Genomic DNA, 144,179 nt, shown 5'->3' with positions numbered 1-144,179 from the left:
TAACAAATGCAGAAGTCTGCACGCTGTGTATTCTCCCAAAATTTTAATGGAAAACTCCAATTAAATTTTGCTGCAAGCCAATCTGCTGTTATCTTTGCTTTATCCAGCAAAATATAAGAATTACAAGAATTAAAAAGGCAATATTTAAAACAGTGTTGACACACACACCTTCTTAAATTAAGGATTATATGGGTGAATGAATTTCTTTAATTTTTCAGTAATTTGTTGCTAAATGTGCTGAGCTCCAAGGTCTTGACACAACTTCTCTGCTTCTTATACCAACGTCACCATGAAGGACAAGAAGTTTGTGTCAAACATAAAGAAAATAGCAATAAAGAGAATTTCACTTTCAGGCTTTCAGAGACTCCAGAACATCTGCAGCTCAGCTGTAACATTAAACAGGTTTATGTCACTCTATAGGAGCTCTGTCTGTAACACTGATTTCAATGCCTTCCTCAGACAGAGGCAACATTATATACAACTTCACAGTTGTAAAATTAATTTACACTGACAAGAGGTTTCACACATATTGTGAAACCACACGGAAAAGTGTGTTAAGCCAAAAAAAAGAGAATATAAAGTGAATTCAAGACTAAAAGTAGAAGAATAAATTAGACAGATATGTGAAAATGATAAAAGACCTTCATCACAGTCATGTAACTTGTCCCAGCAGCAAAACACAGTGGATCTAATAACACTAGCAATGCCCCAGTGAGACACACCAGTGTGTCCAGCACTGAATGTCTGGTGTGTTAATGTTTTCCCAACACAAGCCTGTGCAAGTCCACTCGAGTCCACTCCTCTCCTCCTCCTCCTCCTCCTCCTCTCTGTCTTGTATAGGTCTCATAGATGTCTGACCATGACAGCCTAAAATGTAAATCTGTAGCTCCACAGCACAAACCTTTTAACTTTATTAAACTGTCACACCACCATTCTTCATGCAGCTCACAGACATCAAGGGTTTTAACATGGAGACTGGGAATGAGAGGAGTCTATGCAGTGGACTAAATCTCTCTCACTCCCTCTTTTCCTTCTCCTTGTCTCCCTCTGTGAGTCATATGAGCTCTCTCATGCGGCCTGTTTAAAGTTATCACTGGTATTTAACAGCATGACAACATTAAATTTACCACCATCATGGTAACTACTGGCATTTAATTCAATTTTTAAGCATAATGTGTTATTGAAACCACTGACCTGGGGCTGTTACTTCTAACTCCCTCATCTTTAGTCAGCAGAAGTTAACAAAGCAGCTAGAATCACATAAATACATTGTTGAACTGCTCATGTTTTTCAGTTTTGATTAATCCTGGCTGTGACTTCCATTTTCACAAGCAGAGCATACAACTGTGTTCGTCTTGCCACTTCTACACACAAACCCTATGACACACAGAGAGGCCTGAGTACCAACCTGATAACTGACTGAAAACCTCTGTGAACTTACTGAACAGAGAGAGATGACATGCAGATGGTAGAAGTGACAGTTGTTGTTTACAAGTGCTTGTGAGTAGAAAAAGGGAGTGGACTGCATTAATTCCTCTATATGTATGTGGAGACAATAAACCAGTCAACATGAGAACTGACATTTCATAGTCTGAAAATGTTGCCCTGCATCTCACTGACTTTCTGAAATGAAAACCTCATCTGGAACCAGCATGAAAAGAGGATCCAGCATCATTTATATACACCAAGTCCTGAGTCAAAGATTTGACCTCCTGACACAAAGTGTTCCTAACTGACTCAGGATCATTTGACTCGTCCAGTCTCATTTTAACTCGACAGTAAAGCTGTCGTGGCTTTTTCTCTAGTTTCTCTGAAGAGGAAAAGACTGAAAATCTAGAGACAGAGGAAAAGAAGAAGAGTTCAAGTTTCCCTCCAACTCATACTGTCTTAGTGGAGTGAGACAGTGTTTGCATAGAGGTGTGTGTGTGTGTGTGTGTTTGTCTGTCTGTAATATGGATGCAAACATTTCATGAGGCTGTTTTTAATTCCACAGAGTACAACACCCCTGGGCGACCTAACATGAAGTATCTTAGACTCAAAATAACTTCTGACACTGGATTCAATCCAAACAACAAATTCTTTCGCAGAAAATCTGGCATTTGACACACGGCTTTTGTTAGTTATTAGATGAATCTGTCAGTGAGCTCCTCAATGTCACTGACACACGTCCTGTTTGCTGTGAATGTGGATCTGTCAGGTTGGAGTCACTGAAGCTTCAACAGAAAAGAAATGAGGAGCAGAAGCTGATCTATGGATCTGCAACCTTCTTCTTTTTTAACATCTTTGCAAACACTGAGTCATAGTTCAGCCTTTGACGATGTTACCCTCCACCTACATGCTGGGTCAGTCTGTTCTTTCTCTCTCTCATGAATCCAGCTGCAGGATTCAGCTGCATTTTCTGACCTGACTGAACAGAAGAGCAGAGACCTCAGCTGTTCTCCTGAGGATTCTCCTGTTGACTCTCTGCAGACTTGTTAGCTTGTTCACTTCCACATCTCCTGTCAGACCAAATGCTCCCTCTGGATTAAGACCACTGACCATGTTGGCCATGTCTGACTGTTTCTGATGTGCATCTTCTACGTTTTATCTGGTTCTGTCAAACACTGTCATCATCTAAAACTCTCAAACCATGCAGAAACTGTCCACAGTCCAAACGTACATCTATGAAAAATCCTCATTCATTGATCATTTCAGTAAAACTAAAACACACAGAGCAGAAAATGTTTTGTTGCACATCAAAAAGAGGAAAATGGAAATAAGGTCTGGTGTGCAGCCATAATTATGATCTGTGGGTTTAGGCTGTGAGCTGTGATGAATGCAGTTTATCGCACAAACACAAACTAACCATATGGCTGTCACTGCATGAGGTGAAATAACACAAACAAGCAGCAACTGGTCAAACTGAACACAGTCTAATGTAGGAGGAAGCTGGGACGACTGAAATGCAACAGACAAACAACCTTTTTATATAAATAAATCTTTGAAATTGCAGCAAGTAAAGCAGTGGGGCCAACTGTGCCCACAGCAAACAGAAGCCTGCTCTCACACCACACACACAGGTGGACCCTCACACAAACACACAGCCTCACACATACAGTTACACACGGACCAGTTGTGTTTTACCTGCATTTCAAGATCCACAGATGAAGGTTCAGGATGGAGCAGATCAGGAGACAGCATCCAGAAAAACAGAGAGAGAAACAGACAATTAGAAAATCAATCACCAACATGAACGGAACCATCTTAAAGACACCACATAATAAGACACGTTTGGATGATGAATAAGCAGGAAGTCAAAAATCCCAAACACACACACACACACATACACAAGTTACAGAGAAAGCAATCATCTTAAATCTATAGGAAAACAGTCTCTCTTATTCATCTATCCTGTAAACATAATAACCATGTAGCTGCAGTCATCTCTCAATCAACAGCAGATCAAGAGCAAAACAATTATTCCTGCTGCTTTTTCACTTGCAACACAGACAAAACCAACTGAGCTATAAACTGATGTCAGGGTGGAGCATATGGTGTGCGCAGCTTAGCATAAAGGAAAAGAAACGATAAAGAAACAAAAGGCAGAGATTTAGAGGAAACTAAAAAACAAGAGACTCAGAATGAAAAAGGTGAGTGAAAGAAATTATTCGTCTCTAGTGTCATCTCAGGAGGTGGTCTGTGGTTTAGTGTCTGTTTGGTTTATTGTCTGTGTGGGTCAGTGTGTATAATGTACGTTGCTCCATGTGACTGTTGTTCATGTGTGTTTAGGGCATCAAGTCTCTGCTGCTGTTTCTCTTTATCCTTCTCTGAGCCTTCTCTCTGTTTAATGCTCATTGCTTGTTGTTTTTTGCCGTTCGGTCCTTGTTTCCCTTTTGCTTTCTCTTGTCTTTATTTCGTCCTTCCTACAATTTTACTACACACTCTTTTTTTATCCTTGATATCTTGTGACCTGTATTGGATGAAACCTTTTGTTGCTCTGAAATGTCAAACTGTTCTATCGACTCATTTGTGCCATAGTATCACCCATACTCATCATCCATAAAGAAAAATACAATGGTTAATAATGAATTCTGCCCTGTAGTTTACCACACAGCTTTGATCAAACACAGTTTTAACACTTCAAACATGTTGAAAAACACTTTTTTCTGAGTACAGAACTTCTTAATCATCTCATCTTGTCAACAAAGTCAAACAAACCCTCTGGTCCTGGACCTGCTGATCCAGCCTCTCAGCTGCTTGGTTTGGTGAATCAGCATCATGCATAAAATCAATTTGAATATAATTACTGTAGTCAAGGAAAAAAAACATGTAAAACCTAAAAATGAATCACATTAATGTGGAAACAGTCTGTGTTATAATCTTAACAGATTCAGTATAAACATTTTACAAATCAGGGTAAAATGAAAGGTCGTACAGAGGATTTCTCTGTTTTGGAGTTTACCATCTCCACACTCTGCACACAACTGCACAGCCACTATCTGGTTTCCCATGGTGCTTTTCAGTCCAACATTCAACCTTGTTCCAGACTTAGAGTATTCACAAATACTGATATTTGGAGAGAAGATGAAACAGAAGATGATGAATATTGTGGAGAAAAGCCAATTTCCTTTTCTATTTTCTCATTCTCACCGCATTATAGCTCCCCATGGGCCATTGAGCCACAGTAACATCATAACCTAACATCATAATCATGATCAGTAGCTATAAAGGATCAGGGTGGACATAACAGCCTTTTCTTTTTCCTACCTCTATAACAACATTTTTCTCTATTTCTTTAAAACAACATTTCAGACAACAGATATACACTAATCCTACAATCCATTTAATCTAATCTGGCATCATGTCTATACCATGTGATAACATGAGGCCCTACATAGGAATCTGGTTTGATGCCTGATTAAAAACAAATACTGGATTGATCAGTTGTGTGATGTGAAACGTCAAGTGTTCCTGCTTCTATGAAACATATCTATGGATCCCAGCCTGACTCCCCTCTGCTGTTTTAATATATCTGATATACATTATCAAACTCATAATGTCTTTGAAGACAATGTGGTATGTGTGCACTGTTATAGCTGAGACAGAGACAGGGTGGATACTAAAATAATCACTGTAAATTAAGATGTTCTCATCAAAGTGAAAATCAGTATTTTCACTTTGCTTTATAAACAGTATTTATAAAGCTCATTGCATCCATTCCAACTACATCAGTGTGTTGATATCTGGGGACTGTAACACTCTCCCATGTAATAGATTCACAAACATCTCATTCCATTTAAATATCACTTAAATATCATTTGTACAGTTTGAGTAAGTCTGGGATGTTTCTGTGCAGGTGAAAACAAAACGAATATAAGTAAGAAGATATCTCAGAGAGCCTGAACAGGCCTTAACACAGGAAGGCCTTGATAACAGCTCAGTGGAAACACAGCATGTTCTTCTTGGAGATTTACTTTGAAGTGATATTATAAAACAGCCCCGCAGTGCAGATCTCCAGCAGAGCCAAGTTACTTTCACAGTCAGTACTGTAGTCAGTACATAGTGTTGATTATTAAAAAGGAAAAAAAAAATTTGCATAGATCACAGAACTCTGCAGAAAATCCTATTAAAAAAAAAAAAAAAAGTCAGTATGATAAGACCTTACAGGGATGATGAAGGTCTCAGACAAAGCTCACTGTGCCAGGACTGGTACTATCAGCAGCAAACTCAGAGTCTCACACATATGGATAAGTATCAGAAATTGGAAATGCACAAAAAGACTGGAAAATCAACTGTGTGCATTGAATCATGTGACATTCATGATGATGCTGGAAACAGCTTCATAGAAGCATCTGCAAAGGCCACACACAGATTTTAAACAGGTGCAGTTTGACCCAGTTATCTAACCCACTCATCTGGAAGAGAAAACCAATATGAATATTAAGAGTTATTACCCAGAATTCCCATTATCATGCTCCACTCCACTGCACAGCCAGTGTTTCCCATATATTGATTTATTTGTGGTAGCTCACCACAATATATATTTATTTTTGCTATTTCAAATGGGTAAGATATTATTTCATTATAAAGCGCATTGATTTGCTCAGCCCCTCCTCACTGCTCTCTCTCTCTCTCTCTCTCTACATCTCTCTCTCATTGATAACAGACTCATTTGTCATAGTCAGACTGGCCAACGAGAACAATGGGAGAAATCCCACCACATTGTTGGGCTGGTAGACCAACAATGTAGAAAAATCCATAAAGTTTTTATCATCCCAGTCTGTCTCTCTGTGTGAGAGACACAGAGAGACACAGAGACAGAGCGGGTTTGTTATTTGTTTGACACATGAAGCAATGGAGCTGTATACATTGCTTGGTTATTTATTTATCACCTTATATATTATTTGATCATTAATTTAATAAAGTACCCCATCAGCTACTGCCACAAATAAAATGTAATTCCATTGGAAACGCTGAGAGACATTTACTGGTTTGATTTACTTTTCATTTTCATACACACACACTCACTTCTCTCACAGCTGTAAACAGCTCACTGCATGAGCCACAGTGTAAAATCCAACTCCCACTGAACTTTGTTTGAATGCTCAACATGTATCTGCTGTAAAGATGCACATGTAGACTGTCAGAGTAGAACATACAGAACGACATTAAATAACAATGAACAAACTCCTGATCACAGTGCAACAGATTTTATCTTTCAAATGATTTAACAGCCTGAACCAAACACCGTCCTGACTAACCCACTAACCTGTGTTTGCTCTCTGTACACATCTGTCTGAGGAGAGAGAGAGATGATGTTTGTAGATGATGTTTGTATAATTTCCTGTGCTCAGACTTTTGATCTGATCTCCTGTCAGTATCAGTCAAAACAGGACAGGTTTTCTCTCAGTAGACGACTGAACCAGTGACAGAAAGAGATGAAAGGAAAAACAGAGTGTGACTGACTCTCAGAGTAAAACCAATGCTGTCAGTTCTTTCAAGGCTCTTCCTCAAACATCCAAGTCATCCAGAAGCACTGATCTGAGTTCAGGTGATTCACAGCTGAACACTGCTGCCTATATTCAATTAATGAGTGTCTCCTGAACCTGACACTGTCTGTCTGCATTTACCTGTCTGTTTATCCACCTGTCTGTGTCTGTGTGCCTGAGTTATTTCTACTGTATGTTAATGATGTTCCTGCTTGTTGACATGGTTCCTTCTCATTCAAATAGAGAAAAGGAGAATAGAAAAGACAGTAGAGGGAAGCAGACCAGAGTCAGGAGAGGAGAGTCATAGCTCCATCAGTTATGATGCACAAGCAGCTCCTATGGGAGCTTTCAGCAGCCCCAGCCTCCATTCACTTTAGTGCTGAACTGATTCCAAGGCTTCCAACACAGCTCACAGAGAACACTGACAGGATGGTATGAGCTGGAGAAAGTCGGGTATGAGATGAGTGAATGATGACACAAGGATGTCAAAGTAGAGAAACCACAGAGAAACTGAGGGCTGAAGAATGAATCAAACACAATCGGTACATCTGAGTAATGAAAAGTTTCTTCTTCCACTCCAAGTAGTTTTCAGGTTCATGAGAGACTAATCAATAAAGAAAGAAATAAAAATAAGAAAAGAGTCAAATGTAAATGGACACATAGTGATGACACTATCTGGCCTCATTGTTATTCTTTTTTTTTTTCAAATCTTGAACTTGATGTGTAGGATTTGAGAAATACTGCTAATTAACAAACTTAAGATAAAAACATAAACCTCACTGGTGCATAAATGAGATTTACTGCTGCTTCATAAAATGTTGAGTGTTTCCCTGAGAGTCTCTAATTTCCCTGGAATTCAAAATAAAAATTTCATCTTATGAATGCAACATTACTGTTTACAGTTTTTATCTATTCTATTTAATATTCATTGTCATGGCAAACATGATTAAACATATTTACAAAACATACAGTAAATGCTGCATAATATCCATTTTCAAAGGAAATGTGAGAACTGTGGCTTCATGTTTTACTTAATGAGAAGAAGGAAAAGAGGACGACGCTCTGTGGGGAGAAAGCTGAGATGCTGGAAAGCAGAGAGGAGAGGAACAGACCGAGAGCTTAAATCAGAAGATGAACAGGATCCTCTGGGGCAGAGAAAAGACCAGCGGCTGATCTGTGTTAGTCAGCCATGACGCTTCCCACTTTATCCCAATATCCCACCACACAGCTACTGTTACAGACACACACACACACGCACGCACACACGCACACACACAAATATACAACGAGAGCTCTTCTTGTGTGTGTTATATTGCCAGCAGTTCTCATTAAAGACATGTGGTTCTCTCCAAAGACCAAACTGCTCCAGTGTTTCAGTGTAAAATATCCAGTGTTTACTGCAGTCTGATCACACAAACATATAACATACAACATATGGTAACAAGGTGAACACAGGTATCTGCTGCTCTGCTGTGAGGGGAACTGGGAATGAAAACAACCTCATCTAAACAACAAAGACTGAACAACAAGGTCATCACAGTCAAACACTGACTTAAACAGCTCAGACTTCATTAATTCTTCAACATCCTCTTTTCTCTTTCAAACAACTTTTTACTTTTCAAAGATTCAGAACCTTAATTTCCCAGAGAAGACCAGAGACACTGTGAAGTTTAACAAACCCTCAGACTTACTAATTGTGCTGGAGACAGTAGAGGGTTGTCTCTCTCTGGGTTTAGATGACAAGCATTGACAGTACTTCAAAACAAACAACCTTAACTTCTCTCATCATCTCCTGCACTTCAACATCCAGACATTTCTCCTGAAATAGCTCCCCTATAGTGGAGTACTGGACCTTTGTCACCATGGAAACAATAATAAACATGCAGTTAAGCTCATGGACGGTTACACTTAGGTTTAGGAAAAGGTTGTGATTTGGGTTAAAATGAGTTCTTCCTTAAGGTTAGAGGACTTCTATTGTCATGGTTACAATAATAAACATGTGGTTAGAGTTGTGAAATGGTCATGGACCCATTCATCCACCCCAACTTCCTCTTAACAAGGACTTTGTTGCTCTTTATACTGCGTCACCTGACTTCATCCTTTGTTCCTGTCTCAATTACTGTGACCGCTAACAATAAAACTATGGGCCCTAATAACCTGTTTGCACAGACGACGTATGTTGTGTGGTTTTAAAGAACACAAATTACAAATCACCTCCTAGTGTGATTCCATGTTTGTGTTTAAAATTCAGTTTGACTAAGGTACTGAAATAAATAAATAAAACGTGGACATGAAAGATGAGCTGATTGAATTACTTGTATTGAAACAACTCATTAAGTCAAACTTTCAATCATCTCACATAAAATGCAGCAAATAAAAACAGCACATTCCTTGCAGATGTATATCTCTGTACCAAACAGAGCAGGAGTCAGTTCAGAGGGTTTCAGTGGGACATCAGACAGGCAGCTGTGGACAGATAATCTGATGTAAAGCCTCTCAACAATGGTGACATGGAAGAATCAGCTTTCACCTCACTCTTCACTATAATAAGACGTCATTAACAAAGCAGAGAGTTTTAAACACGTAGAAATGAAGAGGTTGTCAACTGAAATGGAGAGTCAAGAGAAAGGTTGAGGGTCCTCGCAGGATGTAAGTGTGCACTTTGTAAAATATGGGGAGTGTTGCTGAAAGCTTTTCCCTACGCATTTAATTGGCAGAATTTCAGCCACTCACAATAATTCTAAAATTCACATTTTCCTTCCAAAGTGACCAAAGTGCTGGTTATGACTTTAGAAAACTGAAGAATAAAAAGCAAACCAAGATTCAAGAGAGTCTGAAATGTAAATTAGATGAAGAAAATAGTTTTGGCAGCTTTAGTGAACTAGTTATTCCCAAGGAGAGAAAAGGACAACTTTTATCAGTGTGACTCACTGTACAGGGACGAGAGGAGGAAAATAACAACACTGTATCTCTCTCCTCCAACTTTTGAAGCTAAAAGCTGAATAATGGTTCCTTAAAGGGTTTCTAAAACTGAACTCTTCACTGTGTTATAATAAAATAGACCTAAAACAATCTTGGTTCTTGTTTATTATTATGAGTGTTTTGTAAAGTGCAGTCAGCCTCTTTTTGAAGCTCTGTTTCATCTCCCTCTCTAATGCTGCCACCCCAGGGCTCTGTAGGATTACATGTATTCAGAGCTGCTCAATAAGCTCTTACACTTCAGCTTCACCAGGGAGGACGAGCCCTCCAGACTTTATCACTTATCCAATATTTAAACTAACTGTACAAATCATTGTTATGCTGCTAATACAACACAGCTTGAGGTGCAGTGATTGTGTTGTTGAGCTCAAGTTAAAGTTACTCACTAAGAGGCAGAAAGAAACTGGAGCAGACTCATAGAAACACAGTCCTGATATACAATTAGATAATCAAGTGATGATGGCTGAAGCCCTGCCTTCTCACACATCCAGTAAAACAAAGAGCAACATGAGCAGAGGAATCGGCATCAGTAACTCTTTCACATCGCATCAGTCATTTGTTTCAATGGTAACAATAATTCACTAAATGTACATTTATTCTAACTAATGAACATTTAAGAATTAAGCAAATATTGGTGTTTCCAACAAAGTTTTTTTTTACATGTTTTTAAGTTAAGATCAGATCTGTAACAAAGAGCATTTGTTCAATGAAAACCATTGATTCCTCCAATACTTTATTCACCTCTTTATTTATTCTACTCTCATTGCTTATTAATTCTGTTTACAGGAAAAGTACAATGCAACTGGGGCTTGTTAAATTTATGACATTCTACATAAACTGAAATAAAATAAAAAAAACAACAGAACAAAACACAAATAAAAAGTCATTTTAATTATTTTAACTCTACATTTCCTCATTACACGGTCCACTGACCTTCAGCCATAGCTGAGGTTCTCCAACACAGCCCACTCTTACTGGTTTTCATTTTCCATTTCAATCTGCAGTGGAGGTGGAGGATCAGGGATTGGTATTGATTACTTAGAAATGACTCCCTGCTGGATCACAACAACACACATCTTTACACTGTAAGTAACAAAGTGGTTGCACATGGAGGATGATGGAGCTGTTAGAGGAGAAGGAAGTCACATTGTCAACAATCCACTGTAACTGATAAACAGATGGCAACACAACACAAGCAAAAATACACCACTGAGTTAATTATAACAGTGAAGAAGAGTCCAAGTTCACTCTCCACACTGAACTGGAAAATGCACGAGGTGAAAACAAAAGTTCCACTGAAACAGACACATTGCTCAACTAGTTGGAAGACGCCTTTTCCACTTTGTCCTCTCGTAAGTCAAACTGGGTTTTCTGGACACTAACAGGGCTGAATAACTGCAGCAGAAACACTGAAGACAGACAGATAGAACCTGGCAACATGAAAGCTACAAACAACTCACACTACAACACAAAGTTAAGAGGCTCACTCAGTAACACAACAACCACAACTTGTTCCTGTGAAAGGGAACATCTGCTTTTGTGAAAACATTCATGTTTAATTCTGAGTCACTGTAACTGGCCATAACAGACTGTATGGATGAATGATGATGATCTAACCAGGCTCTCAGCTGTAGTCAGGTCCACAGTGGCAGGTTGTCAGTTTAACCCTTCATCTCTGTCTGTGCCAGTCTTGTATCTCACCTCTGGGACAGATTATGGCTCTTTGCTCCCCCACTGTGCCCATCCTGGCCTCTCCTCCTGTAACAGGCTGCTCCTTGTTCTTTGCCAACACCAGAGGCTGTTAAGTCCAGTCAGCTGCTTCAATGGTAGGAACCTTTATGCCGGCCAGCTGAGTAACCTCTGGCACGATGGCAGTGTGTGTGTGTGTGTAGCTGTGTAGGTGTGTAACCTTGGCAGTGGACTGTGTTGTGCTCTCTCCTGGCCTCCTATCGGCTGTGTCTCTCTCTTTGTGGGTCACATCCAGTCCTGGAGCCTCTCCTGACTCTACCAGCACGACACATGACATTAAAAATTCAGACCCTGATGCCAAACAACCTGTGGAGAGTGAGCCTTGGGTGGTACACATGGTGTATCTATAGACCTGTCGCTGTGTCTAGTCAGAGTCTGTTTGCTCTCGACAGGGAGAGGTTTGGAAGTGCAGCTCTCAAATACAAAATATCACAAAGTCAGTAACATGATAAACACCTTTTTTTTTCTTTCATGCTCAGGAGCAACATGATTTGGAGACATAATGTTGACCTAGATAGCAGAGAATCTCCATCTAAATGTGACTATAAACAGACATAATGTGACATTTCAAACAGTCAAAGAAGAAGCAAAAGGCTTATGCAGAATATGAATTACAGCAGAAAAGGCTGAGGTTTATGAATTGTCAGCACCTTTATAGACATGACAGACATAAAATCAGAAGCCTTTATGTTTAAACATTTTTACTCCTCATTGCTTAAGAAACAATACGTGAAGCCCTCAGGCTGCTGGAAGCTGCCAATGATGCAGGAACAACAATAGGCCGCTGGATGTTTCTGTGTGTGTGTGTGTGTGTATTTCATATTAAGCTGTTTAATCTCCTCCCACGTCTCATCTCTCCATTGTTGTGAACTCCTACCACCCACAATCCCTCTCTCCACCCCTGCTCTCTCTCCATTATGGAGCTGGCAGCTCTGATCAGGTGATGCTGTACTGGACTCATTTCCTGTGGGAATCAATAGTCACATTTAATCAAATGGCTGGAAGCTAATGGCTTTAGTATGGCTCAGGGTGGGGCCAGAGTTCAGTAGTTTCAACATGTTGTATTAACAATTTTACAGACTGTATGTATCATGTCCAAACATTGAGTCTCTGCTGTTTCAGATTTAAGAACAAAGGAATAAAAAATTGATTGCAGCTCATCAACAATGGACAGCTTCCAAAATCACATGACAACTGCTGTTGATATAACCTATTTCCACCTTATCAGTGTCTACACTTTCACCACAACATCATCTGTGAAATGCACCACTTGAATCCTGATCAAAGTAAAAAGCTTCTTTTCTTTTGTGCCCTTTCTGTTGAATTCAGATAAATACACATACAAATGATGTAACCATGCACATGGCAAAGACAAGAATAATTTCTGGAACGGTACTGAGAGCTGCTCTTCATTAGAGTTGCAATTTAAAAAACAAATGGCTGAAATTAAAGAGGGTCAAAATTTACACAACTTTTTTTTTTAAATGTAACTAGACTAAATGTTTTATATTCTGAGGGAAATGGCAGTAGCAGGCTGTTTCAGCATCGCAGAAACATTTTGCTCAAATGAAGAAGGAAACAGCCTCTGGGATGTTGTACATTTTCTCAGTGCTCAGAGTTTTTATTTCCAAAAATGAAAATGTAGGGTAATCACAGGGACATTAGGGCTTCAGGTCCATTTTATTTGTTTATTCAAATATGCAGCAGTCTGGTGCACTTTACTGTGAATATATACTGTAAAGATCTGAAGGAATAGCAAAGTCTTTAAAAGGCAGCCTATGCAGTGGCCTCTGAGCACCGCTCTATAAGTAGAAATCATCTCAGCCTCTCAAAGAGGTGCTGCACTTGTCATTTTCCCCTTTCACAAATCCTCCAACCACAGTAAAGCAGGTGAGAGTTAAAGGAGGATTATGGCTCTCAGTTCACCTCTGAAGGTTTCTTTTCAGGTGCTTTATCCCAGTGTTTCTCAGTGCATTTCTATTTGCCAAACATGTAAAGTGAACACATCCTTAGACAGACTGTTACACAGAAAAATCAAATGAGACACAATCTATTGAACCAGTGTGTTTTTTCATGACAAACTCCACTCTGTGTTTTGCTACAACCTCTTTCAGTATCTTAACAATGACGAAAAGATGACAATACCCCCATCCCTCCCCATTCAGAAACAAAGATAAACAGCTGATTACACGAAGGACAAAGCAGTGACTGAACACATCCGATGCTCTGACTGAGGTCTGGGAGAGCAGACAGGGCTCTCGCCGGGGGCTTTGATATGCAGACAAGCCAGGAGGAGAAAGATGAGAAGCCAAGATCAAACACCAAACAACAGTACTCTCCTCACACTCAATACCTCTGCAGTCTGATCATTTCAGGGTTGTGTCACCAGTTAATCATTTACTGTGGACAGAGACTGGACAACCTCCGCACACTTCCTCAACACAAATGTCAGAAGAGAGATGAGGATAAGACAAACAGAGGAGGTGAAAAATGGAGCAGAGAGAGAGAGAAAGAGCAGGATGAGAGACAAGAATAACAGATGAGTAAAGTGTCCTTGATCACCACCCACCACCCAACAAACACACACACATACACAAAAATACACAGACTGACACCTGTGAAATTTAAAGCCACTATTTGCTGTGAAGGCGCTGATTTAATATAAAATGTATCTGCATAAAGAATGATGTGTGGAGGAGGATGGCTCAACTGCTGAACAAATATGAAGGAGCCTAATTAAACTACATTAGACTCAGGAGGTCTAAGGTTCAGCTCCATTAGGCCGACAGGGGCCACATCACACTGTGCTACAACAATGTCCTCTGATGAACTGTAACACAGACTCGTGCAGTGACACTTTAAGAATTAAGCTGGAGACGTGTCTGAGTGCAAAAGTACATTTTCAAGATTCACTGTAATATTTGGCAATCAGACTCCACACTTTAACTGTTAAACTGTTTAACTCAGTGTTCCTGGAGGGGGGTGGGGCAGTGGTCCCTGAGGGGAGGTGACTTTAAAGCGGATCAACGAATGTCAAAGGCATTTTGTACAAGTTTGGTGCAGTTTACTATTCAACATGGAAATAGTGGCTCTGAGAAGCCAGGTCTTTCCTGCATTTACATGTCACAGGTCTGTAATTCACAGACTGAGTCTGAACTCTGATCTGACATCAATAAAATCTGAAAATCAAATCAGACAGTCAGAAATAAAGGCTGCATGATGATGATGATGATGATGATGATGATGCTGGTAATGACACTGGTCAAAGCACTGGGCCTGGTGGTTCAGGTTCAGGAGACGCTAAAGGTTCCTATCTCTCAGACCTTCTATGTGATAAACTGATTCATATCAAATTATCAGATACATCACAACATCACACAAGCTCACACAATGAACTGCAGATGACCCTGAATCTATAACGACCCTCTGTATGAACATAAATCACTTCTGATTATTATTGAACGGACATCCAGCAGAGATCATTGACTTCCTCTGAAGACTGATCTCGTTTTTATTGACTCCAATAAATGAAAGCAAAGAAGTGCTGCCTGGTCAGCGTCTTGTGTTTGCTCAGAAACAGTTTGTCTTCCTTTCTCTTTTTATTCTTCACTTATTCTTCATTTATTCAACAAAGATCTGAAGAATCTCACAGAGACAGTATAATGGCTCAGTTGTGGTTAGAAGACATAAGGGAGCCGTTTAAAAATGTATGTCCCTGTCCTCATGGGATTAGGGTCGAAAGTTCTATTCAGAACCACAAAAAGAAAGCAGACTGAGAAACTGAACTAACGTGTTCTGTCTGTTTATTGATCTCCTCTCTGTTTAAAGGTACAGTCAGTGATTCTAAACCAATACACTTTTTGTCAGATTCAGCAAATATCTCCTCATGGTCTGCTAGATGACTGTGGCTCGGGCCAGGTCACAAAATACTATTTCAGCCAATCAGCAACAGGGGGGCGCTCATGTCTGTGCACAAGACAGGCTGCTGGAACCAGATGCACTCTGACCTCTGCCTCTTGCAGATCCTCACCCACGATGTACAGAGCTACTCCATGATATAAATGAAACGTAAATAACATCATTATCTTGCTCACTTGGTATAAGATATTTTACTTGTTATGTCAGGTCTCACATTGTTTCCCTTGGAATTACACGTCTTCACCTGAGTAACGTTACTCGTCCTGTCCTGTCCTCCTGTGGGATTACACCATAGTAAAAAGAACATCTAGATATCATCAGAGATATAATCCGGCCATGTTATTTTTTCTTCCCGGTTCTTTTAGAATTCACAATAAACAACACTGCTCCATGTACAAATGTATCAGTATGAATGAAGCCCTGAATGCACTGACCCAGAAAGCACAGTATTTGACCTTTGAAGGCTGTAGCGAGATCCTCAGGGTAAAACTATCCATCTGCCTGATCTGCCTGTTTGTGTGTCTATTCAGTACCACAACTGCCTCTATGAAGGTTGTAAATTATTTCCTGATGAAAGTCACTGAGGCTGAATGCTGATTGTTAGAGCTGCATGAGGAGTGAATGTGAAGGAAGTGGCAGCAATTTTTGCTCCAAGTTCAAACGAGTCACTGCTGCCAACTGCTCTGGGTTTTCAATTTGCTGCTTTTCAAAGCTGAAAAAGCAGCTTGAGCCAAACATTAGTGGATATCCTGACTTGTGATCCACTCACAGAGAGACAGGAGTGAGAGGAGAGGACCTGGAGGAGAAAACGTGAAGCAATGAATGTGAGCATGCTGTTACAGTAGACATCTGGTCTGTCAGCCACAAGTAGCACTTTGGCTGCTTGTGAGCAATAAGACAAAAACTTATTGTGGAATTGCTCCGAACTTTATGTTAAAGATACAATTTTCAGCACCATTAACATAAAATCTGACTTTTCAGATGCTGATCGCACTCATTGAAACAGGGAACATACAGTATGTACTGTATCAGTGATGCACCAAAAAGCCTGTCTTACACACATGCTCCACAACCCTCTCTGATACTATCCTGCTCTGAACACATTCATACACAGAGATCTCTTCCTATTCACATGAGCCAAGACTGAAGTCCAGGATCTGCATCCATCACAACCTGTTTTCACTTCAGACCAGGGGGAAAAGTCAGAGAGACTCTGATGTAGAGCTCTCTGCTCTGCAGGACTGCAGTTCTGTAAAATCTCTGAGCAGATGATTTCATTTACACTTCACTTTTTCAGCCTGAAAGGCCTGTGGTTGTTGGCTCTCTTTGGTTCTGTAAATGTTAGTTGAGTATCCTCAGGGTGTTGGTCGTCTCTGAGAATTTCCTTTGGTTGTTTCAGTTTTGGAGCAATGTGTTTTTGCAGGGGGCGACTGTAGATCGATAGCGATCTCTCTTATCTCTGTGGTTTGGAAAAGTTTTACCAGATGTATGTTTGCCCTCTTTCACTATCATTCTGCATTTCTCCTTTTCTCTCCATGTACAATCTCCCTGCAATAAATACAACTGCAGTATTTTGTCCATCCCCTGTACACACAGTGCAGCACAAACTTTAAGTTAAATAGTATCAGAGGCGTCACACCACGGCTCTCAGATCTGATCACACTTGTGCACAGTAACTCAAGATAAGAACATAATGTCACTAAACTCCTTCATGTTGGAGCGATTAAAATACAGACAGTGGCATTAAAAAATGATGGAATTTAAGCCTTGAAATGCTGAAATGATAAGTGTGAAATATCATATAACTGCTGATGACAGATAGAATTGATGCCTTCTTACTGAAGATCTCATCCCCTGTGAAAATGGTAAAATGTCAGAGGTTGAATGAGGTTTAGCACAGAGAACCAGCTCAGTCCCACATGGCTGAGAGAAGAGAGAGACCTGGCATATGGATGAGACATGATCTCACCAAGTGGAATATTCTGCAATATTGATATTAATAATGGAGAATTTTAGGGGCTGTGGGGTCATGCAGGAGGCTACACGAGACGAGGGAAGCGTGTGATGAATCCATATTTCATTAGGATCCTACAGACCTGAAGATACAGTTGCTTCCCAGGGACAACATTAAAGCAGCAGCTGTCTCAGTTATAGGGCAACACTTTACATTCTTAGTGAAGGTCAGAGCATTGATCCAAGAACCAAGAATTTACCTGACAGCGTGGAGAACACACACAATAGGATGTATGAAGAAGCCCTGACACATCTTCCACTAACACTGAGCCACGGAGATTTATTGAAAATAAGGCTTGTTCTTTTACAAATGCTTTACTCTGTGACAGATGATCTCGACTCTGACAGTGAGTTAGTAGAGGAGTTGGAGACGGAGCTGGTAATCTATGATGATGATGCTGCTGCTGCATGGAGCCTGCAGCCTCATAACTCGTGATGCTGAACCACTGTAACATGCAGGATTCTTTGGTTGCTCCAGTTACATCTTGCATAACCAACACAGCACTGTTGGAAAACTATTAACCAAATGTCTGTTGTCTTGTGCCAGTATTCTTCTATAACTTCATGCTACAGATTCGTCTCCTGTCATCATTTGTTCAGACAAACTCCTGAGCTGTGTTTGGATAATGAGCCCCCCCTGTCAGGTGGCTCCAGATGTACCCTCCATACAGCAATCTGTACTCATGGTACAGAAACTCTTGTGAGAGCACAGCTCTGCTTGCCAGGTCTGTCCTCCACGTGCTCTGGTCCTTCTCAGCAACCAACTGTCTTTCCAGCTGTCACCAGTCTTTCATGATCATCATGCTCCATACTCAACATCCAGTCACTGAATTTACAAAGGAAAGAGTTATTCATATTCTTAAACCGGAACTGAATCGTAAGTAGAAGAATAAACAAACTGCAGCAAGTTCTCTGTGTATTATTCAACATGTTATTCATCAGCAAAGTTTAGAATGAACAGAGGTTACTGTGTGTGTGTGTAGCAGAGCAGTTTATAACCTGGAGGAGGATCCTTCTAATCTCTCTACCACACTTCATTTGCTCTGTTAATTAACACTTAATCTGTAGACTTAAAGAACCGCATGTAGCATTTTGATTGGTTTATTTAAAGGTTTATGTCTGCTATTAAAATTGGGTTTTTACTGCTCCTACCCATTCACCTACAAATGAGAAGTATTCCTCATTTTAACCTGTTGCTCTTAGAAATATATATTTATCAGGTAAACTGTCCATTTCTAACAAATGATTAGTTACTTATTTCCATGTAGTGTCCTTATAAACCAAGTTTCAAATTTTTATAAGTTGATTATAGCACTGCACTGATAGGGTGGAATTTCCTTTTCACATTACACATTAAGATTTCAACTCTCTTCAATCAGCACAGACACAAACATTGTTCTGCATTCACTGCATCTGGACATCAGGGTCCATGTTAACAGCCTGTCAAAGTTGGTGTACAATGACTTACACTTAAATAAGATATTCAGTGCTTTCTACAGTGACACTGAACATTTCATGCCACAATTTAACATCAGGCAATGTTTATGTCCTCTGAGGATGACACAGTCTATTTCCTACCATAACCCTAAACACATGTAACCTCAGTTACAATGGGCTGCAGTCTCTTCCGGCTCACACTGGACACAGAGAGCATGATGCACAATGGACATGTTAACTTCCTGATTGTTAATGGCAAAAAAAAAACATACTTCCTCAGCTGGGAAAGGCAAAGAGTGTGAACACCACTTTTTGTTCCTGACAACCTCTGAAATTACACAACTACAAGCAATCACACCTGCTGGTTTTCTTATACAAGCCAAAGCATTCAGCTTGTGGGAGAGGAAGGTGACTGTGCAAAGGGTGACTGGTGAGAAGCTGTTAGAAACCCTGATTAATAATTCAACTGGATCACCTGCTATGTGCTCTGAACCTCGCCTGTTTCTACACTACAGAGAAGTGAATGACCCTGTGGAAGAACCAGAAGGAAGCGTGGTGACAGAATTTCTACATGGATGACCAGACTGACACATACCCAGTTTCACCTCTGCCACTGTCTCTCAGTCTCTCCAGGTTTGCATCATTTCCCTGCATTTTCAGTCTTTGAGAATCACTTCACAGCAAAAGTGCTGTCACAGCTACAGGTAAGCATGTCACTGTACTACAACACACAGGGGAAAAGGAGATCAGACAGTGCATCATACAACCAGGCATGATCACACCAACATTTTTGATTTCTCGATTTAGTGTAGTCCTTCCATGTTTTTCAGTCTTTATTACAAGCTGAACCTCTTGTGTGAAACATTCGGTCTTTATTGACATCTAAAATGTCAGAGTGGGTTACTGGGACTAGTCTCAAAGTAAATGCAGCTAATGTGCTCATTAATCTCTGACTGTTTGAAGGGTCTCAGTTATGAGCAGGCCAGAAATGTCAGACCAACCAGGTTACATAAGACACATCATTTACTCTAGATTCTCTTTAGTACAGACGTTTAAGTCAACACCTGAGCTTGTGATTGCAGTGGAAAATACCTTCAAACCAAAGTCTGGGTCTTGCTGGTTGGCAGCACTCAAGTCCATTAAATTTATATGTGACAGAATAATGAAGCTGTGTGTATTTAATGACTCCTAAACCTCCATATCTATATACCACAGACATGTCAACCTGCTGTACAGTATGCCAGCTTTCAGGTGACAGTAACAAATGTCATCAACTGTCAATTTATCAATTACTGTATCTTTACCCTCTGTGAAACCCCAACAGTCTTTGTCTGACGCTGATCTGAATACCCTCAGTCTTGTGAGTTTTGCTTGAAAACTGTCTTTGCAAACATTAACCACCACAGACGTTGAATAGTGGAGACACAAAAACAAGTTTTCCTCACTGAGTTGAATATAATGAATAACTATCTGATTTTTAACAATGCTGTAAACACATTGTTGTCTTCTGATGATTATTTTGTGTGTTTCCTTGGTTCAGGTTGAGACTGGGATTATTTCATTGAGTGGAGTGGATGATCCACAGAGACCAAGGACAATATTGACTCACAACTTTGTGGACATCAGTCTCTGTGTAATGAGTCAGTGCCTTTTCTGCCAATGAAATACAGACAAACACAAATAAACTGACAGTTACTGGCCCTCTCATCTATTCTCCATACAGTCAAAGGGTCAACAAAGGCCATGCAAGCAGAGCTGCCGAGATGCTCCAAGTAAAAGGAGCAATTTTCTAGGTTGTGACCTTGAAAAAAAAAAATAAGCAGGAGCTGAAATGTGCTTTTGTATTGATCGGCAACCTTTCTGAGAAAACCCACAAACAACAACAGGCTCCTTTCACAGTGAATTTGACCTTTTGTTAGTCTGGGATTTCTGTGCGTTGAGTCATCTGATCACACAAACAGAACCACTGCTATCATCAAGACGGCCGAGTGGATTGTAGGCTCCCCACTTCCACAGCTGGATGAGATCTACTTGACTGGCCACAAAGATCCGTAGGGACCTCACTCACCCAGGACACTGTTCTGCAGCCTCCCCTCTGGCAGAGTCAGAGTCATATGGGCCCACACCGACAGACTCAAGCACAGCTTTTTCCCCATGGCTGTGAAAAGGCTGCTGATGGAACGCTAACCTCCCCCTGTTTTTTATGTCATCTAATATACTACAGAAATTTCATAGATACAGAGATTTTACTAACTCTTTTATATTTATATATTTAAAAAAATATATATTTATTACCTTTATAAACACGTGACCTCAAGCTGCTACTAAAGATTGCTGCCAAACAAAATTCCGTTGTAACTTGTGTGCAATGACAAAGTTCTTCTTCATCATCTGCATAAAGAAAGATAATTGAAATGTACAGGCTGGATAAAGTTGTGTTTGATTCATTTATTACATTACTGTAGCTGATGTATTCCCATAGCTAAAGCCAAGTGATGTGGTGTGATGTGAAGTGTGTAAGAGGATACTGCATCTGTGTGTGTGCTCACCTCTGTGTTTAAAGTCTGCCTTAATAGTTCTCTTATTGCAATTTAAAACAAGAGGCAAACGAGTATCATTATTGAGGTGAGGTAGGTGTTAATCTATCTGATCCGCAACTGTTTATTATTATTTTTGAGAGCAGACCTCTGTGTGTGTCTGAAATCCTACTTCTTGTACTTTTCTAATCTGTCTCTCTCCATCAGTTGAATCCTTTCATGGATGAAAAGATGGGCAGAGCAGTTGTGGAGTGTAGAGGTTGAACAGTGAGTCGGTCTGTGGACTGACAGCTAAAATTATTATTACAGTATATTTCCTAACTGTCACTCATTTACTAAGCATTAGACAGCTGAATCCTCTCACAGGTGAAAGTGTGTATGAGAGGACTGACAGCACGGAGGCTGATGAAATGGACAGATGGGAGTCAGGTTGTGGACTGACAGCTCATATGAAGACCTGTCTAAGAGGACACTACAAAGACCATCAACCCACTGAGGTCCACTTAAACTGCCACTACCCATGGACCAAACCAACTAAGGATCCACAGTCACAGTGTACAGCAGAAACAAGGTTGTCATTCAGCTGATATTGAAAAGTTGCTCTGTTCATTAAGCAACACACTAAATCCATTACTGTGAAACAACAACATCACTGGAGTTAGCAGTGATACATCATGTTAGCAAATAGCTGCTTTGACCGCCATTGACATTGCTCTAATATTACACTGATGATTTTCACAACACATTAGATAAACTCTGATGAATGTGTCATTGCTAACAACGGCATCAGTGTAGTGCTTTGGTTCAGAGAACAAACCCACAGTGATCTTCACTGTTTGACCCCTATTAGTTTGTGTTTCCATTGTCCACGTGTGTGAGAAAAGCTGGGAAATGGAATCTATCACTTAGAGAAGGACACATTAATTATGTTATCAATCAAAACAATGTCTAATTAATAGCATCGCTGTAGGTCATTCAGCTGTTCAACATTCAGACAGAACAATGTGTTGTTCAGTAAGGTGTTCAGTTGTTTGCTGTAAATTAATTTCCACTTCCTGTGAAGAAAATAAATAAATCACAGTCAGGGAAACGTGTCAGAAGAGACTGGACCATTTATAGCAACTAAAGGTTACACAGCTGAGTCTGACTGATGGTGCTCTGCTCTCTGGGAATCTCTCTAAATTAAACCAAGCAACATACAAAAGATTCTGCTGGGAGTAATACGTCGCCACTACAGATGTAGAGAATATAACAGAGCACACACACATTACTGTGGTGTGACAGACACATCAAGCACACAGCAAGACATGCCAGTTTAAGTATAATTAATAATAAATCACAATTTGAGGAGTAGTGTGTGGTAAAGAGAAATCATAGGCAGAAACTGCAGAATGTAACAGAAAGAAAAAACAACAACAGTAGTAGTGGAATGAATGGAGAGAGAAGTCTCTGCCAACAGCACATCACACTGTCTGATTTTAATTTAGCTATTGAATTTGATTTATTCAACATTTCAAAAGCAAAACTCCGATTAAAACACGGATTTGATTTTAAAATGACTGGGAGAGAGCATCACTTTACTCCTCTTCAACAGCACAGTGACTGCTTGATGTGAGCAATGATACAAAAATAAGAGGGATCAAATAATCAAAGACCTATTTTCATCTTCAACAAGGTTTATTCCCTTAAAGAAGCAGTGAAGGTTAAAAAAATGAAATATTCTGTAAAAAAAAACCTAAACAGAAAAAAAAAGTTCCACATTGATGGATTTGATGAAATGATGAAATTAGTTTGAGGATGAACTTTGAGGTCAGTTCTACACGTCCTGAACCTTTGTGATATCAGCACATCTTATTTGACTCAAGGCAACAGGCACAAAACAAATACATCTATAGTATATTACAGCAGCTGAGTACAACAACACATCACATTTAGGAGCTCACTGTTCTCTCACAGCCATTCACACAAACAAAAACCAGGCTGCACTCTGTCATTCTCACAGTTGTTGAGTGTCAGTGCTGTGAAGCAGCAACATGCAGAGAGCTGGACAGCAGACACAAACAAAACAACACATCAGGAAACATGACACAGCAAAGATGAAATCCATCTCTAACAGAAAAAGCCAGTTCCTTCCATCAAACACAGAACTACACCAAGAGGAGAACAGGGGCTTTGTACCAGTACTGTACATCAGCCTCCCATCACTGTCTAATTAGAGAGCAATCAGTGGAGCCCTAATCTAATTCTGAGGCCTCTCTCTCATTGGACTGCACTCAGCAGTAGATGTGATGGTGGCTGGTGGAAACCCATGACCAAAGAGACAGAGAAAGAAAATGCAGTGAGAGAGACTCTCTAAACCTCAGGGCTCCATCTTTGTGTCTCTGTGGTGTGTGATCGCCTCAGGAAAGGCAGCCACTGTGTCAGTAATAGAAATGTGAAGTATTTGGCTGAAGACTGGAGAGCAGGAATTAGATTTTTTTTTTTTTCATTTTCACACACATCAGCACGTTCAGGAAATTAAACCAAGGCAAGGTGCCAACTTCTACCTCAGTGTGTATTATATCACTGCACAACAGCAATTCAAAGCACTCTGACGACAACTAAGAGATTAGAGAGCTACATCGGACACACTCCTCTCACTCAGCTCTGGGCTGTAGATTTAAATGATGGAGGCCAGTTCTCAGTGGTTTGACTCAACACTTAATGTTACAATCCCAACATTCTAGAACTATACTTGACATTTTGCAATTGTGATGTCACATTCTAGAACTAGATTTAACATTCTACAATTGTGATGTCACATTCTAGAACTAGAATAAATATTCTACAACTGTGATGTCACATTCTAGAACTAGAATAAAAAATCTTCAATTGTGACGCCACTTTCTAGAACTTTGATGGGTTAAAGTTACTGAGAGAGAGAGAAAGAGAGAGAGAGAGTGTGTGTGTGAGGGAGAGAGTGTGTGTGTGAGGGAGAGAGAGAGAGAGAGAGGTAGTGGTAGTGGTGTTGCAGGCTGACATGCTGGCAACGAAAGCAAGTTCCAGTTGCACTGGCACCAACGTTACTCAAAGATATAGGTCTCACTACATAAATAAACTCTAGTATCACGTCGTAGTTTAGTGTGTATCAAATCTACAAACAGAGAGGGGCGGCTGCATCAGAAACAAAATAGCACATTTTTAAATTACTTTATTTTTTCAGCACTTGGATTAGAAAAAAAACATTCTGATAAAATATACAATACATTCACTGTTACCACTTTACATTTTGCTGAACTGTATCTTTTTAGGTGACTCAGGACAGAAAACAGGAGGCAAACTGTTTTAAAATGTGCTGATCTGTACTGTGCATTTCTGACCCTGTCTGATTTTACTTTGCCACTAACCGACAACATATATTTACTGCTGCAAACACAGTGAAAGATGTCAGAGGAGTCCCAGTGAACAGTAGCTACTGACTTGAACACCACAGGAGAGATGGAAATGAGACAAACTCATTTTTAGCTAAAATTAGAAAATGATCCTGTGCTCAAATCTTTCTCAACAAACAAGACCATTAAGACAAAATCAGCCAAGTGTTACTCTTCCCCACTGAAACATACAGTTCTCTTGGTAACTGCTTCTCGCTACTCATTTTGTGTCTCTTTATCGTGTCCTTAATGTCACAGGGGAAATCTAAAGAGGAGGGGAGGAGAGGAAGCAAGAAAACTGACCTCAAACAAGCCACTCTACTGGTAGATCACTGATTATGGATCGACCAGTAAGTGTGTAAGAGCATAAAGTGCAAAACAGACATAATCAAAGCCTGTTGCCAACAACAGAACCAGCAATATGTCATTTTTCTCACATCTTTATGATAATATTGAAGCACATCATCAAAAATTACTGTCACTGTTTTAGGACATTCTCCATTATTCTCCAGCCAAACTTAGAGGACAGAGGTGAGGAGCTATGAAAGGTCTTTAATGCATTTTTAATAGTCAAGAAAACCCCTGATGAGAGAGAACAGGATGGAAAACCATCAACGTTTGTCCAAATTGAGTTCATCACATCTCTTCACCTCATCATGTCAACAACACACAGTCATTGTGCCCTCTCTACTGACAAATTAAGAATCACCATGGTGATGTAACACATCAGTTGTTCCTTTAAAGCAATAAAGTATAAATTATACAGCTGACACAAACTAAAATGATGTTTGGGAAATGTGTGGATTTTAAAGGAAGAAAACATCCTCTAAACCTGTGACGCTACACAGCTACACAGGTGTATGAGGAAGAGGTATTCCTCCCTGAGGCTGTGTAGCTGCACAGGCTTGTTGATGCCTGCAGGCTCCTCTGTTTCATTACAGCTGCTGGTTTGTCAGAGGAAATGAGGGACGAGACAACAGAGCGTCTGTCTGCTGACTAATTCTGTCCATCTCTCCTTAATCCCCTTTGTTTCATACCTCTGGTTCAAGTATATGTGGGCTGTTAAATCCTGCAGCCAACCAGTCCCAGAGACAACAAGCCCTGCAGATTTTGGCTGAGACAAAGACGTTGTTCCCACTCGCTCTGTGGGTAGAGAAAGCATCACATAAAGCTGTGAAGCCCAGCTGAGCTGCTGTGTGAATATGATGTAAAGATGTTTAACATCTGAGTTTCACAGTCTGGTACAAATCCAGTGAATCACAGAATAAATCTGATGTTGTCTTCAGAGGCTGTGATGAAGATCAGAGAACTGCTCACCAAACCCACTTTGCTTAGTGCAAATTAGTCAGAGAGAATTACTGAACTGACAGCAAGTAAAAACTGCTCAATCTTAAAGTTGGGAGTTCTAACTAACAGTCGACCTGAGCTCATTCAATATTGTGTTTTTAAAGGTCTATTTATAACCTGCAGTATCCAGACTGTAACATCATCAGTGACCTAAAACAACAGGCCAATACATATTCATTATGGAAAATGGGTTACATGAAAAAAGCAGCATTCAAAGGTGCTATATGTTAGACAACGTTAGCATCAACAGCTGTTTACTTTACAAAAAAGTAAGTATAGCAACTTTAAAACAAATAACATTATATGCCCACACTGTATCTACAGCAAAGTGTGTGTGTACATGTGTGTATGTGTACGTGTGTGTGAGACTTAGTCTTGTCTGTCTGTTCCTCAGCATGAAGGCTGCTGATCCACAAGACAGACATTAAGCAGCTTGACAGCATCAATCCAAGCTGATGGGACACCCAGCTAAAAATTACATCTTTTATCTCACACACCCCATGAAAAAGACACAAACAAACACAAAACATCCTATTTGTTCTCATCCAGCTGGATCCCAGATGGAGTTATCTTGAATAACAGTGCACTTGAAATTTGTAATAAAGGCAAAACGAGTAGAGAGCTGAAACCATGACCAGCCATTATTCATATGACTGAGTTCTGATCATGTGATTGCAGTCCATTGCAGGTCCTTTTCTTCTACACTGTGATCTTCAGACCTCTAGTTATTATAGTGCAGCCTATTCTTCAGCAGTTCAACAGACATTGTGACTCTGCCAAGTTTAATTCTATTGGTCTAAGTCTTCTGCTCCCTTTAGTAAACATTTTAATCAAATCATCAGCCAAAGAAAAGAAAGAAAGAAAATCCACTGAGACGTGAATCCACCAACATGACACAGTATCAGGGGTGTTTTCCTCAACAGGATTACCTGTTTGAATGAAGGATTAATAGAAACTGGATGTGTGAATGTATTTAATGGTTGAACACTTAAGCCAAGCAAATAGGTTTAATCCTGTAATCCTGTAATACAACCTCACCTCTGGTTTTTATTGACTCTTAAGCACAGAAACAAACATCCAGTAATTTACTGGCTCAATGTGACAGAAAGCTAACACTTCTAGCATTTTGCTAATATAACAATAGATAAAATGTTCTAAACTGGGATATTTATTATTTCCGTGAGCAATTCACATCAGCTACAGGCAGCAGGAGGACGTTAACTCCTTCTGCTGTCAGTCTAATTGTCAAGCACAGAGGTAAATAATAAATAAATCACATTAATAAATAAAATTCCTTTCACAACGTGCTCCTCTTTCATTTACAAAATTACAGGTAGTATCAGTGAGAGCACAGACGAGTCATGACAAGCAGGTGTCAATAAAATTTCAATAAAATCCCTGTGTAACAAACTGCAGCTGTTCCAGTGAACTAAGTATAAAACTGTACATGTTTTCATCCTCAACCTTTCAGTACCAGTCCTCTGTTTAGAAGCAATGTACATCACATCACAGCAACACTAGTCAAGGATCAGTTTGTCAATTTTGTATTGGCAACCAGACTCAGGCAATGTTACGTCTCTGGAAACACGCTAATTCGTTTGTGAGGGACACACCCGAGTGTGTCGTTACTGCAGTGAGACATAAACAGAGTGGGGTGGTGTCCTCTAACTACAGACACAACAATGTCCAGTCCCACACTCACTGTGGGACTGTGACCATACTCAGTCACAGAGAACAGAGCTCTAATGTTCTTTCACCTGTGCACTGTTATAATGAACTTGAAACAGCGCTGACACAAAGACACAAAACATTTCACCTACTGTTCACCCCCAGTGAGAAATCCTTTAACAAACCAACAAGCCTTTTAGCTGTCATCTGTCCTTCTGAAAGCTTTAACACATACCAGCATGAATCCTGCAGGATAAAGAGCAGAACTAGAATAACTTCAGTGTCCTTAGTATCAAAATGTAAGAACACTGCAATCAAATCAAGTGGCATCAACTGACTGCATCTCACTTCCTGTCTGTCTGTCTGTCTGTCTGCTTCTTCAAATTGTGGGAGTAAGAAAATACACTAAATGAGTTTATTAAAAGAAACATTTACAGAACCTTGCAGGAAATTGTTTGTGGAGACACAAAATGATTTGGATTTTCATAAAGACAGTTCATTTTTCATTTACTTGTTCAACTTAGTGGAGAAAATAAATTTGATTTCAAACACAGCAGTGGTGATAAATTATAATTCACACTTTAGCAGCTGGCCTTGTTAGAGAGACACAGAGAAGGTGGAACAGTGATCAACCTGTGAGATTAAAACTGATGCTCAGCAGAGGAATAAACACTTGTTAACTAAAAGAAGAAGCTGAGCTGATTACCTACTTTAATAAGAAGCAAATATTCACATTAAATGCCAAATCAGTGTTTCCCACACAAAGGCTGCATTTGGTCACTCAAGTACATTAATGTCCTTTTTTTCTTTCTCTGCTTTTCATTGGCTGCAGTTTGAAAAACCAGCAGCAGGGTCAACGTTCAGATCTACTGATGTCTGAGCAGACGACAACTTTAAAGCCACTCTGCAGTGAGACAAGCATCGACGCTCCCCTCAGAGGAAACAATGGCTCAGCCACAGCTTAAAGATTTTACTGTCACTCATGTTCAGGCAGCTTTGGAAACATTGGTCCAGTAGATTTAAACAAAGAAAAAAAAGATGGAGCCAAATAACAAGAGCCATAAAATAAGAGGTGATGGAGGACGAGGTAAAGAAAGTTTAGTCATTCAAGAAAAAAAATAGAGAGTCTGGAGTTTATAAGTAAAACAGTGAGAGAGGAACAGTGTGAGATGGAGGTTTATGTGTGAACTAATGAGAGCAAAGTTAGAAGGAAGAGAAAAGACTTTAACTCACACACAAAGGATTTAGTGTGAGAGATAGTGATGGGAATCTTAACTATAGAGCCTTTATTCAACTATATTATGTTCCCTGCCTCCCTAACAGGTCAGTTTTCCAGCAGATGAGCATAAAAGAGCATAACTTTGTACAGAGTGAGAAAAACTACACAAAGAGAAGTGAAGGGAGTTCAGTCAGCTCCTGGAATTCAGTTCTGTTCAGGTCCTGGTGTCTCTGAGCCATCAATTAAAAATGACTTCCTCTTCAGGCCCTGATTCATATCTACCCTCTGTCCACTCTGACTGCTGTGTGTCAGTGTGGTTACCGTGTGGTTGTGTGCTGAGCTCCTGTGACGGTGTGAGGCTGTGAAAAGTGTCAGCTGCTAAACAGCATTGCATTCAAGAGCTTCAGTATGCTGTTACAAAAAAACAAAACAAAAACAAGCAAACATGGACGTCATCGTCTAAAGGAAGATTCGAGAGCTTTGTCCAATGAAAAGAATCCTGCTCAGCAGCCGGCTCAAAATATCCCAGCAGATGGATGTTTCTTCAGCATATTAGCACCAAAGCACAACAGGTAAAACACTGCTGTGGTTCTTGAAATACACAAAAGAAGAGGAAAGTCCTTATCAGCACACAGAGGTCAAACACTGAAGGTACCATGTGTAGGTCTGTACAGTAACTGTTAAAATAATATGTGGCTTTTCAAACCAAGTTAAACAAATGATTCTACAAAGGTAGTGAAGTTCATCCAAACACTAAGTGAGATGTTGATTCAACTTTAATTCTGTGCAGTTGTTGTGAAGACAAAATGAAGAATCTGTGACAGTAAGGAAAATGTCTCTGGGTTTTTATAGGGATGCTCCTCCCAAACACCTAATGAGTAAATAATATTGTAAAGACCTGCTCTACATGAGAAGTGCCCTGAGGTAACTTCTGTTACAATTTGGCACAATATAAAATAAATGAACGGACTTGAGTATTAAATATGTAGATGCTGCCAAAACAGCTCCAACCTGCTGATGCATGGACCCTACAAGACCTGTGAAGGTGTCCTGAGGTATTTGGCTCCAAGACGTTAGCAGCAGATCCTTTAAGTCCTGTAAGGTGACAGATGGAGCCACAGTGGACTGGACTTGTTCTAGCACATCCCCAACACCAGTCAATGGTCCCCCAGCCATCATCCCATCAGTCTTACATGATATTGTAATATTTAGATGTGATATCATCTTTCAAAACTCCTTGAGTTTTGAAAGATGATATCACATCACAGCTCATGGACTGAGTTCATTTAGGTTCATTAATAAGATATTCTGAGTGTCTTTGTGTTTAAGTGTCTGACAAAAGCTTCAAACTATCAGGTGGTTACTGATTCCAGCTCTGACCCTGAAGACCTGATCGTGTTTTCTCACTTGCACTGATTTTCTGATGAAGTCAAACTGAGCAGCTGATCGATCACTTCTGTCACAAAGCCATTACCAAACATTTACAATTCCTCTCAGAGCCGATGCACTTACAGTCTGAGGAGCTGACATGCTGACATGCTGAGCTTACTGCTGACATTTAATTACTAAAGTAGACGAGAGAGACGACAAAGAAACTAATCCTTTCTTATCCTCTGTCCATCTCTTCTTCTCTTAGCCCCACTGCTGCTCACAAAAGTTAGTTTTTACTTCAGTCATCCACCTCACACACACTCCACACTAATAAGACTCCACACCTGCATGAGAGCAGTGCCAAAGAGAATCCACTGACTGATCCAAACTACAATCATGGTTAAAGTGAAAATAGATGTGTGTGAAGATATTAAGGAGTTTCAAGTAGATGTGGGACCAAACCTGATTTATAAATACACACGCACACATTTCATCAGAGAGACCAGCTCTCAGAAATAACTCCAGCAGTGGAGACAGTCCAACAGGCTCCACATGTTTCTGCACTACTCTACTACTGTGCTGAGAGGAGACTGCACTGAAGCTGTCAGCTGTACCATCGGCCTCTGAGGCTGCTCTGCTCTCTGTGTCACACACTGCTACTGTACATGAAGACTGCTGTCAGCTCGGCTCAGCTCCACTCATCACTAACTTCATTTAGAGCAAACAGAGTTCTGCTGTAACAGGAACCTGCAGAAAGTCAGAGGCTTCGCCGTGAGGAGCGCAGACCTCTCTGTCATGTCAGGTGTTTTCAGGAGGGGACGTCACTTCACATACCTTCACAACTCGAGTCAGCGTCAGACGGACACACGCACAATAAACATCCACGGAAGCTGTAATTTCCCTCTCAACTCGGGTGTTTCCTAGTGAAAAACGCCAGGACATGAAATGAAAAGAATGAAACGATCCCTTGCCTTGAAATCCAAAGAGGAAAGCGACGGCGGGGATCCAAACGGTGTGTATCCAGAAGTAAAGCATGGTGTCCTTTAATCAGCTGCAAAAGCTCCGCGCTCTTCCCGACGAAGCTCCGTGTCCAGCGGTTAATTTCCAGAAGAGAAAGCGCTGCAGATGAAGCCGAGCGGAGGAAGAAATCCCAGTCTGAACGCTGCTGATGAACACAAGAGCTGGAGACTCTGTCGCTGCTTCTTCTGATGCTTTCACACGGACATTAGCGACCCCTACTGGAACTTTTATCCAGAGAGGAAGAGTGTGTGTGAGTCCTCTGTCTCTGTCTGTGTGTGTGTGGTCAGTATGTTTCTACTAAAGCAGCGTTTCATGGTTCAGGACTGACAGCAGGACTAATCTGGACAAGTCCAACTCATTTCATTCACCACCACAACCATGATTTGTCACATGGAGTGAAGTGAAGCCAGTGAAGAGGAGGGGAATGGGAGGAGGAAGCAACACAAAGTGTTTGCTGGTCTCTGATGGGATCTTAGCCAGCAGTTTGTCTCTGTGTTATTCTGTCTCTGCACTGTTAAACATTCATACTCTGGTGGACAGTCACAGTGGACACCGTCTAAGGTCCAGCGAGAAAAAAATAAGTTAACTTAAGTTTGTTTTCCCTCAGACAGAAAATGAGCTGATTAATGCAGGAAACAACATGAGTCAAACTCAAGTATCTGCCTTTATTATTATAAAAACATGAGCTGAAGACAAAAGGTGAAGACGACAGCTCATATGGAAAATTGGCACATTAAGAAAACTTATATTTGTGTGTGAATTATATTAATGCATATTTGTTTTAATATATGTTTATATTATAAAAATATATGTCTTGTCAGTCTAAAATCCTTCTAGTGTATCTACAGTCTAGTTGGTGTCATTGGATAAAGCCAGTTATCTGTGTGCAAACAAGTGTGACAGCAGATTTATTCCACTTAGTTCTGTCAGAGCCACTGAAGCTGCTTCTTTAGTTTTTATTCTTCCCTCGAGCTGCAGTGAGAACATCTACAGAAGAAACATTATTATTATTATTTACTGTCCAACACAGTAAAGTCTAAATGATGGACATTTACTCAACAGAACTTTTTATTTACACTGTCACAGGATAGAAAGAACAAAGAACTTCACAGATACAAAAGTTCACATGTTTGTCCACCTGCTGTTTCCATAATGTCTCTACATGTTGTGGGCGTCACTTGGTTTTTGGATCTTTGCCCTCACACAGAAGAGACACTGCTGCTCTGAGTTACATTTTCTATTATTATATTTGTAATTTATTGTATTTTTGTTCTCACTTTTGTTTCCTTTTTGTTTCCATCTGTGAAGCTTCCACCCACGGGACCTTGTGGCACAGGTGGACTGTGTTTGTAGACTTTATTTACATTCTCCACCTGTTTCCATCCCACTGCTCATTTGTATTTTAGGCCCAGAGGAAAGGAAAACTGTTTTCATTATAACATGCCAGCAGCAAGAGAAACAAAGCAAAGGTTAGATGGAATCCCATCACAGCGATATGATGGGAAATATAGTTTCAGAGAAGTGAGACGGCTGATTCTCAGAGACAAGTCAGGTCTGTTTCATGTTAGAGTCAAACTGGTCAGGTGGAAGAAATGTAAATGATTTCTGCACAAACACTGAAAGCTTTCATACATTATTACTGTCCACATGATACCATGTGTGTGTGTGTGTGTGTGTGTATTGTGACACAGTTATCATCTTTTCATTTTTAGGTTTCTTCAAAGTCTGGTAACAGACTTTAACCTGAGAAACCTCCACTGTCAGAACACGTCCTACACATTGCATTTTCTCATTAGAGAGAAAAATTCAGAGTTCAGTCCACTGATGTCTACTGCTGAGTTCAAAGCTCCTGACCTCTAAGAGCCTTGTTTCATAATTAATTTCCAGCCCACAGTGTTTCTGTCCTCCAGCAAACCTTTGGACGTCAGTGTATCAAGCTAATGTTGGTGAAACTGAGGCTGTGTTGACTGAGAGAAGAAGCTGTGAGATCGTTTAGACTCTGGACTGATTTGATAGATGGTCCATAAATAAAAATGTTTCTCCACTCAACTAACTACTGCTCCTCATAGGGACTGTCTGCAGGAACTGAAACTGCTTTTGGTCACAGTGATATTCATGTGTTCACTGTTCACTCAGAACCATTCAGCTGGGTTGGTGAATTCAGCACCAAGGACAGCAGCAGCTGAACTGTACAGAGCTACTAACAGATAGATGGAGTGTGTACAACATTCATGTTAATATATCTGGTGAAATCCTGTTGGAATTAGCATAAAGTGGCCTCCAGGCTGATGGCAGTAACCTGCTGCAATTAGTCAATAATGACCTCATTAGCCTCTATAATGAAGTTTACATGTTATTATTTGCAGCACAGGATGAAGACAGTTTTTAAAAAAAAAGGATAATCTGAAGGTTTATGAGAGTTGCTACTTTATTTTTAATCCTGTTACTTTGGATTTTCCTCAACTCCAAACAATGTCGACTGTGAAGTGAAGCATTTAACGACTTCTCAGTCAGCACCATGGACAGAGGCAGAGACGCCTGCTGTTCTCTCTACAGTACAAAACAATTATCAATGTTTACAGTTTTTACTTTTCTCATATGGTTGAATTTCTTCAGTGTTATTTCAAATTGGTGAAATCACAGAAATCACAATCATCTCTCACTATTTATTTTTGTTTTCCTACACATTTTTCTCCTGCAGTGCAGCCTCGTCTCCACTGACTCTGCTGTTGCAGGGTGTAGACGGATATATTCCTCCTTCTGTACACATGCTGTAGTTCAGCTGCTACTTTTCACCTGCCAGAGTGGAGCTTCAGTGTGATGGTGGAATGCATTCACACATGGTTCCCACTGTAAATGTGTGAACCCTGGTCCATTAGTGAATTTGCTGTTGGGACAGTCAGAGGGTTTGTAGAGTTATTATGGTTCTTCCTCTTTGCATCATGATTTTCCACAGACTCTTGTCAGTTACTAAACAAGTAGAAAGGCTGAAAGTGCAAACGTGACTTTCCATCCATCCAGTATCAGGATACAGTGCAGAAAAGATGTGTATTGATCTAACCTCTGAATCTGACACCACATTACACAGCTCTCTCTCCACTCTCAGCTGTGACCTCCAGCAGTGGAGGATTCACAGTAAAGTTGCAGACACTCTGTGATACTTGTTCTCTGATGCTAATGACTCTTGGAGCTCTACTTTCCTCTGCTGTTGGGCTCTGTCCTGAATAAAGAGCTCCTCCGTCTATTTCTGGTGACTCCATCCCAGTGGTTTCCATCACACCAGACCCCCAGCTGATTACCTGTGACTCTGCTGAGAGCGTTTGATTTATGACTGTTTTGCTGTTGTTGTTCTTCAGCTCTGTGTTGCAGCACTGCAGCTCTCAGCTGGCATGTAAAACCCGTGAAAGCTTCCCTAAAGACCTTGTTTTAATAACACGTTGCCTCTGACCGAGAGCCAAGTGACTGTAGAGCAGAGCATCACTTTCTGGTTCAGATCCAGTTTAAAGTGTGTTGGTCTTTGTTACTGGGCCTTTACTCCACAGAGAGAAGTAGATCTCATCATTAATGGAAACAGTCCTAAATATCCTGGCAGAGAGAGACGTGAGTCTCCATCTACACAAATTAATGAAGAATTAATAGAAAACAGTCATTAAGAAGATTCTCTTTCCACTTCACTTATTCTCCTTTACAGGAGTTCACTCAGCTGTGAACAGAGACACCAGCTGCAGTGTCTGTTCATAGAAGAGTTAGAGGAGGAAGAAAGATGATTGACAGCCAGTCAACACAGAATAATGGGATCTTTGTAGGGACTGATGGTGTCAGTGTTCAACCATCTGGAAGAACAACAACAACAAATCAGAAAACAAACATCCTCTGAGGTGATGGATCATCAGTTCAAAGCTGCAATTAGGAACTTGTCCAGTAGTTTTCTCTCAAAAAGAGAGCTACAGTAGCATCTATGGGCTGCACTGCAAACATAAACAAAGAAAGAAAGATCAGGGGATAAGTGACCTTTTTGTTGTTGAAATAAAATCAAATGAGAAACTGCACTGGTTGAAATAAACAAAGCAGCTGCAGCTGGTTACACTAAAACAGGAGAGTGAAAGAAAGAGGGCAGTAGTAGCAGGGAAAGGGGAAAACGTGCAGCACAGCATTAATGTTCAGCTGTTACAGTGTGAAGTGCAGCAGCTTCAGAGTCCTTCTCACCTCACTATGGCAGCAGAGAAGGAGCTAAAGGAGACGCAGCAGCCACAGATTTGCTCCATGCTGCTTACAGACTAATTGTTCTCACACTTGCATGAACTAATTGCTTCACTTTATTTTTCTTTTAATTAATGTGACTGACTCAGAAAGTAACAGAACATTTTCCTCCATCACTACAGAGTCTCATTATTCAGTAACAGGACTGATTCAGACACACTCAGCACCACAGGACTGGAATCATCTTCCCTGATCCATCCTGTAAGACTTCCTACTTGTCAATAATCCAACCATCATAAATGATTGTCCCTCAGTGCTTTCACTGTAAAAACAGCCTGTGAAACGCCATGAACCTCAGTGAGAACTGGACATAATGTCAAGTTGTTGCTGTTTAATGTGATAACAAGTTGTTCTGATGGTGAAAGTGGATTAAATAATATAACAGCATGAATAAACAGAAGACCACCTGACAGCAGGAATGGACATGGACAGATGTGTGCTCACACACTGCCAAGTTGCACACACTATTAAACACTGTCACAGCTCATTAGCATCACGTTCTACCTGCAATTCAAGATCAACGAGTTGGTTCAGGATGATGCAAAAAACGAGACAACAAACAATCAGACACCAGACATGAACTGCATCATGTTAAAACCAGAGCAGAGCAGCAAAGACAGAAAAAAAAGACAGAAGTTACCTGACACTTCTAACAGACAGGAGCTGAAAACTCCGAAAAGAAAAGTGTCTCTGAATGACAAAGAGAGGAGCGAGAGGAAGAGAAAGTGGGTGGACAAAGAGAAAAGAGCAGATTTTCTACAAATCTGATCTCACTGGTGACTCAGCACTGACAAAGAAAAACAGTGAGAAGGAGTTGAGAGAGAGCAATGGAGGAGAGAAACTTTAAAGTCACACAGTGATTCATCATGGTTTGTGAAAACTACCTGGTACTTGTCTTGAGTGTTCAGTCAGTGAAAGAAACCATGAAAACAAAGCTAATTCTTCATTTTACATGTATCATGAATGACTAAGGGACTTTTCTTGGATCACTTGATTATTCATCTGAGAAAAGCAGTAAGTTCTTTGAGTTACTGAGTCACTGCAGTGTGTTCAAAACAACTATACTTCATGAGCTTTTACCCATGAGTCATAGAAATGAAGGCAGTGATCACACAGCCTAAAACATAAGCTTCAGAAAAAAATTAATACATTTCATATGCAGAAGGAAATGTTAGCTGTGTGTCACATCCAACAGTCGACAATCAACCAAATACCAAACAAATCTAAGTCATTTCGCTGTTTTACTGTTTCAAAGATGAGAAACGTTTGTATATTTGAAGACTAAAATCTGCTGTGAAGAATATTTTCCTTTGATTTGTTTTTTCAGAAGTTTTTGAAAATGTGTTATTCTGACGACTACAAACAAATGCCAGCCGTAGAAAATGAACTGACATCTTCTTTCACAGAACCAATCAGTGGCTGTATCAGCGTGTGGAGAAAATCTTCATCGACTACAAATTTGTGACTTTTTGAAATTTCCCAAAGTAAAACTCTGTTCATGTGACTCAAACCAGTAAATGTCTGGTTTCAGCTAATTTAACCTTTGGGCTGATGAATGAACGACTACCTGCTGCATAATCAGACTCATTACGACATTATTCACCGCACCAGCAACTGCACACTGGTTCACACCTAAGAGAATAATGTCTGTCACTGTTCAGTTAGAGGAGTAAAGAAGAAGCAGGTGGTAGAAGAAAAACTGATGAGAGGAGGAAACGGAGGAGGGTGAGAAAAAGATGAATAATTACTGAACCTGCCACATCAACGGACGCCTGTCAGTGCCAGAGAAATGATCCGTATCAAGAAAGGCAGCAATTAAAGCAACTAGCCTCGTCTTCATGTCCCAGATGCTCACACAGTTTTTGAAAAGTAAAGTAAACCAGATGAAAATAAATAATTCATGATTTGACTCAAGATGAAGAAAAAATATCTCTTGACCTGGATGCATGAAATAAATGGAGTGAATCCATGAAGGTTCAGAATGGTTTCAGTGAAACATCACAGATCTTATTTAAAGCTCTGTTAATCTGTCACAGCAGGACAACGGCAATGCGAAGACTGAAGGAGACATGGAGCTTTGTCCTGGTTTGAAGGACAGAAGATAGAGGACAGTCTGTGCGTGGTTGCTCTGTCTGGGGAGTCTGGTGGAGAAGAGACAGAGAGAACTGAGGTCCAAACTCTGACAGGACACAAGAGAGCAGCTCCAGCCCTCTGGCTCTGACAGAAGACAGGCTGGGAGGGAGGACAGCTGTCCAGCTGTGGATCAGCTACTGGACACTGACAGGACACACACCATCCCTCTGGCTGTCCCACAGAACAAACCCTGACTTCACATCAGGTGAGGATGTGGCCTTCATTTAAACTGAGGATTGCAGGATAAGTATAAGCTTCATTTGTCCAGAAGCTGTTTACAGTTATTGAAATTTAAAAATAAATAAATAAATAAAAACCTCAGTTTGATCACAAACAAAACAGATTCTGTAAATTCCCTTGACAGAAGTAAAAGCCAATCTCATTTCTATTATCAGGTGATTAAATGCAAATTTTCTCCATCATGAACGGTCATCAGCTCACCATCTGCTGGGCTACACAGCTGATCAGCTCAGCAGACGTGTTGTGATCTAATAGGATCAGACAGGTGAGGAGACATGAAGAACCAGCTCTGCTCCAATGAAGGAAGCTGAACTAGAAACAGGGAGAGATCCCCGCTGTACTGATTTCATCAACACTAACAGAGAAACACAGAGATGGAGTGAAGTTTCATTCATTCATCTTGGTTTAATCTTTAAAGTTTATTCTGGACCATAGATAATAACACGTGAACACTGAGGGGAAGTCATTAAGTTGCTCTGGCTGCAATTTAAACATCTATTGAGCAAACAAGTAAACAAATCCATCTCTATGGCAACTGAGTAAAGGTCATCCACTGATGAAGACCATGATTAAAAGGCCCAGAAAAAGCTAGTACTCCTGGCCTCAGTAACAGATTTTAAAATGAATCATGATCTGATTTAAAAATCAGGAGTCAAATGTCCTGATGTGCATTTAAACACATAAAGTATGAGGGAAAACAGTGTTTTTATTCAGTGTATTGAAAACTCACCACTTCAAGCTTCTCCTTCCTCCACCTGTTTCTCTCCCTCCTTTCATCTGTCTCTATGTAGACTCAGTCCTTCCTGTACTGTCTGTCTGTGTCTCCTTCATTTCACCTTCAGCTTTACTTTTCATGTCAGTATCATCCACATACATAGATGACAGATGCAAATGTGTCATTTAGCAAAAACGCACACATCAAAGATAAAACACAAACTTTCTACATCCTCCTAAAGTCAGAAACACACACAAACACAAAAACCCTCTTGTTTCTCAGGCAAACACATGCACACCGTCCTACAGACTGTCCACACTGCTGCTCTCTGTGTCTGTGAGATCACTCGTCACCACTTTGTTCCTCCAAATATAACAGTGAAAATATTTGTGTCTGTGTCTCCACCTGCTTTGTGGTTGTGTGAGGAGTGTGTGAAGTGTGGAGGCGAGCGACACAATGACTGACTTCTCCTCTCTGCTTGGTTCCACTCAGCTACCTGTCACTGACTCTTCGGAGCAAAGTGTTGGAGGTTAAAGATCTATTTACTGAAGCTGGAGCTTTTAGCAGGCCACATTATGATAAAGAGTGTGAACCGTACAACAGACGAGGATGAGAGTCAACAATCTGAGAAAGCAGCGAGTTCTACTACTAATTCTGTCCTTCAAAAAGTTCTACTGTGAGTTTTTAGTGGAAGGATTTATTATGAACTGATGGAGACACAAAGACACATCACAGCCATTTCTACCAGCAACTGCAGACAGATGTCATCAGAAGCCTCTTCACCTCACTCTGACAGAGACGTGCAGCCCAGTTCAGCCTCTGAACAACAAACCAGTGCAACACTGCTGGGATGGAAGTCGACTCTTCACAAAATAGTAAAAGTAGCAGAGATGACAGTGAACACAACACAAACAATACAGCAAGCATACACAGCCAGAGCATGAAAACACATCTACACACTCACAGTTGCCTAAACCATGAAATGATCTCCTCTGAACATCACTGTGACAAATCAAACTGTGTCCCTCTGGTGTCTCAGTGGAACAACAAGTGTTAAAATGTGTAGGAGGCTGCTGTTGTTTTTAGAGTCACAGATGTTAAAGTAACAAAACAAAAAATTAGATTGGGATTGGAGTGAGTGTGTGTGTGTGTGTGTGTGTGTGTGTGTGTGTGTGTGTGTGTGTGTGTGTGTGTGTGTGTGTGTGTGTGTGTGTGTGTGTGTGTGTGTGTGTGTGTGTGTGTTTCCTATCCTCAGAGGACACCCTCAGCAGTCAGGCCACATAAAAATTATTACCAGTTCTGCTTCTGCAATAAAACTGCTCTTCTGCTGTTTTACTGCAGACATTTTATTTGCAATCTGTTGAGGTTTGTTGAGAGCAAAGAAGCTGTAAAGAGGAGATCTGTGTTTTCCTGAAGGCAGGAGGGCTGTAGGCCCTGTAGCCTCCAAGAAACGGGCACGAGGAAGCTTGTCTGACAGTGACTGAACTCTCTGCACGGGGAATTGAACCTGCAACCATCTGAAGTCAGGATCCACTTGAACAAACTCAACAAGCTGCCACTCCAACCTTCACCTCCCATAACAAGATCATATAGTGAGTTCATTAATACATACATTTGGTTTGTTCAGCCACATTAGTCTGATGAAAGTGTCTCAGGTCTCAGGTCTTTTCACAGAATTTTCCTTATATTAAGGTTTGAATGTGTAACACAGTGTCTAAATGCACAGTCACTACATGCTCCACAACACTTTCTATGTTGTCTCACACAGACCTGTTTCAAGGGTTAAAGTGAATTCTGGGGAAGCTGCTTTTAGGTTTAATGCTCCAGTCTCTGGAGCAGTTTGCCAGATGACCTCAGATATGCTCCAGTATGTAACTCATTTAAGAGAAAGCTAAAAATGCTGCTTCTTTCTTTGGCTTTTCAGCAGCTTCTTCTGCCCTATTTTACGTATGTGTTGTTTGAGAAAGATTATATTTGTACGTGTGAGTTTAGGTGGGTGAGTCAGAGCTAGATGATTTGCTGTTTTCATGCAAACCACAGTGACTTTGTCAGAAATGTGAAAATAACTGAAGACATTCCTCTGCTGGTTTTCATGTGTATTCGTCTCCATCCTCATCTTCCTCTTCTTCCCTCTCTCAAACATGTGAGGATGCTCTTGACCAGACATCAGTGCCGTGCAGCATAATCATCACAGTGATGATGAACAGCAGAGAAGCGTCGGCCTCCGCTGGACTTATTCATGCATCCAGACATTATTTCCAGCTCCCTGATGTGAGCTCCACAGTGCTGCTGGACACCTGGCGTGCTTCGCTGAATGCCAGCTCGCTCGCTGTTGTGGGATTTGTTGCCAGTCTTGTATGCTCTCTAATTATCAGTGTGTGTCCAATTAATATAGATGAGTCTGCAGATGTGTACCATAGGCTGCACATTTTTGGTCTCATTTCTAGTAAATAATTAGATATTTAGTACAGTTTGGTATAAAATGAACTCCATGCAACCTCATCTCTCTTTTCTGAGTGAACATGGGCATGAAGAACTGCTCCATGTGCATAACGCTGTTGTTACTGCATGAAGCAAAACATTTAAGGCTCTTCATTGGAAACATGTTGCTTCATGTGCAGCTCAGAGCAACAGATAATTCCAGTAAACCATCTGCATCATGTGTCATTGTAGCATAACAGAGGACATATATTGTACTATACTGTCTGTATGCAGCTGTTAGGATGTAAATACACCTCAACAAGAAATGATACAGATAAAGACACACTTTCTTAGTGAAGGAAACAGGATGGATCCTGGGTGGATGGATGAGTATGAGGTTAACAACACAACCTGCTGTGACACTCATTTTAATGAAGACAAACATTTTAATGAAATGCTCAAAGAGTAAAGTCACTTTTCTTACTTCCCTTTTCATTCATCTGTTCGTGAGATTCTTTTTTTCCATCATTTCTTCTCTTCCTCATATGAATTTTTATTCACTGATTTCAAGGTGTCACTGTAATTTCCTGCTTTTCCACACTGCTAATGTTAAAAACCTCTTATTCAAAAACTGAATTGGCGCCATATTCAGAGAATCAGCTTCCATCCTGCATTGAAATAACTGACTTAAAATTTCACAGCTCAGTCTGTCATTTATCGTCTTCTTACAGTCACAGGAGAATCGTCTCACGTCTTCACCATCTACAGGTTCTTGAATTTTACTGAATTCATGAAAAAGGACTTTTGCAGATAGTTGAAATCCTGGGACACAGTTTTTGGGCTGTGAAGTGTGAAGTAAATACTGTATAATGCCAACATGTAAACATCAGTGAAGCTAAACTGTGACCTTTAGTGTAGTTAAAATTTTCCACTGCTGTTTGACAAATATCAGCCTTTTTACTGATGTTATAGAAGAACTTAATGGCTCCTGTAAAAGTTCAGGTGAGGCTTTGTGTTATCAGACTGCTGTAGGTACTGGACAGTCATATTTTATAGAGAAACCCTCAGGCTGAAACACTGGAGCAGGTTGGACTTTGGAGAGAGATACGCGTGTTTGTAAACATCACATAGAGAGGAACTATTCTCTTGATGTGTTTGTGTGTCTGTGCGACGCACTGTGTCTATAGCGAGATAAAGCACACAACTTTACTGCTTTCACATTTTATTGAATCACACAGAGGAGTCACTGTGCTGCCTCTGTCTGCTCCTCATTGTTTTCTCAGTCATAATAAAGCAGCAGTTGTATTTATCTCTGCTGAGTGGTCGTGCTGAGCTGGTGAATATGTCTCGTACTGGAAGTGCAGCTAATTTGTAGCTTCCAGCTCTGGTTGCTGCCTGCATGGCAGATCTGCTGGTCTGAGCATGAGCTGGGTCCAGTCTGCTGCATAATGACATCCTGTACTGCTGGGAGCTCTGTGTGGTTACAAGGCACTTTCACAGCACCGTGTGACCCAGCATGTAGGAGGACAGAGCTGCAGGGACTGGTCAGAGTGTAGGAGCACACAGAGAGAAAGAGAGAGAGAGAATAAGAGTCGCTGAGTGAAGACTTGAATTGTTGATATTTTGGGAGTTTGTCTGTGCTGTTCATATTTTCTGTCAATGAAGGTTCAGAGTGTCTGGTCTATAATTTTCAGACTGTAGCAATTCAGCATTTTTCTTTTTTAATTCCATGATTTGTCACCTAATTGTAATGCTGCCAAGGACGTTTAAGTTATTATACTTCGTAGCTCGTATTATGAGACTGACAGGGCAGACATCAACATTTAAAATACTGTATCCATTACTGTTTCACACAGGCTTTGTTCTCTGAACAGATGTTATTGGCTCAGCCACTCATCCTGTCAGCTCAGCTCACTGCAATCTGCATAAAGCTCAGCCACGACGAGCCAATTCAGCCACACAGGGCTTTCCTCTGTACGGTGTCAGGAGTAACACCACTGCTCAGTCGCTTCTCTTCTGTGTGTGAGATGACTGTGTGGCTGTGGATGGATTTATCACAGCCTGTGTTAGCGGGATGCTAACTGGCATGCTCTCAGGACAGCTGGACCAAAGTACCAAAGTACTTCACCCATCTTCTTTGTATCTCATTTCTTGTGTAGGACAGTTTTAAAGTGTGTAAATGTGCTGAAGAAAGAAAAGAAAAACACAGCTCAGCATTTTAATTTAACACAACCAGATGTAATGCAGGAACATGAATTACAGCTCCCCAACACAAACACACACACACACAAGCCACAAGGTAAAATTTCTGAGTCATACTCCTCCCCTTCTCTCATCAACATCCATAATTCCTGAGCAAACTACTACTAATTCACAACCATATGAATAGGCAGGAGTTTCTCAGACTGTGTGTCTAAATATTGGATATGTGATGGAGTCTTGAGGCCTCGTCCTCCCTGGTGCAACTGAAGCGTAAATGCTCATTGAGCAGCTCTAAATACATGTAATCCTACAGAGCCCTGGGGTGGCAGCATTAGAGAGCTAATACAGACCCTGAATGAAGAGTCTGCATGAAACTGACGGCACTTAATGAAACACTAATGGCTGATTAGAAAATACATTCATTACAAAATCACTGAGGAGACAAGATGACTGTGGGACATTTGTCCTGTCCTGTACTGAGCAGAGTCTCATTCACTGTAATCTCAGGCAGGTTAAAACAATGGAGACACATTACCAGTAAATTCTATTCAGTATATCTTTATTCTCTCCATCTAATCTACATTTTGTCTCTGAGTCCTCAGTGTCTCACAGTTCAATTCACTCATTCATTTTCATTTTGTGTAGTGACACCTTGAATGCTGAACAGAAAAATGTGATTTAAACATAGGAAAACATGCTAAACAGATTTATGTGCACATTCATGTACAGTGTTAATGTTTGGGATCTGTGCCGTGACCGTGTCACTTCCTGTTAACACACAGATTAAAGTGTAGGAACATGACAAACACCAAACTTTCTCTCTGAGTAAAACTGGAGACCAGACTGAGCAGACAACAAAACAATGGATGCTTTGCACTGAAGGTGTCCCCACACTGATACAAACATATTCACACAAACAAGGGAAACTGGTAGCAGTTCATATTCTGTCAGTACATTATTTTAATTTGAGTTGAAAACGACTGACTGCACCTGAGTTTGAACAGGTCTTGTGAAAAACTGTTTTTGCTGCAGGAGGCGACAGATGAATTTTCATGAAGGAATAAAAATGAAAATGTTTGTTTCCTGTCACGACCTGCACGAATCAACATTTTAGTCTTTGTCTCTCAACATCTTTTTTTTATTTCTGTCCATTCTGTCGTCTTTTTTCTGTTTTGTTTCATTTTACTTCTCTTTTACCTCAGTTGATCTTTCTCCTCTACTCATCCTTTATTCTCCCTGCGTTTTCTTTTATCAGGTATAAACCACGTTTCCACCACAATATTTATGCAAGCAGAGCATTTTCTGCTTAGAAGCTTTTGTTCAACACAAATACAGTAAAATCAATTTCCAGTTTTCCTGTTTCCTTGTTTTTGTGATTCCATTCATTCAATTCTTTTTTTCCTCGTCCTCCTCCTTCCTTTTTTCTTTTCTGCTCTGGGCGATAAGGAAGGTGGATTCAGCTGCTTTCAGAAGGCTGGAGAGAGAACAGGGTTTTTGAGACTAACACTGTGGTGAACCTGATGAGTATCTGAGAGAAAATGCTGCTGTTGTATCTGACTCTTGACTGAAAAATGCTGAGGTTGTTTGTCTTTTGGGACGTGGGTGTGCTTTTGTGAGGTGAATTGCAAATCTCCCTCAGATCCTCTGATCTGAGAGAAAGTTTGGCAGACAACAGAATGTTTGAGTAAGAATTTTCAAGAAAATAATCCAGAAAAACTAAAATAGCAAAGTTTCTTCAAACATGCTGTTTCATTAGCCAGCTGGAAATCAGTGTAGTCAAGACAAAATAATTATTTATCAGCACAAAACAAGGTCTGAACACAGAGACAGTTTCACTTGATAGCCAACATGTTGAGGCTCAGGTAAACTCCAAATATCTTGGTACAGTTCTGGACTCCCAGGTGAGCTTCTCTGAAAATACAGAGAATGTTTTCAAAAGATGCTCAGAGCAACTTTATTTTCTTAGAAAACTCTGAGGCCTCTGTGTTAGTCTGCAGATTTTAGAACTGATGTTGAAAACTATTGTTGAAAGAGTTTTAACTTTTCACCTTCCTGCCTGGTACGCTCACCTAAACTGTAGATCTCAGAATAAAACTTTCTAGGATTGTGTCAATGGCAAACAGAATAGTTGGCAAATGCCAAAAAGTCCTTGACTCAACTTTTGACAGACTAAACTAAAAACTAAAAATGTATAAGAAGTCCTTCTTCCAAAGAACCATCAATATTCTGAACTCTACAAAGTGACTGATGAGATTTAAGCCACAGACACTGACATCAACTGTTGTTGCTCCTTGTGTTTGGTGAAGCTGAAGACAAATTCCCACCCCAGTGAACAAGAAAGGTATATATTCATATTCATGTTCAAGACGTGTCCAGTGTGCAGATCCTAATGGGATACGGGTGAACTGTTTTTTGCTGCAGTGTGTAGAAATGTTGTTCTGCAAAATCTGTGACACTATTTTCTATCTGATGATCAGAGAAATCTCACACTGTGATCTGATGAATCTGATTTGATATTATGTTATTTTTCTTTCACATAATCCAAGTGGATTGAATAATGATAATCATCACATTAGGGGGGAAATTGATGAACTGGATCAAATCCTCATTAATGTCCTCATGCACGTTTCCCTTCACAGCTGTCACCATGGTAATGAGTGGAGTGGGGTGTGTGACTGTAATTTAAGTGAAGAAACATCATCACAACAACATGCTGCTGTGATCAGCACACAATCAGTGGACACGTGTTTTTGTGGGCTCGTGAACCTCTCAGGTCAGGAGCTTCACTTTGACTTCACCAATCAATTCATCCACGTATTCACCTGACCAGGTGGGACTCTACAGATGAAGCCTCAGCCCCTGTGGCCTCTGGCTTAGCCCCGCCTCTTAGCTCCGGCCCCCTCCAGCTTGTCTTCAGACTGCTCTGCCACCTGGTGGTGTTCTGTCTGCACTTCGTCTCCACCCTCCTCATGGTGTCTTTATATCGCCACAGACCCACAGGTAACACTCTGAATCATTGTTCTAACAAACAGAGATCAATCAATCAATCAATGAAATATTCCACAACATCTCTGTTGTTATCAGTTACAGTTATGTGGTGCTGATTGTTGCTGTTGCTGTATTTGATTCTGTTTATTAAATGAACATTTGAACTCCTCTGACAGGAAGTGACCTCCCTGTCTCCATGGCGACAGCACCACCCACCCAGGCTGAGCAGGGGTCGGCTGAGGACGATGGTGAGGTTGTGTCTTATACAGTCTATGGGTAGTCTCCACCCAGCATCACTTCGTTGTCAGAGTCAGTGAGATGGTGAAATAATCAGCTGATCAGAACATTTAGAGCGTCCTGTCATTTGTTAAGGTTTCAATAAAGTTCTGTGTGTTTGAATCCTCCTGGAACAGAGTGTGACCTGTGTGTGTGCAGCAAGTGTATTAACAGCTCACACACAGCGGGGTGTGTGAAATATGTTTTGTGTTGCTCCGCCCTCCTCCTGGTCAGGTGCAGCCACAAACCAATTAGAATTAGACTCCCCCGCGGGAAAACTTTTAAAAGGTGCGCATCCGCTGACGTTCGGTTTACACCTGCAGAGAAGCGAGAGCACCAGGACTGCCGGAGTTCAGTCCAGGTACCGGACAGTTGTGTGCGGGGAAACTTTTACTCTTTCCTTCAACGCGGCACAGCGCGCGACTGCCAAGCGTGTGACGTCAGACGCCAATAAAACCGCGTGGGTGCCGGACTGAAGTTAAACCCCCGAACCTGACAGAGACCGAGAATGTGAGCGAACGGCGCAGACACCGGACCCGGGTTTAGAAGGAGCTCGCTCAGGTCAGTGACGCCATGCTGGTTCATGTTCCTGTAGCTGCTGAAGGCCTGAGGTTGAGTCTAAACTGGGTGAAATGGCGAATTAACTGAGTCACATCACTGGGCCTGTACCCAGGAAATCCGGCTTCACTGAGCAAAACCACGTTCAGGTGCTGGACCAGGTTTTTACAGAGGGAGAGAAAGCTTTGAGGCAAATAGCATTACTGCTAAATCATCAGAGCTGTAAATTAACCACTAAACGTGGTCCAGGATTCAGTGCCTCGGTCCTCCAGAAGACTCTCCAGCTCAGGAGCCGGGCCTCAGTCATAATGAGGATTAGTCATTAAAAAAAACAAAAACAAAAAAAAACACACACCTTCAAATACACAGTACAAGTTAGCTTGGTGATGCACACCTGTTAAAGGTGGACCGCCACCATAACCCTGAGAGCCCAGGCTTAAACCTGAACCCACAGGTCCTGCCTTGTGGTCCAGGCCTCAGGTCTGGATTCAGACTAATTAACTTTTCTCTTTAACAGAGAAACGGCTCCTCTGGTGAAGAGGGCAGGAGAAGGACAGCGACGCCAACTGGACCTCGTCCAGATTCACGTGGAGCTTAAACTAATCCAAAGAGGTCAGTGACACCTGTCGGTCTGCAGAAGTAGCTACTAGTTAGCCTCATGTTAGCATCAAAATGAGAGCTGTCAGGTAGAGTTGGGCGGTATCTAAACTTTCACACCGTCAGACCTCCTACACTATTTACCCCGGTATATAACCCCGCCGGTCAGAATGTCAGGTGAAAATATTCCTTACAAGTACAATTTGAATTTTTAGTCAAAGACATTACAAGTGAGGACAAGTCGGCTGCAGCTACAGCCGCTCATAGATGCCACAGGTGCGCAACAAGACGCCATCGCTTCTCCGTGATTCTGGAGGCTTGAACTTCTCATTAGAGATTTCAGCGAAATCTACTCTGAGTGACTGCGGTCAAGCCAGCCGTCTCTCCTATTTGCGAAGTCAAGCCAGCCGTTCCAGCATTTCAAGTGCTCCCGTGTTACAGACTTTACAGAAAATAGACGGATGAGGTTGAGAAAGTCAGCGTTAGGATGCTACAGCGTGGACCAACTTCCGGTTTTCAAAATAAAATGTTGGTTAAATGTGGGTTAGTGTTAAAAAGTAATACAAAAAAGTGTATCTCAACCAGCCAGTGTAGTACTATGATCCTGCACTGATTTGGAGTCATTAGGTCACATGACCTGGAAGCTATTGAGCAAAAATGCTAATATTTACATTAAAACATTAATATAAAATGTCAGGAAAGTAAAAATTGAATAAAAAAAGGTGTCTCTCAACCAGACAGTGTAGTACTATGATCCTGCACTGATTTTGAGTCATTAGGTCACATGACCTGGAAGCTATTGAGAAAAAATACTAATATTTACATTAAAAAACTTATTAAAAATCTCAGGAATGTTAAAATGGAATAAAAAAGGGTGTATCTCAACCAGCCAGTATAATTCTATAATCATACACTGATTTGGAGTCATTCGAACACATGACCTGGAAACTATTGAGCTAAAATTCTAATATTTACATTTAAAAAATTATTAAAAATCCCAGGACTGTTAAAATGGAATAAATATAAGGTTAATCTCAACCAGCCACTGTAGTACTATGATCATACACTGATTTTGAGTCATTAAGTCACATGGTGTGGAAGCTATTGAGCTAAAATGCTAATATTTACATTAAAATATATATATAAAATCTCATGAATGCCTTTTCTTGTTGGAATAAGAAAAGGCGTATCTCAACAAGCCAGTGTTGTACTGTGATCCTGCACTGATTTGGAGTCATTAGGTCACATGACCTGGAAGCTATTGAGCTAAAAAGCTAATATTTACATTAAAAAAATGTATTAAAAATATCAGGACTTTTTAAAATGGAATAAGAAGGGGTGTATCTCAACCACCCAGAGTAGTACTATAATCATACACTGATTTTGAGTCATTAGGTCACATGATGTGGAAGCTATGGCGCAAAAATGCTACTATTTACTTTAGAAAATTAATCTCAGAAACGTTAAAATGGAACAAGGTGTATAAAAAAAAAGGTGAATCTATTTAGCTAAAATGCACATTTTTAGGTTAATTGGCCACTCTAAATTGCACATATTTATATAATGTAAATTTTAGCATTTTATGTCATAATGTTCCACATTATGTGGAATGACTCAAAATCAGTGCAGTGCATCTTTTTTTATTCCACTTTCCTGAGATTTTATATAATTTTTTTAATGTAAATATTAGCATTTTAGCTCAATAGTTTCCAGGTCATGTGATCTAATGACTCCAAATCAGTGCAGGATCATAGTACTACACTGGCTGGTTGAGATACTCCCCTTTTATTCAATTTTTACTTTCCTGACATTTTATATTAATTTTTTTAATGTAAATATTAGCTTTTTTGCTCAATAGCTTCCAGGTAATGTGACCTAATGACTCCAAATCGGTGTATGATCATAGTACTACACTGGCTGGTTGAGATACACCTTTACTTCTTCCATTTTAACATTCCTGAGATTTTATATAATTTTTTAAATGTAAATATTAGCATTTTAGCTCAATAGCTTCCAGGTCATGTGACCTAATGACTCAAAATCAGTGTATGATTATAGTACTACACTGTCTCTTTGAGATACACCTTTATTCCATTTTAACATTCCTGAAATTTTATATATATATTTTAATGTAAATATTAGCATTTTAGCTCAATAGCTTCCAGGTCATGTGACCTAATGACTCTAAATCAGTGCAGAATCATAGTACTACGCTGGCTGCTTGAGGTACACCTTTTTGTCTTCCATTTTAACATTCCTGAGATTTTTAATAAGTTTTTTAATGTAAATATTAGTATTTTTGCTCAATAGCTTCCAGGTCATGTGACCTAATGACTCAAAATCAGTGCAGGATCATAGTACTACACTGTCTGGTTGAGATACACCTTTTTTTATTCAATTTTTACTTTCCTGACATTTTATATTAATGTTTTAATGTAAATATTAGCATTTTAGCTCAATAGCTTCCAGGTCATGTGACCTAATGACTCCAAATCAGTGCAGAATCATAGTACTACGCTGGCTGCTTGAGGTACACCTTTTTGTCTTCCATTTTAACATTCCTGAGATTTTATATAATTTTTTTAATGTAAATATTAGCATTTTAGCTCAATAGCTTCCAGGTCATGTGACCTAATGACTCCAGATCAGTGCAGGATCATAGTACTACACTGTCTGGTTGAGATACACCTGTTTGTCTTCCATTTTAACAGTCCTGAGATTTTTAATAATTTTTTAAATGTAAATATTAGTATTTTAGCTCAATAGCTTCCAGGTCAGGTGACCTAATTACTCAAAATCAGTGCAGAATCATAGTACTACACTGTCTGGTTGAGATACACCTTTTTTTATTCAATTTTTACTTTCCTGACATTTTATATTAATGTTTTAATGTAAATATTAGCATTTTAGCTCAATAGCTTCCAGGTCATGTGACCTAATGACTCCAAATCAGTGTAGGATCATAGTACTACACTGGCTGGTTGAGATACACCTTTTTTTTTTATTCCATTTTAACATTCCTGAGATTTTATATACAGTTTTTAATGTAAATATTAGTATTTTAGCTCAATAGCTTCCAGGTCATGTGACCTAATGACTCCAAATCAGTGCAGAATCATAGTACTACGCTGTCTGGTTGAGATACACCTTTTTTTTATTCAATTTTTACTTTCCTGACATTTTATATTAATGTTTTAATGTAAATATTAGCATTTTTGCTCAAAAGCTTCCAGGTCATGTGACCTAATGACTCCAAATCAGTGCAGGATCATAGTACTACGCTGGCTGGTTGAGATACACCTTTTTTTATTCCATTTTAACATTCCTGAGATTTTATATAAATTTCTTAATGTAAATATTAGCATTTTAGCTCAATAGCTTCCAGGTCATGTGACCTAATGACTCCAAATCAGTGCAGGATCACAGTACTACACTGGCTGGTTGAGATACACCTTTATTTCTTCCATTTTAACAGTCCTGAGATTTTATATAATTTTTTTAATGTAAATATTAGCATTTTTGCTCAATAGCTTCCAGGTCATGTGACCTAATGACTCCAAATCAGTGCAGGATCATAGTACTACACTGGCTGGTTGAGATACACTTTTTTGTATTACTTTTTAACACTAACCCACATTTAACCAACATTTTTATTTTGAAAACCGGAAGTTGGTCCACGCTGTAGCATCCTAACGCTGACTTTCTCAACCTCATCTGTCTATTTTCCGTAAAGTCTGTAACACGGGAGCACTTGAAATGTTGGAACGGCTGGCTTGACTTTGCAAATAGGAGAGATGGCTGGCTTGACCGCAGTTCTGAGTGGGCTAAACTGGCCAAGACAGCTCCCGTGATCCCCGTTTCCAGTGTGCAAGCACAGAGGTTTCTCTCTGCAGAGCCGCATCCAAACAGCGCCTATGGGATAATGCGCATTGCAAGTTGCGGAGAGACATTGCATACTTAGATTTTAATTCAGCTGCTGTAGTCTACAATTCACTGCAGCAAATACGCATTAGAAAAAATCTTTAACATGTCAAGGGATCTTTTAATATTAATTTAGTTTTTATTGCATTGAAAACGCATATAGCGAACGGACTATTTTATTTTCAGTTGGCAGCACGCCGCTTTATTAAAACGGTATGAGCCAGTCCAGATGGGTTTTATCTGAGAATACTTTCTTTATATTCATGTTCAAAGAGCGCAGCTTTGTGCAATATTTATTTCAGAAGTGACGCATGGGAGTCAGTTAACGGCACTTATTTTATCTGATACAGCCTCTATTTTTCAATAAAAAGATTCTAAACTGACATGCTTTGATATCATTCTCATACATCCTACATATCATTTATCATTTTAAGCTCAATAAATTCAGATAATACAAACATTTAATAAAAACATTTGTCCGGTAAATTGAAAACCTACCGGTCACGTTGTGAATTAAAAATGATGACCGTGAGGCTCAGACGGCGTCAGCAAAGTATTGGCTTTTGCCTGCACCGTTCACAAACTGAATGGACAGTCAGTTGTTGTGCGACCAGCCATCTTTCTCTTTCTCTCTTCTCCGTGCTGTCACGTAATGACGTCACGTTCATAAACTTAAGTAAAAGTAAAACATAATATATGCTATGTACTACTGAAGTAAAACTGAAAATTCAACCACACAAGGCGTTAAATAAATGTTTAATATTTAATCATGATCTCCAAGGGCGGGCTGGCCATCGGGAGGTTCGGGAGGTTTCCTGAACGGCCGGTCCGTTCCCGGCCGATGGTCGGAACGTTTTTTTACCCCATAAAATGCAGCATCAGTGTACCGCAGCAGCCTGTCCTCGCAGCCGCAGGTGGCACAGAGTGGAACGTAACGTTAGACTTGGATGATTCCGCACCTCTGGACTGGGTCAAACTAATATTTTGCATATTAAGGGGGATACGAGCGGCCCCTCCTAATTTGAGCTGATCCCTGTTTCTACTGAAATGTGATTGGCTCAGCTGCTCAGTCAGTCATCAAACTGTCAAAAGAAAACAAAGACGAGCGGGGTAAATTAAGAAAGAAGCCACAGACACACACACTTAATTGCTTTTATTTGACCAAAACCACATGCAAGGAACCCACAGAGCATCTTCTTTTCCATGTTTTCATGCTACCAAATAAAGCAGAAATTGAACAGAGTTTTGCCAGTCTTTTTGCCTCTGTTCTCCGCACACACACACACACACACACACACACACACACACACACACACACACAGTAGTTTTAATTTTTAAATAAACATAGTGTTTAACTATGCATAGTATGTGTGAGCATATGTAGCTTACTTTAATACACTCTACTGACTGTATATCATGTATATCATTAGATTTCTTTTATATTGCTAATAAAGTATTCATGTTAAAATCACAGTTCCACTTACATCCATCCTGTGATCGGATAAAAGGCCTCTCCAAACCAAGCTCACGGGCTGAATTTCAACCCCAGCCCGCCCCTGATGATCTCCTATATAAGTGCATTGCATTTTTTTTACTGACGTATTGAAACTGATACCTTTGCTATTTTTAAGATGACGGTATAACTGATTACCTTAATACCTTATTACCGCCCAACCCTACTGTCAGGTGTTAACCTGGTTAACTCAGGGTAACGTAGTACAGTAGGTGCTCAGTAAAGAGAGACTGTGTGAGTGAGAGAGTGAGATAAAATTCCACACACACACACACACCATCATGAACTTCAGTCAGGAAAAGACCAAACCTGAAAACATCAGAGGCTCCAGAATTGACTCACACTAACTCTGTTTACTTCTTTTTTTTTTTTTTTTTTTTTCAGGTAGATCTACGAACTGTAAGTCTGGTTTTTCTTTATTATGTGGTTTGGATGTTCGCCGAACCGTCACTGCTGTAAGCCACCGTGCCTCTGCCTCTTGTATTTTTTATTTTGTTACTGTGCTTTGTTATTTTGATCCTCATGCCCGCTTTGTTATTTTGATCCTCATGACCCATTAGTTATTTTCATTCTCATCCTCTCTTTGTTAGTTCCATCCTCTTGCCCCTTTTATTATTTTCATTCTCATGCTCCATTTGCTAGTTCCATCCTCATACCCCGTTTGTTATTTTTATCTTATCCTCATACCCCGTTTATTTTCATCTTTATCTTCATACCCCGTTTGTTATTTTAGTCTTTATCCTCATACCCCGTTTGTTATTTTCATCTTTATCCTCATACCCTGTTTGTTATTTTCATCTTTATCTTCATGCCCCGTTTGTTATTTTAATCCTCATTCTCATGCCCTGTTTGTTATTTTAATCCTCATTCTCATGCCCCATTTGCTAGTTCCATCCTCATGCCTTGTTTATTTTCATCTTTATCCTCATACCCCGTTTGTTATTTTCATCTTTATCCTCATACCCCGTTTGTTATTTTCATCCTTATCCTCATACCCCGTTTATTTTCATCCTCAGCATCTCTTTATTAGTTCTATCCTCTTGCCCCATTTGCTAGTTCCATCCTCATACCCCGTTTGTTATTTTTATCTTATCCTCATACCCCGTTTGTTATTTTCATCTTTATCCTCATACCCCGTTTATTTTCATCTTTATCCTCATACCCCGTTTGTTATTTTCATCTTTATCCTCATACCCCGTTTGTTATTTTCATCTTATCCTCATACCTCGTTTGTTATTTTCATCTTTATCCTCATACCCCGTTTGTTATTTTCATCTTTATCCTCATACCCCGTTTCTTATTTTAATCCTCATTCTCATGCCCTGTTTGGTATTTTAATCCTCATTCTCATACCCCATTTGCTAGTTCCATCCTCATGACTTGTTTATTTTCATCTTTATCCTTATACCCCGTTTGTTTTTATCTTATCCTCATACCCTGTTTGTTATTTTTATCTTTATCCTCATACCCTGTTTGTTATTTTCATCTTTATCCTCATACCCCGTTTGTTATTTTCATCTTTATCCTCATACCCCGTTTGTTATTTTCATCCTCAGCATCTCTTTATTAATTCTTTCCTCTTGCCCCATTTGCTAGTTCCATTCTCATACCCCGTTTGTTATTTTTATCTTATCCTCATACCCCGTTTGTTATTTTCATCTTTATCCTCATACCCCGTTTGTTATTTTCATCTTTATCCTCATACCCCGTTTGTTATTTTTATCTTATCATAATACCTCGTTTGTTATTTTCATCTTTATCCTCATACCCCGTTTGTTATTTTAATCTTTATCCTCATACCCCGTTTGTTATTTTCATCTTTATCCTCATACCCCGTTTGTTATTTTCATCCTCAGCATCTCTTTATTAATTCTATCCTCTTGCCCCATTTGCTAGTTCCATTCTCATACCCCGTTTGTTATTTTTATCTTATCCTCATACCCCGTTTGTTATTTTTATCTTTATCCTCATACCCCGTTTGTTATTTTTATCTTTATCCTCATACCCCGTTTGTTATTTTCATCTTTATCCTCATACCCCGTTTGTTATTTTCATCCTCAGCATCTCTTTATTAATTTTATCCTCTTGCCCCATTTGCTAGTTCCATTCTCATACCCCGTTTGTTATTTTTATCTTATCCTCATACCTCATTTCTTATTTTCATCTTTATCCTCATACCCCGTTTGTTATTTTCATCTTTATCCTCATACCCCGTTTGTTATTTTCATTCTCAGCATCTCTTTATTAGTTCTATTCTCTTGCCCAGTTTGTTATTTTCATCCTCATCCTCATGCCCCCATCTCTCTTAATTCTGTGCTGTGCCATGACAGGTTTTCCTCTGTTTGTTAGGTTAGGGTTAGGGTCCAACATGACTACGCATTATTCAGGCATATCTACAAACACGTGTATATATATATAGCTATTTAAAACAGGGCTTTGTCTCTGCCTCTTGTAGTAGTTTTTTTTTTTTTTGCTGCTGTAATTTGTTGGTTGTTTCCAACCATCGCCCACACATTTCTTCATTTAAGATGGCAGCCCGTTAGATCCTTATCCGTCCGTTGTCTAATTTGATGATTTTCCTACCAATTTAAATCCGACGAAGACATTTTAATTTCTCCGTGCACGATGTCGCCACCTGTCCGCTCGGCATAATTTTATTTATTGTTCGTCCATTTTGATGATTTTCCTGCCAATTTACATCTGATGAAGACATTTTAATTTCTCCGTCCAAGACATCTCCACCTGTTCGCTCGTCATTATTTTATTTATTGTTCGTCCATTTTGATGATTTTCCTGCCAATTTACATCTGATGAAGACATTTTAATTTCTCCGTCCAAGACATCTCCACATGTTCGCTCGTCATCATTTTATTTATTGTTCGTCCATTTTGATGATTTTCCTGCCAATCTGCAAAGTTATGTGCTGTTGGTGATGGGTTCTCTGTGGCCACCATGCCATGAAGATACTTCAGTCTTAAACGTGTGAAGAAGACGAAGGCCGAGTTGGACTGAGTTCTCCCTGATGAAGGCGACGCCACCCCCACCTCTGCACCATGTGATTGATCTCTGCGGATACTGACCAGTGTGTTCTGTCAGATACATTATCCACTTCAGCTAAATCTGTCTGTGCTCTGTATTTATGCTGATTATCTTGTTTTGCTGACCCCCCAACACACATCTGTCTGTGCTCTGTATTTATGCTAATTGATTATCTTGTTTTGCTGACCCCCCAACACCAGACACAACAGTCAGAGACTCTAAGACCAGGTCGAAGGTTGTGAAGGGCAGAGACTTTTGTTGTCTAACTAATGATATCATACTCAGGTGATCCTTAGCTTAGATTGTCTTGGTGTACTTTTCAGCCAGTCTCCGATGGGCGGGGGGTGGGGTATCATGCATGGGCGCAGTGGCCTGTTGTGGATGAATAGTTGCAGGGTGCACGAGCCAGGTGGTGACGAAGGCTGCCGTAGGTTCCGAGGATTCCTGTGCCCCTGGAGAATTCAGCGTGGGACGCTGTGAACCAGAGGAGCCAAGTCCCACTGCCTACAGTTACCTGAGTTCACAGCGAGACAGGTGAGAATGGTGTAGTCTTGTTCTGAGCTGTAAATTAAAAACTTAACATGGTCCAGGCTTCAGTGCCTCAGTCCTCCAGAGGACTCTCCAGCTCAAGAGCCGGGCCTCAGTCATAATGAGGATCAGTCATTTAAGAAAAAAAAAACAACAACAACACACCTTCAAATACACAGTACGAGTTAGCTTGGTGATGTGCACCTGTTAAAGGTGGACCGCCACCATAACCCTGAGAGCCCAGGCTTAAACCTGAACCCACAGGTCCTGCCTTGTGGTCCAGGCTTCAGGTCTGGATTCAGACTAACTGACTTTTCTCTTTGATTTAACAGAGAAACGGCTCTTCTGGTGAAGAAGACAGGAGAAGGACAGAGATGCCGACTCGACCTCGTCCAGATTCACATGGAACTTAAACTAATCCAGAGAGGTCAGTGACACCTGTCGGTGTGCTGAAGTAGCTACTAATTAGCCTCAAAATGAGAGCTTTCAGCTAGAGTTGGGCGTTATCCAAACTTTTACACTATCAAACCTCCTCCACATTTTACCCCGGTATATGTTATTACTGCAACCTGGGTTTCCGTTAAAATCTGCCGGTATTTTCTAACCCTGCCGGTCATAATGTCAGGTGAAAATTTTCCTTACAAGTACAATTTGAATTTTGAGTCAAGTGTTAAAGGTGGACCGCCACCATAACCCTGAGAGCCCAGGCTTAAACCTTAACCCACAGGTCCTGCCTTGTGGTCCAGGCCTCAGGTCTGGATTCAGACTAACTGACTTTTCTCTTTTATTAAACAGAGAAACAGCTCCTCTGGTGAAGAAGACAGGAGAAGGACAGAGATGCCGACTCGACCTCGTCCAGATTCACGTGGAACTTAAACTAATCCAGAGAGGTCAGTGACACCTGTTGGTCTGCTGAAGTAGCTACTAGTTAGCATCAAAATGAGAGCTTTCAGGTAGAGTTGGGCGTTATCCAAATTTTCACACTGTCAAACCTCCTCCACATTTTACCCCGGTATATGTTATTACTGCAACCTGGGTTTCCGTTAAAATCTGCCGGTATTTTCTAACCCCGCCGGTCATAATGTCAGGTGAAAATTTTCCTTACAAGTACAATTTGAATTTTGAGTCAAAGACATTACAAGTGTGGACGAGTCGGCTGCATTAAATAAATGATGTTTAATATTTAATCCTTATCTTCTATATAAGTGCATTTTTTTTAACTGACGTATTGAAACTGATACCGTTGCTACATTTAAGACCCAACGGTATTCCTTAATACCTTATCACCGCCCAACCCTACTGTCAGGTGTGTTAACCTGGTTAACTCAGGGTCACGTGGTGGAGTAGGTGCTCAGTGATAAAATACCGCACACACCCCCCCCATCATGAATTTCAGTCAGGAAAACACCAAACCTGAAAACATCAGGGGCTCCAGACACGACTCACACTAACTCTGTTTTCTTCTTTTTTTTTTTCAGGTAGATCTACGAACTGTAAGTCTGATTTTTCTTTAATATGTGGTTTGGATGTTCGCCGAACCGCCACTGCTGTCAGCCACCGTGCCTTTACCTCTTATATTTTTTATTTTGCTACTGTGCTTTGTTATTTTGATCCTCATGACCCCTTAGGTATTTCCATCCTCCTGCCCTGTTTGTTATTTTCATCCTCATCCTCATACCCACTTTTCTAGTTCCATCCTCTTGCCCTGTTTATTTTCATCCTCATGCCATTTGCTAGTTCCATTCTTATGCCTTGTTTGTTATTTTCATCTTTATCCTCATACCCCGTTTGTTATTTTCATCTTTACCCTCATACCCCGTTTGTTATTTTCATCTTTATCTTCATGCCCCGTTTGTTATTTTAATCCTCATTCTCAAGCCCTGTTTGTTATTTTCATCTTTATCCTCATACACCATTTATTTTCATCCTCAGCATCTCTTTATTAGTTCTATCCTCTTGCCCCATTTGCTAGTTCCATCCTCATACCCCGTTTGTTATTTTTATCTTTATCCTTATACCTCGTTTGTTATTTTTATCTTGTCCTCAAACCCCATTTGTTATTTTCATCTTTATCCTCATACACCTTTTATTTTTATCCTCAGCATCTCTTTATTAGTTCTATCCTCTTGCCCCATTTGCTAGTTCCATCCTCATACCCCGTTTGTTATTTTTATCTTATCCTCATACCCCGTTTGTTATTTTCATCTTTATCCTCATACTCCGTTTGTTATTTTCATCTTTATCCTCATATACCGTTTATTTTCATCCTCAGCATCTCTTTATTAGTTATATCCTCTTGCCCCATTTGCTAGTTCCATCCTCATACCCCGTTTGTTATTTTTATCTTATCCTCATACCCCGTTTGTTATTTTTATCTTTATCCTCATACCCCGTTTGTTATTTTCATCTTTATCATCATACCCCGTTTGTTATTTTCATCTTTATCCTCATACCTCGTTTGTTATTTTCATCTTTATCCTAATACCCCGTTTGTTATTTTCATCCTATCCTCATGCCCCGTTTGTTATTTTCATCCTCATGCCCCCATCTTTCTTAATGTTGTGCCGTGCCATGACGGGTTTTCCTTTGGTTGTTGAACATGGCCAACATGACCACTCATCATTCAGGCATATCTATAGCTATTTAAAACAGGGCTTTGTCCCTGTCTCTTGTAGCTGGTCTGTCTCTGTGTCTCTATGTGGGTCTGTCTTTTTGTGTCTGTCTCTATGTGAGTCTGTCTGTCTCTGTGTGAGTCTTTAACGTGTGAAGAAGACGAAGGCCGAGCTAGACCGAGTCCTCCCTGATGAAGGCGACGCCACCCCCCACCTCTGCACCATGTGATTGATCTCTGCGGATACTGATCAGTGTGTTCTGTCAGATACATCATCCACTTCAGCTAAATCTGTCTGTGCTCTGTATTTATGCTAATCGATTTTCTTGTTTTGCAGACCCCCCAACACCAGACACAACAATCAGAGACTCTAAGACCAGGTCGAAGGTTGTGAAGGGCAGGGACTTTTGTTGTCTAACTAATGACATCATACTCAGGTGATCTTGAGCTTAGATTGTCTTGGTGTAGTTTTCAGCCAGTCTCCGATGGACGGGGGGTGGGGTGTCATGTATGGGCGTTGTGGCCCGTAGTGGACTACATCTCATTGTGCTTTGTGGATAAATAGTTGCAGGGTACACGTGCCAGGCGGTGCCAGGTGGTGACGAAGGCTGCCGTAGGTTCTGAGGTTTCCTGTGCCACCAGAGAATTCAGCGTGGGACGCTGTGACCCAGAGGAGCTGAGTCCCACTTACTACAGTCACCTGAGTTCACAGTGAGACAGGTGAGAATGGTATGAGCTGTAAATTAAAATCTAAACATGGTCCAGGCTTCAGTGCCTCGGTCCTCCAGAGGACTCTCCAGCTCAAGAGCCGGGCCTCAGTCATAATGAGGATCACTCATTTAGGAAAAAAAAAACACCTTCAAATACACAGTACAAGTTAGCTTGGTGATGCACACCTGTTAAAGGTGGACCGCCACCATAACCCTGAGAGCCCAGGCTTAAACCTGAACCCACAGGTCCTGCCTTGTGGTCCAGGCCTCAGGTCTGGATTCAGACTAACTGACTTTTCTCTTTTATTAAACAGAGAAACAGCTCCTCTGGTGAAGAAGACAGGAGAAGGACAAAGATGCCGACTCGACCTCGTCCAGATTCACGTGGAACTTAAACTAATCCAGAGAGGTCAGTGACACCTGTCGGTGTGCTAAAGTAGCTACTAGTTAGCATCAAAATGAGAGCTTTTAGGTAGAGTTGGGCGTTATCCAAATTTTCACACTGTCAAACCTCCTCCACATTTTACCCCGGTATATGTTATTACTGCAACCTGGGTTTCCGTTAAAATCTGCCGGTATTTTCTAACCCCGCCGGTCATAATGTCAGGTGAAAATTTTCCTTACAAGTACAATTTGAATTTTGAGTCAAAGACATTACAAGTGTGGACGAGTCGGCTGCATTAAATAAATGATGTTTAATATTTAATCCTTATCTCCTATATAAGTGCATTTTTTTTTAACTGACGTATTGAAACTGATACCGTTGCTACATTTAAGACCCAACGGTATTCCTTAATACCTTATCACCGCCCAACCCTACTGTCAGGTGTGTTAACCTGGTTAACTCAGGGTCACGTGGTGGAGTAGGTGCTCAGTAAAGAGAGAGTGTGTGAGTGAGAGAGTGAGATAAAATACCACACACACCCCCCATCATGAATTTCAGTCAGGAAAACACCAAACCTGAAAACATCAGGGGCTCCAGACACGACTCACACTAACTCTGTTTTCTTCTTTTTTTTTTTCAGGTAGATCTACGAACTGTAAGTCTGATTTTTCTTTAATATCTGGTTTGGATGTTCGCCGAACCGCCACTGCTATCAGCCACCGTGCCTTTACCTCTTATATTTTTTATTTTGCTACTGTGCTTTGTTATTTTGATCCTCATGACCCCTTAGGTATTTCCATCCTCCTGCCCTGTTTGTTATTTTCATCCTCATCCTCATACCCACTTTTCTAGTTCCATCCTCTTGCCCTGTTTGTTATTTTCATCCTCATGCCATTTGCTTGTTCCATTCTTATGCCTTGTTTGTTATTTTCATCTTTATCCTCATACACCGTTTATTTTCATCCTCAGCATCTCTTTATTAGTTCTATCCTCTTGCCCCATTAGCTAGTTCCATCCTCCTACCCCGTTTGTTATTTTTATCTTTATCCTTATACCCCGTTTGTTATTTTTATCTTATCCTCATACCCCGTTTGTTATTTTCATCTTTATCCTCATACACCTTTTATTTTTATCCTCAGCATCTCTTTATTAGTTCTATCCTCTTGCCCCATTAGCTAGTTCCATCCTCATACCCCGTTTGTTATTTTTATCTTATCCTCATACCCCGTTTGTTATTTTTATCTTTATCCTCATACCCCGTTTGTTATTTTCATCTTTATCCTCATATACCATTTATTTTCATCCTCAGCATCTCTTTATTAGTTATATCCTCTTGCCCCATTTGCTAGTTCCATCCTCATACCCCGTTTGTTATTTTCATCTTTACCCTCATACCCCGTTTGTTATTTTCATCTTTATCTTCATGCCCCGTTTGTTATTTTAATCCTCATTCTCAAGCCCTGTTTGTTATTTTCATCTTTATCCTCATAGACCGTTTATTTTCATCCTCAGCATCTCTTTATTAGGTCTATCCTCTTGCCCCTTTAGCTAGTTCCATCCTCATACCCCGTTTGTTATTTTTATCTTTATCCTTATACCCCGTTTGTTATTTTTATCTTATCCTCATACCCCGTTTGTTATTTTCATCTTTATCCTCATACACCTTTTATTTTTATCCTCAGCATCTCTTTATTAGTTCTATCCTCTTGCCCCATTAGCTAGTTCCATCCTCATACCCCGTTTGTTATTTTTATCTTATCCTCATACCCCGTTTGTTATCTTTATCCTTATACCCCGTTTGTTATTTTCATCTTTATCCTCATATACCGTTTATTTTCATCCTCAGCATCTCTTTATTAGTTATATCCTCTTGCCCCATTTGCTAGTTCCATCCTCATACCCCGTTTGTTATTTTTATCTTATCCTCATACCCCGTTTGTTATTTTCATCTTTGTCCTCATATCTCGTTTGTTATTTTCATCTTTATCCTCATACCCCGTTTGTTATTTTCCTTCTCAGCATCTCTTTATTAGTCCTATTCTCTTGCCCAGTTTGTTATTTTCATCCTCATCCTCATGCCCTGTTTGTTATTTTCATCCTCATGCCCCCATCTCTCTTAATTCTGTGCTGTGCCATGACAGGTTTTCCTCTGTTTGTTAGGTTAGGGTTAGGGTCCAACATGACTACGCATTATTCAGGCATATCTACAAACACGTGTATATATATATAGCTATTTAAAACAGGGCTTTGTCTCTGCCTCTTGTAGTAGTTTTTTTTTTTTTTGCTGCTGTAATTTGTTGGTTGTTTCCAACCATCGCCCACACATTTCTTCATTTAACATGGCAGCCCGTTAGATCCTTATCCGTCCGTTGTCTAATTTGATGATTTTCCTGCCAATTGAAATCCGACGAAGACATTTTAATTTCTCCGTGCACGATGTCGCCACCTGTCCGCTCGTCATAATTTTATTTATTGTTCGTCCATTTTGATGATTTTCCTGCCAATTTACATCTGATGAAGACATTTTAATTTCTCCGTCCAAGACATCTCCACCTGTTCGCTCGTCATCATTTTATTTATTGTTCGTCCATTTTGATGATTTTCCTGCCAATTTACATCTGATGAAGACATTTTAATTTCTCCGTCCAAGACATCTCCACGTTCGCTCGTCATCATTTTATTTATTGTTCGTCCATTTAGATGATTTTCCTGCCAATCTGCAAAGTTATGTGCTGTTGGTGATGGGTTCTCTGTGGCCACCATGCCATGAAGATACTTCAGTCTTAAACGTGTGAAGAAGACGAAGGCCGAGCTGGACTGAGTTCTCCCTGATGAAGGCGACGCCACCCCCACCTCTGCACCATGTGATTGATCTCTGCGGATACTGACCAGTGTGTTCTGTCAGATACATTATCCACTTCAGCTAAATCTGTCTGTGCTCTGTATTTATGCTGATTATCTTGTTTTGCTGACCCCCCAACACACATCTGTCTGTGCTCTGTATTTATGCTAATTGATTATCTTGTTTTGCTGACCCCCCAACACCAGACACAACAGTCAGAGACTCTAAGACCAGGTCGAAGGTTGTGAAGGGCAGAGACTTTTGTTGTCTAACTAATGATATCATACTCAGGTGATCCTTAGCTTAGATTGTCTTGGTGTACTTTTCAGCCAGTCTCCGATGGGCGGGGGGTGGGGTATCATGCATGGGCGCAGTGGCCTGTTGTGGATGAATAGTTGCAGGGTGCACGAGCCAGGTGGTGACGAAGGCTGCCGTAGGTTCCGAGGATTCCTGTGCCCCTGGAGAATTCAGCGTGGGACGCTGTGAACCAGAGGAGCCAAGTCCCACTGCCTACAGTTACCTGAGTTCACAGCGAGACAGGTGAGAATGGTGTAGTCTTGTTCTGAGCTGTAAATTAAAAACTTAACATGGTCCAGGCTTCAGTGCCTCAGTTCTCCAGAGGACTCTCCAGCTCAAGAGCCGGGCCTCAGTCATAATGAGGATCAGTCATTTAAGAAAAAAAAAACAACAACAACACACCTTCAAATACACAGTACGAGTTAGCTTGGTGATGTGCACCTGTTAAAGGTGGACCGCCACCATAACCCTGAGAGCCCAGGCTTAAACCTGAACCCACAGGTCCTGCCTTGTGGTCCAGGCTTCAGGTCTGGATTCAGACTAACTGACTTTTCTCTTTGATTTAACAGAGAAACGGCTCTTCTGGTGAAGAAGACAGGAGAAGGACAGAGATGCCGACTCGACCTCGTCCAGATTCACATGGAACTTAAACTAATCCAGAGAGGTCAGTGACACCTGTCGGTGTGCTGAAGTAGCTACTAATTAGCCTCAAAATGAGAGCTTTCAGCTAGAGTTGGGCGTTATCCAAACTTTTACACTATCAAACCTCCTCCACATTTTACCCCGGTATATGTTATTACTGCAACCTGGGTTTCCGTTAAAATCTGCCGGTATTTTCTAACCCTGCCGGTCATAATGTCAGGTGAAAATTTTCCTTACAAGTACAATTTGAATTTTGAGTCAAGTGTTAAAGGTGGACCGCCACCATAACCCTGAGAGCCCAGGCTTAAACCTTAACCCACAGGTCCTGCCTTGTGGTCCAGGCCTCAGGTCTGGATTCAGACTAACTGACTTTTCTCTTTTATTAAACAGAGAAACAGCTCCTCTGGTGAAGAAGACAGGAGAAGGACAGAGATGCCGACTCGACCTCATCCAGATTCACGTGGAACTTAAACTAATCCAGAGAGGTCAGTGACACCTGTCGGTCTGCTGAAGTAGCTACTAGTTAGCATCAAAATGAGAGCTTTCAGGTAGAGTTGGGCGTTATCCAAATTTTCACACTGTCAAACCTCCTCCACATTTTACCCCGGTATATGTTATTACTGCAACCTGGGTTTCCGTTAAAATCTGCCGGTATTTTCTAACCCCGCTGGTCATAATGTCAGGTGAAAATTTTCCTTACAAGTACAATTTGAATTTTGAGTCAAGTGTTAAAGGTGGACCGCCACCATAACCCTGAGAGCCCAGGCTTAAACCTTAACCCACAGGTCCTGCCTTGTGGTCCAGGCCTCAGGTCTGGATTCAGACTAACTGACTTTTCTCTTTTATTAAACAGAGAAACAGCTCCTCTGGTGAAGAAGACAGGAGAAGGACAGAGATGCCGACTCGACCTCGTCCAGATTCACGTGGAACTTAAACTAATCCAGAGAGGTCAGTGACACCTGTTGGTCTGCTGAAGTAGCTACTAGTTAGCATCAAAATGAGAGCTTTCAGGTAGAGTTGGGCGTTATCCAAATTTTCACACTGTCAAACCTCCTCCACATTTTACCCCGGTATATGTTATTACTGCAACCTGGGTTTCCGTTAAAATCTGCCGGTATTTTCTAACCCCGCCGGTCATAATGTCAGGTGAAAATTTTCCTTACAAGTACAATTTGAATTTTGAGTCAAAGACGTTACAAGTGTGGACGAGTCGGCTGCATTAAATAAATGATGTTTAATATTTAATCCTTATCTCCTATATAAGTGCATTTTTTTTTAACTGACGTATTGAAACTGATACCGTTGCTACATTTAAGACCCAACGGTATTCCTTAATACCTTATCACCGCCCAACCCTACTGTCAGGTGTGTTAACCTGGTTAACTCAGGGTCACGTGGTGGAGTAGGTGCTCAGTAAAGAGAGAGTGTGTGAGTGAGAGAGTGAGATAAAATACCACACACACCCCCCATCATGAATTTCAGTCAGGAAAACACCAAACCTGAAAACATCAGGGGCTCCAGACACGACTCACACTAACTCTGTTTTCTTCTTTTTTTTTTTCAGGTAGATCTACGAACTGTAAGTCTGATTTTTCTTTAATTTCTGGTTTGGATGTTCGCCGAACCGCCACTGCTATCAGCCACCGTGCCTTTACCTCTTATATTTTTTATTTTGCTACTGTGCTTTGTTATTTTGATCCTCATGACCCCTTAGGTATTTCCATCCTCCTGCCCTGTTTGTTATTTTCATCCTCATCCTCATACCCACTTTTCTAGTTCCATCCTCTTGCCCTGTTTGTTATTTTCATCCTCATGCCATTTGCTAGTTCCATTCTTATGCCTTGTTTGTTATTTTCATCTTTATCCTCATACACCGTTTATTTTCATCCTCAGCATCTCTTTATTAGTTCTATCCTCTTGCCCCATTAGCTAGTTCCATCCTCATACCCCGTTTGTTATTTTTATCTTTATCCTTATACCCCGTTTGTTATTTTTATCTTATCCTCATACCCCGTTTGTTATTTTCATCTTTATCCTCATACACCGTTTATTTTCATCCTCAGCATCTCTTTATTAGTTATATCCTCTTGCCCCATTTGCTAGTTCCATCCTCATACCCCGTTTGTTATTTTCATCTTTACCCTCATACCCCGTTTGTTATTTTCATCTTTATCTTCATGCCCCGTTTGTTATTTTAATCCTCATTCTCAAGCCCCGTTTGTTATTTTTATCTTATCCTCATACCCCGTTTGTTATTTTCATCTTTATCCTCATACACCGTTTATTTTCATCCTCAGCATCTCTTTATTAGTTATATCCTCTTGCCCCATTTGCTAGTTCCATCCTCATACCCCGTTTGTTATTTTCATCTTTACCCTCATACCCCGTTTGTTATTTTCATCCTATCCTCATGCCCCGTTTGTTATTTTCATCCTCATGCCCCCATCTTTCTTAATGTTGTGCCGTGCCATGACGGGTTTTCCTTTGGTTGTTGAACATGGCCAACATGACCACTCATCATTCAGGCATATCTATAGCTATTTAAAACAGGGCTTTGTCCCTGTCTCTTGTAGCTGGTCTGTCTCTGTGTCTCTATGTGGGTAGTCTTTTTGTGTCTGTCTCTATGTGAGTCTGTCTGTCTCTGTGTGAGTCTTTAACGTGTGAAGAAGACGAAGGCCGAGCTAGACCGAGTCCTCCCTGATGAAGGCGACGCCACCCCCACCTCTGCACCATGTGATTGATCTCTGCGGATACTGATCAGTGTGTTCTGTCAGATACATCATCCACTTCAGCTAAATCTGTCTGTGCTCTGTATTTATGCTAATCGATTTTCTTGTTTTGCAGACCCCCCAACACCAGACACAACAATCAGAGACTCTAAGACCAGGTCGAAGGTTGTGAAGGGCAGGGACTTTTGTTGTCTAACTAATGACATCATACTCAGGTGATCTTGAGCTTAGATTGTCTTGGTGTAGTTTTCAGCCAGTCTCCGATGGACGGGGGGTGGGGTGTCATGTATGGGCGTTGTGGCCCGTTGTGGACTACATCTCATTGTGCTTTGTGGATAAATAGTTGCAGGGTACACGTGCCAGGCGGTGCCAGGTGGTGACGAAGGCTGCCGTAGGTTCTGAGGTTTCCTGTGCCACCAGAGAATTCAGCGTGGGACGCTGTGACCCAGAGGAGCTGAGTCCCACTTACTACAGTCACCTGAGTTCACAGTGAGACAGGTGAGAATGGTATGAGCTGTAAATTAAAATCTAAACATGGTCCAGGCTTCAGTGCCTCGGTCCTCCAGAGGACTCTCCAGCTCAAGAGCCGGGCCTCAGTCATAATGAGGATCACTCATTTAGGAAAAAAAAAACACCTTCAAATACACAGTACAAGTTAGCTTGGTGATGCACACCTGTTAAAGGTGGACCGCCACCATAACCCTGAGAGCCCAGGCTTAAACCTGAACCCACAGGTCCTGCCTTGTGGTCCAGGCCTCAGGTCTGGATTCAGACTAACTGACTTTTCTCTTTTATTAAACAGAGAAACAGCTCCTCTGGTGAAGAAGACAGGAGAAGGACAGAGATGCCGACTCGACCTCGTCCAGATTCACGTGGAACTTAAACTAATCCAGAGAGGTCAGTGACACCTGTCGGTCTGCTGAAGTAGCTACTAGTTAGCATCAAAATGAGAGCTTTCAGGTAGAGTTGGGCGTTATCCAAATTTTCACACTGTCAAACCTCCTCCACATTTTACCCCGGTATATGTTATTACTGCAACCTGGGTTTCCGTTAAAATCTGCCGGTATTTTCTAACCCCGCCGGTCATAATGTCAGGTGAAAATTTTCCTTACAAGTACAATTTGAATTTTGAGTCAAAGACGTTACAAGTGTGGACGAGTCGGCTGCATTAAATAAATGATGTTTAATATTTAATCCTTATCTCCTATATAAGTGCATTTTTTTTTAACTGACGTATTGAAACTGATACCGTTGCTACATTTAAGACCCAACGGTATTCCTTAATACCTTATCACCGCCCAACCCTACTGTCAGGTGTGTTAACCTGGTTAACTCAGGGTCACGTGGTGGAGTAGGTGCTCAGTAAAGAGAGAGTGTGTGAGTGAGAGAGTGAGATAAAATACCACACACACCCCCCATCATGAATTTCAGTCAGGAAAACACCAAACCTGAAAACATCAGGGGCTCCAGACACGACTCACACTAACTCTGTTTTCTTCTTTTTTTTTTCAGGTAGATCTACGAACTGTAAGTCTGATTTTTCTTTAATTTCTGGTTTGGATGTTCGCCGAACCGCCACTGCTATCAGCCACCGTGCCTTTACCTCTTATATTTTTTATTTTGCTACTGTGCTTTGTTATTTTGATCCTCATGACCCCTTAGGTATTTCCATCCTCCTGCCCTGTTTGTTATTTTCATCCTCATCCTCATACCCACTTTTCTAGTTCCATCCTCTTGCCCTGTTTGTTATTTTCATCCTCATGCCATTTGCTAGTTCCATTCTTATGCCTTGTTTGTTATTTTCATCTTTATCCTCATACACCGTTTATTTTCATCCTCAGCATCTCTTTATTAGTTCTATCCTCTTGCCCCATTAGCTAGTTCCATCCTCATACCCCGTTTGTTATTTTTATCTTTATCCTTATACCCCGTTTGTTATTTTTATCTTATCCTCATACCCCGTTTGTTATTTTCATCTTTATCCTCATACACCGTTTATTTTCATCCTCAGCATCTCTTTATTAGTTATATCCTCTTGCCCCATTTGCTAGTTCCATCCTCATACCCCGTTTGTTATTTTCATCTTTACCCTCATACCCCGTTTGTTATTTTCATCTTTATCTTCATGCCCCGTTTGTTATTTTAATCCTCATTCTCAAGCCCTGTTTGTTATTTTCATCTTTATCCTCATAGACCGTTTATTTTCATCCTCAGCATCTCTTTATTAGGTCTATCCTCTTGCCCCATTAGCTAGTTCCATCCTCATACCCCGTTTGTTATTTTTATCTTTATCCTTATACCCCGTTTGTTATTTTTATCTTATCCTCATACCCCGTTTGTTATTTTCATCTTTATCCTCATACACCTTTTATTTTTATCCTCAGCATCTCTTTATTAGTTCTATCCTCTTGCCCCATTAGCTAGTTCCATCCTCATACCCCGTTTGTTATTTTTATCTTATCCTCATACCCCGTTTGTTATCTTTATCCTTATACCCCGTTTGTTATTTTCATCTTTATCCTCATATACCGTTTATTTTCATCCTCAGCATCTCTTTATTAGTTATATCCTCTTGCCCCATTTGCTAGTTCCATCCTCATACCCCGTTTGTTATTTTTATCTTATCCTCATACCCCGTTTGTTATTTTCATCTTTATCCTCATATCTCGTTTGTTATTTTCATCTTTATCCTCATACCCCGTTTGTTATTTTCCTTCTCAGCATCTCTTTATTAGTCCTATTCTCTTGCCCAGTTTGTTATTTTCATCCTCATCCTCATGCCCTGTTTGTTATTTTCATCCTCATGCCCCCATCTCTCTTAATTCTGTGCTGTGCCATGACAGGTTTTCCTCTGTTTGTTAGGTTAGGGTTAGGGTCCAACATGACTACGCATTATTCAGGCATATCTACAAACACGTGTATATATATATAGCTATTTAAAACAGGGCTTTGTCTCTGCCTCTTGTAGTAGTTTTTTTTTTTTTTGCTGCTGTAATTTGTTGGTTGTTTCCAACCATCGCCCACACATTTCTTCATTTAACATGGCAGCCCGTTAGATCCTTATCCGTCCGTTGTCTAATTTGATGATTTTCCTGCCAATTGAAATCCGACGAAGACATTTTAATTTCTCCGTGCACGATGTCGCCACCTGTCCGCTCGTCATAATTTTATTTATTGTTCGTCCATTTTGATGATTTTCCTGCCAATTTACATCTGATGAAGACATTTTAATTTCTCCGTCCAAGACATCTCCACCTGTTCGCTCGTCATCATTTTATTTATTGTTCGTCCATTTTGATGATTTTCCTGCCAATTTACATCTGATGAAGACATTTTAATTTCTCCGTCCAAGACATCTCCACATGTTCGCTCGTCATCATTTTATTTATTGTTCGTCCATTTTGATGATTTTCCTGCCAATCTGCAAAGTTATGTGCTGTTGGTGATGGGTTCTCTGTGGCCACCATGCCATGAAGATACTTCAGTCTTAAACGTGTGAAGAAGACGAAGGCCGAGCTGGACTGAGTTCTCCCTGATGAAGGCGACGCCACCCCCACCTCTGCACCATGTGATTGATCTCTGCGGATACTGACCAGTGTGTTCTGTCAGATACATTATCCACTTCAGCTAAATCTGTCTGTGCTCTGTATTTATGCTGATTATCTTGTTTTGCTGACCCCCCAACACACATCTGTCTGTGCTCTGTATTTATGCTAATTGATTATCTTGTTTTGCTGACCCCCCAACACCAGACACAACAGTCAGAGACTCTAAGACCAGGTCGAAGGTTGTGAAGGGCAGAGACTTTTGTTGTCTAACTAATGATATCATACTCAGGTGATCCTTAGCTTAGATTGTCTTGGTGTACTTTTCAGCCAGTCTCCGATGGGCGGGGGGTGGGGTATCATGCATGGGCGCAGTGGCCTGTTGTGGATGAATAGTTGCAGGGTGCACGAGCCAGGTGGTGACGAAGGCTGCCGTAGGTTCCGAGGATTCCTGTGCCCCTGGAGAATTCAGCGTGGGACGCTGTGAACCAGAGGAGCCAAGTCCCACTGCCTACAGTTACCTGAGTTCACAGCGAGACAGGTGAGAATGGTGTAGTCTTGTTCTGAGCTGTAAATTAAAAACTTAACATGGTCCAGGCTTCAGTGCCTCAGTTCTCCAGAGGACTCTCCAGCTCAAGAGCCGGGCCTCAGTCATAATGAGGATCAGTCATTTAAGAAAAAAAAAACAACAACAACAACACACCTTCAAATACACAGTACGAGTTAGCTTGGTGATGTGCACCTGTTAAAGGTGGACCGCCACCATAACCCTGAGAGCCCAGGCTTAAACCTGAACCCACAGGTCCTGCCTTGTGGTCCAGGCTTCAGGTCTGGATTCAGACTAACTGACTTTTCTCTTTGATTTAACAGAGAAACGGCTCTTCTGGTGAAGAAGACAGGAGAAGGACAGAGATGCCGACTCGACCTCGTCCAGATTCACGTGGAACTTAAACTAATCCAGAGAGGTCAGTGACACCTGTCGGTGTGCTGAAGTAGCTACTAATTAGCCTCAAAATGAGAGCTTTCAGCTAGAGTTGGGCGTTATCCAAACTTTTACACTATCAAACCTCCTCCACATTTTACCCCGGTATATGTTATTACTGCAACCTGGGTTTCCGTTAAAATCTGCCGGTATTTTCTAACCCCGCCGGTCATAATGTCAGGTGAAAATTTTCCTTACAAGTACAATTTGAATTTTGAGTCAAGTGTTAAAGGTGGACCGCCACCATAACCCTGAGAGCCCAGGCTTAAACCTTAACCCACAGGTCCTGCCTTGTGGTCCAGGCCTCAGGTCTGGATTCAGACTAACTGACTTTTCTCTTTTATTAAACAGAGAAACAGCTCCTCTGGTGAAGAAGACAGGAGAAGGACAGAGATGCCGACTCGACCTCGTCCAGATTCACGTGGAACTTAAACTAATCCAGAGAGGTCAGTGACACCTGTCGGTCTGCTGAAGTAGCTACTAGTTAGCATCAAAATGAGAGCTTTCAGGTAGAGTTGGGCGTTATCCAAATTTTCACACTGTCAAACCTCCTCCACATTTTACCCCGGTATATGTTATTACTGCAACCTGGGTTTCCGTTAAAATCTGCCGGTATTTTCTAACCCTGCCGGTCATAATGTCAGGTGAAAATTTTCCTTACAAGTACAATTTGAATTTTGAGTCAAGTGTTAAAGGTGGACCGCCACCATAACCCTGAGAGCCCAGGCTTAAACCTGAACCCACAGGTCCTGCCTTGTGGTCCAGGCCTCAGGTCTGGATTCAGACTAACTGACTTTTCTCTTTTATTAAACAGAGAAACAGCTCCTCTGGTGAAGAAGACAGGAGAAGGACAGAGATGCCGACTCGACCTCGTCCAGATTCACGTGGAACTTAAACTAATCCAGAGAGGTCAGTGACACCTGTCGGTCTGCTGAAGTAGCTACTAGTTAGCATCAAAATGAGAGCTTTCAGGTAGAGTTGGGCGTTATCCAAATTTTCACACTGTCAAACCTCCTCCACATTTTACCCCGGTATATGTTATTACTGCAACCTGGGTTTCCGTTAAAATCTGCCGGTATTTTCTAACCCCGCCGGTCATAATGTCAGGTGAAAATTTTCCTTACAAGTACAATTTGAATTTTGAGTCAAAGACATTACAAGTGTGGACGAGTCGGCTGCATTAAATAAATGATGTTTAATATTTAATCCTTATCTCCTATATAAGTGCATTTTTTTTTAACTGACGTATTGAAACTGATACCGTTGCTACATTTAAGACCCAACGGTATTCCTTAATACCTTATCACCGCCCAACCCTACTGTCAGGTGTGTTAACCTGGTTAACTCAGGGTCACGTGGTGGAGTAGGTGCTCAGTGATAAAATACCGCACACACCCCCCCCCCCATCATGAATTTCAGTCAGGAAAACACCAAACCTGAAAACATCAGGGGCTCCAGACACGACTCACACTAACTCTGTTTTCTTCTTTTTTTTTTTTTCAGGTAGATCTACAAACTGTAAGTCTGATTTTTCTTTAATATGTGGTTTGGATGTTCGCCGAACCGCCACTGCTATCAGCCACCGTGCCTTTACCTCTTATATTTTTTATTTTGCTACTGTGCTTTGTTATTTTGATCCTCATGACCCCTTAGGTATTTCCATCCTCATGCCCTGTTTGTTATTTTCATCCTCATCCTCATACCCACTTTTCTAGTTCCATCCTCTTGCCCTGTTTATTTTCATCCTCATGCCATTTGCTAGTTCCATTCTTATGCCTTGTTTGTTATTTTCATCTTTATCCTCATACCCCGTTTGTTATTTTCATCTTTACCCTCATACCCCGTTTGTTATTTTCATCTTTATCTTCATGCCCCGTTTGTTATTTTAATCCTCATTCTCAAGCCCTGTTTGTTATTTTTATCTTTATCCTCATACACCGTTTATTTTCATCCTCAGCATCTCTTTATTAGTTCTATCCTCTTGCCCCATTTGCTAGTTCCATCCTCATACCCCGTTTGTTATTTTTATCTTTATCCTTATACCTCGTTTGTTATTTTTATCTTGTCCTCAAACCCCATTTGTTATTTTCATCTTTATCCTCATACACCTTTTATTTTTATTCTCAGCATCTCTTTATTAGTTCTATCCTCTTGCCCCATTTGCTAGTTCCATCCTCATACCCCGTTTGTTATTTTTATCTTATCCTCATACCCCGTTTGTTATTTTCATCTTTATCCTCATACCCCGTTTGTTATTTTCATCTTTATCCTCATACCTCTTTTGTTATTTTTATCTTGTCCTCAAACCCCATTTGTTATTTTCATCTTTATCCTCATACACCTTTTATTTTTATCCTCAGCATCTCTTTATTAGTTCTATCCTCTTGCCCCATTTGCTAGTTCCATCCTCATACCCCGTTTGTTATTTTTATCTTATCCTCATACCCCGTTTGTTATTTTCATCTTTATCCTCATACCCCGTTTGTTATTTTCATCTTTATCCTCATACCTCGTTTGTTATTTTCATCTTTATCCTAATACCCCGTTTGTTATTTTCATCCTATCCTCATGCCCCGTTTGTTATTTTCATCCTCATGCCCCCATCTTTCTTAATGTTGTGCCGTGCCATGACGGGTTTTCCTTTGGTTGTTGAACATGGCCAACATGACCACTCATCATTCAGGCATATCTATAGCTATTTAAAACAGGGCTTTGTCCCTGTCTCTTGTAGCTGGTCTGTCTCTGTGTCTCTATGTGGGTCTGTCTTTTTGTGTCTGTCTCTATGTGAGTCTGTCTGTCTCTGTGTGAGTCTTTAACGTGTGAAGAAGACGAAGGCCGAGCTAGACCGAGTCCTCCCTGATGAAGGCGACGCCACCCCCACCTCTGCACCATGTGATTGATCTCTGCGGATACTGATCAGTGTGTTCTGTCAGATACATCATCCACTTCAGCTAAATCTGTCTGTGCTCTGTATTTATGCTAATCGATTTTCTTGTTTTGCAGACCCCCCAACACCAGACACAACAATCAGAGACTCTAAGACCAGGTCGAAGGTTGTGAAGGGCAGGGACTTTTGTTGTCTAACTAATGACATCATACTCAGGTGATCTTGAGCTTAGATTGTCTTGGTGTAGTTTTCAGCCAGTCTCCGATGGACGGGGGGTGGGGTGTCATGTATGGGCGTTGTGGCCCGTTGTGGACTACATCTCATTGTGCTTTGTGGATAAATAGTTGCAGGGTACACGTGCCAGGCGGTGCCAGGTGGTGACGAAGGCTGCCGTAGGTTCTGAGGTTTCCTGTGCCACCAGAGAATTCAGCGTGGGACGCTGTGACCCAGAGGAGCTGAGTCCCACTTACTACAGTCACCTGAGTTCACAGTGAGACAGGTGAGAATGGTATGAGCTGTAAATTAAAATCTAAACATGGTCCAGGCTTCAGTGCCTCGGTCCTCCAGAGGACTCTCCAGCTCAAGAGCCGGGCCTCAGTCATAATGAGGATCACTCATTTAGGAAAAAAAAAAACACCTTCAAATACACAGTACAAGTTAGCTTGGTGATGCACACCTGTTAAAGGTGGACCGCCACCATAACCCTGAGAGCCCAGGCTTAAACCTGAACCCACAGGTCCTGCCTTGTGGTCCAGGCCTCAGGTCTGGATTCAGACTAACTGACTTTTCTCTTTTATTAAACAGAGAAACAGCTCCTCTGGTGAAGAAGACAGGAGAAGGACAGAGATGCCGACTCGACCTCGTCCAGATTCACGTGGAACTTAAACTAATCCAGAGAGGTCAGTGACACCTGTCGGTCTGCTGAAGTAGCTACTAGTTAGCATCAAAATGAGAGCTTTCAGGTAGAGTTGGGCGTTATCCAAATTTTCACACTGTCAAACCTCCTCCACATTTTACCCCGGTATATGTTATTACTGCAACCTGGGTTTCCGTTAAAATCTGCCGGTATTTTCTAACCCCGCCGGTCATAATGTCAGGTGAAAATTTTCCTTACAAGTACAATTTGAATTTTGAGTCAAAGACATTACAAGTGTGGACGAGTCGGCTGCATTAAATAAATGATGTTTAATATTTAATCCTTATCTCCTATATAAGTGCATTTTTTTTTAACTGACGTATTGAAACTGATACCGTTGCTACATTTAAGACCCAACGGTATTCCTTAATACCTTATCACCGCCCAACCCTACTGTCAGGTGTGTTAACCTGGTTAACTCAGGGTCACGTGGTGGAGTAGGTGCTCAGTGATAAAATACCGCACACACCCCCCCCCCCCATCATGAATTTCAGTCAGGAAAACACCAAACCTGAAAACATCAGGGGCTCCAGACACGACTCACACTAACTCTGTTTTCTTCTTTTTTTTTTTTTCAGGTAGATCTACAAACTGTAAGTCTGATTTTTCTTTAATATGTGGTTTGGATGTTCGCCGAACCGCCACTGCTGTCAGCCACCGTGCCTTTACCTCTTATATTTTTTATTTTGCTACTGTGCTTTGTTATTTTGATCCTCATGACCCCTTAGGTATTTCCATCCTCATGCCCTGTTTGTTATTTTCATCCTCATCCTCATACCCACTTTTCTAGTTCCATCCTCTTGCCCTGTTTATTTTCATCCTCATGCCATTTGCTAGTTCCATTCTTATGCCTTGTTTGTTATTTTCATCTTTATCCTCATACCCCGTTTGTTATTTTCATCTTTACCCTCATACCCCGTTTGTTATTTTCATCTTTATCTTCATGCCCCGTTTGTTATTTTAATCCTCATTCTCAAGCCCTGTTTGTTATTTTTATCTTTATCCTCATACACCGTTTATTTTCATCCTCAGCATCTCTTTATTAGTTCTATCCTCTTGCCCCATTTGCTAGTTCCATCCTCATACCCCGTTTGTTATTTTTATCTTTATCCTTATACCTCGTTTGTTATTTTTATCTTGTCCTCAAACCCCATTTGTTATTTTCATCTTTATCCTCATACACCTTTTATTTTTATCCTCAGCATCTCTTTATTAGTTCTATCCTCTTGCCCCATTTGCTAGTTCCATCCTCATACCCCGTTTGTTATTTTTATCTTATCCTCATACCCCGTTTGTTATTTTCATCTTTATCCTCATACCCCGTTTGTTATTTTCATCTTTATCCTCATACCTCGTTTGTTATTTTTATCTTGTCCTCAAACCCCATTTGTTATTTTCATCTTTATCCTCATACACCTTTTATTTTTATCCTCAGCATCTCTTTATTAGTTCTATCCTCTTGCCCCATTTGCTAGTTCCATCCTCATACCCCGTTTGTTATTTTTATCTTATCCTCATACCCCGTTTGTTATTTTCATCTTTATCCTCATACCCCGTTTGTTATTTTCATCTTTATCCTCATACCTCGTTTGTTATTTTCATCTTTATCCTAATACCCCGTTTGTTATTTTCATCCTATCCTCATGCCCCGTTTGTTATTTTCATCCTCATGCCCCCATCTTTCTTAATGTTGTGCCGTGCCATGACGGGTTTTTCTTTGGTTGTTGAACATGGCCAACATGACCACTCATCATTCAGGCATATCTATAGCTATTTAAAACAGGGCTTTGTCCCTGTCTCTTGTAGCTGGTCTGTCTCTGTGTCTCTATGTGGGTCTGTCTTTTTGTGTCTGTCTCTATGTGAGTCTGTCTGTCTCTGTGTGAGTCTTTAACGTGTGAAGAAGACGAAGGCCGAGCTAGACCGAGTCCTCCCTGATGAAGGCGACGCCACCCCCACCTCTGCACCATGTGATTGATCTCTGCGGATACTGATCAGTGTGTTCTGTCAGATACATCATCCACTTCAGCTAAATCTGTCTGTGCTCTGTATTTATGCTAATCGATTTTCTTGTTTTGCAGACCCCCCAACACCAGACACAACAATCAGAGACTCTAAGACCAGGTCGAAGGTTGTGAAGGGCAGGGACTTTTGTTGTCTAACTAATGACATCATACTCAGGTGATCTTGAGCTTAGATTGTCTTGGTGTAGTTTTCAGCCAGTCTCCGATGGACGGGGGGTGGGGTGTCATGTATGGGCGTTGTGGCCCGTTGTGGACTACATCTCATTGTGCTTTGTGGATAAATAGTTGCAGGGTACACGTGCCAGGCGGTGCCAGGTGGTGACGAAGGCTGCCGTAGGTTCTGAGGTTTCCTGTGCCACCAGAGAATTCAGCGTGGGACGCTGTGACCCAGAGGAGCTGAGTCCCACTTACTACAGTCACCTGAGTTCACAGTGAGACAGGTGAGAATGGTATGAGCTGTAAATTAAAATCTAAACATGGTCCAGGCTTCAGTGCCTCGGTCCTCCAGAGGACTCTCCAGCTCAAGAGCCGGGCCTCAGTCATAATGAGGATCACTCATTTAGGAAAAAAAAAAACACCTTCAAATACACAGTACAAGTTAGCTTGGTGATGCACACCTGTTAAAGGTGGACCGCCACCATAACCCTGAGAGCCCAGGCTTAAACCTGAACCCACAGGTCCTGCCTTGTGGTCCAGGCCTCAGGTCTGGATTCAGACTAACTGACTTTTCTCTTTTATTAAACAGAGAAACAGCTCCTCTGGTGAAGAAGACAGGAGAAGAACAGAGATGCCGACTCGACCTCGTCCAGATTCACGTGGAACTTAAACTAATCCAGAGAGGTCAGTGACACCTGTCGGTCTGCTGAAGTAGCTACTAGTTAGCATCAAAATGAGAGCTTTCAGGTAGAGTTGGGCGTTATCCAAATTTTCACACTGTCAAACCTCCTCCACATTTTACCCCGGTATATGTTATTACTGCAACCTGGGTTTCCGTTAAAATCTGCCGGTATTTTCTAACCCCGCCGGTCATAATGTCAGGTGAAAATTTTCCTTACAAGTACAATTTGAATTTTGAGTCAAAGACATTACAAGTGTGGACGAGTCGGCTGCATTAAATAAATGATGTTTAATATTTAATCCTTATCTCCTATATAAGTGCATTTTTTTTTAACTGACGTATTGAAACTGATACCGTTGCTACATTTAAGACCCAACGGTATTCCTTAATACCTTATCACCGCCCAACCCTACTGTCAGGTGTGTTAACCTGGTTAACTCAGGGTCACGTGGTGGAGTAGGTGCTCAGTAAAGAGAGAGTGTGTGAGTGAGAGAGTGAGATAAAATACCACACACACCCCCCATCATGAATTTCAGTCAGGAAAACACCAAACCTGAAAACATCAGGGGCTCCAGACACGACTCACACTAACTCTGTTTTCTTCTTTTTTTTTTTCAGGTAGATCTACGAACTGTAAGTCTGATTTTTCTTTAATTTCTGGTTTGGATGTTCACCGAACCGCCACTGCTATCAGCCACCGTGCCTTTACCTCTTATATTTTTTATTTTGCTACTGTGCTTTGTTATTTTGATCCTCATGACCCCTTAGGTGTTTCCATCCTCCTGCCCTGTTTGTTATTTTCATCCTCATCCTCATACCCACTTTTCTAGTTCCATCCTCTTGCCCTGTTTGTTATTTTCATCCTCATGCCATTTGCTAGTTCCATTCTTATGCCTTGTTTGTTATTTTCATCTTTATCCTCATACACCGTTTATTTTCATCCTCAGCATCTCTTTATTAGTTCTATCCTCTTGCCCCATTAGCTAGTTCCATCCTCATACCCCGTTTGTTATTTTTATCTTTATCCTTATACCCCGTTTGTTATTTTTATCTTATCCTCATACCCCGTTTGTTATTTTCATCTTTATCCTCATACACCTTTTATTTTTATCCTCAGCATCTCTTTATTAGTTCTATCCTCTTGCCCCATTAGCTAGTTCCATCCTCATACCCCGTTTGTTATTTTTATCTTATCCTCATACCCCGTTTGTTATTTTTATCTTTATCCTCATACCCCGTTTGTTATTTTCATCTTTATCCTCATATACCGTTTATTTTCATCCTCAGCATCTCTTTATTAGTTATATCCTCTTGCCCCATTTGCTAGTTCCATCCTCATACCCCGTTTGTTATTTTCATCTTTACCCTCATACCCCGTTTGTTATTTTCATCTTTATCTTCATGCCCCGTTTGTTATTTTAATCCTCATTCTCAAGCCCTGTTTGTTATTTTCATCTTTATCCTCATAGACCGTTTATTTTCATCCTCAGCATCTCTTTATTAGGTCTATCCTCTTGCCCCATTAGCTAGTTCCATCCTCATACCCCGTTTGTTATTTTTATCTTTATCCTTATACCCCGTTTGTTATTTTTATCTTATCCTCATACCCCGTTTGTTATTTTCATCTTTATCCTCATACACCTTTTATTTTTATCCTCAGCATCTCTTTATTAGTTCTATCCTCTTGCCCCATTAGCTAGTTCCATCCTCATACCCCGTTTGTTATTTTTATCTTATCCTCATACCCCGTTTGTTATCTTTATCCTTATACCCCGTTTGTTATTTTCATCTTTATCCTCATATACCGTTTATTTTCATCCTCAGCATCTCTTTATTAGTTATATCCTCTTGCCCCATTTGCTAGTTCCATCCTCATACCCCGTTTGTTATTTTTATCTTATCCTCATACCCCGTTTGTTATTTTCCTTCTCAGCATCTCTTTATTAGTCCTATTCTCTTGCCCAGTTTGTTATTTTCATCCTCATCCTCATGCCCTGTTTGTTATTTTCATCCTCATGCCCCCATCTCTCTTAATTCTGTGCTGTGCCATGACAGGTTTTCCTCTGTTTGTTAGGTTAGGGTTAGGGTCCAACATGACTACGCATTATTCAGGCATATCTACAAACACGTGTATATATATATAGCTATTTAAAACAGGGCTTTGTCTCTGCCTCTTGTAGTAGTTTTTTTTTTTTTTGCTGCTGTAATTTGTTGGTTGTTTCCAACCATCGCCCACACATTTCTTCATTTAACATGGCAGCCCGTTAGATCCTTATCCGTCCGTTGTCTAATTTGATGATTTTCCTGCCAATTGAAATCCGACGAAGACATTTTAATTTCTCCGTGCACGATGTCGCCACCTGTCCGCTCGTCATAATTTTATTTATTGTTCGTCCATTTTGATGATTTTCCTGCCAATTTACATCTGATGAAGACATTTTAATTTCTCCGTCCAAGACATCTCCACCTGTTCGCTCGTCATCATTTTATTTATTGTTCGTCCATTTTGATGATTTTCCTGCCAATTTACATCTGATGAAGACATTTTAATTTCTCCGTCCAAGACATCTCCACATGTTCGCTCGTCATCATTTTATTTATTGTTCGTCCATTTTGATGATTTTCCTGCCAATCTGCAAAGTTATGTGCTGTTGGTGATGGGTTCTCTGTGGCCACCATGCCATGAAGATACTTCAGTCTTAAACGTGTGAAGAAGACGAAGGCCGAGCTGGACTGAGTTCTCCCTGATGAAGGCGACGCCACCCCCACCTCTGCACCATGTGATTGATCTCTGCGGATACTGACCAGTGTGTTCTGTCAGATACATTATCCACTTCAGCTAAATCTGTCTGTGCTCTGTATTTATGCTGATTATCTTGTTTTGCTGACCCCCCAACACACATCTGTCTGTGCTCTGTATTTATGCTAATTGATTATCTTGTTTTGCTGACCCCCCAACACCAGACACAACAGTCAGAGACTCTAAGACCAGGTCGAAGGTTGTGAAGGGCAGAGACTTTTGTTGTCTAACTAATGATATCATACTCAGGTGATCCTTAGCTTAGATTGTCTTGGTGTACTTTTCAGCCAGTCTCCGATGGGCGGGGGGTGGGGTATCATGCATGGGCGCAGTGGCCTGTTGTGGATGAATAGTTGCAGGGTGCACGAGCCAGGTGGTGACGAAGGCTGCCGTAGGTTCCGAGGATTCCTGTGCCCCTGGAGAATTCAGCGTGGGACGCTGTGAACCAGAGGAGCCAAGTCCCACTGCCTACAGTTACCTGAGTTCACAGCGAGACAGGTGAGAATGGTGTAGTCTTGTTCTGAGCTGTAAATTAAAAACTTAACATGGTCCAGGCTTCAGTGCCTCAGTTCTCCAGAGGACTCTCCAGCTCAAGAGCCGGGCCTCAGTCATAATGAGGATCAGTCATTTAAGAAAAAAAAAACAACAACAACAACACACCTTCAAATACACAGTACGAGTTAGCTTGGTGATGTGCACCTGTTAAAGGTGGACCGCCACCATAACCCTGAGAGCCCAGGCTTAAACCTGAACCCACAGGTCCTGCCTTGTGGTCCAGGCTTCAGGTCTGGATTCAGACTAACTGACTTTTCTCTTTGATTTAACAGAGAAACGGCTCTTCTGGTGAAGAAGACAGGAGAAGGACAGAGATGCCGACTCGACCTCGTCCAGATTCACGTGGAACTTAAACTAATCCAGAGAGGTCAGTGACACCTGTCGGTGTGCTGAAGTAGCTACTAATTAGCCTCAAAATGAGAGCTTTCAGCTAGAGTTGGGCGTTATCCAAACTTTTACACTGTCAAACCTCCTCCACATTTTACCCCGGTATATGTTATTACTGCAACCTGGGTTTCCGTTAAAATCTGCCGGTATTTTCTAACCCCGCCGGTCATAATGTCAGGTGAAAATTTTCCTTACAAGTACAATTTGAATTTTGAGTCAAGTGTTAAAGGTGGACCGCCACCATAACCCTGAGAGCCCAGGCTTAAACCTTAACCCACAGGTCCTGCCTTGTGGTCCAGGCCTCAGGTCTGGATTCAGACTAACTGACTTTTCTCTTTTATTAAACAGAGAAACAGCTCCTCTGGTGAAGAAGACAGGAGAAGGACAGAGATGCCGACTCGACCTCGTCCAGATTCACGTGGAACTTAAACTAATCCAGAGAGGTCAGTGACACCTGTCGGTCTGCTGAAGTAGCTACTAGTTAGCATCAAAATGAGAGCTTTCAGGTAGAGTTGGGCGTTATCCAAATTTTCACACTGTCAAACCTCCTCCACATTTTACCCCGGTATATGTTATTACTGCAACCTGGGTTTCCGTTAAAATCTGCCAGTATTTTCTAACCCTGCCGGTCATAATGTCAGGTGAAAATTTTCCTTACAAGTACAATTTGAATTTTGAGTCAAGTGTTAAAGGTGGACCGCCACCATAACCCTGAGAGCCCAGGCTTAAACCTGAACCCACAGGTCCTGCCTTGTGGTCCAGGCCTCAGGTCTGGATTCAGACTAACTGACTTTTCTCTTTTATTAAACAGAGAAACAGCTCCTCTGGTGAAGAAGACAGGAGAAGGACAGAGATGCCGACTCGACCTCGTCCAGATTCACGTGGAACTTAAACTAATCCAGAGAGGTCAGTGACACCTGTCGGTCTGCTGAAGTAGCTACTAGTTAGCATCAAAATGAGAGCTTTCAGGTAGAGTTGGGCGTTATCCAAATTTTCACACTGTCAAACCTCCTCCACATTTTACCCCGGTATATGTTATTACTGCAACCTGGGTTTCCGTTAAAATCTGCCGGTATTTTCTAACCCCGCCGGTCATAATGTCAGGTGAAAATTTTCCTTACAAGTACAATTTGAATTTTGAGTCAAAGACATTACAAGTGTGGACGAGTCGGCTGCATTAAATAAATGATGTTTAATATTTAATCCTTATCTCCTATATAAGTGCATTTTTTTTTAACTGACGTATTGAAACTGATACCGTTGCTACATTTAAGACCCAACGGTATTCCTTAATACCTTATCACCGCCCAACCCTACTGTCAGGTGTGTTAACCTGGTTAACTCAGGGTCACGTGGTGGAGTAGGTGCTCAGTGATAAAATACCGCACACACCCCCCCCCATCATGAATTTCAGTCAGGAAAACACCAAACCTGAAAACATCAGGGGCTCCAGACACGACTCACACTAACTCTGTTTTCTTCTTTTTTTTTTTTTTCAGGTAGATCTACAAACTGTAAGTCTGATTTTTCTTTAATATGTGGTTTGGATGTTCGCCGAACCGCCGCTGCTGTCAGCCACCGTGCCTTTACCTCTTATATTTTTTATTTTGCTACTGTGCTTTGTTATTTTGATCCTCATGACCCCTTAGGTATTTCCATCCTCATGCCCTGTTTGTTATTTTCATCCTCATCCTCATACCCACTTTTCTAGTTCCATCCTCTTGCCCTGTTTATTTTCATCCTCATGCCATTTGCTAGTTCCATTCTTATGCCTTGTTTGTTATTTTCATCTTTATCCTCATACCCCGTTTGTTATTTTCATCTTTACCCTCATACCCCGTTTGTTATTTTCATCTTTATCTTCATGCCCCGTTTGTTATTTTAATCCTCATTCTCAAGCCCTGTTTGTTATTTTCATCTTTATCCCCATACACCGTTTATTTTCATCCTCAGCATCTCTTTATTAGTTCTATCCTCTTGCCCCATTTGCTAGTTCCATCCTCATACCCCGTTTGTTATTTTTATCTTTATCCTTATACCTCGTTTGTTATTTTTATCTTGTCCTCAAACCCCATTTGTTATTTTCATCTTTATCCTCATACACCTTTTATTTTTATCCTCAGCATCTCTTTATTAGTTCTATCCTCTTGCCCCATTTGCTAGTTCCATCCTCATACCCCGTTTGTTATTTTTATCTTATCCTCATACCCCGTTTGTTATTTTCATCTTTATCCTCATACCCCGTTTGTTATTTTCATCTTTATCCTCATACCTCGTTTGTTATTTTCATCTTTATCCTAATACCCCGTTTGTTATTTTCATCCTATCCTCATGCCCCGTTTGTTATTTTCATCCTCATGCCCCCATCTTTCTTAATGTTGTGCCGTGCCATGACGGGTTTTCCTTTGGTTGTTGAACATGGCCAACATGACCACTCATCATTCAGGCATATCTATAGCTATTTAAAACAGGGCTTTGTCCCTGTCTCTTGTAGCTGGTCTGTCTCTGTGTCTCTATGTGGGTCTGTCTTTTTGTGTCTGTCTCTATGTGAGTCTGTCTGTCTCTGTGTGAGTCTTTAACGTGTGAAGAAGACGAAGGCCGAGCTAGACCGAGTCCTCCCTGATGAAGGCGACGCCACCCCCACCTCTGCACCATGTGATTGATCTCTGCGGATACTGATCAGTGTGTTCTGTCAGATACATCATCCACTTCAGCTAAATCTGTCTGTGCTCTGTATTTATGCTAATCGATTTTCTTGTTTTGCAGACCCCCCAACACCAGACACAACAATCAGAGACTCTAAGACCAGGTTGAAGGTTGTGAAGGGCAGGGACTTTTGTTGTCTAACTAATGACATCATACTCAGGTGATCTTGAGCTTAGATTGTCTTGGTGTAGTTTTCAGCCAGTCTCCGATGGACGGGGGGTGGGGTGTCATGTATGGGCGTTGTGGCCCGTTGTGGACTACATCTCATTGTGCTTTGTGGATAAATAGTTGCAGGGTACACGTGCCAGGCGGTGCCAGGTGGTGACGAAGGCTGCCGTAGGTTCTGAGGTTTCCTGTGCCACCAGAGAATTCAGCGTGGGACGCTGTGACCCAGAGGAGCTGAGTCCCACTTACTACAGTCACCTGAGTTCACAGTGAGACAGGTGAGAATGGTATGAGCTGTAAATTAAAATCTAAACATGGTCCAGGCTTCAGTGCCTCGGTCCTCCAGAGGACTCTCCAGCTCAAGAGCCGGGCCTCAGTCATAATGAGGATCACTCATTTAGGAAAAAAAAAAACACCTTCAAATACACAGTACAAGTTAGCTTGGTGATGCACACCTGTTAAAGGTGGACCGCCACCATAACCCTGAGAGCCCAGGCTTAAACCTGAACCCACAGGTCCTGCCTTGTGGTCCAGGCCTCAGGTCTGGATTCAGACTAACTGACTTTTCTCTTTTATTAAACAGAGAAACAGCTCCTCTGGTGAAGAAGACAGGAGAAGGACAGAGATGCCGACTCGACCTCGTCCAGATTCACGTGGAACTTAAACTAATCCAGAGAGGTCAGTGACACCTGTCGGTCTGCTGAAGTAGCTACTAGTTAGCATCAAAATGAGAGCTTTCAGGTAGAGTTGGGCGTTATCCAAATTTTCACACTGTCAAACCTCCTCCACATTTTACCCCGGTATATGTTATTACTGCAACCTGGGTTTCCGTTAAAATCTGCCGGTATTTTCTAACCCCGCCGGTCATAATGTCAGGTGAAAATTTTCCTTACAAGTACAATTTGAATTTTGAGTCAAAGACATTACAAGTGTGGACGAGTCGGCTGCATTAAATAAATGATGTTTAATATTTAATCCTTATCTCCTATATAAGTGCATTTTTTTTTAACTGACGTATTGAAACTGATACCGTTGCTACATTTAAGACCCAACGGTATTCCTTAATACCTTATCACCGCCCAACCCTACTGTCAGGTGTGTTAACCTGGTTAACTCAGGGTCACGTGGTGGAGTAGGTGCTCAGTGATAAAATACCGCACACACCCCCCCCCATCATGAATTTCAGTCAGGAAAACACCAAACCTGAAAACATCAGGGGCTCCAGACACGACTCACACTAACTCTGTTTTCTTCTTTTTTTTTTTTTTCAGGTAGATCTACAAACTATAAGTCTGATTTTTCTTTAATATGTGGTTTGGATGTTCGCCGAACCGCCACTGCTGTCAGCCACCGTGCCTTTACCTCTTATATTTTTTATTTTGCTACTGTGCTTTGTTATTTTGATCCTCATGACCCCTTAGGTATTTCCATCCTCATGCCCTGTTTGTTATTTTCATCCTCATCCTCATACCCACTTTTCTAGTTCCATCCTCTTGCCCTGTTTATTTTCATCCTCATGCCATTTGCTAGTTCCATTCTTATGCCTTGTTTGTTATTTTCATCTTTATCCTCATACCCCGTTTGTTATTTTCATCTTTACCCTCATACCCCGTTTGTTATTTTCATCTTTATCTTCATGCCCCGTTTGTTATTTTAATCCTCATTCTCAAGCCCTGTTTGTTATTTTCATCTTTATCCTCATACACCGTTTATTTTCATCCTCAGCATCACTTTATTAGTTCTATCCTCTTGCCCCATTTGCTAGTTCCATCCTCATACCCCGTTTGTTATTTTTATCTTTATCCTTATACCTCGTTTGTTATTTTTATCTTGTCCTCAAACCCCATTTGTTATTTTCATCTTTATCCTCATACACCTTTTATTTTTATCCTCAGCATCTCTTTATTAGTTCTATCCTCTTGCCCCATTTGCTAGTTCCATCCTCATACCCCGTTTGTTATTTTTATCTTATCCTCATACCCCGTTTGTTATTTTCATCTTTATCCTCATACCCCGTTTGTTATTTTCATCTTTATCCTCATACCTCGTTTGTTATTTTCATCTTTATCCTAATACCCCGTTTGTTATTTTCATCCTATCCTCATGCCCCGTTTGTTATTTTCATCCTCATGCCCCCATCTTTCTTAATGTTGTGCCGTGCCATGACGGGTTTTCCTTTGGTTGTTGAACATGGCCAACATGACCACTCATCATTCAGGCATATCTATAGCTATTTAAAACAGGGCTTTGTCCCTGTCTCTTGTAGCTGGTCTGTCTCTGTGTCTCTATGTGGGTCTGTCTTTTTGTGTCTGTCTCTATGTGAGTCTGTCTGTCTCTGTGTGAGTCTTTAACGTGTGAAGAAGACGAAGGCCGAGCTAGACCGAGTCCTCCCTGATGAAGGCGACGCCACCCCCCACCTCTGCACCATGTGATTGATCTCTGCTGATACTGACCAGTGTGTTCTGTCAGATACATCATCCACTTCAGCTAAATCTGTCTGTGCTCTGTATTTGTGCTAATTGATTTTCTTGTTTTGCAGAACCCCCAACACCACACGACGGTCAGAGACTCTAAGACCAGGTCGAAGGTTGTGAAGGGCAGGGACTTTTGTTGTCTAACTAATGACATCATACTCAGGTGATCTTGAGCTTAGATTGTCTTGGTGTAGTTTTCAGCCAGTCTCCTATGGACGGGGGATGAGGTGTCATGTATGGGCGTAGTGGCCCGTTGTGGAATATAGCTCATTGTGCTTTGTGGATGAATAGTTGCAGGATGCAGGAGCCAGAGGGTGCCAGGCGGTGACGAAGGCTGCCGTAGGTTCTGAGGTTTCCTGTGCCACCAGAGAATTCAGCGTGGGACGTTGTGACCTAGAGGAGCTGAATCCCAGAGACGTGTAAAGAAGACGAGGGCTGAGCTGGACCGAATCCTCCCTGATGAAGGTGATGTCACCCCCACCTCTGTACCATGTGATCAATCTTTGCGGACACTGGTGGGTTCTGTCAGATACATCATCCACTTCAGCTCAATCTGTCTGTGCTCTGTATTTGTGCTAACTGACTTTTTTTTTCTGAGACAGATGTCCAACTTTAAGGAAGACTGGAACTTGGCCTGTGACCTGACCTGAGCTCACGAAACCCTGCACACTGCTCTGATGTCCAGACCTCACCTTTGAAAGTTCTGCTTTGCACGTTAGTCTGAGTTTCTCAACGGGTCTGTATGCAGGGTTCTAACTGAGGGTATGCCTTGACTGGGACGGCTCAGCTTTTCTGTGTGAGTGTGTGTGTGTGTTTGGGGCAACGCTTTATTTCAGGTTGATCTACAAACGGTGAGTCTTTTTTTTTTTTTTTATTTGTACTTTTGCACTCTGTCTTTTTTTCTCTCTCTGCCTCTCCCTCTCTCACACCCCCCCTCTTTGTTTCCTTCCTTCCTTCCATGACACCCCCGTCCATCTGAGACTGGCTTCAGCCCATCGGTAGTAGATTATGAATCCATGTAAAATCAGTTTTGGCTTCTGAGTATTTCCACATTTCTTTTGTTAAATAAAACTTTTCGGCTCCATGAGTCGATTGTTTATTCTTCCTCGGACCTGTTAGGGATCAGTAGACCATTTTGCATTTGGGTTTTATGGAGGGAGAAAGCCTGGCCTGGTATATTATTATTATTGGAAACATCATGGGTTAACCTGAACTGTTACAACAATTTCAACAAACCCAGAAAATGTGTGTAAGACAAAAGAAAAAACTTGTTTAGTCTTTGAACATAGTCTCTAAGACGGGGGGCAGGCAGTGTTAAGGAAGAAAGAAAAACAGAAGAGGCCATATGCATCATCAGGATTTCACTTTCCTGAACCTGAAGAGTCCAGGACTCAGACTCTGACCCCACAGACCACTTCTAGTGTTTTGTCCTTTTTAATTAAACCTTTAATTTTCATTTCATGATCCGTCTTTAGGCCTAAGACACAAAACCTGCTGAGGTGAGTCTGAACTGCATTTTGGATAGTCAGATGGCGCACACACACACTGCTGGCAGATAGGAGGAGCCTGTGTTGTGATCTGATTCAGCTGTTTTGACATTGGCCAGGTGTGTGGAGGTGAGACAGGTGAGAGGTGTTTGGCCCAATGCAGCACCATTAGTGACTCCCCTTGTAGTGTCTGAAATGGTAGTTGTGTTTTTAACCCCTCCCCCGATGCCAGAGACATTGACATGTCCTGACAGAATCAGCAGCATATGAAAATGTCTCCCCAGGATTATTTTCAGGTTTCAATGAGCTCGGATTTCTGAAGACAACAGAGAACGAGGCCACACGAGTCGACTCACTTCATAAGAAGGCAAGGCTTTTCTCCTTCCCCTTCTTCTCTGTGTGTGACGAAGTCTGTGCTGTAATCAGTCATCGTTAGTTCTGCTGCTGGTTCTGTCTTAATCAGGGACTTTTACAGGACCAGAGGCTCAGAGGGTTTCCAGGCAGTGGAACAGGTTCCTAGAGAAGTAAGGAGAAACTTAGTCCTGTGAGTTTAGTCTGCAGAACTTGTGTGCCTCAGTCATGCAGTTTCCAAAACCAGACAAGGATCCCTCTGGCTTTGTGAATCAGCTGATGGTGGTGTGCTGTTGTCAGGATCCTACTCTGAGTTCATGTTTCAAGGATAGATTTGGTGATGTAGAGCAAACTACAGGTGTTCCAGGTCGTTTTTCTGATGCACAGATACCTGCAGAAGATGAAGGTAAAACACGTTTGAGTAACATTACCACTTTCAGGCTTGTGATCATAAGTCTTGATGCATTTCAGGGGCAGATCAGGCTTCAAGCTGTTTGCTTTGTTGATTGTTTGTTGAATTTGGAAGCAGCTCCCTTTGCAGATGTGACAACAGCTGACAATGAAGGGTGATTGTTTTATTTTTCTTAAGAGCAACAGGTTCAAGCAGAGAGTGAAATGTAGGGGAGGCTCCAGAATCAGGGGCAGAGGAGGAACCTGTGAGTCAGCAGCCAGGTGATCTCTGGGCCAGTCACAGCAGGAAGTGGGTTTCAATGTCAGATCATCAAGGTTGGAAAGTTTCAGATAGTGGCAGACACAAACACCTGTTAGGTGATGTTGGAGAGGTGTGTGTGTGGTGTTGATGTTGTCCCACCATTCAACATGCACTTCAGATGGACCATGAATCCACTTTGAATCTTGACATAAGTTTGAGTTTTACAGGTTTCTGCTGCCACAGTTAAAACAACCTCCCTCTTTAACCGTGTCATTTACTGTGTAATGGACACACTGGGCCATCAGTCCATCAGCAGCTGATGACCCTGTCAGTCCCCCAGCTCCTTATATCACTTATTCATCCAACTTAATCCTGTTTTTCAGGATACTAAACTTGTTTTGCAGACCCCCCAACACCAAACATGACAGTCAGAGACTCTAAGACCAGGTTGAAGTTTGTGAAGGGCAGAGACTTTTGTTGTCTAACAAATTACATCATATTCAGGTGATCTTGAGCTTAGATTGTCTTGGTGTAGTTTTCAGCCAGTCTCCGATGGATGGGGGGTGGGGTGTCATGTATTGGCGTAGTGGCCCGTTGTGGAATATATCTCATTGTGCTTTGTGGATGAATAGTTGCAGGGTGCACGAACCAGAGGGTGACAGGCGATGACGAAGACTGCCGTAGGTTCAGAGGTTTCCTGTGCCACCGGAGAATTCAGCGTGGGACACTGAGTCCCAGAGATGTGTGAAGAAGACGAAGGCCGAGCTGAACCGAGTCCTCCCTGATGAAGGTGACGCCACCCCCACCACTGCACCATGTGATCGATATCTGCGGATACTGACCAGTGTGTTCTGTCAGATACATCATCCACTTCAGCTAAATCTGTCTGTGCTCTGCATTTATGCTAATTGATTTTCTTGTTTTGCAGACCCCCCAACACCAGACACGACAGTCAGAGACTCTAAGACCAGGTCGAAGGTTGTAAAGAGCAGAGACTTTTGTTTTTTAACTAATGACATCATACTCAGGTGATCCTTAGCTTAGATTGTCTTGGTGTAGTTTTCAGCCAGTCTCCGATGGACGGGGGATGGGGTGTCATGTATGGGCGTAGTTACCCATTGTGGACTACATCTCATTGTGCTTTGTGGATGAATAGTTGCAGGGTGCACGAGCCAGAGGGTGCCAGGCGGTGACGAAGGCTGCCGTAGGTTCAGAGGTTTCCTGTGCCACCGGAGAATTCAGCGTGGGACGCTGAGTCCCAGAGACGTGTGAAGAAGACGAAGGCCGAGCTGGACTGGTGTGTTCTGTCAGATACATCATCCACTTCAGCTCAGTCTGTCTGTGCTCTGTATTTATGCTAATTTACTTTCTTTTTCTGAGACAGATGTCCAACCTTAAGGAAGACTGGAATGTGGCCTGTGACCTGACCTGAGCTCACCAAACCCTGCACACTGCTCTGATGTCCAGACCTCACCTTTGAAAGTTCTGCTCTGCACATTACTCTTAGTTTCTCGACAGGCCTGTATGCAGGATTCCAGCTGAGGGTCTGCCTTGACTGGGATGTCTCAGCTGATCTGTGTGTGTGTGTGTGTGTGTGTCTTTGTGTGTGTGTGTGTCTGTGTGTGTGTGTGTGTGTGTGTGTGTGTGTGTGTGTGGGTGGGTGGGGGGGGGGGGGGGGGGGGCAAAACTTTATTTCAGGTAGATCTACAGACGGTGAGTAATTTAAAATTTTTTTTAACTTTTAAACTTTCTCTCCTACTCTCTCTCTCTCTCTCTCTCTCCCCCTCTCCCTCTTTCCTTCCTTCTGTCCTTCCATGATCCATCCTTCCATGACATCACTGTCCATCTGAGACTGGTTTTAGACTGCTGTGGTTTTCAGCCCATGGGTAGTAGATTATGAATCAATGTAAAATCAGTTTTGGCTTCTGAGTATTTCCACGTTTTTTTTGTTGAATGAAACCTTTTGGCTCCATGAGTCGATTGTTGATCCTGCATCTGTTCTTCCGTCATCAGATGGAGACATGTGGGCAGGTCTGATCCAGACTGATTGGGGATCCTCCAAACTGAGATCTGTGCTGCTGTCGAGATCATCACCATTCAAATTTTAAACAGACTTCCTGTTTACTGGGCTTCCTGGTTAATTTATCTGGATGTTGAATTCTGGCTTGTCTCTCTGCCAAGTTTCATTCCAAGGGGCGACTTGAGTACAGCCTTTGAGCTGAAGTCGGTCCAGCAACGTCCAGTTTTGCGTGTCATATTTCTTCTTCTTCCTCGTGTGTGTAGGGAGGCCTCCCGACAGGGGACTTTTTCCCGCCCCTGCAAAGCGTTACGTCACTAGGGTACGGTACCGTCAACCACTTCTGAGACTTGCCGCGCTATCGACAGACACAGGGATTCTTACTGGGTGGTGGGGGGGTTATCCTCGGACCTGTTTAATGACCGGTAGACCGTTCTGTGTTTGGGTTTAATGGATGGAGGAAGCCTGGCTGAAAGAGACAACTCAGATATCACAGATGAAGCTTGTGGAGACCCGTGTTGGGTGCCTTTGCTTAATTTGCCCTTATTGGTGATGAGAGCGGCAGCAGCATAGACTGTTAGATCCTTCTTTAAGATCATTGTACCAGTTTGACACCATATTTTCCAGTTTGATTCTGAGGGATCAGTTACCAGCTGTTGCCTGGCAACCTGCTGAGGTGAGTGTGATTTATGGTGAGTCTGAACTGCATTTTGGATGGACAGATGGCACACACACACACACACACAAACACACACACACACACACACACACACACACACACACACACACACTGCTGGTAGATAGGAGGAGCCTGTGTTGTCTTTCTGAAGTGATCTGATTCAGCTATTTTGACATTGGCCAGGTGTGTGGAGGTGAGACAGGTGAGAGGTGTTTGGCACAATGCAGCACCATTAGTGACTCTCCTTGTAGTGTCTGAAATGGTAGTTGTGTTTTTAACCCCTCCCCCGATGCCAGAGACGTTGACATGTCCTGACAGAATCAGCAGCATATGAAAATGTCTCCCCAGGATTATTTTCAGGTTTCAATGAGCTCAGATTTCTGAAGACAACAGAGAACGAGGCCACACGAGTCGACTCACTTCATAAGAAGGCAAGGCTTTTCTCCTTCCCCTTCTTCTCTGTGTGTGACAAAGTCTGTGCTGTAATCAGTCATCATTAGTTCTGCTGCTGGTTCTGTCTTAATCAGGGACTTTTACAGGACCAGAGGCTCAGAGGGTTTCCAGGCAGTGGAGCAGGTTCCTAGAGAAGTAAGGAGAAACTTAGCCCTGTGAGTTTAGTCTTCAGAACTTGTGTGCCTCAGTCATGCAGTTTCCAAAACCAGACAAGGATCCTTCTGGCTTTGTGAATCAGCTGATTGTGGTGTGCTGTTGTCAGGATCCTACTCTGAGTTCATGTTTCAAGGATAGATTTGGTGATGTAGAGCAAACTACAGGTGTTCCAGGTCGTTTTTCTGATGCATAGATACCTGCAGAAGATGAAGGTAAAACACGTTTGAGTAACGTTACCACTTTCAGGCTTGTGATCATGAGTCTTGATGCATTTCAGGGGCAGATCAGGCTTCAAGCTGTTTGCTTTGTTGATTGTTTGTTGAATTTGGAAGCAGCTCCCTTTGCAGATGTGACAACAGCTGACAATGAAGGGTGATTGTTTTATTTTTCTTAAGAGCAACAGGTTCAAGCAGAGAGTGAAATGTAGGGGAGGCTCCAGAATCAGGGGCAGAGGAGGAACCTGTGAGTCAGCAGCCAGGTGATCTCTGGGCCAGTCACAGCAGGAAGTGGGTCTCAATGTCAGATCATCAAGGTTGGAAAGTTTCAGATAGTGGCAGACACAAACACCTGTTAGGTGATGTTGGAGAGGTGTGTGTGTGGTGTTGATGTTGTCCCACCATTCAACATGCACTTCAGATGGACCATGAATCCACTTTGAATCTTGACAGAAGTTTGAGTTTTACAGGTTTCTGCTGCCACAGTTAAAACAACCTCCCGCTTTAACCGTGTCATTTACTGTGTAATGGACACACTGGGCCATCAGTCCATCAGCAGCTGATGACCCTGTCAGTCCCCCAGCTCCTTATATCACTTATTCATCCAACTTAATCCTGTTTTTCAGGATACTAAACTTGTTTTGCAGACCCCCCAACACCAAACATGACAGTCAGAGACTCTAAGACCAGGTTGAAGTTTGTGAAGGGCAGAGACTTTTGTTGTCTAACAAATTACATCATATTCAGGTGATCTTGAGCTTAGATTGTCTTGGTGTAGTTTTCAGCCAGTCTCCGATGGACGGGGGGTGGGGTGTCATGTATTGGCGTAGTGGCCCGTTGTGGAATATATCTCATTGTGCTTTGTGGATGAATAGTTGCAGGGTGCACGAGCCAGAGGGTGCCAGGCGGTGACGAAGACTGCCGTAGGTTCAGAGGTTTCCTGTGCCACCGGAGAATTCAGCGTGGGACACTGAGTCCCAGAGATGTGTGAAGAAGACGAAGGCCGAGCTGGACCGAGTCCTCCCTGATGAAGGCGACGCCACCCCCACCACTGCACCATGTGATCGATCTCTGCGGATACTGACCAGTGTGTTCTGTCAGATACATCATCCACTTCAGCTAAATCTGTCTGTGCTCTGCATTTATGCTAATTGATTTTCTTGTTTTGCAGACCCCCCAACACCAGACACGACAGTCAGAGACTCTAAGACCAGGTCGAAGGTTGTGAAGAGCAGAGACTTTTGTTTTCTAACTAATGACATCATACTCAGGTGATCCTTAGCTTAGATTGTCTTGGTGTAGTTTTCAGCCAGTCTCCGATGGATGGGGGGTGGGGTGTCATGTATTGGCGTAGTGGCCCGTTGTGGAATATATCTCATTGTGCTTTGTGGATGAATAGTTGCAGGGTGCACGAGCCAGAGGGTGACAGGCGATGACGAAGACTGCCGTAGGTTCAGAGGTTTCCTGTGCCACCGGAGAATTCAGCGTGGGACACTGAGTCCCAGAGATGTGTGAAGAAGACGAAGGCCGAGCTGGACCGAGTCCTCCCTGATGAAGGCGACGCCACCCCCACCACTGCACCATGTGATCGATCTCTGCGGATACTGACCAGTGTGTTCTGTCAGATACATCATCCACTTCAGCTAAATCTGTCTGTGCTCTGCATTTATGCTAATTGATTTTCTTGTTTTGCAGACCCCCCAACACCAGACACGACAGTCAGAGACTCTAAGACCAGGTCGAAGGTTGTGAAGAGCAGAGACTTTTGTTTTCTAACTAATGACATCATACTCAGGTGATCCTTAGCTTAGATTGTCTTGGTGTAGTTTTCAGCCAGTCTCCGATGGACGGGGGGTGGGGTGTCATGTATGGGCGTAGTGACCCATTGTGGACTACATCTCATTGTGCTTTGTGGATGAATAGTTGCAGGGTGCACGAGCCAGAGGGTGCCAGGCGGTGACGAAGGCTGCCGTAGGTTCAGAGGTCTCCTGTGCCACCGGAGAATTCAGCGTGTGACGCTGAGTCCCAGAGACGTGTGAAGAAGACGAAGGCCGAGCTGGACCGAATCCTCCCTGATGAAGGCGATGCCACCCCCACCTCTGCACCATGTGATCGATCTCTGCGGATACTGGTGTGTTCTGTCAGATACATCATCCACTTCAGCTCAGTCTGTCTGTGCTCTGTATTTATGCTAATTTACTTTCTTTTTCTGAGACAGATGTCCAACCTTAAGGAAGACTGGATTGTGGCCTGTAACCTGACCTGAGCTCACCAAACCCTGCACACTGCTCTGATGTCCAGACCTCACCTTTGAAAGTTCTGCTCTGCACGTTACTCTTAGTTTCTCGACAGGCCTGTATGCAGGATTCCAGCTGAGGGTCTGCCTTGACTGGGATGTCTCAGCTGATCTGTGTCTGTGTCTGTGTGTGTGTGTGTGTGTGGGGCAAAACTTTATTTCAGGTAGATCTACAGACGGTGAGTAATTTTTAATTTTTTTTAACTTTTAAACTTTCTCTCCTTCTCTCTCTCTCTCTCTCTCTCTCTCTCTCTCTGTCTCCCCTCTCCCTCTTTCCTTCCTTCTGTCCTTCCATGATCCATCCTTCCATGACATCACTGTCCATCTGAGACTGGTTTTAGACTGCTGTGGTTTTCAGCCCATGGGTAGTAGATTATGAATCTATGTAAAATCAGTCTTGGCTTCTGAGTATTTCCACGTTTCATTTGTTCAATGAAACCTTTTGGCTCCATGAGTCGATTGTTGATCCTGCATCTGTTCTTCCGTCATCAGATGGAGACGTGGGCAGGTCTGATCTAGACTGATTGGGGATCCTCCAAACTGAGATCTGTGCTGCTGTCGAGATCATCACCATTCAAATTTTAAACAGACTTCCTGTTTACTGGGCTTCCTGGTTAATTTATCTGAATGTTGAATTCTGGTTTGTCTCTCTGCCAAGTTTCATTCCAAGGGGTGACTTGAGTACAGCCTTTGAGCTGAAGTCGGTCCAGCAACGTCCAGTTTTGCGTGTCATATTTCTTCTTCTTCCTCGTGTGTGTAGGGAGGCCTCCCGACAGGGGACTTTTTCCCGCCCCTGCAAAGCGTTACGTCACTAGGGTACGGTACCGTCAACCACTTCTGAGACTTGCCGCGCTATCGACCGACACAGGGATTCTTACTGGGTGGTGGGGGGGTTATCCTCGGACCTGTTTAATGACTGGTACACCGTTCTGTGTTTGGGTTTAATGGATGGAGGAAGCTTGGCTGAAAGAGACAACTCAGATATCACAGATGAAGCTTGTGGAGACCCGTGTTGGGTGCCTTTGCTTAATTTGCCCTTATTGGTGATGAGAGCGGCAGCAGCATAGACTGTTAGATCCTTCTTTAAGATCATTGTACCAGTTTGACACCATATTTTCCAGTTTGATTCTGAGAGATCAGTTACCAGCTGTTGCCTGGCAACCTGCTGAGGTGAGTGTGATTTATGGTGAGTCTGAACTGCATTTTGGATGGACAGATGGCACACACACACACAAACACACAAACACACACACACACACACTGCTGGTAGATAGGAGGAGCCTGTGTTGTCTTTCTGAAGTGATCTGATTCAGCTATTTTGACAATGGCCAGGTGTGTGGAGGTGAGACAGGTGAGAGGTGTTTGGCCTAGTGCGGCACCATTAGTGACTCCCCTTGTAGTATCTGAAGTGATAGTTATGTTTTTAACCCCTCCCCCGATGCCAGAGACATTGACATGTCCTGACAGAATCAGCAGCATATGAAAATGTCTCCCCAGGATTATTTTCAGGTTTCAATGAGCTCAGATTTCTGAAGACAACAGAGAACGAGGCCACACGAGTCGACTCACTTCATAAGAAGGCAAGGCTTTTCTCCTTCCCCTTCTTCTCTGTGTGTGACGAAGTCTGTGCTGTAATCAGTCATTGTTAGTTCTGCTGCTGGTTCTGTCTTAGTCAGGGACTTTTACAGGACCAGAGACTCAGAGGGTTTCCAGGCAGTGGAACAGGGTCCTAGAGAAGTAAGGAGAAACTTAGCCCTGTGAGTTTAGTCTGCAGAACTTGTGTGCCTCAGTCATGCAGTTTCCAAAACCAGACAAGGATCCCTCTGGCTTTGTGAATCAGCTGATCGTGGTGTGCTGTTGTCAGGATCCTACTCTGAGTTCATGTTTCAAGGATAGATTTGGTGATGTAGAGCAAACTACAGGTGTTCCAGGTCGTTTTTCTGATGCACAGATACCTGCAGAAGATGAAGGTAAAACACGTTTGAGTAACGTTACCACTTTCAGGCTTGTGATCATGAGTCTTGATGCATTTCAGGGGCAGATCAGGCTTCAAGCTGTTTGCTTTGTTGATTGTTGAATTTGGAAGCAGCTCCCTTTGCAGATGTGACAACAGCTGACAATGAAGGGTGATTGTTTTATTTTTCTTAAGAGCAACAGGTTCAAGCAGAGAGTGAAATGTAGGGGAGGCTCCAGAATCAGGGGCAGAGGAGGAACCTGTGAGTCAGCAGCCAGGTGATCTCTGGGCCAGTTACAGCAGGAAGTGGGTCTCAATGTCAGATCATCAAGGTTGGAAAGTTTCAGATAGTGGCAGACACAAACACCTGTTAGGTGATGTTGGAGAGGTGTGTGTGTGGTATTGATGTTGTCCCACCATTCAACATGCACTTCAGATGGACCATGAATCTACTTTGAATCTTGACAGAAGTTTGAGTTTTACAGGTTTCTGCTGCCACAGTTAAAACAACCTCCCTCTTTAACCGTGTCATTTACTGTGTAATGGACACACTGGGCCATCAGTCCATCAGCAGCTGATGACCCTGTCAGTCCCCCAGCTCCTTATATCACTTATTCATCCAACTTAATCCTGTTTTTCAGGATACTAAACTTGTTTTGCAGACCCCCCAACACCAAACATGACAGTCAGAGACTCTAAGACCAGGTCGAAGTTTGTGAAGTGCAGAGACTTTTGTTGTCTAACGAATTACATCATATTCAGGTGATCTTGAGCTTAGATTGTCTTGGTGTAGTTTTCAGCCAGTCTCCGATGGACGGGGGATGGGGTGTCATGTATGGGCGTAGTGACCCATTTTGGACTACATCTCATTGTGCTTTGTGGATGAATAGTTGCAGGGTGCACGAGCCAGAGGGTGCCAGGCGGTGACGAAGGCTGCCATAGGTTCAGAGGTTTCCTGTGCCACCGGAGAATTCAGCGTGGGACATTGTGACTCAGAGGACCTGAGTCCCAGAGACGTGTGAAGAAGACGAAGGCCGAGCTGGACTGAGTCCTGATGAAGGCGACGCCACCCCCACCTCTGCACCATGTGATCAATCTTTGCGGATACTGGTCGGTTCTGTCAGATACATCATCCACTTCAGCTCAATCTGTCTGTGTTCTGTATTTATGCTAATTTACTTTCTTTTTCTGAGACAGATGTCCAACCTTAAGGAAGACTGGAACTTGGCCTGTGACCTGACCTGAGCTCACGAAACCCTGCACACTGCTCTGATGTCCAGACCTCACCTTTGAAAGGACTTTTGAAATATGCACCACTGGAACAGGACATCTGTCTGAGGACAGCACAAACAGACTGGGACAATAGGATTTTAGATGTATTGTAGCTGTATGTGATGCTGTGGGTATGCAGGCCACTGATTGTATTATGATTTTTTTTCATACTGAGAAATGTCAAGAAGTTGTGAATCTGTACTTTAAAAAAAATACACTTTTTCTGAAATAATAAATTGTTTTTGTTTTCAGATTTTGAGTTTTGATCTTTGGGTCTTGGACACAAATATGTCACCATGGAGTCAGAAATTGGGAGGGACGTTTTCTAAACTGAACAAAGAACTGACCAAACCAGAAAACAGGCTAAGGAATTATTTTACAGGAATATTAAAAACAGGTGTAGCTTTATTTTTCCTGACAGCCATCGTAGATTAAACCCTTTAATCAAATGTGTATTAGTATTAAGACGGCAGTGCGTTGCTGTCTAACCTGATTATTTTCTATACAAACTGTTTAGACTTTAAAGTGAAGGAAAGGCAGTTTCCAGGCTTCACAGCTGTTAAACTAAGGGGCCGTCCACATGGAGATGAATATCTGTAAATGTTTTTTATCATATGGACGTTTCATCTGCACTGAACTGGCTTTTTGGGAGCCTGAAAACAAAACATGTTGAATTACAGACCTGGCATATATACTGCAGCATTGTCAGTGGTGTTGTGTGGACACACACATTTCTCGAGACGATGCCATGCTTACAGAAAACTTTTTTTTTTTAAAGAAATATAAATAGATTGTTTTCATCTCCGTGTGGACAAGGCCTAAAAAACTGAACTGAACAAAACTCATCAAAGCCAAAACTTGAAAACTGGCTGTGATGAAGCAAGAAGTTTTCTTTATTTATTAAAAAAAAGTGAGTAAAAACTTTATAATTCTTATTATAATTCTTGTTGTAATTGTAATTATTTTAATATTATTAAATTTTAATATAAAATAATGCACTGCACACTCAAAGAACTAGTCCAGTACCAGAGAAGAACACTGAACGTGTACTAAGGGAGACCGGCAGGTGCTCCACAGATGAAAACCATCAGAAAGCAGCTGCGTGAGGACGGAAACGTCTCAGTGGATGAACTGGAGACGACATTCAGCTTAAAAATTGTGCTCGGTGGTGACGCCAGCAGTAACGTCATCGTACTCCCACTCCCTCATCATCCTTGCTGGCTGGGGGCATCGTCATGGAAACAGGTAGGGTCCTTTCTGCAGGGTTAAGTAATAATTTCATGAATCATCAGAGAAATCAAATCCAGTCAGGTTTCCGCTCCACCCACAGTACAGAAACAGCTCTGGTCAGGGTCACAAATGACCTTCTGATGGTGCGGATTCTGGCTCTCCCTCCCTACTCATACTCCTCGACCGAACCGCGGCTTTTGACACAGTGGATCAATGCATTCTTCTTAACCAGCTCCACTGCATTGGACCATCAGGTCAACAGTTGAATTATTCAGTTCTCTGGTTACGACCTGTTACCTGTTGTGGAGCTTACATAGCGTCAGTGTTTGATTCAGATTGTTACCTGTGGGTCTTTGTCGATAATCGCCATGAGCAGAGTGGACATGAAATATGGAGAGCACACTACGATGTACCGGATCACTGTCAGCAGGGTCGAAGTTAGTTCAGAGGCTGGAGCGGGGTACTGGGTGTCTGTAAAGACAAACACAGGCAAACACAGGCATCAGGCCAGAGTTCTAGTTGACCTGTCGCTATCAGGAAAATAACAGCTGCCAACATGAAATTTTCCGTGTTTGTAGATGTTTGACATGTAATGCAGTGTTTAAAAAAAAAAAAAAGCAGCTACAACAGACAAAGTTCAGAGACAGAGATAAGAAATACAGTCACATGTCAGTGGACAAATTTAATCAAAGGAAGAAGCAGAGTAGAAACTGTTAGTGTTCAGAGTTTGATCAGTCCAGGTCCAGGCCTTCAGACTTCCAGCACCTACACTTGTTAAACCCGTCTCTGACCAGACTCTTAATCTGAGTGTGACTCACATGTTGACTGTAGCACATTTATATTCTATATTTGATTAATTCGTTGATGTTGTTACTGCGAGCGAAGGAAGGACTGACTGTGCTCAGTTAGTGATGGATTCATGAGTCGTTGGTGAAACTCAGACCCGATTGGATAACGAACTGCATGTTTTACTGTTTCCCAGCTCAGATCTGGATGTATCTGGATTACACGTCTAATCCGTTCATCTCGCTCAGTGAAGCTCTTGGCTGCTTCTGTGTTCCTCAGACTCAAACGTCTAAAACGTCTGTAGACTGTCAGAGTCACTTGCAGAGTCAGAGTCACTCATGTTGTTTGTTTAGTTTAACCCTGTGAGGCACTGAGGGCTTTGCTAACAGCGGCGCTGCATGTACCTGAGGCTATCTTTGCTAGGCTGAAGTGGTTGTGTTCTTTTGTTGGTCCTACTGTACACAGTGATGTTGACAGAGTTGCTCCGGTGCTTTGAAGGTGACTCACTCCAGTAAACAGCGCTGTCGGGCTGCTTGACTGTTTGGAGGACGCAGCCAAAGGACGTGGGTGTCCCCCACTCGTCTCCACAGCTGGACAGTTTGCTGCTGAAGGTTGTTGGCCTGATGTGTTTCTTTGTGAGTCCCATTGTACTATAATCTGTGCAGACGTTACAACTAACATTCAGTATCTCCATCCACAGAAACTCCTCCACTGGCTCACAGAAGACACAGGGACAAAAAGGTGAAGCTCTCATTTACCTGAACACTGAGACACTGATTCACTTCCTCTCCTCAGAGCTGCTGAACTGTACATGGTGTTTAAATCAACTGTCAAACAGCTTTATTTAGCAGACAAATCAAAGCCACAGTGGAGCCGTCTGTAGCAGTTAGTCTGAAGAGTCCTACAGCTCAGCAGCCTGAGGAGCTCAGAGGGAAGAAAGAGAGACAGGAAGAGAAAGAAGAGGAGGAGTTCAGCTGTTTACTGAAGATGCTTTGACCCCACTAGTAGTTTATAATGGGGTCAAAGGTCATTCTGGAGGGCAGTGACCCTTCAATATGAGAGACTCAAAAAACCACCTGGAGAAAGACGCTCACTAGAGAGATTATTTTAGCTGAAAGGAGAGAGAGACAGAGAGAGAGAGAGAGCACATTATGTTTACTCTAAGAGTATCATTATCATTATATACGTGTATGTTGAGACTGTTATCATTAGTAGTAGTAACAGTAATAGTAGTATTACCTGCATTAGATGCATCACATGACATGTTCAGACTGATAGTTTGTAAAATCATCAGACAGATGAGAAAAGGCCCCAGCTTTGCTGCTATCAGGTGTTGCTTCAATGCTTCAAGGTAACTCAGCCTTCCCACAAAATTTTCACTTTGCAGAGAGATTCTTATTAAACCAATGTTTAGAAAAATCAACACATAATTTAACAAAGCAGCCCTTTGATAAACAGCTATTACGTCCAATGGAGCCTCCATATTCAATCTATTCTTCTCCAGAAAGAAAATAATTCTTCATTATTCTTCAATAAAAACACTGTGGAGCTGAAGTATGAATTTGATCTTTTTGTCCCAACAACGTAGATGCAAAGTAGATGTCATTCATTTATCATTCGGCTCTCAGGTGTATAACCACAGATGGTTATTATACAAACAATCAGCTGGTTTTCTCTTCAGAGATCACCATTGGTTTTTCTTTGTTCAGAATCTGTAACAACACTTCTAATTGTTTCAGCTGCAGTTATCAGGCCTGCTTCAGAATTATTTCTTATTTCAGACTGTCAGAGAAACTGAGAATCTTGTAAAAGATGGTGAAGAAAGTGGATTAGCATATGATGATATGGAAATAATACTATATAGACATAATCCTCAGTGTTTGCTGCAGGGACAGGATTTGCATCCATTTGCACCCAGAAACCTCCTCCAGCTTTTACACTGACATGGAAAGTTACCAACCACATCAAGAATAATAACACAGTTAATCCTGTGGACATTGTATTGTTCATGAAAGCAATGACTGTAGGTCATCTGAGACTGAATGAGGCAGATCACTTGATAAGTGGACATGAAGCAACTCGTGGATCCACAAAACATTTTCATTCTTTCACTCACTTTTCCTTTAATGCTTTTATTGATTGATAAATAATGTGGATATGATGACAGACTTAAATTGTCTGAGGCTGGAGATAATGTTTGTCTTCACAACACTGTGGACTTATTTAAATATAAATTATTTGTAGCTGAGACAGAATGAAATGCCCTGTAACACTTTATAAACATACATCAGAGAAGAAGGAAGGAAGGAAGGTTTGTGCTTTTACCTTCAGGCAGACAAAAGTTTAGGTTGACTCTTCTCTCTTTCAATATTTCTCTGTCTTTCTCTCTCTTTCACTATGCATGCTCATTGATTGTCTCTGCGTTTCTCATTAAATGGAGTAAGTAAATGTAAATTAAGTGATCAGGACAGAACCTGTTGCTGGTCACAGACCAGTAACACCTGTAGATGGAGGAAACAATTTCCCTGCAGCAGTTTTTCTTGAAACAGGCAGAAAATGAGGAAAGACAGAAAAAATATCTCCTTTCTCTTTCTATGAGACTTGAAGCATCAGGTGATCATTTCATTTTCAGCTAAATACAAACTGCAAACATTTACCAGGAAGGGAGCAACTCTGAGGAGGAACTCAAGGAGAATCAAGAAAGAGAAAGAAACATTCCCACAGAAAACACCAGAACTAAATGTTTCTGATAATCATCTGTCTGTAATGATGAATTGTGTCCTCACAGAAAGATGAAGTACATGAAGGATGTACAGTATTTCAGAAATCATGGATCTCCAAGAACCTCTGATATGTTCTTACTCCTAACAATTACGATCAAAGCCATTAAGACAAGATGTCCCAAAGGTAAAAAATGAAGGATGAAAACAAAACCTGAGCAGCTCATTAGTTACATTTCATTTACACTGGAGACCATGCATCAGAGCACGGAGCATCTCTAAGTGAAGAGAACAAACTGTCAATACAGAAACAGATACATGTAGAAAACCGAAATGTTCAGATGGACTAAAATCCAAAATGTCTGAATCAGGTTCATGTCCATGACTCATTTCTCATAGCTGTGTTCTTCTCCAGATGTGCCGACAGATGTGTTGTTGATGAGCTGACAGATGTTTCTTTGATAAACATCATTGCACCCTGAACATATTTGGTGTTGCACAAACCTAATGACCAAACATTCAATTTCCATCTTAATCTGTAAAGTCTGCTCGTTAGCACAGTAGAACTGAAGGTGTTTCAGAAAAGTGTAAATAAGATGCAGTTCTGCACCTAAACAGAGGCGTTAAGAAGACTGTTTTCTTCATGAATATGTTTATCTGATCAATCCTTCGTAGTGAAGTATTTAGTGTTCCACAGTTTTCCCTGAGGGAAGGTGAGAATAAATCAACCCTGTCTCCGAAAAATTACATTTCTATACAACTGAACTGCAACAGCAAATATGTTAAATAACCTAAATGCAACAGGATCAGTTTTCTATATGATGAGGATATGTTATTAATCTGTGTATTTGGCAAATCGCAAAAACATGTAAAATGTTTACAGACAATTTATTTTGCACAAAAAATATACGATCTTGCAGAACAACATCTGTTTGTAGTGACTACAGCATTATTACACTTTTTATGGTCACGTTCAGGCTCTCACAGAACTTGGTTGAGGTTTAGCAAAGATCATAGTCTGGTTTAATACAGAAGGAGTTCACAGTGACCACAGACACAGCAGCTGTCTGACTACATTACAAGATGAATGTAAATGATAACAGAAGCCCAGAAGTGTGAACTCTGGGAACAAACAAAAATCATGGAGCGACTTTAACACTTGAGCTGTATGTGGATTTGTTCAGTTACTCAAATCAACACATAAGGATAAAGTAACGAAAACATGATAAATGACTCATGAATCTAAATGTTCCTTCACATTAATCAGTCACATATTTTCAGTCTCCTCAGCTCAACATCCAGTGAACAGCAGAGATGTGGTGCCTTCTGTTCATGAACTGAAGACTTCTTTCAAAGGTTATGTAACCACTGGAAAGTGTTGTAGATAGGACGTGGCAGGAGTTTAACTCCTTGGACCATGAAGTGAAGAAATGGACAAAAAGTTGAAATACTTTATATCTTTCTGCTTTGTATCACTGGAGACATTTTGGTTTAGACTGGGGGTTATGGCTGAGGTGTTCTTGGCCAGGTCAGTTGTACAGTTTTGCCACTGAGCCACTGTCAGGCCGTCTACTTAGAGATAAAATGAAATTTAACGTTAAAGGCATAGAATGATGTAGAAAGTCTGCTTCAGCTTTTGTTATGTACAGACAGACTGCAGCACTCAGGCCACGTTAAAGACCTTGTTACCCAAGATCCTTCTGCTTTAGTTTCATCCTCCATTGGGCTCTCACCTTGGATAACTGCCAACTTTTCAGTGTGATGAGTAAACACGTTCAGGAAACAGGCTGCTTTTTCTCTGGATGCTTTTCTCTGATTTTATAGTATCATATTTGCTGCATCATATGAAACCTGCTGTAAAACCTGTAAAGCCTGTGTGCTTTTCTCTCTTTCAGTAGATTAGTTCCATAATTAACATCAACATGCACAGATCCCATGAAATCATTTTCTATGTGTTTGTGTCTGTGCGTTGTACAGTGAACTTCTCCTCCATCAGGACAAGCCAGGGACACATATGTCCACAGTCACCTCTAGATCATGCTAATGTTTGTGCAGATTTTTTAGCTGGAGTGACAGAATTTAAAAAAAAAATACACTGCTGTGGAGAAATGGTTTGAAGAAAGTATTTGCTCAGGGTTTTGGTTTCATGGACACTGTGAATTTGAATTAATTTTGTGCTCACGCTGATTCCCTGAAGGTTTGGCTGCCATTTGTTCTGCAAGCCTGGCACATTTTGTAGATGGATATTCACGCGTATGCAATTTCTGTGCTAAAGAAAACATTTTGAATTGTTGTCTTATTATGGGAAAAGAGAAGTTTCATTATTTAAATCAGATTTGTTCCCATAATTGATTGCTGATGTTTTAAAGCTGCTGTATATTATATATTATTTTCTTGAAGTGTGTGTGAGGTGAAGCTGATTGATCCATGTTGAGTCTGAGTCTATGTCTGATCACATGTTATAAAACTGACTCTCTCTCTGTCTGTGACCCTCAGTGACTCAGTCTTCAGTGCTCAGTTCAGGAGTATCCACTCTCCAGTGAAAACACACTGCTGTATTACTGCATTTTGAAATGTAATGCAATGCAATATGCCTCTATTGATCAGTTGATGAGTCATTTCTTTGGCATGATTGAGTTTAGCCTCAGAAAGGTTTAAGAAATTCAGTTTAAAGTCTTCAGTCTGTTGCAGGTGTGGGTGACTGATACACAGCTGTAATAACCTGCATACACAGTAGACAAAGGTTCTGTATGGCTCTAATACTTTTTGATGAAATGCCTCCATCAGTCTAATGGCTCTGTGTGTGTCTGATGTCTCTGTGTTTCTGGCTTTGTCCTTTGCCTCAAAGAGGAAAAAGGATATTTGGAGTCTGAACTGTGAAATGAATACACTGCCTGTCATTTTCTCTGTGCACTGGGCTAAAAATTGTCTGTAATAACTCGACTACCAGCCTGAGTTCAGATCACTGAGATTCAACAATTTTCTCACTGTGGCTGTCATTTTATAAACATTATTGAAAATAAATTGTGTTCTCATCCATTACTAAAGTCTTCCAGACTCAAAGATGAAGATCAGGATCTGATGGGAATTTATTCTCCCTCTCAGGTTTTTGTGCTTTTGAAAATCAGCATCATTTTCCAGCACGTTTAAGTGCAATAGGAAGGTCAGGCTGAGTTATAAACACTTATGGACAGTAGAGAGATGACAGGAAATCAGGTGGAGGCAGAGGCATCAGTGTTTCCAGTGGCAATTAATTAGAATTAGGGATGTTGTGGTAGATGTTCAGAACCTGAAGGTTGTTACAGAGGTGCCCTGAAAAGTAGCATATTATGGGGTTTTTCCATTAGCACATAAGCTGTGATGGCATGCATTTCCATTACAGCCTCACAGGAGTTAGCAGGGTAGCTCTGCCAAATTGCACTGTGATAGTCCTGCTTGGTAGCAGGGCTGGCCATTGCCAACCAATGACATTCTCCTCCCTTTAGCTGTGTCTGCAGTCATTGCACTCCTGTGAGTCTGTGCTGTAGACTAGAGAGAAAGCTCTGTTCTTAACCATTAATCACACCATCACCCCTTGTACATGGCAGAACCATTTTTTTTTTGTGGCTAACCTGGACGAAAATGGGTAATTTCAAAGTTCAGTTTTCTATTGGCCTGAGGTTTTTTTCAACTTGTCACATTCCAGAGATAATAATAATAATACTACAGATGGTGTACATCCCATTCAATAAAATATAAACCTATAATGTCATAATAATCATTAGGCCTAACACAGTTCTCTGATTATGAAAATTATATCAACCAGAAAAACAAATATCAAACACTCACAGCAATTAGTACACATGTTCCAGCCACAGCCAAAGTAATGCAGACACAAAATACTAATTCTGAATTGACTCCATCATTACTTGTCAAAAGAGTCATCATAGGTTACATTTTCACAGTGTCCATCTTTAATAAACAATACTTAGAATCTGCATCCATGCTAGTGGACCTGTGAAGCTGTAGGTACAGTGGTGCTTTGAGATAAATGGTGATGTTAACATGCATAGCATGCTAACATTTGTTAATTCTTGAAGTACAGTGAATGCTGATGGGAATCAGCTGAAGCTTATGGGAATACCAAAGTACTGAACAAATTAGAAATTTAACCTGATGATGGTGTAGTTCATCCTGAGGGGATCATGAATGTATAATTTCATGTCATCCCAGTAGCTGTGAACCCTCCAGTGTTGGTTATTACAGAGGTTCAATGGCCCATGAGAAAGCTATAATGTAGAGAGGAAATGGAAGACAAAATGGACTTCTCTGTATAATATTCCCCAAAAGCTATTTCACCCTCCCTCCAGGTATCTCTGTTTTTGAATATATGTATCCTGTATTAAAAAGCACTGTATGAACCTCAGATAGTAACTTACAGTTGCTTCTACTCTCTGTGATCAAAATAACTACAGCAGTCCACTTGTGTCTGAACACTAGGTTCAAATCTCCTTTTGGCTTTGAGCCTTGATTTTTAGTTCATTTCCAGTGCAATAGAATTATGTCCTGCAGTAAATCTCCAGAATAAGTTGTAGGATTTGAGGCTAGATCAGCTCTTGTATTAAGCGTTTCAGGCTGTGTTCACTTTTACCCTCTTTGGTTAAAGGACAGTAAAACAATCACTGATCTGTTTCCTTAGTTGGTGAGTAAACTTAGACTGGTGAGAATTCTTCCTGCACTGACAACCTTAGTCCTGAAACTGGAATATAAAATATATTGATGTGTTTGAGGTGGCATGTGATGCATTTGAATGAGTGTTCATTTGTGGTGTTTTGAGTGTAGGAGGAAAACTGTTGATGACTGTGAGGCCAGAATAAGTTTGGAAGTTTAACTCTGCCACTGCAAACTCTCAGCTCTGATTCTTGTTTTCTGCTCCATGCAGCTCATCGACAGTACTGTGTTAAGTCCTAGTTGTTGAAGGATCTTAATTATTAAGCAGTGAAACTATTTGATATGAAGAAATGGTACATTCATTTTATTTCATTTTTCTTTCTTCTGTTTCCTTGTCTTTTGATGATGGTCACTAACCTCCAAATCTTGTAGCTGTTCAGAATTCAGCGTCAGTCAGTGTGAGAGAGGGAATATGTTTAAAGGTTCATACACTGAAAAGGTTCTGGGAAGTTCTCTTGAAAAATGTATCCTGCTAAATTTAACTCTAACAAATTGCACAGTCCTGAAGCACTAATGAAATATTTGATTGGTGTGTTGAAGTGGGACACACACACACACACACACACACACACACACACACACGTCTTGTTTAGATGTAGCAGAGCCCACAGCCATTCTGAAGAATGAGACAATCAGAAAATACATTTGGCCTTTGAGGAATTTAATTATGTGCCTGCTAAAAATGCTATGCTAGGTCTATGTGGAGCATCTTGTGGGATACATTATGTTTATGTTTGTTTTCTATGAATCTGTGAATATTATTAGCTGACTGGATGAATAGAACACAAGAGAGATCTGTTTGTGTAGATAGATGAGACCTTAATGTGTCTACTAACCCTTATTTTAAGATGCACACACGCACTTTGCTAGTTATAGTTTTTTTTTTATATCAGAGCAGCATCAGGTAAAAATTACTTAATTACATCTGCGTAATATGTTGATGTTTTTTTTTTTGAAAGATATATACACACCATCCTCTGCGCTGCTCTGTCCTATTCCTTGACTCATGATTCTGTTGTGAAACTGCTTCAGTCTTATTCTCACAACAAATGTCTGAGCATTTTATTGGGTCCAGTGTCAAAATGAGAACTGCTAATGTGCTCATTAATCTCTGATTGCTTGGAGGGTCTCAGTCATGAGAACAGGGCAGAAATGTCAGAGCAGCCATGATCACTGTGAGCCAGGTTAGATCATCATGATGAACTTTCTCTCAACCCATCTGTTATGAGTTCCCATCCCCACAAGGTCTTCACTACACACCAGGAGACAGAGACAAGCCAAGCCCCTCTTGACTTGTTCTCCCCAGGCTTCACTATTCATCTCTATATGTGTGTGTGTCTGCACACACAAAACACACATTCACACTCTCTTCCAAGGCCTTGGCAATGTTAGCATGAGAGCACGAGAGCATCTCTCTTTCTCCCTCCCTCTGAGGTCTCTCTGTCCTGCTGTCTCTGATCCATGTTCTGGCTCTCAGCTCTGAATCTAGACTCTCATACCTCAGATCAGACTCAGAGGAAGTGGTCAGAGCTTAAATAGACTGCTACTGTATAATCTGAATACATGTTCATGATGTTACTAATGTGGTTTAAGTTTGTTAAAGCAGTAAAACTATGTGATGTTGAAAATGTACCAGCAATCAGTGACTTACTCCCCAGTCAAGTTTTATATGATGTTGAAAAACCCAGTTTAAAACCAGTTTCCAGTAAAACAGGTTTGTTATTCTGAGCTTTATAAATAGAGTTAAACTGCAGCACCAATAGAAACTGACTTTTCTCTGCCTGTGTAACAGAGACCTCAGTAAACAGAGGGGTTACTGAAACTCAAATCCTCCACAGCTTTGTCAGATCTATAAGCATCTGTACATTTCCTCCAAAGAAGGACTGAGGTCTGAGGAAGACAGACAGTCCATTTGCATCATCATCATCTGCCGACTTGTTTAGGCAACAAATGAATTTAACACTGTCCTTATCTTGAGTTCAGGCCCTTTGTGGAGGCTGAGTGATGAGTCTGTGCTATAAATGACAGCTGGGACAGCAGCCAGTGTCATTAAAGAAAACTGGAAGACACCATCACTCAGCCACCTTCTCTGTCCTAAAGGCCTCTTTACCTAAAAATACAGATTTTTCATCCTGCTTCTTGCCCACACATGTGCCCCAGGCAGACTTGATAATGAGCTCACAAAAAATCTCAGTTGAGGTCTCACTGTTCTGCCAGTTTACTTCTGCAGATGAGACCAAATCTTAGAACTCAAACTGGATCTCTGAGCACAGACGTGTTAAAATATACTCACTGCATCAATAAGGAAACATTTACAGTGACACTGAAGCAACTAATCTGACAGAATCCAGTCAAACATCAAGTTGGTAAGAGATCAGAAAATTAAAAACACAACCTAAAAAACTGTAGGCTGGTTAACTGCTGAAAATTATATCCTGATAGAAATGACTGATGACACTGAATGTAGTATTAGAACAGTTGTGGATGTGATTGCTGTTGGTGTTGGTCTTTGAAGTAGGATCATTGCCCACTTTTCCAGAGTGAAAACAATTCAACACAAAGGTGATGAACATTCAACAGTATGTCTAAGTGCTGTGTGAAGGCGACTGGATTTGCTGGAGGTTCTTGAGGACGTTTCACCTTTCATGAGAATCTACAGATGTTCAGCAGTGTTCAATCATTTTCCGACATTTTAAATATATTTATTCTCCTTGGAAAATAAATGAGAATCATATTGAGTTTCTTCTGTTTGTAGAGAATTAGACGTCTGTTAGGAAGATTTTATGTGCTTAATGTGGACTTTAATGATGTGATTTGTCACTGTAAATTGCAAATACACAACTGAAACACCATGAGGAGTTATTTAGTTAAACAACTGTCATGTAGCCATTGTCACACCATTGTTAAGGTGAAGGAAACGATGGATCATGACAAGAGGAATCCAGGTTATTCCCTGATACTGAACAGTTCTGCAGTGACAGGAAACAACACTCAGCAGATTGTAGCATTTATCTATGTCTCTTCTCCATGTTAATGTCCATCATAGTCACTAGGGCAGTTTCTACACTGATTATCAGGAGTTTGAGCCTGGAGTTAACCCACTGTAGCCTCTTGGAGCTGAAACTAATTCTGTTGGCTCATTAACACTTCTAAACTCAGATCTGTGATCCTATGAGTTTCACTTAAAATCCATCAGTAATTCTCGCTAAAGTTTAATTATGATTGTAACCACTGTCTATAAGCACAACAACTGAAAACCACATGATGTGTTTTATTTTCTAATCCAGCATTTTTACTTGATACTTATATCATTTCTTTGTTGTCTTGGATCTGAAGCTGATATTTTTAAAGACAGAGATGAAGAGAGAGATACATACAAAGACTCAAGTGACTGTAAATGTGGTGATAATATCTCCACACTGAAGAAGTCTCTGTGTCTGAGTTTATTCCTGCAGCAGTTTCACTATCAGTTAGTGTGAGGACAGACTGCTTGATGTCTGATCTTGGTTTCTCATCTTCCTCCTCCTGGCTTGTAGAGCCCTGCCTGCTCCCCCAGACCTCATACACTCTGTCACTGATCTGTATATTAAAGGCTTTATAAAGCTTCAATGAACATTTTGTTTAAGTTGTGTGGAAAAAATTGAAACATTGATTATAATGATGTTCCAACCTTCTGAGTATAACTGGGCCTGTGTGTTGCACATGCTCAGATTCTCCAACACAACAAAGAACAACAACAAAGCACTTGGGTACCAAGCAGTGATAGATGAGCTAACGTTTAACCATCAAAAGAAAAAAAAAAAAAAAAAAAAAAAAAAATATATATATATATATATATATATATATATATATATATATATATATGCTTGCAGTTTACTGTTATATGAGAGGATCAGATGAATATGTTACTTGGTCTCTTGTTTGTGAAGCAACATTGAAAACAAGTTTTAAGAACCAGTCTATAATGTTTAGGAGATGCACAGAACACTGAACAACAAACTTGTGTATTGGTGTGAATGTCTTGAAGTGAAGTTGGAGACTATGAGCAGGGTCGATTTTGACCTGCGACCTCTGTCATGTCCTCCCTCCCACTCTCTCTCCCCATCTCCCTTCTTTCCTGTCTCTCTTTACTATCACCCATTTGGTGAAGACTGATGCCAGAAAAATCCTCTTTAAAGAAACAGCATGAAAACATATATTGTGATAGTCCAGACGTTCATGTCATTAACAGAAACTGCCTGACAAGTAGGTAAATTTTCATTAACCAGCATTTCAGCAGCACCATAAAGTCCTCCAGAATATCATGCCTGTCCATTAACTGGGACCTTTCAAAACAAAGAGCAACTTCATCTCTGGCAGCAGTTTCACAGTGTCCAGACATCAGACCTCTATGAGAGTAAAGAGAGAAAAGCCAGGAAACAGACTCCAGGAAACTAAGATGCCCTGTGGCCCATTCAAACTTTTGGAGACTCTTCCTCCCATTTATTCACTTTGCACCTTATGTGCTAAGAATTTAGCATCTGTTAACTTTTCCATTCAACTTCTTGTTGAAAATACTTATTTTAATCCAAACCAGGATCTTTCTCTAAACCTAACCACGTTGTTTTTGTGTCTAATATAATCTGTTCAACATTAACCATGTATTTATTAATATTACCATGATGATGAAGGTCCTGTACACCTGCTGCTGGTGAGCTCCTGGTGAATTATTGTATCATCTGTTCAGAGGGAATGAGCTTTTTATCTGCTGTGACATAAAACATGAGAACATTGTTAAATTCACTGTGTTTCACTGCCTTTAAGTGCTGAGAGGATCAAAGCCAAGTTGAACTGAAAAAACACAGGGCTTTATAATATGAGGTGATTGGATATTTTTGTATGAAGCAGGTTGTTTTGAAGTCGAGTTGTAACGATATGTAAGTCTGGTAAACACTGATGTGAGCTGTGCTGAAGGACGTCTGTTGAGCTCTATGTTATGTTAGTTATGAATAGAAAAAAATGAGTGGAGTAGAAAGATCTCAGTGTTTATGGACTGAATTCATCTGAAGTGCAAAAGTGGAAGAGGAGAAATAGTTGGAGTTGTCTTCAGCTTTAGGTCTGCAATAACTATGTGTCCTTTTCTGACTCTACAGAGGAGATGGATTTGTGTGTGTGTGTGTTTACTTTAGTGCGAGCTCAACAAGAATAAAGTGGAGGTGGAAAAAACTGAGTCATTTTGGCTTTTTAATTAGTTATTGAGTTTGTATTAGTGATATGATTGCCAGTTATATATGAATCATAGTATGTTGCCTCTTAAAGTCTCAGCAGTGTTTGTCCTTCAGAGCTGTGCAGAGGCTGAACTAGGTCTCTTTTGGTCAGAGTGAGGTGTAAAGATGCTCTCATGATTGTTTGCCTGCTGACTGATGGTAGAAATAACTGTAAAGTGTCTTTCTGTCTCCTGTCAGTCCATAATACGTCCTCTCACCTTCACAAAATCTCTGAATGAAACTAAATGAAAGTCTGCTCTTTCATCACTCAGCCTTCAGACTTGTTTTGAGACGGTAGAATAATTGATACACAAAACTCACATTAGATTGAAGCCTTTAAGCCTTCACCTTTTCTCCGTCATTGACTTTTTTGTCCTTCTCAGTTAAAACCTTCCACTTAGATTCTTTCCTTTTGCACATTTTCCTGCTTCGTTCCATTACAGAGTTCAACATTCAAATAAGTTTTTTTGCTTTTTCATGAAAATCAGACAGAGAGAGGCGCCTGCATCCTCAAACAACCTCACACTTACACACCTTCACAATACAGGTAGATGTATCATGTGTGAGGAGAAATATGAAAAGAAATAAAAGAGTGGTCAGAGGAGTTTTTGTCCATCAGTTCTGAGTTTCTCTGGGTTTTGGATAATGTGCTCTTTCCTCTCACTCTCTGTTTTTCTGTAGCTTTCTTTCTCTTCTACTCTCAGCAGCCAGTGTTTTCTGTGTGAAGTGTTCTCTCTGCTGTATGTTGGTCTCTTCTCTGCATCCCACTGAGCATTAAGCATGAAGCTGTTCAGACTCCATCTGCTAATATGACCGAGCCCTCTTCACCTCATTTCAGGCCTGACCTCAGGCCAGCCTCTCTCATGCTGCCATGCCAGGCAGACTTGGCACACACACTTCCTCAGCCTGGCATGGATCAGATCCTGTCAGCCTCTGTTTCTACAGGAGACATCAGCTCAGTAGTAGCAGAAGCAGAAACCCTGATCATTTTATAGATTTCTAGTTTGCAGCTAAAAGTTGATTTTACAGGAACTCTCTGCTGGGAGAGGAATCCATGCAGAAAGTTCATCTGCTTTCTAGGCTCTTATCTCTGATCACTTCTGGATCTGTGCTCATTCTTGTGCCATCAGCACTAAAAGAATCAGCCCTGATGAGGAATATTACTTCCCATCGTTTATACAGTACATGAAGTTTTCACCTAATTTTAATATAAGCTCAGAGAACTTTTTAAAACTGTTGCGTCTCCTTCGTCCTGGATCTTCTTCTTTGGATCCTAAAAATGCAGGTAAAGCATGACTTGACTCATCTCGTGTGAGAGTTGACATGCAAGTGCATTTATGTGTGTGTGTGTGTGTGCGTGTGCGTGCGTGTGTGTGTGCGTGTGTGTGCGTGTGTGTGCGTGTGCGTGTGTGTGCGTGTGTGTGTGTGTGTGTGTGTGTGTGTGTGTGTGTGTGTTAGTGCCTGATGTCACAGGCTGCAGTAAGTGGACACACAGCCAGAGACAAGTTCAGAAGTGAAACAGGAGCATAAACAGTTGGACTGGACAGGACTTGGTCATGATTTAGGAAGAAAGAACCACTCAGATATTTCTGCACAATCATTGACAAGGAAGGGAGGAGCTACTGCTGTTACAAGGACAAGAGGAAACTACAGGAAAGTCCAGATCACTTCCAAGGTTTTCAGTAAGTCAACACCTCTTAGTGGTTCATGTTTGTGTTTAGCTTAGAAGTTTAGTTTAGAAATTTTGTGAAATGTTTTGTTCAAATGATGTGTTTGTTAAATTGGCACAACAGGTAATTATACCTGTAACTGTCTACCAGGCATTATGGTTTGTGTTAAAGTATAGGTTGTACTTTGAGGTATCAACCTGATCTCATGGTTTACTGATCATTTTCAGCCTGTACAAGAGGTGTGTGACGTTACTGCCAATGCAAACCAAACACTTTCTGCTGTTGCTGTTTCATGTTCAGAGTTTTCCACTGGAAAATCAGAGGGCTGCATTAGTTGTGAAAAAGTTAAAGGAAAAGCAGTGCGCTTTTTTTTTTCTTTTGTGTAGTTCACGTCACGACTTTCTGTCCTCTTTAAAGTTTCTGATCTTGACTTTAAGACTGAATGTGTGTGTTTATCATAACGATTGTGATAAAAACACTCATTATTTTTCCCACCTACTTGTTCACTGTCAACTCTTTGAACTCCTTCACACACAATATTCCTCACTGTTCTTGGCAAAACTTCATACCAACACAAATGAGGTGTGAATGTGTGAGGATCAGGTGCTACAGGCAAGTGTTCTGTTGGACTGAAATAATTCTTTTTTCTTTGTCAGTAACAACACTGAAATATATCCCTGCCTGGCTGCTCACAAAGTGCAAAATCAGTGCAATCAGTGCAAAATCAAAATGCATTAAAAGCTGCTGGTTCAGCTGGTTATGGAATCCAAAACAAGTTTATTCAGCGTCATTTAAACACAGGTTAGACTATAGCCACCAAATTCTCACACACAATCAAATATACCAACACATTTCCTACTTCTGCTCCAGGAAGCCTGAACTCCTCGTTGCTCCTCTTCAGAAATGAAACTCGTTTCAAAGCTTTTATAGTCAAACATGACAGGAACTTTTCACACTGACATCTGGAGGAAAGAAACACTGTGATCTGGACATTAATTATAAATCAAGATACCTAGAGGTCAGGAGCTTTCAACTTAGTGTTCAGTATGAGACATGAGTGGATGCACTGTGTGAAATTAATGAGAACTTTCTCTCTAATGAGGGAACGTAATGAGGAGGACTTGTTTTTCCTACAGTGATCAGACTCTATTAGCAGAAGTATAAAACCCATGAATTGCATGCAGTTAGACATTTCACTGAACTGGTAGATTTGCTGCAAATCTTTTGTCTTGTGATGTAAAATGTCTTTTGATATTGGGAAAATCTTAATATTCTGTAAAAGTCATATTTACATTGAGTGAAAGTGTTTTTGTCTGAAGTTTTACCATCGAAAAATCATATAATTAGGTTCAAATAATTGAAGATAAGCTATTTTACAGTGATGGTACAGGTTCAGTAAATAATTGATTCATTCAGTAATTTGGGATTTCTTCAAGGAAAAACTCACAAGTAATAAAGAAATGAACTAGACTCTGAACTGCTGCAGATACTCGAGCACAGAGACTCTATAAATCCTGTATCAGCTCTGAGATCACTCTGGCATAAAAACATTCATTCATCATCATTTGGTGCTGTGTCATGTAGCATACAATGGTTGGAGAAATATGTCACTTATCATATTCAGTGCTGTTGGTCAAACATGATAGAGATGAAGGACTTTGCTTGTGTATATAATGTGAAACTATCAGACATAATTCGTCTTCAGTAACAAAGTCTGAGGCTTGAGAACAGTTTCATATTTGTTTTAATCTTCATCATCAGATCACTTCTTTAATACAAAAGCAGATATTAGTGATCCTTCCATATTCTGGAGGAAAAGGATGACTTGGTCCAGTGGACCATGAAACCACCAAACCTCTGTGACTTTGTTTCACTCAGTTTAGAAAGTTTAGCTCGGTGTCTTGTAAGAGCTGAATGTGTGGAGTGTAAAACCAAAGGTCACTTGCTGGTTTTAATTGTGGAGTGGTGAAGTTGGCCTTGCTGCTCTGCTCTGTTTCTGTCTGACTGCTATGGTCTGAGGATCAGACGTGATTTGTGCTGCTTCAAAGATTCTTGTGATAATGTGTGAGCAGAGTAAGAGGGCGTCAAAGTGTCACTGGTAATCTGAATGTCCTCTGTGTAAAGCAGCTTTAGCTGGTTGTCAGTACAGGATGGTAACAATTTGTTGGTCATTCTTTGATTTTGTACCAAAGATATAAAAAGACATGTATTTCTGTTCCATTGTGAACCTTTTGGCAGTGACACTGCTGCTCTGCTGCCTGTGAATGTAGATGGAGAGTAGTCTGATGTCTGACTGAGTAACAGGTCAATAGGGAGAGAAACGTGATACTGGACGGAGAGAATAGAGAAGAGAAGAGGAAGGAGAAAATGGTCTGTGTGTGTGTGTGTTTGTGTGTGTGTGTGTGTGTGTGTGTGTGTGTGTGTGTGTGTGTGAGAGAGAGAGAGAGAGAGAGAGAGAGAGAGAGAGAGAGAGAGAGAAAATAGATCTGTCATTCACTCCTTCTTCACCCAGTATCAGTGTTTATCTTCCCAGATGGATGTTATCAAGTAGTTTAATGATGCCTGTTTGTCCTGCACTGGTTCTGGCAGCAGCCTTCATGCTGACAAACACACTGAGAACCACTGATGATACAACTTTCCACAATGAGTCAGAAATAATTCTTGGTTTTAACTACATGTGTTGTCTTTCATGTAGAGAAGGAACATGTGTCTTCTAACATCACTGGACAGTAGCATGTCTCAAAGACCCTGTGATAAAGTATCTACACACCACAGAGACACCAAAGAGAAGTAGGACACATTTGTCTCACGTCCGGTGTGTTTCAGGCAGCAGGTTCTCTCAATGTCAGTGTGAGACTTCAAATATAGAACAGATGGGATTACAGCCACACTCAGCAGAGCTGCCTGTATCGGTCACTGGATACTTTCCTCCTACTGAGAGGCATTTAAAATGGCCTCAGGGAAAACAAATGAGTGGAGGTGCATGGACACACATGGACACACACACACTCACACACTCACAGATGAATAAATGATTTAAGGCTTTTCACTTCAAGCTACTGCAGAAGAAACATGGTTTCAAAGAACAGAGGAAGGAGATTAAAACATCTTTAATCTTCACTGAATTACAGTAACTGATGGACACGAGAACATCAGCTTTGGCAGCGACTGTTTTTCATATCATACTTATGAATCTGTCAAGGACAAGTCAAAGGACAGGTCCAAGCTCAACTAGTCTGTTTTACAATATTTCTTATGTTTGGATGCACACAATTCAGAGAAATATTCATAAAATATTTGTGTATATGTTCATTTTTAAATATATTTTTCCTTTGCCTTTGAAATGAAACTGTTGTTGTTGTTTTGTTCATTACTTCAGTTGTGCTGTATCTGTGTCTCCCACTGTGATTTCATATCACAGGAGAGTTTAACTTTGATATTTAACTGTAGACATCGACACACAGGAAAACAAGATCAGTGAAAACCAGTGTGGAGGGAGAAAAAGGACACTGGTTAGTTAGTGAGGACAGAATATGCTTCCACCCTTGATCCTGTACTGATGTTAGCTGTGACTCTTTGTTGTGAGCATCAAGTCGTCATGTGAACAGGAAAAAAACCTTCACATTTCTGCACATAACAAGAAACTATCAACAGCCTGCTGAAGGTGTTTGTTCTTTCCTGCAGTCAGACACAAACTCTTAATCCCAGTGGGATCTCTGCTGTGGAGATCTGAAGGAGAGACTGATATTCACACCAAAGATGAGAAACAGTGAATTCAGTTCAGCGTCTGTTCTGTTCATTTCTCTCTCTCACACACACACACACACACTCACACACACACATTCTCATCAGTTGTATTACAGAAGTGGTTAATTGCTTTCATGGTGAATTTTGATTGTGGCTGATCAGATAGCTCCTCTAATCAACAAGTTCAAAAGGCTGGCCACCCAATTGCATGCTGGGTTATCGCTGTATTATTGTAATTTAACTCAAGACCAAAAAAATGTATTGAATGGCAAAGAATCAAAGTAACAATGATCTAAGTGAGATACAGGAGCATTTGTTTCAGTCTATATGAGGAAACTCATCAGTGCAGGAGTCATAAATTCACAAACATGGTAATTTGTTGTGTTGTTGTGTTTCTAACAAAAGCAGAAAGCAGCAAAGTTCAGAGACCTGAACACTGTAAGTGATGTTGTGGAGTGGACAGTGGATAAAGAGACAATCTGTGTGTGTGACGATGTATGAGGAGGTTCCTGCATGTTTGTATGTTTCCAAGGATTTTACTATTATATTTATATCCTATAATATATTATTTTCATATTTATGACACTATTCGACTCAAACACAAACACAAACATTGTTGTGTATTTTCTAGTTATTTTACAGTCCTCTGCAGTAGTTATCTGTAAGCAGCCTAACAACTGAAAGAATCAACCATCTGAAACTAGATTTCTATCCTCATGACAATCTGTCTTTTATTGTTGCTTGTTTGAGAATTCATGTGGGTGTTTTGTTGGTTATTTAAGTTGCTGGTTTTTCTCAGTTTTCCTCCGTCTCCAGTTTTCCCACCACAGATGCTCTTACCTGAGGCTGCTCACCACAGTCTAGCCTGAATTTAAATAAAGCTATTAATCTACTCAGCTGGATGTTTACTGAAGATATTAGTTTGGTGCCTTGCTTGAGGGCTCAATAGAAGGAGTCTCAACAGTAAACCATCAGTAAAATGAAGTAGCATGAGAGCAGAGAGCCAGTGTCAGCTCCACTTGTCCTTGTGTCCCCTGTAATGACGGCTGCCTTTGGTTTGGGGCTGAATTAAGAAACAAATAGAGGCACACATCACAGCCATGACTGATTCTTTTTTATCTTTAAATTGGGGCCAACGTAAACAGCTCATCATTCAGCACATCATTAAGTGAGTACATTTATCACAGCTTGATTCAAAGTTTTCATTTGTCTTTGCCAGACAATGCTCCACAGGAGTCCTCCACCTCAAAGACAATGACAGCAGTGTTTGTTTTATGTATCAACATCTTATATTTCAGTTTGTTTGTAAAGTCAGAGCAGCAAAGGAAAAAAAGCAGTTGGCCACCTGAAGCTCCTGCAGAGACCACAGCACACTTTTGTGGGCAGCTGGTGGAATAAATCTTTGTGGGAGGACTCCCTGGTCTACACTGGAAGACTGGGTGCTAAATAATGAGTGCAATAAAGAGAGAAATGGGTGCTGTAAAAGAAGAATTGAAGGCTGGGTGATGCACAGCATATGATGCTGAGGGGCTTAACTCAGACCAGCTTCTTTCTTTCTTTCTTTCTAATTCTGCAGTGTAACCTTGAGCGTGTTTCAAGTAGCAGAGGCTACTTTTGTATTCAGAGTGTGTGCTGCAGTAATGTCTGCCACAGCTCGTTTCCCTCTAGAAAAGAAAATGCCAGATGACACACAGGAGGATCAACACGCAGGAGGATCAACCTGTGTGCTGTGTGTCTAATAAATCCTGTCCATTAAGAATAGTTCTTGAGGGGAGAAGGTGTGAAATCTCCCCACAGCATCACATCTGAAAGTCATTTTAGAAAGTCAGTCACAGTCTGACCCTCTGCTGCCCTCCTGTTTTATTCTCAGTCAGTATTGATCAGTAATCAATATTAACTATGATCATGTCATTCAGATGCAAACAAATGAAATGTCATCTGTACAACAGACAATACTGAGTAATTGAGTTTGGAGCCACAGAGACTGTGAAGCCTCAGGAAGAATTTCCTGAAAACTAAAGAATTCATGAGCCGACTTCTGCTTCACTGCTGCATCAACATTAAACTGAGTTTAAGGGAAAATTTCCTCTAATCAGCAGAAAATAGTGGTTTAAAAATGGTACAGAAACTGTAAATCGACTAGACAGTTTTGAAGCGAGTGAATCAAGTTATTGTGACTAAAATCACATGTAAAGTCTTAGTTGAGTTTGTGACCCTGCTGCAGTGCAGTGATGCTTTTATTTCTTCATCTCTGATTCATTTTAATTTGAGTCAGTACCTCTGAAGGAGTCAACTTTGAAATTTCTTTGGTTTGTTTTTCTTTTTTCTTTTCATTTAATGTCGAGTCTTCTGATCTTCACCATCTATCTCTACCTGTTTGCCTTGAAGTTAACTTGAAAACCCTTCAAGCTGAAGAGTCGTGCACTTCAGTTCAGTGGAAGGCAGGGTGTGCCATTTTTAATGTCACTTACAGAGATTTTGTTGAGTTTCTGCAAACACTGTCCTTGTTCCTTGTTCTTGCATTGTCTCCTGGCACATAGTAAATGTAACACTAACTTGATAAGAGAGAAGTGGGAGAATAAATAAGGTGGCAAGCCTCGACTGACTTTTTAGAAATGTAGTTGGATGTATCTTCTGCACTATTCTTATTATTAGTAGTATTTTCCATATAGTTATTTCCCTTTTCATTCTTTCTTAGTTAATTACGTATCTTAAGACACCTGGTATTTCCATGTTGATGTTGTTGTTATTATTCTAACTTTCCTTAATTGTGTTTGGATTAGGCTCTTTTCTTGTATAAAACTTAAAAAAACTTCTAAAACTTAAAAAAAAGATAGACAAATAGAATCTGTCACATCCTAAACCCCTCTCTCAACTCTTCAGCCAAAAGCTTCACATTTCTATTACTGACACAGTGGCTGTCTTTCCTGAGGCGATCACACACCATGGAGATACAAAGATGGAGCCCTGAGGTTTAAAAAATGTCTCCCTTACTTTCTCTTTCTATAGTTTCTACCTTTCACACTCACACTGTCTCATTTCTACCTCACAGTAAATGTTCCCTGGTCAACTGATCTTTCTCAGCAGCCACCGTCACATCTACTTCCAAATACCATCAAATAAGAAAGAGGCTTTAGAATGAGATTAGTCCACAGATTGCTCTCTAATTAGACAGTGATGAGAGGCTGATGTCATTGTAAAGACCCCTCTCCTCTTCTTGGCTTTGTGTTTGACAGACGTAACCTGATTGGGCTGAACATTTATTCTGAGATGCATTTAAACTGTGGTGTCCCATGTTTCTGGATATGTTGTTTCTAAACATGGGCCTAGTGTATTACAGAGACACTGGTAATGCATTTGGAGACACCTGATACAGTTTGCCAGATGGCTGAAAGCTGAAAACTTTTTCCTCATGAAATTGAAATTGCAGTAATAAAATCCGATGTAGTTGAAGATGTCTCTTTCTTACAGTCGGGTCTGATCTTTTTGTGCAGGCGGCTGCAGAAGTGAGACGTAGGTGAATGTCTTCAACCTTGAGCGTCTGATCTGTGGTTGTCAGCTTTCTCATCTGTTGGCAAATTGACTGATTTCCAGACACGTCCAGCTGTCTGTTACTGTGACATCCTATACCATCTAAATCCTTACAGTTCAATTTGAAAATCATCCAACTGCTGTCAGGAGGGACAGGACAGGAAGTGCTGAAGCAGCCAGATCCATCTGTCCAATAGACCAATTTGGAGTGGACGTCATGGTTACATCAATGCAGTTGCACTCATGTTGTGGTGACAGAAAACCAGCAGAAATAAGTCGAGGTAAATGGGTGAGATCTTAAATTGACACCTGCCATCTAAAGACGCACCCTTCTTCTGCTGAGGTCACTGAAGATTAAACCTGACATGTACTTGATGCAAACACAAGAATACAGAGTCAATGTCACATGGTGTGATGTTAAAAAAGGTTGTTACTGTTGGGTTTGTACACAACTGTACACAGTATAATTTCAGAGGAATTCAGGAACAAACCAAGATGGAGAGCAACAGCCTCTCTAATGTCAGTGTTAGTCTGCTGAGGTGAGCAGGTGAGTTACAGAGTTACCATGTTTAACTATCAGTGGTCGGACAGATGCACATACACCTCAGCACCTGGACACACTGAGGACGACCAGTGTCCTCAGGAAGCAGTGAGCCTAACAATGACTGACAGCTCTCATGGTGATGAGGACACAAACAGGCAGTGACTTGAGCCAAGAGGTTATTTGTGTGTGTGTTTTAGTGTGTGTGTGTGTGTGTGTGTGTGTGTTTGTGTATTACAGAATGGCAGCACCAGTGACAGGTGATGGAAAGGTGAAAACACACTTTTGCAATGACACAGCCTTATTTTGCAAGTCAAAACTGACAAAGTGTACAGATATATTTTGTGTTCCTCCTTCTGCAGCTCGACACAGCATGTAAATGTATGAAGAAGCTGTATCAGTGGTAATGATTTTCTCATGTGATTTGCATAGTTTGGCCCCACTTTATAGACAGGAATCCTGATTTAAGGTCAAGAAAGTGAATTGTTCTACACTCTTAGCAGAGAGAATATTTTAAAAGAGAAGCTAAATCTGCACACTACATATCTATCTCCAATCTACAAAGTTTATTCCATCACTACAAGCTGAGCAGTGAAAAAAGTGGATTGGAGTGGGTGTACGGGATCCGTTCCTGTACAACTCTTAGTCTTTAAGCCATTCACATTCATTCCAATGAAACAGAAGGAGTAAAACCTCACTCAGTAATAGAATGAATATTAATGCTGCTGATTTAAACTGGAAGTAAATAAGGTTGGAAGTTAATGAGGTTTTAGAGGCAGCTCAGCTTCAGAGAGATTCATTTTCGCACAGAGGAGATGATGAACAGAGAGAAAGATGGAGAGAGTTTGAAAAAGAGGGTTGAGGACAGAAAGAAGAGGTTACACACCTTTAATCATGTCCCTGTGTTGTCTCACAGATGTCTCTGTTTCTCTCAGACTCAGTTAAACGCTGAGTCGTGCTCTGCTGCCAGGCACCAATCACCATTAATAATTAGATGATACCCAGAGACTCACACTTCTCCCTGTCTTTATAACACACAGAGCTGCTGGAGCTTCTGTACATGATGCAGACCTCTCCAGTGACAGTAAAGCTTTGTAGCTGAACAGCTGTATATTATTATTCACTCATAAAGGGAAAATGGTTTCAGCAGTTTACTCGAGCAGGATCATGTCTTCATTTACATTTCTAAGTCAGGAGGCAACAGTAGCTAATGTTCTTTCCATGGTTCTTCTTGAAAATCTAATTAGAGCTTATTATAGTCCTCTTTAAATCATTGTCTACACAAGAAAGAGCTTATGTGATTAAAGTGCTGGGGGCTCGGCTGGTCCAGGACTGGGTTTTGGTTTGGTCTCTAAATCCCATTACTGTATTTGTCCAGGCCTTGAGGCTCATGCTGCTGTGTCTCTTTTTTTGAAGCTCAGACTTTTCCATCACAGCTGACATTTTTTTAGAGGAGAGTTTTCCTGTAAAATCATGTAAATGGTTTGATTAAGAAAACACAGAGTGGAATCCAATTCTTCATTCAGACTGTTCAGTTTTCTTTGAGTTATATTTGAAATAGTGAACATTCATCTTTACTCCCAAAACTTCAAAAACGGGACTGTTCCTCAAATGTACTTAATAACTGGTTGGACCTTTAAGACAAGTTTCCTGAACAGATTTTTTGACCACACCAGAAAATCCAGTGTAACTTCAGGACCAACATGTCCTAATGAATTATGGAAGCACTGCAGGCTTTTCTCTGGCCTGTAGCCGCCCACACAAACCACAGCCATTAAAAACCGTCCATAATTAATATCAGTGTTTCAGAATCTCCCCCCAGGTGAGACCATGTCTCATCTCAGGTCTCACTGCTCACAGCCATGTGGGACTAAACTGTTTCTCTGTGTATATGTTGCATATTTGCAAGTTTTTATGGATTCTTAAATTAACTCAGTGTACAGTATAGATATCTGAGGCACAGTGGGGTGATCCTCACTCATGCACTTTGATTTTACATTATGATACACAACAAACTGAAATGAAAACTCACACACACTCACTTACTCTCCTCTTTGCTGTGCTCGTTGGTGGTCAGAGTGAAGTCTGTCACTTCAGATTAACTTCATAAGAATTGACTTGACAAAGCAGCAGACAGAATAACAGACAGTTTTCCTTCTTAACCAGCAGCTCTGCACAAGAGCTGTTCAGATAACGTCTCCACCTCAACAGCACAAACACACAAACATTTCAGCTCTGTGATTTGAAGAGAATGAATCAGGCCAAATCCAACCAAATCAATCAAAACCAAACCAAACACTCCAGATTAAACAACAATCTGCTGTTTGAACAACAAAGATTCAGAGAGGACGTCCTCCAGTGCAGCTGTGTTGTTTATGCTGTGTGGTGGGTGTAGTGAAAGCAGGTGTAGGTCATCCATGATTTGGCTCAGAGCCCAACACACACAATCACTGTAGTTACACATGGAAAATGTTAGAAAACAGATATGAAGCCCAAAATTTAGCTTTGATCATGTTGATATTTGTGTAGTGAGAATGAAACATGAGCCATTGTGTGGCCTCTGTAGACTCATTAAAACGTGTTACACACATGTCATCACAGTCATCCTTTTGTCTCCTGTGCAGACAAATGGATGATGGGACAAACTTTCTGACACTGCTTGAATAGAGGAGGAGGAAAAGAGGCAGAAAATGGAGGTGTGGACATGGACTTGCAGTTGCATTGGCAGGATGGAACTGTTGTGTTGCCGAAAGTTGATGGTCAGTTCAGATTTATGTCACAGTTCACAGCTCCTGTCAGCTGGATTTGTTTCTATTTGTCTGCTGGAGAAAACATCACAGTGAATGAAACCAACTTCTGTTAGATAAAAACACAATGTGGAACAGCTGCTGGTTACTTCCCTTGATAGTTGTGTGGGTCACAGAGCAACAGCATGAGGTATCTAAGCTTCAGCATCCTCTCATATGTGTTGGTGTTGATACTGTTATTGTGCTTCTAGAGAACTTAATGCCCTGTAAGAGTTTACTAGATGAACATTGGTTTGGATATTGTTTGGCTTGCTCATTCATTCATTCATTCATTCATTCATGATTCTCTGAGCTGTTCTACATTTCCTGATTGTTAAAATAGAACAAACCACCCAAACCTCTTGCAGGTTTCAGTCTCTGATGACTTTCACTGTGCTGAGATTCTTCAGTCTCACTGAGAAACACACACAGCAGCACAAACTGAAACACACTGATTTCTGAATCAGTTTATTAGTGTTTGTTTTTATACATTAGTGCTGACCTGAGTTCTGACTGTTGGACTGATTCAGTGGCTCCACTTCCACTAACTTCATGCTGCATTTCTTCATAGTTATACAGTCAGAGGGCAGAACCACACACAGTGTGTTTGGGTGAAGGACACTGAGAGTAGGAAGTAAGCAGGGACCCAGTAAGTTTACAGCCAGACACACTCAGCATTGTGCCTCCACAGACATACAGTTTGTGATGTTTGAAATATAGAAGAAATTCTGGCAGAATATTTGGTTGATTAATGTGGATCAATGACAAAGAAATCATTCAATATTATCTCTCACTTTCTCTCTTTGTGTCTCTCATATTCATCAGTCATTCAGTTGTATAATTACAGCAAACAGAAAGGTGGAAACATAAAACCTCCATTGGCCTCCCTCATACCTCAGCATACATATTTATGAAGAATCATTTGAATAATGGGATTTTATAACAACAAAATATCATTTGGAGAAAGCAGCAGTAGAGAATAGGAAGGTGAAGAATGTCAACAAGCAGAGGAGGAGGAAGTTACAGTTGGATCGTCTGAGCCTGATGAAGGAGACAGTTTGGATGTGGATGTGAAGATGAATGATATGAAACAGCAGATTTATTTTATGATAGTTTTAGTTTCCATGGTGACACACTTGAGGTTTTAAAAACTTCTCCCATCTGAGTTGGTCTCGACAGTCTCATGTGTACTCACCACAGCTCTCACACTGTTGAATGAGCTGCTGGTCAGAGCAGATTAGAGCAGAACAAACAGATCGTCTGAATGTTAATCATCCACTGTCTCTGCTGTTTGTTGGTATCCATTCTTTTACAAAGCTGTGGCTTTAACAAATAACCACAGACAACAACATGAGTAAAACTGAGAGCGTCTGCCCAAATGAAACAAAATAGATTTTTAGAGGGGTTGTTCAGAGTCAAGAGGACTGGCCACAGACAGTCCAAATATATTAATCTGTTCTTTGTACAATTAAATAGTTGGAAACAAATTTTTTGACTTGATTTTCTTTCCCTGTCTTATTGTAAATCCTATATTTGTTGCAAACTGATTTGAGGTTCTGTGGTTTTTCTTCTGTCTTTATTCTCATTTCTATCGTCTGAGGCGTCAGGCTGCCACTTGTTTCTGTTCTGCAAGCTTTGCACAATTTGTAGACAAATATGCATAATTTATGTATGAAAGAGAACATTTGGATGATGGTCTTATCATGGGAAGAGCACAGATACTAATTTCAGTGATTGGAATGAATCTAATTATTGCAGCTTCTGGATAATACTCAGAAGCAGTCATCCATTAAGCACAGTGAAATTGCCACAGAAACAAAATGTGGTTCTTTCCAAAGCACGGAGAAATTCTGCTTATGGACCATTAAAAAAATGTTGACTTTTCACTTATTAATGTGCAGCTTTGAACAACAGTTAGTTTGACTGTTGTTATACAAGTTCAACATGACTCAACAACTATGATCATATAAGTGGGTGAAATCTTAGTCCTAGAAGCCAAAATGCACTGAATTGTTCAGAGTCAGGAGAGTGAAACGCTGCTCGTTACTTTTTTTTTATCTTTTAGGTTCAGTTTACTTTTACTTTTCTAATTGGTCGAAACAAAAGCAAAGAAAAAATAAAAAACAGACTAAACTACATTTTAATGAGGGATACTGGAGAGGCAAAGACAAAACACAGAGAGGGAGGATGTGAAGTCACACCAGCAGGCCTGAGTGTGTTTCCACACACCACTGAGACACACACACACACAGCTTTTAGTCCAGCCTCTCTGGAGGACACTTAGCTATCAGCCACTAGATCAGCAGCTGGCAGAGAGAGCTGATAACAGCTTAGTTGATGGAAAGGACAGAGGAGACAGGAGGAGAGATGATGATGGAGGAAATGGTCAAATCCAGCTGTTTGTCAGTGAAGAGGAAGACATGTTTGAGACTGTCTGAGAACTGACTGAGAGACTGTTGTGTCCCACAATAGACGTCTTTATTAACTACTGTCCTTTCATCTCAGGTGGGTTCTGTCGAGCAGCTTAATGATGTCTGCATTTCCCTCAACGACTCTAGAAACATACTCTCTCTCTCTCTCTCTCTCTCTCTCTCTCTCTCTCTCTCTCTCTCTCTCTCTCTCTCTCTCTCTCACACACACACACACACACACACACACACACTCAACTGTACAACACTTTGCATTGAAAAGCAGTTCATGTTCATTTTCTGCAGTCAGACACAAAGTTGTCGTCCCACTCAGAGCTCTCCTGAAGGCTTTTGATGGGGAGTGGACACTTCAAATCCTGTTTAAATGCTGTGTTGTCTCTGTCCTCTGTCTCTGTGTTCAGCCTCCAAATTCTGATCAGAGACTCTCTATGTGACGGCCACAGATCAGTGACTAGATAATTGCTTCCCTGATGAAAATAGAGGATTGTGGGTAATCAGATAACTGCTCTAATCAAGAGGATTAAAAGGCTGACCACCCAAATGCATGCTGGGTTATGACTCTATTATTGCCAATTAGCTTATATTAGGCTGTGTGCTGAATGACACGGTGGCTGTGAACAGTAATGGTGGATCTGAGTCACACAGTTATTTGTTTCAGTACAGCAGCAACACAACAACAGTGTCAGTAGAACAGAGAACAGCTCTTTACAGTATACGGTGGTTTGTTGTGTTCAAGTGATGCAGTGGTTTGTGTTTGTGATCAGAAGCTGATTGATTGAGTGACGCTCTGTTGTTCTGCTCTCGAACAAGACACTTCATTGAACTGATCTGGTAAATAACCATGTGAGGAGGTTGATACAGTGACTCCAGAAAGGGTAAGTTCTAAATTTAACATGAAAACATTCATCTGGTCAGAGTCCATCTCCCTTTAGAAGAAGAAATGACACAGAGCTCAGAGAGCAAAGGCCTGATGGGAAATGTAACTGTGAAGGATTCATTTAGAATTTCTTCACTTTCTTTGGATATTATATAAAATAGTTCAGTAAAATCATAGTAATTGAGGCGTTGGATCTGTTAAATAGAACACAGAATAATATCAGTGACATTAGGTGGAACTGTCAGAGACACTTTGTTCAAAATGAATCAGGGAAACTTTCTGCTTCTTTCCTTTGGTGATTTTCTTTTCCCTACTTTAAAATAAATCTTCCCACATATCATCTTGTCTCCTCCTCAGTGACTGTGGTTTCCCTCCAGCCTCCATCACAGCTACTTCACAGTGCAGTCCAGTGAGAAAGAGCCATAAAACTGGATTAAACAGCTCTCAGCATGTTTGCATCCCATGCCCCAGTCTCTGGAATACAAAATAGGATCTTTTTATACAGTGTTTTACTTTACTGCAGTCAAGTGAGTGTCTTTATGACTAATATAGTTAATTACAAAACACAAGCTTCTTTAAGCTTCAATGCATTACACAAACCTCTTCAGTCGCTGTGAAAGCTGTTTGGATGAACCTTTGTTTATCACATCCTCACAAAGAGAAAATAGTTTTTAATCAGCTTCAGCAGGATTATATTTTTCTTTTTTTGTTCTGCAGTTATAAGTCATGCAGTGAAGCTTGTGCTGATGTTCTTTCTCTGGTCTGTTTGAAAATCTAATTAGAGCTTAATATTGTACTCTTGAAATGATCGTCCTCATAAGAACGAGCTAATGTGATTAAAGTGGTGGGGGATCAGCAGAGCCTGGACTGGGTTTCTCTGGTTAAAGCTCAGATATTATTTGGGCCATTTTGTTTATATATAGAATAAAATATAATATGAGTTACTTCTGTCAGACAGATCTGATGTTTCTGTGCTCTGGATCTTCTGTGTCAGGATCATAATGGTCTGTTTAACCTGCTTTAACATCTGATGCTGCTGCTCTACTGATGATGCATCTGACTGTCCACCAACAACCAGCGTCCATCTGCCACAGCTGTTTGCAGCTCACCTTTTTGTGCTGTCACTTCCTTTAAATTATAGTTTGTGGTTAATGACATTCAACAAAACAAAACATATTTAATTTAACTAACAACCAAAATACAGCTTTGGATATAAAAGCACAGAGTTTCATCCAGAGTCACATTCTCCATAGAGCAGTTGTACCTCTGGAGATGTGCAGCGCTGTCACTGCATAACAAGATGTTTTCACTCCATTGATCTCAAGCTGTGTACTTCCACTGTCAGACATGGCTGTGTTAAGCTCTGCTGCAGTAATCCCTGTATTTACAAAGTCATTCTCATGTTGAGAGCTTTGCTCTGTTCGAGGCCACTGAGCTGTTGACTGAAGCCTGCAGTGTAATGTGATGCAGTGGGAAGCACTTGAAGATTTATTGAAGATCAACACAACATGTCAAAAACAAACTATGTGAGCTCGATTTCTACAAAAGGGAAGGCTTTCTACATCATTTATCAAGAATTTATAGTATTTAGTAATAATTACAAATAATAGACTTAATTTGTGCACAGTGCAATCAGTTGTAGGGGCAGGAAAAGCTGGAGGTCAATATATTTTATATGGATCATTTCCACCAAGGGGAAACATGCAGAGTGAGAATAATAACTGACCTCTGGGAAACTAACAGGATATTTGGGCCTGAGAAGAAGAGGCTCACAACCAAACATAGTAAGCAGTTCTGCCCTTCAGATGCATTTTAAGATTATATTTCTAAAAACCTCCTCATATTCACTCTGGATTCAAATATTTAAACTGCAACTTAAAAGAAGACAGAAGAGAGATGAAGAGCACAACAGCTCTAAGTTTCAATGAAGATTCCTCATTTTAAAAAGTCAAATTCAGATGTGAATTTCAGTTTCATTTCCCACAGAGAGAAATCTGAAGAACTCAAACAGTTTCCTCGAGTGAACAAAAACATGAAAAAAAGAAACTTTCCTCCCAGAAAGACTGTCAAAGCTTGGTCAGCAGGTGGACTCCTCAGGTAGTGAATTTGCACTATTCTGTTTTGTACAGCAGCAAAGTAAACATGCTCTTGTTGTACTGACACGTATCAGAGAAGCATCTGTGGACTCCTCAGCCTCACATCTGTAAGGCCCATCTGGAGCAGAAAGTCTGCATCAACACCAGCGGTTTGTTTTGAACATGAACCTCATCTGAACTTGTCTCACTCACAACCTGCATCTGTCTGAAGGCTGACATAGAAAATATTGGTGAAATGAAGCCGACTGTTGCTCCTCATCACAGAGGGTCCTCCTCCTCTCCGCTGTTTTCCCTTTAAGCTCCTCCTGCCTCGTAAATGCACAAGTATTCCAATGCACATGTTCTGCAATGGATCTGTGCAAATGGCAAATAAAACTTTTTTCTATTCTACAGGAATCAGAGCAGTGTCATATCTAAAATATTCAGCTCACAGATATTACAACTTTAATCATGTATATTTTTGAAGTGACTTATTTGCATGTATTTACATTATTTCCTGCTGTCTGCTGTTTGAAATGACTGTCAGACTGTTTGCAGGTTGATAATAAGCCTCAGACAAAGTTAGCCACAGTTCCTATCAGATTGTTCTACCAGAACTGTGACAGTGAATCACAGATAGGTTTAGTTGTTCCTTTCAATTTGCATATTATTTACAAAGTTAAAATGGATTTAGATGAACTGTTCGTTCAGGTTTCTTTCTCTTAAAGAGCAGTGTAAAATCTCCTTTCCCATAAACCACCTTTAGTGTGTATGGGTGGAAGATGTGTGCTTTCACAGTTCTTCTTCTCTGTAATTCATGGTCCCTCAAATCCATGAATTGAAGTTCAGCAGTTACAGAATATTAATTAGTAAAATCTTGTTGAAAATGCTCCTTTAGAGTCACAGTTATCCCACTGTGTTAATCGGTATTCTGACATTTACTGAAGATGTTGGCTGGTGATTCAGTCTCCTGCTGTTTTAATATTTCTCCTGTAAGTAAACGTGTCTTCAGAATGACAGAGCTCTAAATGAATTTGGACGCATGATTCCCCAGGTTTCATTCAGTCTCCTGCACAACCACAACTCATGTCATATTTTTTTTATGTCAGGAACCTGCTGCTCTCAGCCAAGTTATGCTGTTAAACCTAATTCACACTCTGATATTTTCCCTTAGTCTTCCTACACCCACCCATTACATCAATTATCACTATTTAAGTAATATGTCTCCTGTTAAAACTCATCCCTCCAGCTACAGAGAAGCTTATTCTCAGCTATGAGTCACATTTTTTTTCTCTGGTTTCTGCAGACATGTGGCAGCAGATCTGAGAAATTGGATCTGACTCCTGCTGCAGGGGGAAAGCCAAATAAGAACCAATAGAAAGCTCTGCCCGCTGCTGAGTGGCTGTAAACCTGTATAGAGAGAAGAATGAGTCTGAGTGGAGAGTAACATCTCACAGAGCAGTGGAGGGAGCAGCAGGACCACCACTGTAGGCCAACGTCTGCTGAAGCATTTGGTCTGTTCATGTGAGTGTGTGATGAGCTGCATGATTGATTATTGATGAGGGAAAATTTGAATATGGGAGAACATTTGTTCAATGTGATCACCATGTGATCAACATTGGCTGGAACAACTTTCCAGTTTGTGGACAAGTGTCTGTCCTCTCCTGTCTCCTGTCCTGCTTCTCCTTCTCATTTGGGTTGGAGCAGTTGTGGATGAGTCAGTTCAGTCTCTGTCACAGCTCAGCAGATTGAACTGCTCTCACCTTGTTGCCTTTCAGCTGGAATAAAGCACCACAGTGGATTAGACTGTGTCACAGATGCAGCTGTCCATAGAAATGATTTTCTACATCAGACTGAAATGTTTCTTCAGGATGTTGTAGTTCTTGGTTATAACTGTGTGAGCAGCTCTGACAGTGTGGACCTGGTTTGCTGCTGATGTTTAGGTAGAAGGAGGAGGAGGCCAGTGGAGTCTGAATCCTGCTTCTCTGTGCACATTCAACAGGGACCGACTGTTTGTTTCTGACAATGTAAAGGCGGCTTTTGTCAGCAGTTAAATGACAAGCATTTCTTGTGACACACAGATTTTCCATGTCAGCTGGTGTCACAGTTACTATATAAAAGACAGAGACATGATAATGTGTATAGTCTCAGTGGAAAAAGTGTCTGTGCCAATTTGATCAGAATGTAAATGGTGAGAGTTTGAGGATCAGCTGAAGCTCATTGTTTCTCTGCTTCTTGTGTGATGATGAAGAGATGGTAATTTATTTTGCTGCAGATGAAAATAAACTGAAATTGAGCTCCACAGGTTTTGTTTGTCTCTGGATAATGAAGATTATTTTCTTTCTTAAGTGAAACACAATGAATATTTAGGCACTGATTGACACAATATGTGTTCACGAGAGCAGTGTGATCATACTGTGGAATAATTGTTCAATGTGATGAAAGACAACAGATTAAAAGCAATTCAGAGAGAAATGTTTGAGGTCATTGCAGCACAGATAGTTAAGCTGTTAGAAAGAAAAGTAAGTGAGTCTTGTCACTGTTTTCCTATGAGAGAACAAACTGTAGATGTGTGGTTGGCAGAGCTGTCTCAGTTTATCAGCTTTATCAAAACAGAATGAAACTTGATGTGTTCATGGCTGAAAACAAAACAAAGCACCACATTTGGCTTCAGTCCAGAGGGTTTTTTGTTTTTGTAATTTAAAGTCAAAACCTTCTGTCTGGCTGTGAGCTGTTTCTGAGAAATCATTAAGAGTCAGTCAGTGAGACTGGCCTGTGTTGGAGGACTACAGATTGGCTGAAGTCTGTGGACCATGTAATGAGGAAATGTACAGAAGTCAAACATATAGTGATGAATGTTTTATTTCCCTGTGTCAGTTTCTTTATGCAGTGTGTGTGTTATGGACAGAACAAAACACAACAGCACCAAAATCACATCAGTGTGATCCAGACTCTGTGGACCAGTTTCCTGTTATCTGTGAAAGGAGGTTGGAAGCAGGAGTCATGTAGGGAGACCCAGATCAACAGCCTCGTTAATGAGCATTTACACTTCAGCTCCAGCAGGAGGACGAGACTCCAGACTTCATCACATATTCAATATTTAGAAACACTGACTGGAAAACTCCCTGCATGTTCATTAACTGTTGGTACAGTTAAGTTCAGTAATGATAACAGGAAACTGCTGAGTGGACAAAGGTGGATGCTGCAGTGGTGGAGAAAGTCTTGAATGACTCTATATGATGTTGCTGGTTCCTTTATATTCAAACAACAAATCACTGTGTTGAACATGTAAAACATTGATTAACAAAGCACTGACTGGCTCTGTCTAAGCATTTAGATTCAGTAACCATGATAATATACCACTGCTTCAGTTTGCAGCTGCTCAGTCAGAGCAGCCACATTGTAGCTGTTGGTCTGCATCAGATGCAGCAGGAACAGACAGAGGAGCACGGCCTCTTGTAAAGTCACTGCAGTGGGAAACTCTGCTCTGCCCGACTCCATCTCTTCAGCTCTGATAAAGATAAACAGCAGCTCCTCAGCTGCCCTTTACATGAGTCTGAGGATGAAAACCACCATCTGTGAAGTGTAGAGAGAATATACATAATGTCACACTGTGCACAAACAGTTATTATACCAAGAGTCAATAGTTGAATTAGTAAGCATCATGTTGATGTGTTTATTGTGCAGTAATGAGAAGGAATGATGCAGTAGCTGTGTATGTTGCCTGTCTTGGTGAAATGATAAACTCAGCTTAATGCTCATTGTTTTTCATGTTTATATTTGATCATTTTGTTCACACATACATCAACAGTGACTGTTCTCTAGGAGAGAAAATGACTTCTGAGCTATTTCAGCCACTGACTGGTTTGATTTCTGTTTGCTGATCTGTTCAGTGTAACTGACTGATGTAGAAAGCCTTTGGTGTCTGATGCTGAGAGATGAGCTGATGAGGAACACACTGACTTGCTGTTGTTACTGTGGGTAAGAAGAATCATAATGTAGGTGATGATAAAAGCTGCATTATGTCATTTACAACTGATTTATTTACTGGCAGGTAAACAGCTAAGCTTGAAGAAAAATAAAATCATAATCCAGGGAAACCTTTACCCAGTGCTGTGTACAGTATCAGCACCTCAGTATTTCTAACAAACCCTTCAGCAAAATATATTTTTAGAGAAATTGTTTTAATGTCTCTACCTCCCCTCAGAACAAACAAGCCGCCCCCTCAGCTGGATCAAGGTGAGTGACCCCTGTGAGTGAACTCCCCACTGCAGCAGGAGAGTATTTCTCTGTGGGAGGTTTATAGAGCGAACACCAGTGAGAGCGAGAGACAAGAGACGAGGGAGAGACAGAGAGAGACAGAGAGAGACAGAGAGTGAGAGATGTGTGTCTGGGCAGACATGGGAAATGAGTCTTGTGAGATCAAACCTTCAGGGAAAATGATAAATGGGATCAACAGCAGTGTGGTGATGTTGTTCTGCCTCAGTGACACAGTGTCTGAACAGCTGCTTGGCTTGTTAAAAGCCTCTTATCAGGCTGACTGACCTTCACATCTTCATTCATGTAATCACACAATCACACATACAAATATATGAGCAGAGATCTGAGCTTCTCACCCTCTGTCTATGGGTGAGTCCTGACTCCCTGCAGAGGAAATAAAAGAAGTCATAAAAATGACCAATGATAATGTTACTTTCTCAGTCCAACTTCATTCTCTGTATAAACAGCAAAGTGCAGCAAACTACTGACAAAAGCTGAGTGTTAGCAGTGGACCACAAAGCAAAGGAAGACCCAGCAACGTACTGTGGCTCTGGTCTTTCCCTCGTCCCCAGATCAGGAGTGATGGAGGTGGTGGGATGTGTGAAAGGTCTCCTAAGGTTTGTTTATATCTCACACTGCTTTCTCTACTCCATTGAGCTCTGACTCTCCTCTCCTGTTTTATTGATTTTTTATATATTGAGAGATGTAGAGATGCAGCATATTTTCATTCCATAGTATCACTCCTCTTCTGCAGAATAGTATTAGTAGATGTGTGTGAATGTTGTGCATGTGTCTGATAAACAGCTGATAGAGTTTTGACACCAGGGCAACTGTTTATTTGACAAATTACCAGGCTGTTAAATCTAGTTATCAGATTAAGTGTGAAAGTACATGTTATCGTTCTCACTAAAGACAGTGGAGATAAGATGTTTCTTTTTCCTTAAGGCAGAATTTGTTTTCAAAACATTTCAAACTTGTTAATATTTTTATCATGGACCTTTGCACCTTCTGAATATATATATTTATCAGTCCAAACAGTATCGAACAAACGTGACTGTAAAACCCTTTTTTTCAGTCATTTATTTTCTAGTTACTTAATCAGTGATGAACAATTAACTGCATGATGTTCAAGCAACAGTATTCTGAACTGAGAGGACGAGGACTATAAATCAGTGTGTTACAGGTCAACAGAATCACTGATTATCAATGATAAATTTTCCACTGACAGTCTGATATTAAATTCATTACTTCATCTTTTAATAAGCTGCAGAGCTTCTGTTAAATTCACGGGTTCTGTCCAACATCACTGCTGCTCTTTACCCACAGGGATTATTTTCTGTTTCTTAATCAGATAAAAAAAGAAGTAACAGTTGGTTTCCATCCTCCTTTTCTCATTATCTTGGACATAAATCTCACACAGTAATTATCCTGTCAAATGCTTGTCCTGGTTTATAACATTTTTCTGCTCCACATATAGCTCAACATCTTTTTGTCAAAGAAGTAATAATAAATATTAAATGAGAAAATGTGTAAACCAAACCTTCCTCTATATATTAGCACAGTCTGTCTCTCTCTCTCTCACACACACACACACACACACACACACACACACACACACACACACACACACACACACACACACACTCTTATGAAATGTAAAACCATCTGGAAACCTTACTTCATGAAACTACAATGCTGTCAGCTGCAGAAATATCTACACTGAGAACAGAAAGACAAACACACATCTGCTTGATTCTGACTACTTAAGAAATAAAGAAATCAATCAATGTATTTTCTCAGCTCTGTGTATGATTCTAAAATGAGACATATTAGCATCTTTTCTCCACACTGTTAATGTGCTGATGCAAATCAGTTAAACACTCAGTGAACTGAGCTTTAAAATTTTTATGCTACAATTTGGAAAATTCCCAAATGTGTCCATGATCGTTCATTTCAGCTGAGTACACAAGTTCTTCTGTATTGCCATCCAACCCTCTTCAGTCCCAGCATTGCTGCAGTAATTTGTTCTTGTGCAGCATCTCTTTGTCAGAGCGAGGTGGAGAGGCCTTCTGATGAGCATTTGAATCCTGGCTGCTGGTTGAAATGACTTAAGTGTCTTTGTGATCCATTCAATTCATAATAAGCCCTCTCACATTCACTGAAACCTCCAGAGGGAACTTATTGGAGGACACACAAGAGAAACAAGCTTCAATCAACAAGGAAACCTAAAAGGTGAAATGATTAAAACACACAGACACGTTTCTTGACTTCACTTTAATTCATCTGTGAATGAAATAATCAAAACAGATCTTAAGGTCTAGGTCTCTACAGTGTCTGGACTGGGATATTCATTACAGTCTATTGTATTTACACTGGTTTTTCAGTAGGTGTATCAAATGCAAACAGTCTTGGAGGAGAGGTGTCTGTCATGCATTTGTTATTTCCTGTTGATCATTGTTTATCTAATGAAGAATGATGAGCAGCCTTCATCAGCAGTGAACAGTAACACCCACCTATACTTCACACAGCTGGTTGATTCCTGCTTTGAATTTTTCTCACAACATTTATTTAATTCTTAAATAGATTTAAATAGATTATATCCATGCAAGGTCACCCCTGACCTCCTCCCACTCTCTCTTGAGTGTGGAAGTCTTTCAATCTCAAGTTTGTGTTCAGCTTGTTTAAAATAAATGTAGTGCAGTGTGTGTATTTTTCTGTCACATTCTCTGTAACAAAAGCCTTTGACAGTGTTTCACTGTAGAGTTTGACTTTAAAATCCTGATAATTATTCAAAATTTTATAGTTTTGATAAAGACTGATGTTGATCAAAAGACTTAACCCAAAAAGCTGAAAAAAATATAATCTATACTATTTTTATAGCAGATTTTTAAGTAGACATTTTGTCCATATAGTCTCAAGAGGGTAATAAATTTGTTTCACAGTGTTCTATTGCTTTATTACAAAATTTAAAATTTTAATTTTAAAATTTGTCAAGAAAGAGACTTTGTAAAAAATGTGTCACATGCACTAACAGCCAAACTACTGTAGCTGCACTGAGCAAAGCAACTGAAGGGTGTGGAAATCAGAGGTTTGTGTCTTGTTGAAAGGAGGATTTATGCGGTTAACCCTCCTGTCGTGTTCACCTCCCGCCCCTTACTTTAGTGTTCCCGGTCAAAATTGACCGGTCTGTTTTAACTGCTCTTAAAGTAGCACAAAAACCATTTTTCACCACCAAATTTTTGTTCAACATTCTTTAGCTGTGAATGGTGTCTCAAAGTAGTGTTTAACATGAATTTATAGAATTAGACATAAAATAACTGCAGTGAAAATACAAATAGGCACTGAAAATATATTACAAAATGAACATGTAATGTAAAATAAATGGAAAACCAAAGACCAAACTCAACATGAAGTTTGTGTGTGTGTGTGTGTGTGTGTGCATCTGAATTCATGCACATGAGTGGCATGTGACACTCAGGTCAGAGTGGGCCTTGCAAACATAGGCATCACAATGTGCTGGCGCCGTTGAATAAGAGGAGTCACCAAAGCTTTCCCCAGCTCTGCTAGGAAAAGTCTCCTCTTGAAACTCTTCCCCTGATTCCAGGTTGAGTCGATGGCTGTCCACACCACATACGCGTTGAAAGCAGACACATCAAGGATTTCTCTCCAGGTGTCCCCAAACACATGCTTCCCCTCCAGGTTTGTCAACTCCAGTATAATTCCCTCAATGGGAAAAAGAGTTGGAAGCTGGACTTGATGTCATCCACACGAGATGTCATCCATCTCGTTGTACATGTAAAAGATGTCCAATGACAATAAAAGGCATTCTATTCTATTCTTCTATTCTATACCGTGTTGGCCCCGGCATCATCTTTATGATGTTTTCCACTCTTGTTCTACTTCCTCGGTCCTGGGGGGGATGAAGACCAGAGCAAGTGTCCACTCTTGGACTGGAATGTCTCCTCAGGTGCCTGTTCTTCAGGTGTCTCTACCTTTCCATCTGTTGACTGGTCAGTCTGGATCAAAATCTGTGTTGTCTTCCACTTCCGAGGCATCCTCCTCTATCTCTGGTTCAATTTCAGTGCCCTCTTCATCATGTCCAAAAACCTGGACCAGAACCTCTTCGACAGAGAACCGCTTGGTCAGTCGCCTACTCATTGTGCTCAGAGTAAAAGAAGTTCAAGGTAAACATCAAGCTATATATATGGGGTCTGTGTGAAGAAGATACATTGATTAGTCCGGAAGGTGTGGTTCACGTGGGGGATAGGCACAAAAGCGTGGGAAAGAGATCGGTTCACATAACAGACACCTGTCTAGTCTGTGTGAAGATATGATCCATTGTTTCATCAGGAGGTTGGTTCACGTGGGAGGATCGGCACATAAGCGCGGGAAAGAGATGTGTACCCGCAAAAGACATTGTTCAGTCTGAAATGTGTGTGTGTGTGTGAGTGTGTGAGTGAGTGAGTGAGTGAGTGAGTTGGGGTAGTGTGTATGGGGATGTTTTCTGTCTGATGGATGAATATAGTCTGGATACCCATTCATTTCCTATGGCGGTCACTTTTGACCGGGAACACCACAGGTGTAACAAGGTTGATTAAAACACTAAAAATTCAATGAAAGAGGTGATCATCACTTTTATATGTTCAAGTGCATAGTGTGGAGGATATCATAAGGCCTTGAGGCAATCAGATGTAAAACACAATATTTATGAGTGTTTTAAGTTGTAAATCGGTCAGATTTGACCCGAACACGACAGGAGGGTTAAAGAGGGAGAGCCCCCTTGGAATTGGGTCATGCACTGCTTGTACCTGTGTTTTGGCAGCTGGATGCCCCTTTTCAGTTCTCTGTGGGCCATGCTGTAAGCCAGCCTGTCTCCTGATCTACAGGCTGCATCCCGGGCTTTTCGCATGGGCCACACTGTGCTATAAACCCATGGCTTCTGACTGACGAGACACTGCAACTCACTCCCTCATTCTATGGCTCCATTGACTGTGAGTCTGGGGCTGATGAGGTGAGCTAGGCAGATGGTGAAGCTGAGACGATCGTCTCTATTGTTTGTGTGCAGATGGCATTTTTTCTTGGATGATTTCATAGTCCCCTCCTAGAACCGCCACCTTACCGTGGTGGAGGGGTTTGAGTACCCGAATGATCCTAGGAGCTATGTTGTCGGGGGCCCGGTAGGGTCTCCCAAGGCAAACAGGTCCTGGGGGACGGGTCAGACCAAGAGCGGTTCAGCAGCCTCCTATGACTATAACTAAAGCAAGGTCAGTTATGTCACCCGGTATGGCGCAGCCGGGGCCTCACCCTGAAGCCAGGCCTGGGGTTGAGGAACGCATGCGAGCACCTGGTGGCCGGACCTTTCCCTACGGGGCCCGGCCGGGCAGAGCCCGAAAGAACGACGTGGGGCAGTCCTCCCGTGGACCCACCACCTGCAGGAGGAATCGTAGGGAGCCAGTGCAATGTGAATCGGGCGGGGGTCGAAGGCAAGGGCCTCGGCGACCCGATCTCAGGGCACAGAAACTGGCTATTGGGACATGGAATGTCACCTCACTGGGGGGGGGGGGAGGAGCCTGAGCTTGTGTGGGAGGTTGAGTGGTACCGACTAGAAATAGTCGGGCTCACCTCCACGCACAGTCTGGGCTCTGGAACCCAAATCCTTGAGAGAGGCTGGACTCGCTTCTATTCTGGAGTTGCCCGGGGTGAGAGGCGGCGGGCTGGTGTGGGCTTGCTTATAGCTCCCCAGCTCAGCCACCATGTGTTGGAGTTTTCCCCGTTGAATGAGAGGGTCGCCTCCCTGCGCCTTCAGGTCGGGGGAGGTCTCTCACTGTTGTTTTGGCCTATGGGCCGAGCAACAGTGTCGAGTACCAGACCTTCTTTGAGTCCCTGGGAGGGGTACTGGATGGTGCTCCGACCGGGGATGGGCCACACTGTGCTATAAACCCATGGCTTCTGACTGACGAGACACTGCAACTCACTCCCTCATTCTATGGCTCCATTGACTGTGAGTCTGGGGCTGATGAGGTGAGCTAGGCAGATGGTGAAGCTGAGACGATCGTCTCTATTGTTTGTGTGCAGATGGCATTTTTTCTTGGATGATTTCATAGTCCCCTCCTAGAACCGCCACCTTACCGTGGTGGAGGGGTTTGAGTACCCGAATGATCCTAGGAGCTATGTTGTCGGGGGCCCGGTAGGGTCTCCCAAGGCAAACAGGTCCTGGGGGACGGGTCAGACCAAGAGCGGTTCAGCAGCCTCCTATGACTATAACTAAAGCAAGGTCAGTTATGTCACCCGGTATGGCGCAGCCGGGGCCTCACCCTGAAGCCAGGCCTGGGGTTGAGGAACGCATGCGAGCACCTGGTGGCCGGACCTTTCCCTACGGGGCCCGGCCGGGCAGAGCCCGAAAGAACGACGTGGGGCAGTCCTCCCGTGGACCCACCACCTGCAGGAGGAATCGTAGGGAGCCAGTGCAATGTGAATCGGGCGGGGGTCGAAGGCAAGGGCCTCGGCGACCCGATCTCAGGGCACAGAAACTGGCTATTGGGACATGGAATGTCACCTCACTGGGGGGGGGGGGGAGGAGCCTGAGCTTGTGTGGGAGGTTGAGTGGTACCGACTAGAAATAGTCGGGCTCACCTCCACGCACAGTCTGGGCTCTGGAACCCAAATCCTTGAGAGAGGCTGGACTCGCTTCTATTCTGGAGTTGCCCGGGGTGAGAGGCGGCGGGCTGGTGTGGGCTTGCTTATAGCTCCCCAGCTCAGCCACCATGTGTTGGAGTTTTCCCCGTTGAATGAGAGGGTCGCCTCCCTGCGCCTTCAGGTCGGGGGAGGTCTCTCACTGTTGTTTTGGCCTATGGGCCGAGCAACAGTGTCGAGTACCAGACCTTCTTTGAGTCCCTGGGAGGGGTACTGGATGGTGCTCCGACCGGGGACTCTGTCATTCTACTGGGGGACTTCAATGCCCACGTGGGCATCGACAGTGACACCTGGAGGGGCGCGATTGGGAGGAATGGCCTCCCCGATCAGAACCCGAATGGTGTTCTGTTGTTGGACTTCTGTGCTAGTCGCAGTTTGTCCATAACGAACACCATGTTCAGACATAAGGGTGTCCATCAGTGCACACGGCTCCAGGACACCCTAGGCCGAAGGTCAATGATCGACTTCGTGGTCGTGTCGTTTGACCTTCAGCCGTACGTCTTGGACACTCTGCTAAAGAGAGGGGCTCCATAATTTTTATGGACAGGATTTCTAGGCGCAGCCAGGGGCCGGAGGGAGTCCAGTTTGGGGACCACAGGATTTCATCCCTGCTTTTGCGGATGATGTTGTCCTCTTGGCTCCATCAAGCCAAGACCTTCAACATGTACTGGGGCGGTTTGCAGCCGAGTGTGAAGCAGCTGGGATGAGAATCAGCACCTCCAAGTCCGAAGCCATGGTTCTCAACCGGAAAAGGGTGGCTTGCCCTCTCCGGGTTGGAGAAGAGCTCCTGCCTCAAGTGGAGGAGTTTAAGTATCTTGGGGTCTTGTTCACGAGTGGGGGAAGGACGGAACGTGAGCTTGACAGGCGGATTGGTGCAGCTTCCGCAGTAATGCGGTCAATGTACCGGTCCGTCGTGGTGAAGAAGGAGCTGAGCCAAAAGGCGAAGCTCTCGATTTACTGGTCAGTCTACGTTTCTACTCTCACCTATGAACATGGGCTTTGGGTCATGACCGAAAGGACAAGATCTCGGATACAAGCGGCCAAAATGAGCTTCCTCCACAGGGTGGCTGGGCGCTCCCTTAGAGATAGGGTGATCCGGGAGGGGCTTGGAGTACAGCCGCTGCTCCTCCACATCGAGAGGGGCCAGTTGAGGTGGCTCAGGCATCTATTAAGGATGCCCCCTGGACGCCTCCCTAAGGAGGTGTTCCTGGCATGTCCCACCAGGAGGAGGCCCAGGGAAGACCTAGGACACGCTGGAGGGACTATGTCTCTCGGCTGGCCTGGGAACGCCTCGGGGTTCCCCCGGAAGAGCTGGAAGAAGTGTCCTTAGAGAGGGAAGTCTGGGCATCCCTGCTTAGACTGCTGCCCCCGCGACCCGGCCCCGGATAAGCGGATGAAAATGATGATGATGATGATGATTTCACAGTCTAAAGGTTTGTCCAGTTTTTGTTTCACACCTGGGATTTCTCACCACCTGGACAATTAATTCCAGGTTGCCATCTGAGGCGATATCTGCTTTGGATTGTACTAACCGTTCTAGTAAACCCTCGAATGCTGGGAGGATGGTGTCCTCGCTTTAATCGATGGTCACGGAAATGTGTTGATGCACCCTTTCTCCTTTCAACTCCAGCTGGATCACATCATTTCCTTTAGCGTTTGATTTTGCTTCCTTTTTCAGAGGATAGAACCGAACAGGAATCGGGCTGATGTTGTGGGTTCAACACCAGGTTAGGGGGGTCATAAATCATTTTGACAAAAGGGTGTATTCTTACTCTCTGAAGCCATCATCCGCTGAGTGTTCCTGCTCCGTCTTCCTCTAACAAGGCT

Source organism: Toxotes jaculatrix, chromosome 9 (assembly GCF_017976425.1).
Source record: "Toxotes jaculatrix isolate fToxJac2 chromosome 9, fToxJac2.pri, whole genome shotgun sequence".
Classification (NCBI taxonomy): domain Eukaryota; kingdom Metazoa; phylum Chordata; class Actinopteri; family Toxotidae; genus Toxotes; species Toxotes jaculatrix.
Note: the sequence above shows the minus strand (reverse complement) of the source record.